A 117,579-nucleotide genomic window follows, 5' to 3' on the forward strand; every position below is an offset into this window, starting at 1 on the left:
TATGAGTTCGAATCTCTCGTCCCCACTTCTTACACTCAAGGGGAAAAAAATTCTAAACATTAAAATTGTGTGTGTCCAACTATTTAAATTTAGGAGTTCTAAAAATATGAAACGGACAGAAAATGTTGAAGGTTAGAAATAAAAGTTAATTCAATTAACGTTGATGCAAAAAAAAAAATTATGAAATGAAGTCTCGAGGAAAAAAGATCACAATGTTGATGGAAATGTTGGTGTCTCAATTTTATGGAAACATCGATAGAATATCGATGTTAATGAATATTTATCGATATTTCTGGAAAGATTATAAAAATAAAAATCCGTAAAAAATATTTAAATTAATAAATAAGCCTCTCACAATTTCTAAATAAATTTAAAATAATTAATATTATGTAATTGATGATATTTTATTGATATTTTTCATATTATGACGATTTTTTTGTAATACTACAAAAATGTTGATTTACACATATGCATATCGATGTCGAATCCTTAGACACATGAAAGTTTCGATATGTTGACGAGCATTTAATATCTTATTGAATTTACGTTTATCCAAACCATTTATGCAGTGTGCACCAATAATAATAGTAATAAAAGTAGAAGAAAAAAAATTCCCAGTATTTTTTGAAAATGTTTTGGGTAAAATAATTTGTTAAATTCACTTAAGGTAAGACTAAAGAAAATCAACATAGGCCAAACCATCTAGGTTAAGTCGATCGAGTCCAATTGTCAAGCCAACCAAATCAGACTATGTTGATCCGATCAAGTCAGTCCACTCAAGCCATTTTACAAATAGAATAAGAGATATTGTGCATGAGGTATATTTTCACAATCTTAATTCTCGCTACGTTCTACTAAACTTAAGTTCTACTAAACTTATTATCTGATTTAAACATCAGGGTGTGTTAAGTTTAGCACCACATTAATGTGTAGATCTTCTTATATGGATAGGTGTATGTTTGGAATTTCTGACGTGATCATGATCTAAATTCTACCTCAAAAGGAAAATACACACATTTCGAGTTCATTACAACACTTTAATAGGTCTCAGTGTGATCACAATAATTAAAAATAAAATGCACACAAAGAAAGAGATTTTAGTAATAAAGTGCTAATCAACCATAACCTCATCATCTAATTTGATTTTTTTAAAAAAGTTATTGCATTTTATTTTTAAGTGACATGACACAATGTATAAAGTGGACTAATTTCCAACCAGCAATTAGTGAGATGGGTTCAAGATTTAGAGGATGTGTCAATCGAAAGATAATTTAATTGGTTAAGATATGTATCTTCGACCAAAAGATCATGTATTCCAATCTCCAACCTCACATGTTATTATACTAAAAAAAACTTTAAAAAGATTTTCAATTTCGCTTACCGTCCAAAATTGAGAAAATTTCTATATTGTAATAAGCAATGAATAAGTACTCTCAACTAAAAGTAATAAAATGGTATAATCTCACACAATAAAAATAATATAGTTTTTTTTATTTCGTGACTAAATATTAGTAAGGTTAGTAGCTTTTGTGATAGCAGTGGAAAATTTACCTCCTAAAATTAGTCCATATTGTCACATATCTTTTAGTTGATTCAATACACCACATAAACATTAAAATTTATACATCCATTTGACATAAAATTTAAAATTTAAACAATTTTCAGTCTAAAATTTTTAATCTCATAAAATTAAGTTTTTAAATCTTAAACTTAAGTAAATGTTACAATTTTGATCCATTTCTACTAATTCACTCATTAATTTTAACAATAATACAAATTTACAAAACATCATTTATTTCAATAAAATCAAGTTTTTTTTTTTTTATAGAATTAAGTTTCATCGGTAAACAAAATCAACCATTTAATAACTTGCCAAAACTCATAAATTTCAACTAACAAAATAAAAAATAGCTTTATTTCATTTTCTCTTAAATCCTATCGATTTTGTAATAAACATATATTTTATAATTCATTAAACACGCATGATAATATTTTTTAACATGATTTTATAAACAAATATCTATCAAAAGGTAAATATTGCAACCTTTCTTCAAGTTTACCGTGCAATTTCATTAATTTGAAACTTTAAAATAAAAATTGATGCCAAGTTCAATTTTTTCCCCTTAATATTTTTTTATTCATTAATATAATAAATTGGAAAAAAAGGAAGAAAAAACTAATAAAAATGGCAATAAATATTTTGATAGGTCTGAACCCGGTTTTGTCAGTGGTCATTCTCCTATGACGTTTGATTTGTACGGCTTGGATTCGTTTGTTCTTTTTCGATCCTACGATGCTGATTTGCTAACGCACAAATTTTTCCTCCCATGACGTTATTAAATTTATATCCACGTGTAGTAATTTCATTGGCTTTTCTCTGCCACAGTTTTAATTTGGTTGGGTTGTCGTTTTATTTACGTTGTCTTAAAGTTGGAGTCGTTGGACTTGGACTCCTTTACCCCATCAATAGCTTACTAGACTAGGGTAAAAATGTAATTGTGCTTCTTTTAGTCAATTCATAAACAATTTTGGTAGTAAAAAAAAAAATCAGAAACAACTTTTTTTCAACGAATGGAGCGAAAGAAGGGTTGAAAATATATGTCAAGTACACTGAACTATATTGGTTTTGACTCACAATTCTGTTATTAAACCTCAAATTTTCAATAACATTATAATTACGTAAGGATTTTAGGGTAATGTTTCTTAAAAAAAAAAGAGAAAGAAAATGGATTTTATGGTAATGTTTTGGAGAAAGAGAGGTAATAAAAAAAATGGAGAGAGAGAATTGACAATTTGGGTTATGCTTGTTAAGCTTTTGGCTCGAAACCGATGCATGGCCCAGCCCATTGCACACCAGAAATTATGACCAATATATTATTCCTTCAAAAATAAAATTTTTAATTTCCATGGTATATTAGACCATTCTTTATTCTTTTTGTTAATAATTTTAATTTCGCCCTTTCTATTTGTATACTACTTATTCTATTTGGGTGAAAAGTTTACACCATGTTTTGATAAAAGATTTTATTTTTAGTTTTATATTTTAAAATTTACCCATAATTTTATTGGCATGTTTTATGATTTTTAAAAACACGTCTGAATTTTTAGAAAAAAAAACTAAAATTTGAAAACTAATGTTTTGGTTTTAAATTTTTTACTTGGATTTTGGAAATATTTTTAAAAAGTACATAGTGAAGCAAAGGAATAAATTGGTGAAAGTAGTATTTATAAGGTTAATTTTTAAAAATAGTTATCAAAAGGGTCTTATGAGTGTATTCGTAGTTTTTTTTTGCAAGTATAATACAGAAATGAAGAGGCGTGCAACTTGAGTGTAGCTTAATCTATTAAGGCATAAAATAAAATCTTTAAGTTTGTAGGTAAAATCTCTATTATTCCCCACTCTCCACCTTGCAATGTGAATGGAAAGCTCACGATCTCGCAAAATACTCCTCCAGATGTAGGACGGTCTCTCATTAGATTCCGAGAGTGTTTTGCGAGGAGTACTTTGTTGAACTTGTGTATGCCTCCAAAACCACTCATCCTCTATCCTCTATCCTTTGGTTTTGTTATTCATTGTCTTCTAACGGCGGGTTCGACATCTTAAACTTTATATATGTGCACAAGTTTGTTATTTATCGATTGTCACTTCAAAATTCATAAGATTCAACGGTGTGTGCAACAGAAACTCATCTCATTTCACCTAAATTTAAAAATTGTCCTTTTTTTTTAAAGTAAGTTCCTTGGCAAGCTCTCAACACGTATCCTCACCATTCTCGTATCTTATAAGTTGAACATGGAAACCACTCAATAGTGATCTGATCTAGACGACTTTATCGAACATTGTCATTACACATTAGTAATATTCGTCAACATCTGAAATAGTTTTTTTTTTTTTTTATCATGAACTTTAAAAAGTATCTAATAGATCCCTGAACTTTCAATTTTGTATTTAATACGTTCCTCGACTTTCACTTTTGTGACTAATTAGAGTAGCACTTAACTATTTGACATTTAAAAAAAATTAAAAAATCTATAACATATAAAATTGGATTTTAAATTCCAATAACCTATTAGACACATAATTGAAGGTTTAGAGACCTAATATAGACATATTTTAAAGTTCAAGAACCCATTAAACAAAACTCTCAAAATTCATGTAATAAATTTGTAATTTAACTTTTTTTCTTTAAATTTTCATAATACTTTGTCGTTAATCTATTAATTATGAGACAAAAATATGGTACCAAGAAATATAATATTTGTATATAAATTGACACGTAGAAAATATATGATAGTGGGCCAAATTTGAGACTCTAGCCCAAGGCTAAATGGGTTTGGGCCGAGCGTAGGTCCGCATAATAATAAATAAAATAAATTAAAAAAATCACGCGAGCAGTTCTGCCGTGGCTTTGGAAAAATCCCAGGAGCGCGTCGTTGATTGTGATTGGTGCGCCCACTGTCGCACAATCCCCCGAGGCGGCGCCCTGTTTGATTCACTGTTTTCTTGTCAGTTGTCACCACCAAAAAAAATTGTCGGTTTTTATTTGTTTTTTTGAAAAAAATATTAATCTTTTTAAAAAAATTTAATAGTCGTAAATAAAAAAAAAGGTGCAAACTAGTAAATTAAAGAAGACAATTTAAACCCTCTGTTGTAAATATTTATATTTTACGCCGGTAGTATATGGTTTGTTACAATCACATCTTTAAATTTTAAAATTTATCATCGACCTTTTGTTTTTCCCTTTGGTATTAAGGATAAATTTACAGGTTTGGATTTAGGTGATTTTGTAATTTTGTTTTTTGGTTTTTCTTGTTCAAAGGAGATTTTGAGAATTTTCGAGAATTTTTTTCCTCTCCTACGATTTTGTGTTTAACAAAAATGTAATAGTAAAATAAAAAAAATAAAGGATTCAATTAATATTTTTCCATATAAAAAGCATAAAAAATAAAAAATTAACAAATTATAATCACGTGAATCTAAAAAATAAAATAATATAAATACAACTCGATAAGTTTTTCGTTGTTATAAACCGACAAATTACGTCATGAAAATAGAGATGCATCTTATATTTTTCCTATTTTTAAATATATATTTAGTTACAAATTTAGATTTTAAAAATACCAAAGATATGTAAATGCTTACTTTTAAAATTTTCAATAATATATTGTTATTTTATAGTCCTTGTATTATACTTAAATGTGATCTTACCTACTAAACCGTGCTCAAGTTAACTATTCATAAACATTGTCAATACGGCAAATAACGATAATATGAAAATTTGTCTATATTATCATAGTAATTGATATTTGCATATCTATGAATGAAAAAGATGAATCTAAATAAGATACCAAATCGACCCGAAATTTTAAAACCTGACACTATTATATTTGTGAGTCATTTCATGTTGAGCGTATGGATAAGGCTATACAATTCTAACGCTCCAATGGATCCCACAAAAGATATCTAAATGCTTACTTTTAAAATTTTCAATACTATATTGATATTTCATAGTCCTTACATTATACTTAAATGTGATCTTATCTACTAAACTATACTCAAGTTAACTATTCATAAACGTTGTCAATACCAAATAACGAACAAAAGTAATATGAAAATTTGTCCATATTATCATAGTACTTGATATTTTCATATCTATGAATGAAAAAGATTGATCTAAATAAGATACCAAATAGACCCGAAAAATTAAAATCCCACGCATTTGTGTTGTGTCGTTTCTAGGTTAGTGTATGGATAAGGCTGTAAAATTCTTCATAAAAGGCTCAAATGGGTCCCACAAAATGAAATGTGATGAGTCAGCAAAAGGATTGGATTGGAAATGGATAAAGCTGAGCTGGAGTTGATCCCTTCCTCATGAGTCAGCTCAGCCTTTTGTCTGTATCCATTTATCCACTTGGACAAATATCTCTCTTTTTTCACTTTTCTCATAAATATCTACTTCGTTCTTGTAAAACATATATAATTATTTTTGTGGTTGTCGATATTATATTATCCATATGTTGTTTGTGCAACGAAATAGCGTTTTACCTCGGTCTTAATATCTAAGCAGAAATTAAATTGATTTAAATGTTGGATTTTGAGCTCGAGTGTCACTTGGTTAAAAAAGACATGCACAGAGACAAAAATTTGGACACTCAAATATGTTTAAGTTCAATTTAGATATTAAACTTAAACATCGGCTCACGTGATTTAAATCAAATTACTTTTAGTAAATGAAAATTCCCACCATACTGATTTAAACCTATTTTAAAATCTTTTTGGTTGAAAATAGATGCATCTTTCATTTTAAATATTAAGATTTGTTTCCTAATAAATGTCATTTTAAAAAAAATATAAGGACTAAATAAAAATATATCTAGAATTTATAGATGGAGAAGAAAAATGTATTTTTGTGTGGGCTCATGATGGATTGAAGGGATAGTTTTATGATCCCTTTGATATCAACGTCTCTTCAATAGTCATCAAAAGAAATCAACGTATAAACCGCAATATCTTCTCTCTTTTGAAAAGAAAAAATGTATTTTTTTTGTTTTTAAGTTTTAAGTATTATTTAGAATTATGTATTTTTGATTTTGGTTCATTTTAGGTATTAGTACTTTTGAAACGTTTATTTTAGTTTCTATACTTTCAAAACTTTTATTCATTTTAGTTCTCATTCTCTCGAAACTTCCATTTTTGTAATTGTACTTTTAAAAAGTGACTATTTTGATTAATTCATTTGCATTTTTATCTCATTTTTTTTTATCATAAATCTAGCATGACGTTTCCATCTTGAAATGTAGCAAAAATTTTGTATTAAGATGCTTTCATTATGTATAAAATTTATGCTAAAATTTTTCAAATATAGATCAAATTGGTCACTTTTAAAAAATATTGGGACAAAATTGAACATTTTAAAATTATGAAGACTAAAATAAATAAATATTGAAAGTACATAAATCAAATTGAATATTTTGAAAGCATGGAGACCCAATTGAACCAAAATAAAAAAAATATAGCCACTAAAATAGTATTTTAACCCCTTAAAAAATATATATAATTTCTTATAAGACATTGAACAAATTCGTTTTGTTTTTCCGAACGTTCGTTATCATTTTTTATTTTTTAGAAGTTTTAAGTTTATTCTTCATGTATTTGTCTTTTCCAGTCGCATCTTAACAAATCAATAATATTTTAATTTCATGATAGCAACGCATTAATGAATTTTAAGGTAGTCAAAACGAACATAGTTCAGCGATAATTGACATATACCTCAAATTAAGAGGGTGTGAGTTCGATCCTCAACCCATGCATATTGCACTAAAAAAAGAATTTTAAGATAATTAACACATAGACTTAATTGAAAAATGATATAATAAATCGAGTGAATATGTATACTCAATCACAGACTTAACAAACCTATTTTCTACACCAATCAAACCCAGATCTAACAAATTCAGATTTAATAAATTATGGCAAAACAGCTAATCAAATACGTGTAAATATTTTTTATATGAAATTATTTGATAAAATAACTTAAAAGAAAAAAAGAGTAGTCAAAATCATTAGTCACTCATCTCTGTCTCCCAACCCTTATCCATTCAACTTTCTTTTTCTTCATTTTCCCCTTCTAGACCCTTGACTGGTGAAAGCAAATCAACCAAAAAAAATAAATGTCAATATGTACCTTTAATTTTTAAATATGATATTTGATCTAATTTTACTCTTTTTCTTTTCTTTTGGAAAACAGCACATTTTCATTTAAACAAAAAACACCATATATAAAAAACTTATATAGATTAGTGATTGGAAAACACGAATTCACATGCCAACATCCACATGATTATAAAAATTATGTATCACAAAAAATAACAAATTATAAATAAAAAATGACGTAATAGAATTATATGGTAACAAGACAAAATAATTTATTTCTATAAATTAATTTTATTTGGGTTAAAAGTAAAGTTAAATCGGAGGATATGCATTAATTTAAAAAAAAATTTCTTTAGTACAACAAATTGGGTCAGGTATGAGGTTTTAACCTTCGATCTCAAAGAAAGAAGTATGTATCAATTAACTTTAACTTCAGTAAATTACAATGATATATAAAAAATAAAATACTAAAATAGCATACTTTGTAAAATAGGGTAACTACGAAGTTTGTGATTTTGTTATATCTTCTTTTAATTTTCATTTTTAAGAGTTAACATAAATTATAAATTTTATGAAAATGATCTAAAAATAAAATAACCATACATGGTAAATCACTGATTAAACAGTCACTAAAAGTTCTTTAGATTTTTCTATTGATGTAAATATTTCCAAAAACCAATCAAGCCATTTTCTACCAAAGATATCGTTTAATAATTGAAAATTATTTGTTTCCGTCTTCTATTTTAATTTTTTTTTTCCTCATTTGATAATTAGCGAGTTTTTATTTTATAATCTATTTTTTAAAAACGTTTTTAAAATACAACATGCCCAAACTTGTAAAAAAGATACTTACGGTAATTTTGTAACAATTTAAGAAGTGGAAGAAATTCCAACGATACCCCTAGCCAACTGAATTATTTATTTCTAGAGACTTTTTGGCCAATAAATAGTTATGGAAGCCATTTTTAGTTTTTCCATTCTTTCTGGTTAATTTTTTTCTTTCCAACTTAATTAATTAAGATATATATCTTCGACTAAAAAGTCGTAAGGTTTGAATCTCCACTCTCATATGTTGTTGAATTAACATTTTTTATTCTATTAAAATATCAAGCAAAGGTTTTAAATTTTGATTTCAACTATTCTCGTTTACCAATATATCTTGATGGATAAGAAGTATGCAAGTTTTCTAGGTAAGGTTTCTCGTGCTTTTCAATTAATTATTTGTTAATTTGTAGTTACAAGTCATGATACTAAATTTTAAGTATGTAAACACAATTTCAAACCATGTTTGAGATAACTATGGTCTAATCTTACTTGGTAGGACATTGTAGAAAAAGAGGTAATATGACCTAAACTAATATGAGAATCCCGATAAGAAAAAATCATTGTTTAAATCTATATATCATAGATCAAGGTTGAAAAAAAGTTGTGGTTTGAAATTACACATTACCCATAATTTAGAAGAAAACCTACGGTTTAAAAGGCGATTATTAAGAACCACTATTTCAACTTATACTATAAATTTTTTTAAGAAATCTATGAAAACCATGATCTAAAATAAATTATTAAAAATTATGGTCTATACTTATATTATAGATCACGGTAAATAAAACCATAGTCTAAAACCATACTATAGATTGCAATTAATTAATAAAACCATATTCTTGATGTATGCTATGGACTGACGATTAAACGAAATTTGACTACTAAATATTTTTTATTTTGTAATCTACCTCTTAAAAATATTTTAAAGATATGATAACATCCCATAGAAAGTATTTTTTTCCTTATCTTTTGTTTTTGTTTTTGAGTAACCCATAGAAAGGTTACATAGGTAAGTTGTACAATTTACTAAAATGGATGAAATTCCAATTTTACCCCTTAACCAATTGAACTTTTATATACTTCGGGAGATCAGTTTTTGACAATTTGGCAGTTTTGGAAGCCTTCTTTTTCTTCTCTTTCAGGCCTTCCCTAATTTTACTCAAACGATGAAATTCCAATTTTAGCCCTAGCAAATTGAACTTTCATTTACTTTTTATTTTTTTTTTATTTTTTTGGATTTTTTGACAATTTGGCATACAAGTATGTATTGTATGCATAGTTACAAACTTAGGATAAAACTACCACGCAACCCAAAAACTTAAACCGATAGATTGCGTAAATTTAATTCATATAAGAGATATCTCAACCGTATCTGCTTTAAAGCCTTTTTTTCTCCTTCCTCTCAAATATTCTCTAATTTATTAAGGGAAATAAATTCTAATTCTACCCCTAGTCAATTTAACTTTTATTTACTCTTTTTTAAAGACTGTTTTACAATTTGGCTTATTGAAATTATAAAAAGTGATCAAAGCTAGTTCAGCGATAATTGACATATATTTCAAATCCATAGATTGTGAGTTCGATCTCCCATCCCACGTGTTGCACTAAAAAAATTACAAAAAGTGGTTTTAAGTTTGGATTTACACGAGGAAAAAGGGTGCATTTATGGCTCTATACTCTCATCTTAAGTTTGGATTATACCATATTACTCTTTCTTTTTTCTTTGTGTAAACCCAATATTATTAAAAATCATATTTAAAGAAATCATGGCTGAGGTATATTTAAATTAATAAATAAACCTTTTTTATTTCTAAATAAGTTAAAAAAGGATTGATATTAATATTATGTATCTATTAGTGATATTTGATTCATATTTGGTTGATTTTTTTGTAATGTAATGGAAATATCTATGTCAAACGACTCATGGTTACATGAAAATGTCGATGTCTACGTATTAACGGATATTTAATACCATGATATTAAAAAAAAACCATGGTATAATAGCTTATATATGAATATAAAATTAAATGGTATTGCTATCCTAGATTAAAATTCAATTGTATATAATCTTTTAGTAGCTGACATACACTTTGTGACTACGAGCGAAATTAAAAGACTGAAAAACCGACTTGACTGACAAAAATCGAACAAACTAACATTGGTCGATTGATCTCAAACAAAGGACAAATTTGAGTATAATTTTGCACGTTTTGCAAAACTGATCAGTCGATCGGAGGGTAGACTTTATTTTTTATTTTTCGTTTTCTACCTCTCTCTTAGAAAACTAAATATTTTCTTCTCTCTAGCATGCAAGACTTCACATATTCTCTCTCTTACTTGCATGACACACACCTCTTCTCTCTTATATTCTCCCTCTTACATGCAAAACTCTCTCGGCCCTCGAACTAATTTTCTGTATTACGATAGTACGAGTATTACTTTCATTTGATGATAGTCACATCACTATCATTTACTAATGACGTGAGATTTATTTGTATTATAAAATTAGTTATGAGGTAAAATTGTCTGAATGGAGGGAGTACGTACTATAGAGTAGTATAAAATTTTCCTCTTCTCTTCTCCCTCTTAATTTTTATATACAAGATTTCACCATTTTTATGAATAATACTTGACTATACTATTGGTCGAGGAATTTTTCTATGATCACTACTAAAAATCTGACAACTTTTATTGTTGTTTTCTTATTAAAAAAAAAAACTCTCGTTTCTCTCCCTTTTGTATTGCTTTCTCCTACGTGTCAAAAACACAATGGTTGTTTGTTAGCATGAAATTCTCATTATGACGAGTCATATCGACCACTACTTAATTATGGTAGTGATGTGATAATTTCTCCATCTCATCTCAAATTAAGGATATGTGTCAACAAACAAAAATACAAGGAGACCAACAGTTATGCATGAATTGTTTCGTGTACATTTTTCTATTGAGCGTAAATTCATACAATTTAATGTTTAAGGTCAACCAGTTGGAGATAATGCCTTCAATCAAGCTTTAAAAGAAATATGGACCTAGTACCGGCAAAATGATAGTTTTTTTTTTGCGAAGACCAAAAAGTATCTTAATCGGTAAACTTAAGCTCGGGTTGGCCCTCTCTATCGAGATAAACATGTTACATTTTGAATCTAACTTCAATCTTTTTATTTTGTTATTACCTTTTACAACACACTTTCTCAATCATCATCAAATAAAAAAAATAATATCATATCACTGAATGATACATTCAATCGAGCTTTTAGAAAAAAAAAATATGAACGTAGTAGACATGTGTCAGTTTCGGGAGAGTAGTCTTCTCGAGCTACGAACGTCTATACTTGGCTGAAAAACTTCAACTGAAAAAAAGGTACAACTATTTTGGAAAGGAAAAGTTTGCTCTCAAAGAACGATCGGAGGTGATAAAAGGTCAGTTAACTAATGTTTATATATGTATAAAGTCCAAAGTACTAGTTGAACTATACTCGTATTGACAATAAATTTAAAATTATATTTATATAAATTTATAAAGTCGCTAAAATTAAATTAGTTGTTAGATCTGCAGGTGTAGAGCATATATTACTACTGATGATAGAGAATATCTGACAGATGGCCATGGTCTGTTGTTGTTGCATCAAAGGTCAAACTAATATCAATTTTATTGTGTGAACATAATCAATCTTTTTAATATTTTATACAAAAAAAAGTTGTTATTATTATTATTTTTTTATATACAACTTTTAAAATTTCAATAGGTTTTGGTGCCATCTGAGTTTTATTAGTTTCATAAAGAAGAAAGAAAGAAAAAATCTGAGTTTTATTATTGGATTCCAATATTTATTTTGGGTTAAGTTGTGTTAATTCAACCATCGAATTTAAAATAAATTAATGAAGTTGTTGTAAAATCCTAGCCACTATTTTCCAAAAGAAAAAAAGAAAGTTTAGGAAAAACATTATAAAAAATCTCATTGTAAAAATAGAAAAAACTGTAAACAAAATTTTGACGGCGTGCATTTTAATGAACTTGTTATATTTTCGAATTATTTAAAAATAAATCAACATCATCATTTTTTTTCCCTACGTTTACAGATAGCAAGATTTTGATTGCAGTAATTTAATTAAAACAAGACAAAATTGAATTTATAAAAGGTTTAAAAACGAAATTAAAAAATTTGACAAAATTACAACTAGAGTTAAATTTCCGATCCGCGTGAATTGAACCTAATTTCAAATTGGCCCTATGATTTTAGTTTGCAATATTATTATAGTTTAAACGTCACAAATTGATGTTTTTAATCAGTTAAATCCATATTAACAATATGACACATTTTCTATTTATGTACGATTTAGTTGTTATTTCTTTTTTAGCTGATTATATCACTTAGCAATATTAAAATTTTGGATGGAGTAAAAAATAGAAAAATTAAATAGGTATAGTATCATTTAGAAACGATTTATAACTCTTAGCAACACTATAAATTACTAACATGAGCATAATTCAACGAATAATTGACATATACTTCTTTCTATGAGGTAGAAATTCAAATCCTTATACGGAGTATTTAAAAAAACAATATAAATTAAATTAAAAATAAAATCTCAACTATATAGACTAAAATTGAAACATCTTAAAAAAATTAGTGGACCTAATTAAAACTAAACTTAAATAATAACAATCAAATAAAATTATAAAAATGTACATTAAAACTAAATCTAAATTATTGGAATATAAGAATAAAATTAAAATTTTTAAAATGGTAGCAACTAAATTAAAAAGAAACCTAAATTAGGAGGACAAATTAAATAATTTAACCTTACATATGCCATTAAACGTCCATCGAATCCACCAGCGGTGTGCGGCCCATGTGCCGCTGCTTGTTTAATCATTTTAAAATTATTAATTATTAATATTTTTCTTAGATTCCCTGACTTTTTCTTAAATATTATAATCTTAATTCTGTCAAAACAAAATAGTATAGTAAGAGAGATTTTTCGCCACTGAAAATGTAGTCCCATCAATCTCATTCTCATGGGTTACTTCATAGGCTCACAATTTTATAATATTAACTTTACAAATATTATTTTTTCTCTCTCTGTCTGTTATTGAAACCATAGTTTTTTAATTGTTTATTTTACATTTTATTATTTATTTATACTACTAATAATTTTTATTATAGTAAAAATTTAAACTATTTTTTTATTAGTTGATAATGAATTTTATTTTAAAATATTGCAAATTTCTATTTAATATTACTTTGTTATTATTAAATAAATATCAATAGAATTGTAAAAATGTAATTCATCATTATTGAATATATATATTTTTAATACAACAACACGTGGGAGTGGAGATTCACAATCTTTTAATTGTAGATAAATGTCTTATCAAATCGAGTTTAAGCTCAAGTTAAGAATAGTATTAAATATTAGAACAATACAATTTAAAAATATTTTATATTAGTGAGGGTTGTTTCAATAAAAATTATTTTAGTTGATGTATAATTACTTTAATTATTTATTATTTGTTAATATCGAATAAGTTGTTGTAATATAAAATATTTACTAAACATTTACTACTAACTCAATTAAAAAAAATACTTGCATAGCACGGTGTTTGTAATTAGCTAGCAATCAGAATGAGTATATTAGTAATAGTAATATATCTAATTCATAATTTCTAGCAAACAACCTCGAATAACATTCTCATTACAATGATTTTCATTTCGATTCGTTCTCATTTCAATTGATTCTTATTTTGATTCAAAGTAAATAAACATCCTTATTTACTTAATCAAATAGATTTAGTGATCCAATTATAGTAAAACATTTGAAAATAATATTGTTATGTTTCCAGTGTTTATATATTTTATTTTGAAACTTTAAATACAAAATTACATTCAAAAAATAAAAATTTTGATAAATATACTATTACATGTTTAAACATATATGGTAATTAATTAATTAATAAGCCAAATTGAACATAGCTTAAGTGGTTAAGATACCTATCTCTAACCAAAGAGTCATGAGTTCGAACTCTCATCCCCACATATTAATATTTAGTTGGTAACTCCGAACACATATTTAAAATCAAATATTTTTTTCCCATTTAATTATTTATTTTTAAATTTATATTTTCAGATCACTAACCAAATTCACTTTAAACTATTTTAACCCATGAAATTTTAAATATTTATTTTAGTTTTTATGTGTATTCATTTTAATTTTTTTAAAATTTTAAAAAAATATTATTTAATCACAGATACTATTTTATTATTTAATATTCATTCATATTATATTTGCCTCAACCTAATTTTTATGTACTAAAAAGAACAAATTTTTATAGTTCTAATACATGCCATATTAGTACATTAATGTCCATATTCGAGTCACATTATTTATTTGTTAAACCATTAACAAAAAATAATAGAAAAAAAAACTCTCTTTTTAAAGTTTAGGACAATAGATTTTTTTTTAAAGTTATATATATCACAAAATTCACAAGTAACTTGCTAAGCTGTCATAACGAACCTAATTCAGTGTACTAATTGACATATATCTCAAATTAAGAGAATGTGAGTTCGAATCCCCATCTCAACGTGTTGTACTTAATCAAAGTATCACGATAATTATACTTTTTAATGTAAGGATTAAATCAAAGTGACTAAAAATCTTACTAATTGTTTATTTAACTACATATCAAATAGTTGCAAAAGTAATAACCACAATAAAAGTTGATATTTTTTTTTCTTAGTAGAAAAATGTGGGGAGAGGAGAATTAGACCTCTAACTTTTTTTTTTTTTGGGAGAATATATATTTTAATCACTTGCTGTATTTTGATTGAAATATATTACTATTTTAAGGTAAAGCACGTTTCAAAAGTTGTAATTATGAAATTGTGAAATTGAAAGTCGTAAAATTAATGAATTTCATTAGTTAAGTTGTACTATCTTATTCGAACATTTAGTTGTAATTATAAAATTGAAAGTTGTAAAATTAATAAATAGTTGTACTATTTTATTCGAGCATTTATGAGTATATACGATGCTTTTGTGATTAGATAAAAGATTAATTTTTATCAGCATTTATTTTGTTCAGGTTTGGATTGATTTTGGGAAAATTATTATTTACTCCAACGTTTTTAGATTTAGAAATCTGGGCCGCAATTTGTTTCTTTGGCTTATAATTTTGTAAGTTGCAGTAAAATCAAACTTAATCGGTTTTAATTTTTTTTAATATATTTTTCTATGTGAAAATTGGTTCTAAGAAAGAAAAAACTGAGGTTTGAGATTCTTTTTGTTCTATAAAATGTTTTTTTTTTTCTTTTTTATTTGTGGGAGAGGTTAAAGAAAGATTTTTTATCTTTTATTTTTATTTTTATGAGAGAGATTAAAGAAAAAATGTTAGAAAGAATTGGTGGAAACGTAATTTCAAATCCGCACCAGATTTTGAATGCACCCTATCAACCTAATAGGGTGCGGTGCTTTCTGTTTTTTGTTGGTGAGGAAACTCGACTTGAGCCCCAAAACTAGGTTGGGTGCGGGGGGTCGATCTTGATTTTATTACTCAACCCCAAGCAAGGTACAATTGTTAGGGAGGAGACATGACAAATAGAACCTGGTTGGAGCACGAGGCCGGCAGAGTTTCGTGCAAAGGAGATAAGAAAAGGCTTAGCAGGAGATCTGGTGAAGCAGGATCAAGAACAACGAATCTCTTTATGATAAACAGATTCATTTTGCAAGTTCGTTTAATTAAAATCGAAGATAGTTTTTAATTAAAAGTTGAGAAAATATCTTTGGAGTACTGTTTTATAAACTTATTTACATAAATGACTAAATTTTTATAAATTTACACTTTTAGATTTCTGTAGGTAGAATTTTAATTTAATTCTGAATTTACCTCTATTTATTGCATTTTCATTTATGAACGGATTTTGATTTTTTAAAATATAAAAGAGTTATTTCCATAAATTAATATTACAATCCTTTAATAAGTGTGGGCACCATATTAATTGTCAATTCTAATTCCTTAATTCACTCTTTCAAATCTCGATTTGCTTTATTTACCAATATTATTAATTAAAAAAATATTCAAATCTCATCATCTTATTTTTTCCGATTTTTCTTCTTCGTTCACTGTTACTTGTAACATTCCAATTTTTCTTTCGATTCATACATCTTCCTTCACTACTACGGTGCTACGACACTTTCCCTTCGATTTCTGCTATGGTGCATGGTGCTACAATGTTTCGAAATGGTAATATAAATTTTCTACACGTCTCTCACATTCGCACTTGTTCAAAAAAAAAAAAACAATATGCTGATTGCACGCCACTAATTCAATTTTTTCCACTGCCATTCACGCCATAAGCAATTACATAGTTTTATTATTTTTTATGATTACATGTTATTATTACTGCACTTCCTATTGTTGCACTTCCCATTATTTCTTATGATTACAGTTTTTTTTTTTTTTGGTGTTATGAATGAATTTTATTTTCTTGTTTTAAATTACAGTTTAGCTATTCATATATATGGATATAAATTATGTTCATGTTGTTTCGTTATTATAAGATAGAGATTAGTATATAGATGAGTATATAATCTACTTGTACTCTTGAAATCTACTATTAACATGATGTATAAACGCCTTTTAAGTAAGATATAATACCGATTTCTTTAACGCGTAGGACTTACCATATTATATATCCTACCGATTTCTTTAACGCGTAAGACTTACCATATTATATATCCTACTCTAAACACTATATTATATATACTCAAATATACACTATTATAAATGATAGAACCAGAGAGCAAGGGATTCTATCCAAAATTGAAACCTAAATATAGCATAAACAATAAGAACTATATACTTCGATTCTGTGCAAAATCGAAACCTAAATATAGCATAAACTACAGTATAAGAGAAACTGACGGACTGAATTGCTCATGCGACGGAGGCCGGAGATGAAATTAGATCTTACCGTATAATGGAGTCGACGGAGCTGCCGGAGACGAAGGAACCGCGACGATGTTGCCCTATGAGATGCGATAGAGACCGCCGATGAAATGTTCTGCAAACAAATGAGAAGAAGACGTCGGCGAGATGCTTTAGAGGAGACGAAGCCGTACGGTCGCAACGGTGAAAGAATATAGACGGAGATGAAGGAGGTTACGAAATTGTGAGGTTTTAGGAATTTTAGTTTTGGAAATTTGAATTAGCCTAATTTTAGGGATTTGATATATTTTAATAATTATTTACCAATTTCATATTTTATTAATGATTTAATATTGAGATGAATATATTAGTAATTTTTATTATGGGAGGACTCCTAAATATATATGTACTAATCCTAAAAGTTTTAACTTAATTTTGAGTTAAGTATTATCCAAAATTAAATTAATTTTGAATGATTTTATTGATTAATTAATAAATAAATCCCTAAATAATAAATAGGAAAGTACAAACATAGCCCAACGTAAAGGTATGTTAAACTCCTTCCCTTATCGATCTAAAAAAAATTAAGATCTTTTTTATTTTGCTTTTAGATATATCCCGAATTTGAGGAGATGGGTTAAATTTTATCTTACACTTCAAAATTTTAGTAAATTGAATTTTGACTTAGAAAAATTGTTACCATTTTATTTGTTCATAGCTTTACACGTACCCACCAATTTTCAATATTTGTTCATCCATCAACCACATGACAGTGGGAGAGGTCCTAATTCATTAGTTCATTAATCTTGATAATGTAATTTGGGAAAATACACGTGGAAACAAATTAAAGTTTTTTAATCGTGTACAATTTAGGTTTTCTAAAATTGTGAACCTCCACCTATTGTTGGAATCAAAAAATAAAATTATAAATGTTATATTTTAGTCCTTCAAATTTCAAATATTTTATTTTAATTCCTTAAATTTCAAATATTACATCTTCGTCGTCTTTAAACTTTGCCTAAGGATTTTTTTAGAACAAGGTGGAGGATGGAATCAACCACTTTTTTTTTATAAAAAATAAATATGTCTTAATTAGTTAAATTTTGCTCACACTCGTAAAAATCTAAAGTTATATTGAACTCTTATTAACTCCATATAAGTTCAAATATTATCTACATAGACCCTAGAGTTCTCTAAATAGACTAAAGACATATTCATATCATGTGAATATAGGGATGCAACGGGCGGGGTCGGGGCCATCCCCATCCCCATCCCCGCCTTCGTCCCCGAAATTTTGGGGGCGGGGATTCTCCGAGGGGAACCCGTCCCCATTATAAATATATATTTTTAATTTTTAATTTTTTTGTTATTATTATAAAAAAGTAAACAAAAAGTGGCTAAAATGGGGTATTAGTTTGAGTTTTTTTTTAAATAAAAAGTATTTATAAAATTAATATATATTAATATTATTATATAAAAAAATAGAAAAAATAATAAAAAATTAAATGGGGCGGGGGACCGATACCCGTCTCCGTCGGGGAACCCGATTGGGATCCCCGACCCAATCGGATTTTGTACCCGCAAGTATTTTTGCCATCCTATGTGAATATAAAATATATTTTTCTGACAAAGTAAAAATTAAAATAATTTTATATGCATCGTCAGCCTAACTCAATAATTAAAACATCTTACTTGAGATTGAAAGTTCAAACCATATTTGTTGTAAAAAAAATTTTTTTTCATGTAAAATGCAAAGATTTTTTTGATTATATTTAAAAGTTTAGACCAAATGAAACAAATATAGAAAGGCCATGAAAAATAAATAAAATTTAAACCAAATTAATATTAATATATAACAAAAGGGAATCTTATATTATTTGAATTAAAAAAAAAAGGAAAAACAAACATCCAGTGGGTGGACTTCACTTTCCAAATTCCCACAGTAAAAAAAAAAAAAAAAAACCACTCTCTTAAATTCCATGTTTCTATAAATACCCCAAAAAGAAAAGAGAAATTCGAAAGCTAAGAATTGAGAGAAATTTTCAGCAACAAAAACAATGACTATGGCGGAATTGATTCCTGGTGTACCCGAAGAAATTGCCCTCGAGTGCTTAACTCGGTCCCACTACACGACTCACCGAGTCGCCGCCCGAGTCTGCCGCCGCTGGCGCCAGCTCTTCCTCGGCCCTGATTTCTACAAACTCCGTCACAAATCCGGCCGAACCCACAAGGCGGTCTCCTTAATTCAGTCACTTTCGGCGCAGGCCGGTCCCGACGGTGCCAAAGCCGCCACCTCCGCCAACGCATACGGCGTCTCCGTGTTCGATCCGGCCGCCGGAAATTGGACCCGAATCGAACCGATCGGAAAGTACCCGAACGGGCTGCCGCTGTTCTGCCGGATAATCAGCTCGAAGGGGAAATTGGTGGTGATCGGCGGGTGGGACCCGGCGACATACCGGCCGGTGGAGGACGTCTTCGTGTACGAGTTCGCGACGGAGAGGTGGAGGCAGGGGAAGGCGATGCCTGAGAGGAGGTCGTTCTTCGGCGCCGCCGCGCACGGCGGCGAAATCTTTGTGGCCGGTGGCCACGACCAGGGGAAGAACGCGGCGGCGACGGCGTGGGCGTACGACGTCAGACAGGACGAGTGGAGGGAGCTGCCGGCGATGGGGGCGGCGCGGGACGAGTGCGAGGCGGTGGCGATCGGATCGGAAATATGGGTGGTTAGCGGCTACGGGACGGAAAATCAAGGGGCGTTCGTCGATAGCGCTGAGGTTTTCGACACAAAGACGGGGACGTGGCGGCGCGTGGACGGCGCGTGGAAGGGGGAGAGGTGTCCGAGGGGGGTGGTGGGAGTGAGGGGAGGCGGAGGAATTTATAATTGGGCGGAGGCGGATGCGGCGGCGGCGACGACGGCGAAGGAGGGGATGGTCGGAGTAGAATTGGGGGAAAGGGCGATGGTATTTGGGTGGGAGTATTTGGGAGGGAAGTATGGAATTTTTATGAGGGAAGGGCAAAATGGTAAATTCGAGAGGATGGAAGTTCCTTCGGAATTCTCGGGGTTTGTCCAGTCAGCTTGTTACACGGAGATTTAGAACTCTCATCTTCTTCCGACTGTAAATATCTTTGTTTGTTTGTTTTTTTTTTGTATTAATACAATTTTATAATTTAGAAAAACTCTATTCCATACATGAGTTTTCGAGGATTCGTCCATTAAAGTCATTTTAGGGAGTTTTTTTTTTTTTTTTTTTTTCTCACACATTGTTGAGTGAGAATTGGAAAAGGGATGTGGATCGGTTGATGTTGATTTTTGGGTATAAAGAGACACTACAGATCGAGGATTTAGAAATTGACGATTTTTGTTTGGAGGGTCAGTATCGATTTGGACTGAAACAAAGATAAGATAAAGACTTAAGAGTGTGGTTGATACAAAGAGGTTGACGTTGGATTTCATGTGTCATTCGGTTAGTTGAATTGACTAACGTTGTTTTGGTCGATTTAGTTGATTTTTTCATTTAAATTATCTGTCGCATATAAATGACGTCACTAATACTTTTTGTGTTATTGTGTTATGTCTGAGTTGACATTCTAATAAATAGAGAGTGATATGAAACTCTAAAAAGTTGTTAACTGTCCGTACTTAAAATTTCAAATCAATTCAAAATCATCGCAAAAGAAGAATTAGATTAAATTGATGATTGAAGACCATGGATCAAGAAAACTAGTTCCTTACCCAAATTTAAACACTCCACGAGACGATCTGTAAATATACTTGAATATCTAAGCATGCACGTTTAAATCAAGAATTGCAAAGGGATGAACTCTTAATCATCAAGTAAAATCGCAAGTAATTTTATTCTATCCAAATAAACATTATGTTCACGTGATTAAATCCTAAATCTCAAACGGGATAAGCTAGAGGACTATACTATCCTTAACTGAGGTGGCATAATTTATTTTAAAAAATATCTAAATACGAGAACTCTTATTAAAGCCACATCCATTCAAAAACATAAAATATGAAATTAATAAAATTATAATAATAAAAATTTAACACAACTCCACCATCTCCTTCGTTATCTTCATTTGGCACCACATAGCAGTCGATCAATAAATTTTGTTTAGGGGCTTTAATTCAACAAATTTACCCAGAGAACTTGGTATCGGATATTACAATTTTGAACTGCGGATCTAAAACTTTATGTTAGGAGATTATATTAAAATAATTTGAACAATTGACATGTTCTCCCCTTGAACTTTCACTGTTGTGTTTAATAGATTTTTAAATTAGAAAAATAATAATTATTATTAAAATTTCAATTTTACAAGTTCACAAAATTTAAAATGAATATCTAATAGGTGTTCTTAAACTCATAGACACACTAGTACAACCTAAAAGAGTTCTTTTTCAAATACGGTGATTTGAACCACTATATTCTTGAATTTTAAGAAGAGTCTAATAGGTTAAAATTCTATAAAACATAAAATTGAAAATTTGAAGACCAACTATTATTTGCAAAATCGAAAATTTGGAGACATATTGGATTTTTTTTTTAAGTTAAGAGCCTATTAAACACAACTATCAATATTTATGAATCAAACTTATATTAAAAAAATTATAGGTAAATATATAAGATAGAGAATGTAACTTTGAAATTATAAATCAAATTTTCTTCTGTTAAGAGAGTTATATATTGCACACAAATTCTAAAGTTCCAGGGGCGTTCGACCCACCATACATTCTCGCCCCTAATCACATATAGTATAGAGCTTCCATCCGTATTTACCATCTTTACATTCATTCAATTGAATATTGTTTGGATGTGAGAGTCGAAAATTAGTTGTAGCGTATTCTTATTAATTTTTGGTGAGATTCCGTACATATATTTTTATTATCATTATCATTTTTATCATATTATGTCCATAAAAACAAAAGTCCTCTAAAATTTTCAAAATCTGACTAAAGATTCCTTCCGATCGTCCTACATTTATGTAACTTTTTTTAATCACAAAAAAGGATCTTATAGAAGTAAGTTTTAGAAACTTATCTTAAGAGGAAAGATAAATTTAAATCTCTGAAGTTATATTTTAGTCTTTAAAAATTAAAATACTTATATGTTTTTTCGGAGGGCAAAATACTTATATTATTGTTATTATTTTATCACTTAATACTTAATCGGTCTAATAAATGCCATATCATTTTATTAATGCAAATATTTGATCTAATTATTTATTTCTTAAATCATTCACAACAAATTAATTGAAAAAGAAAACAAAAGTTAAGAGTTTAGTTGGGCAGTCATGAATCCAAATGTTACATCAAATAATAATAATAATAATAATAATAATATTTTTTTCTAAATTTAGAGACAAATAGATTTCCTTCAAAGCTATATCACAAAACTCATTTGACATGACTAGACAAAACAACATACTAAGTGGAAGAAGGTCTGTTAGACAATTACTCAATTATGGACCAGACATTTGATAAATTTTAATCAAAGTATTATAGTGACAATATACTTTTTAAATATAAGGTTAAATCATAGTGACTAATTAAAAATCTTACATAATTAGCTAGTATAGTGTGAGAGGTCCTAATTCATTAGTTCATTAATCTTGATAATGTATTTTTGGAAAATACACGTGCAAACAAATTAAAGTTTTTTAAATTTTTTAATTGTGAGCCACAAATCTCCTAACAAATTACATTATCCATATTTTTTTTTATTTTTTCTTCATCATAGTTAATTGGTTTAAATCATATTTTGGTCATCAACTCTTAAATTTTACATATAGTATAACTTAATTAATTAAAGTATATTTCTTCAAAGGTTGAAAGTTTGAACTTAAAAAAAAAACTTTTAAATGTTATATTTTAATCTTTTAAATTTTGAAGATTTTATTTTAGTTTCCAAAAAATTATTTTTGACATTGTTGTTAATTTTCCACCAATCATTTAGTAACAAATCTAAAGTTATTTTGAACTTATATTTACTATATCTCACTTCAAATATTTGTCTGTTAGACTAAATATATACTTATTCATATTGTATTTCTAAAAAAATGTAAAGATTAAAGTAATTTTGTATGTAAAGTGCACAAACTAAAAGAAGAAATTTAAAAGTTAAAGAGAGGAAACAAATATAAAAGTTCCAGATCAAAAATAAAATTTAAACTAAATTAATATTAATATATAACAAAAGGGAATCTTTATTATTGCACTTAAAATATATATATATATATATCAATCAGATGGGTGGACTTCAGTTTCCAATTGCCACAGTAAAATGAAACAGCACACGTTGTAATATTTTTCTTTTGGAAAAAAGAAAAAAAATGCCACCATTTTTAATACTAAAATATATATCTCTCTAGTTTCGAGGATTCATCAAATTATTTTAGTAGATTTTTTTTTGTTCAACGACATGAAGTTAAAGATTTCAACTGAAAATATATGATTTAACTAGTTGAACTATGTTCAAATTAGCGTTTTAATCATATTCTTTTTACATTATTAAGAGCAAGAGAATTGAAATCTTATAAGTAGGGGAGGGATGTAGACCGATCGATGTTAATTTTAAGCACAAATACTCTAAAAATCGACCATTTAAAAATAGACGATTTTGATTTAGATGGTCCATATCGATTTTGACTAGAACCTAGACAAGATGGAGCGTTATTGATAGAGAGGCTGATGTTGGAGTTCAAGTGTCATTCGATTAGTTGAATGAACTGACATCGATGTGGTTGATTAAGTTGATTTTTTTAAAATTAAATTACCTCATATAAAAGAAGTCACTCATGCTTTAAGCATTCAAGCCAAAGCGAACATCGATAATTAACATCTCAAACCAAATGGTTGTGAGTTCGAAATTTCAACCCCGCATGTCCCTGTACTAAAAAAAAATGACATTTCAAAAAACACATGGACTCTTGAACTTAATTATTCACTTTATTGCATATTTTTGATTTTGATTTTGCCAAATTTCAATTTTATATCCAGTATATTCCTGAAACTTTAATTTTATATTTAATAAATTTTTGAATTTTTAATATATTTTAAAGTTTAAGGACCTATTATACAATATTTGAGACCTAAACAGTTTAGTAGACGTTTTTATTCAAACTTATAATTGAAATTAAAATTTATTTCTATTTCTAGGTTGATAAAAGTTAAAATATATATATATATATATAAGTAAATTAATTAATATATCATTTTAACCCTTTCTAAGTCTAAATAAATTCCCTTTCTTTTTTTCTTTTTCTTTTTTTTTTAATTCTTTACTATGAAATGACTTGTTTTCTTAATATCAAATTCTCAAAAAATTATAAAATTGAAAAAAAAAATCTTCACTTTGTGTCCATTTTTTCATAGCTCCTACGCACGTTATACATTTTTTTAGTACAACATGTGGTGATGAGGGATCAAACTCATTACCTCTTGGTTGAATGTCAATTATCGTTAAGCTCGCTTTGATGCACACGTTGATACATTAAATACACCTCCATGAGATACGCAGCGAACTTTTTGAGACGCTTTTTTCTTAATGTATGCATCCATGGCAACGTCTGCACCCATCAGTCCAACACATTTCAAAATTTCAGTTTATGTCGAACTTTAGAGACAACTAATAACACACACTTTCTACTTCTTGTTTTATTCGACTGGTGAAGAGTTGCTAAATTGAATTTGATCCTTAAACTTTTAATAATATATCTAATAAATCTCTAAATTTAAAAAAATAGCTAATAAATTTTCCTGAACTTCACAAACCCATTACATTTTTAAATGTAAAAGTCTCAGTTTACATATTCGTGATTGTTTAAAAGTGCCTAAAAGACCTATTGGACATCAAATTAAAATATCATTGACCACACTTCAAAAAAAAAAAACAAAACAAAACAAAAAAAGCTCTTTGACCAATTAGACATTTTAAAATCCAGACAAAATTAAAATCTTTGATACTCGTTAAAAGTTTAGTCTCGTAATTTAACCTATATGAAATTACCAATCTTTACTTGCTACCATCATCTTTTCAAAATCCAACTTGAAAATTACCGGCATCTCCTAACCTCACCCCATAATTCAAGAAAAATTTTATAATACTCCCGACGTACTTCCTCCATTCACACTAAAGATTTTCTTCGTAAAAAACTGTTTATTGCGGTTGAAGTTCGACAACATCCGTAAACAATTGATGTGGCTGACAATAAATAAATAGTAATGGTAGTAGCATCACAAGAGATGAATTGGTATTTTAAAAAGGAGCCTAAAAATCTCAAATTTCATTCTACATGGAAAAAGCAAGCCACAAGAATCGTGAATTTCAATCTGAACATGAAACCAGTTGGCTCTGAAACAAGCATTTTCTAAATTATATACAGGCCTCGGATATTCAAACATCTCTATATAACTTCATAGTTTCTGGATCTCTAAAAAGGTAAGCTCATCCTTTTAACTGTAAGTATTTTTACTCACCTACAATAACTTCGGCTATAGCTCCGGCTCCTGCTTCGGCTATAGCTGCGGCCCCTTGAATCATAAGGTGACCTCAAGTAGGACCGCTCCCTGTACCTCCGGTCTCTTGGTGAGATTGACCTAACATAACACAAATGAGGTTAGAATAAACCACCATGCGCTCTATTATTATTTAGTTCAACGTATTATTTAGTCCAAAATGTGGGGTAGGGATTCAAACTGCAGACCTTCTGGCCGAGATACAGGCCTTAACTAGCACTCTCTTTTCTTAATTCATTTGATGAAAATCATATGCTACGAAAATTGTTTGGATAAAATCTAATAATGGAAAAAGAATACATATAACTGCGCACCGTGAATATCGGCCAGACTGAGCAGGGGAATAGTACTCTGGGCTACGTGAATATTTTCGATCATAGTGTGGTGATCGAGAATATCGCAGTGGAGAGCGCCTGTAGTTGTAGGACCGACCCCTGGTAACAATTTCACAAACAAATAATACAAACATGAGTATTGATATTTTAAAAATGGACAATAGATTGATAAAAAAAGAACACAGACTGCAACGGTGATCAGTAGTCTTTGAAAACAAACATACAGACTTTCCTTTTCCTTAACAAGACAAAAGATGGTGGTTATCGAATGGTGAAGTCAATTTACTCAGAGTCCTTGAATTCATATCTCACAAAAGGGATCAACCCTCGATCTCATTTTTTCTACAAAATTGGAAACTCAAGAAAATCCAAGGAGAAGAAAGATCTCAGGACCAATGCTGGCTGTGCCTCAGCCTAAAAAGAAACTTAAGAGGCATATGAAATTTTTGAGGATGCTTCTAGGGAATTTATAGAAGTTGAGAGATCAATTTTTCATCACGCATCCTAGCTTAGCAAAGCAATAGAAATAGGCAACCAGAAATCAGTTTAAAGAAAGAGATGACAACCTGGATGAGTCTCTTGCTCTCATCTCTTCAGGTCTCTTCCTATTCTCCTCAGCAAATACAACAGTTAATTCACGACCCAGGAGAACTTGGCCATCCAGTTCATACTTGGCATCAGTGGCATCAGCAGGATCAACAAACTGAACAAATCCAAAGCCACGTGGCTCTCTGCACCACAATCATAACATTCATAAATACAAATTTTGACAATGGATGTTAACTAACCCACTTGGAAAATTTCAATAAATGTCAATTTGACCAGTGGCGTCATTGCAATCAACAATCAATCCAGAGATTAATTGGAAATGATAGAAACGTCTACCGAGAACTCAAACAAGAGAATCTGAACATCACCATGCTAACCTTCTGAGTGGCAAAGAAAAAAGTGAGATGAAATTCTTCAAGACTTGAACTTCTTCTCAATGAATTCAAACCCAACTTCCACTGAATCTTCATGTACACATTAAGTCATCAGAACTTACTTGAATGTCTTCCACAAGATACTCTTATTACTTCATTGGTTGTCTTCAACACTTTCAATAAAACAACCAAACTCCATAAACAGATTGTATGTTATTGGAAAACCAAATAATTGAAAACAGAGGACCAATTCCAAACCATTAAGCAATCCAGAGGAGTAACTATCCAGACAATATATTAAGGAACAAGAACACTCCCCACAACACTTCTTGAGAGCTTCCATAAGGGCCACCTGGAGAGTGAAATTCAAGGCTTTTTGAGGAAAAAGAACACTCCCCATAACAACTCTTTATTGGTTCAATATTTTATCTTTTGGCTACTACTTGGTGTAAAATGTGGCTCCTTTCAGCCATTATAGCTTGAACACTCTATTGGTACACTCTTCATCCAATTGGAGAAACTTTTTGTAACTTCATTGGATAGGGCTTATATTAAACAATAAAATTGTTTCCTTTGAAAATGGGAAATTAAAAACAAAAATTCAGAAAGTATATTCATAAGCATAAAGACCAGATGCGTACAAAACAGGACTAAATTGTGTTAAACATAACTACCCAGAAAAGATATCATGACGCGCACACATCAGATGCATACAAAGTAAAGAACAATCTCGTAAAGCCATGCACCATGCCTACCCAGAATAATAATCTCGTGGCAAGTAAATGTCCTTAAGAGGACCAAACCGCCCAAATAACCCACGTAGGTCCTCTGGCCTGCAAAACACGCAAGTATGAAGAAGTTAATCGACTCAATACAGAACAAAAGCAAACACATTTTTCGTTTGTCCTTTTTGTTCTCAACAATTGAAGCTCCCTACAGCCTAGCGTAGTTACTTGGAGTCTTTTTTGGCTGTTCTTGTATGACTTAGTTTTTGTCCTTTTTCTTAACAAGTTTTCGCATTTTGAGAAAGAAAATACATTCTCAACCAAGCAATGAGACATCATATAAAATACATTTCAAAGAAAATAACAAACGAGGATCTTCAAATTTCCAAAGAAAGGGTGGGAAAATCCAATTTAAATCTCTATTGCTTCTAATAGGAAAAAAAACTAGACATCAAGCTGAGAAAAGTATCAACCTGAGAACAAATATTTGTAAAAGAACCCTTTAATCCTTTATTCTTACTTCAACAAATACATATATTGAAGTACATCATACAGCATGGCCTAGTGCTCTCCTTAGCATGCACGTAAAAATAAAAATGTGATGAGAAATGTAGCAGCAACCAACACATAATAGTATGGATAAAAGACCTTGACACGTGAAAGACCCCTGGAATATTAAAAAAAAATAAGTGCCAAGATTTGGATGTACGTTGCAGTTTTAATTGAAATATTCAATGAGAAATCAAATTTAAAATTTAAATATATACTTATCATTGGCATCTCATTAGATTTCTAACTTCTAGTTCGTATTTATCATCCAAATAATTTTTGTGATAATAGCTTTAAAAGTTTCCTTGGCATCCTAATGTAGTAGGGTTAAGCAGTTGTCCCGTGAGATTAGTTGAGATGCGGACACTCACAGATATTAAAAAAAAGTGATAATAGTAGTTATTTCTTGATTCTATCCAATTGAGGTGCATTTTAGTAAGCTTTTTGGCTGCATAGTAGATTTCTTATCTTCCTCCTTTTGCGTTTGAACTTTCTTTGATACAATAGCTTCTTATCAACAAATATGAAAAGATAAACATCCATAAACCATCACATAATTCTACATAATGAGATTTATTGGATCATAAAGAAATTGAAACCAAAGGAAGAAAAAAACTGGAAAATAGATCGTGAATGGAAGAAACTCTTGCATTAGAAAGATTAAAAGACCCATACATACATACATATATAAAGAAAGAGAATCCTAGCATCTGAACCCTTAAGTGAAAAGAAAATGAAAAATGCAGTTTCAAACCTGCAGTCATGTCGTAGGTTCCGAACCAAAAGGCTTGTCGGTAGATCCCTTCCACGGCCTCCTCGATCCCGTGGACTAGGGCTACGATGTCTCCTACCATAACTCCTTGGTGGGGAGGGACTATAGCTGTAACTTCTACCTCTCATTTTCAATTCCCTATACCAACGGCAGGCAAATTAAAACAAATCATGGTGCCTAAAAACAAATAGCACAACAAGATGCAGATAGACCAAATTTCCTAACACATCAATCAGCATGCTACCACAGATTTATGCCATCACTCATAAGAAGTATTCAGCGAGATATTTTTTTCTCTTAATGGAACGAGAACAATTATAGAAAAAGAATTTTCGAGAAGATAGACCATTAACAGGCTAAGAAATTTTAAAACGGTACTAAATTACAAAAATGTAAAAGATTCATCGAGCGACAAACTAGTCACATTACTCATAAGCTTCGATCAACTGCTCCAATATCTCTGCAGAACAAAGGAGATTGATTTCGGAGAGATCAAAATATTTCCACGCAATCAAAAGATTCTCACAAAAATTCTTCTCAAATCAAACAGAACCTCAAAGGAAGATCAATTCTTATAGTAAAACAACGACAAATAGACAAATCCGTGCATAGTTGCAGCCTTTTTCACATCTACCGATCTTCAGATGTGATCAGATTCATAGCAAGCATAATTCAGCATAAAATATGGGGGAAAATAATCTCACGCATAAGTAAATTATAGTATCATTATTTGTCAAATCAAAACTCGATCAAATCGAATCTCCGTTAGCGAAAACATTGAAAGATAAGAGAAACAAAGCGAAAACAAAGAGAAGAGATGGCGAAAACCTGAGAATCAGAGGATTCGGAAAGCCAACGGAGCTTTTTCGTTCAATCTCACTCGCTGTGGAACAGCAAAATTCTTCGATCTTCCTTCGGCTTTCGCCTTTCTGTACCTCGAACGCTCTCTCATGTTCGAGAACCTTCTCTCGGCTTTGATTCTGTAGTTCGCGGGTCTATGGTATCTCATGCGGACTCTTTTACGATCATTTGTTAGATTGAGATCGACGATAATTTTTTCTTTTTGTTTTTTTTGGTAAGAGTACCATAAATTGATCCATTTTATCCTTGGATTTCAAAATCTGACTGTTTAATTCATAAGATTTTGAAAAATGCTTCCTGTATATGTAGCATGTTTTTTTTTTTTAAATTTTAAATCATTTTTTATTGCTAACGTGGAAAAAAGTATTATAATTAAAATTAAATTACAAGCTTTTGAAAATTCCTTTTTTTAAGGGTGTAACGATTTCTATTTTTGGATTTTGGTTTTTAATTTTTGATTTTCTGTTTTCTATTTTTAGTTTTTAGTTTTTAAAAAATAAAAATCATATATGTTTGATATTTATAACAAATTATTATTTACTAGTATACATGATTAGAATTAGTTTTTAAAAAATATTTCAATGGTGGTGAACAAAAATAAGTCTATTTAATAATAAGTTGAAAGGGTTGTTTTTGGATGTTGAAGCCACATGATTTATTGACAAATAACTCCTGGAGGTTGGTTGGTTGAGATGTAGAAATTATTGCAAATAATATTGGAAAAACAATTTCAAAATACATTCATTTCATCTCTTTTTAGGGATCCCTTTGTAATAAATATTTTTAAGTCCAAAAAAGTCAAACATCATGATGTGAAAGAAGATTACACAACCGACACAAATAAATTATCCAAAATTGAAGATAACTCCATCCTATTGATAATTATTTTGTTTTTAACTTTTTGTTCTTTTGAAAATTAATCTTAAAACCACTCCTTCCATTTATATATCTATGCCGTTTGTATCAACCTCTTAAAAATATTTTCAAAATCTAAAATATATTTTCGAGTTGGAATAACTGAAGTTTGAGTTGCTCGATCAAGTAAGGAAACTCGATGGAATTCATAACTGCCTCAATATTTTATATAAAAATCTAGATATAAAAAATAGAGATTCGGGTAGTCATTAATAAAATAATATTTTAGTTCGTAATACGTTTATCTAGGTAAAAATGAATTCCATTGTGGAGCCGTATTTGAAGAAAGGAAGGATCCTAAAAACTCGATCTTTCTTTTAGTTGTTGAATCTCTCTTTGATTGATGAATGTGTGATATTCCGAATCCTCATTACTAATGGAATCGAAATGATCTCTGGATTGATTCGAAGATCCTTTCAATAGGAAGAAACAACTATTCCCTAGATATACACGTCGTGATATTTTATTTATTTCACAATTGAATCACTTACCAATGAAATTGTACAAAAACAAGCCGATAATTTCTAAAAGCAGAAAACTAGAAACCAAAATGATTATCAAACAACGCCTTAATTCTTCACATAAATTCGTCAGATCTCATTTTAAGAATCAATCTTGAGAGGGATGATTCTTATCTTTGAGGCGGAGAACTTGACTCAAAACCTTCAAAAACTGAGGATAAGCTATTAGCTGAGGGAAGTGGCCTTCAGAGTTCAATATCTTCACATTTGCATGGCCACCCATCTTTGATTTCATGTAAAATGCAACAGATTTTGGGACAATATTGTCTTTTCTTGTGAGAATAATTGTGGATGGAGTCCTAACTTTTGGTAGAAGCCTTCTCAAGTCACTTAAGAACACCTTTTTTGCCACACTAAGGGCAATTTTTGGCTTCATTCTTCCCAAAGAGTGCTCAAACTCTGAAATTGCTTTTGAATCATTCACTGCCACTGCAAAAGGAGCAAAATTTTTTACCCAATTTGTGAAGTTTTGATCCATTTGTTTGAAGATTCCATCAAGTTGTGGCCTCTCAAAGCCCCCATAGTATCCTTTATCATTGATATACCTAAGTATGGGAAAAAATGCAAATCAAGTTGTTAAAGCTATCTAAAAAAGGTTGAATTTACCGTAACGTATCATCCTAAGCTTTTGAGTTGATTGGATATTTAACACAAATAACGAAAAATCATAAAGATTATTAAACCCTTTTAGTGTTTGGTAGGTTGGTGTGTTGTTAAGGATTCTAAATAAAAGATATCATATCAATATTCATGGGATTTCATCTCAAAATCAATTAATAGTTCATATATCTTATAAACCTTGTAAGGTATACCTTGATTTTTTCGATGTGAGAAACTTAACACTCGTGATCTCTTTATCCCAACAAAAAGGAAAGTATTTGACTCCTTAAAAGCAACTTTGTTTTCACCACCCTTAAATATTTGACAACTAAGAGAGAAAAATGCAAAAGTAAAAACCTTTTTCTAAAAATTAATGAGTTGTAAATTTTTTAATAGCGGTGAGGATACGATTTGATCTGATAAAGAGCCCGTATTTTCCTTCCAAAAACGAAAACAAAGCAGAGAGAACTCTTTATATCCAACTAAACAAAAAGAGAGACAACTGAGCACCATCTCAAAATCGTCATCCGTCGTCAACCAAAAACAAAGAAGAGATATGATCCAAACGCCTTATAAAAAAATCGTCGTCCTTCGTCAAAACGAAGTCAAGAGAGCACGAGAAAGAAAGAGAGAAAACTTAAGAGAGAGGAGATCACCTTGGCGAAGCATTCAACAAGATAAGATGAGTAAAGAGTTGAGGCCTATAGGTTGCAGCAACACATCCAATCATGGCAGACATGGAGTGACCCACATAAATACTTCTTTCAACATGGAGATGCTCAAGAACACACACCAAATCTCTTGCATACCCATCAAAACTTGAGTACTTCTTCTCATCATAAAGCTCATGCTTCACATTTGGAGAGAAAATCGAGTCGAAAACGACCACTTTGAAGAAGCAAGCAAGGTACGGGATCACGTAGCGCCACACGCTTTGATCCAGACCGAACCCGTGAGCCAACACAACCGTCGCCGTGCCATTGCCATACACATTCACATTCAAAGCTTCAACAATGGCTGCCTCACCACAGTTGAAGAATCCACCATGCATTTTCTTTTGGCTCTTTTGGGTACTATTTCAATAGTTTGGTGAAAGAGGATAATGGAATATGGATTTGGAGTTTGAGATTGTGTAGTGTGGAGAGAATTCAGTTATGTTAGATGTGTATTTATAGTTCTTTTGCTTCCTAAAAAATTATTATTTGGATTTTGTGATATGATAGTAGGCAAAAAGAACATGTTGAGTAAGATATTTTTATGATTGACCCTCAAATAGCACAAATTTTTGGAGATTAAAAGTATAAATTTTTTTTTTTAAAAATTTCTCGAACATTTTCTCTCACTAATTTCTCGTTTTATACTTTTTGTTCAAGCTATTAACTTCTTCACTGCGTAATCAAGTTAGATTGAATTTGATAATTTTTGTTTTTTTTAACTCGCACCTGTTTAATCTCAAATATATCCAATTACTAGGACAGATTACTTCACCTCACTACACTTTCAAAAACGATATAAACTACAAATTAATACACAAAATTCACCATGTCTCCAATGGTTAAAACATCTATCTCCGACTTACTTCACCACATGTTTTGTATTTAAAAAAATAATAATGATAAGTAGACATGAAATTTAAAATACAAAGGAAGAAATGTAGAACTCAACCATGTATGATCACAAAACATTAGTCCCTTCATCCTTAAAAGGAGAGCATATGGAACCACAAAAGGGTGCCATTGTCTTCTTGTTATTAATTTCCTTCCCACCAAGGGAAGGTGAGTTATAATTGAATTGGTTGGGACCTTTTTAAAGACGGAAAGTGCATACAAAGTTTATAAATAATAGTGTTTTAAATACTATTTTAGTCCACGAGCTTTCGACTTAATTAATTTTATTGGTATACTTTCAAAATATCTATTTTGGTCCATAAACTTTTGAATTTTGTTCATTTTAATTCATCGTATTTTAAAATGTCTATTTTGGTCATTGTACTTTTAGAAAATAACAATTTGATCCCTATTTGCAAAATTTTAACATAAATTTTATAATTGACATTTTTTAATACAAATTTATAGTTACATTTCAAAAAATCTAATGAGTGAACCGTCATGCTAAAATCATGATAAAAAAAATAAAAAACCAAGATCCAAACGGGCATCTTGAAAATGGAAAAAACAAGCACTAAATATATAAAAGCTGAAAATAGAGAGTTCAAAATAAACGTTTTAATAATATATAGACTAAAATAGACAAAATTAAAAGTACAGTGAGAGAGTATTTTAGACTAAATAATAGCGTCCAACAAAGTTGCCGACCTAAATTTACGACTGTTCATTACGTTTTTCTTTTTGAATTTAATGCTTTTTGTCCGTTTGATAGTGACAGAAAGCTGCTGCTTCTTCCCCGCTGTGCCTCATTTAATGAATCTTTACCAAATGTTCATAGACCCAATTTTGAACTCTTTTTTTTTTTTTTTCCTTTTCTTTTCTTACCTATAAAGTATATAATTTCCAATTTTAGGATAAAGCAAGGTGGGCGAAAAATAATTTGATTCAATTGCGACAAATTGATTTGATTTAATTCGTAAGATGTATTTTCCAAGAGCTAGAGGGAGTTATTTCGTTGCGACAGTCTGTGGCTTTTCATCAAATGTTCTATCATTAAATATGAGCCATGATAAAAGAATTTTCTAAAAATACATAGCATAATCATATAGAAATTTTATCCAAAATCCATTTGATAATGTTTCAATTTCTTATTTCTTGTTTGTATTTTTATTATATATCTAAATATTTGCTCCAAAACATAAATAAAAAGGTTGTTTTATCATTCATGAATCCATAAAAATTGAGACCGTCAGCAGAAAGTCAAATGGGGTGCAATTTCCATTTTTCTTTCTTCTTTCTACTGGGTAGTATAACTATTATTTGGTATAAATAAAAACTAGGTAGTTGGAAAGATTTCCTTCTACTTGGTATATTTTTACTTTACTATTAAATTTTGTTTTTGGACAAAAAGAGGGAAAGAGAGAGAGCCACATGATATGATATTTTCTTGCACATGCTCTCACAGAATGGTCAATTTTCCTTGCAAGCAATTACACGTTTAGTTGGCAAACTGGATTTGAAACAATCGAAGGAGAGTACCTACCTGTCTATTTTGATTCAATTTAAAATTGAATGTGACCCCCATAACGTGACCATACAGCTTGATGTAAATTTGAAATCGTGCCCCTAATATCCTTTGAGTACAGATCCAAGATAGTTCTGTAGTTTCTTTCATATACATCCAACGGTGTAATACTAACCGTCATATTGTTCTAGTCTGATCTAGTAATCTCCTTTGCTCCTAAAAAGCAAATTAACAGACCTCTGATGGTATGCATACATGACCAGGTTCGAAAGACATTGAATCTCTGCTGAGACCTTTTCACCCTGAATTGACTTGATGATTACTAAAGAAGTAAAGAAATAGGTTGTTCAAATCTTACGGTGACCACCTAAGATATTAAAACTTTTAAGAGTTTTCTTGAGAAGCAAATATAGAATCGAACATTTGTCCTGCAAAATTAGTTGGGACGCAAGCAAACTGGCCCAACCACTCACAAATTTTACGAGTTTTCTTGAGAATCAAATGACTGGTCCAAGTTCGGTGGGATGGAAATCTGGTCCTCAATAGAAGACAGAAATATGAACATAAATTACACGCATTCCTATTATCCAACTAAGCATGACAGTCTGACTCTTATCTGGCCAAAACCCCAAACATGACACTATTATCCAACTTAACCCCAAACATGACAGTTAGGAACTGTACAAAATTCAACTCTTAAAATTTTTCAAGCTTCTACAATATCAAGTAAGAAAAGGGAAATGGGGAATTCCAAAATCTTAAATAACACACCTCATTTTCAGGAGCGAAACCGAGAAGATAGCAACCAGATCCTTACTCTAATGAGCCAGTACACAATCACATCTTCAGAATCTTCGAGATCATCGGTATTGCTTTCTCTTCAGCGAAGAAAAACTACTGCCACAACCAACTCAGAAATTGTGGATCTAGAACATCAAATATCCTGCAGGAACTCAAGAAAATAATATTTGGCATCCGAAGTAGACTCTGGAGCCATACATATAAATGTACACATTGGAGCACAAGTTATAAAGGGTAAGAAGCAAAAAACCCCCAAATGATGCAAATATTCAACGCAAGTATAAAATGAAAATTTTGTCTATCAAAACCCTGCAATAACACATAAATATGGGCCATAGTAAAGAGGCAACTAAAATAGCCCACCACTTGGCTAATGTACAGATTAATTTTCCTTTACCTCCATTTTATCTTTCATTTTCAGTTGTAAAACTATGTATTTCTATATACCACAGAAAGAAAATGTTATACAACTACAGTCGAAAGGAACACATTTATTCACCTGTACAGGTACTGCTCTGCTCGAGTAAAAAAGGCAACTTTGAGGAGTTTCTGGTGCTTTAAGATATCAACAGTTACACTGACCAATCTGCAAAATAAGATCGCAGCTGTATGTGTTGCCATCCCTTCAATAGTAGCATGTGAAGGCACCGAAGGTATTTACCCCAATATAAGCTTCCGTGTAGGTATTCCGATTCCACAGCTTCGTGGCACCAAAAGTTGAGAGATTGTAGACTAATTGAGGGCATAATGAATTCTCTCAAGAAGTTGCACAACCTGATTGATGGGGATGGATGCAGGCAACGACTTCCCGCTTGATTTTGCTGCATTTCGAGAGCCAACAGGTGATGATAATACTGACTCTTGTTGCATGCTTGTAAGCTCCAAGAACTGAGTCAGAATGTCCCCATCAAGTATTTTTGGAACACCGGTCTGAAAACCAAAACAATCAAACAGGAAGAAATTTTGTTAGGAGGGGAAAAAAGGCTACAAGACTGGGAAGCATAAGATTTAAGTTTTAATCACATTTAATAAGAACGTGGATTAATGAAATAACAGAAACGCATAAAACCCAATGCATAGCATAAGATCTAATGCATCAAAATTTATGCTGTGCCCATTACAGAAATTAAGGGTGAAAAGCCACATTACTAGCAAATGGTTGGAGAAAGGATGTTGGGCCTGAATCTTTGGAGGATTAGGGCATGTAGCTATGAACTTAAGTGTCAGGGGCTTGCTCCCTCCTTGCCCACAACACCAACCAAAAAGGGAAGGAGTCCTTCTCCAGGGGTAGGAAAATTATGATAAGGATAGTGGACCGGGCTATGGGATTAGAATTCTTATTTTTTTTCTTTCTTCCAATAGCTTATAAGCATGTATAAGATTTTTTTTTTTTTATAATAATAAATCTCAAAAAGAATATATTAATGATAACCTTTAGCATTTTGGCAAATATCACCTTGCAGTTTCCACACTAAAATTCAATTAAGAAAATGTTCTATACACATTAGTGAAAGGCGATGATTCTCTAGACTATGAGAAGAATTAGGATAAGATTTCCTTCTCTATTTATTTTTTCTTGGTATAGCCACAAATCTGATATGATATTGAACACACATTAGGTAGAAATAAGATTCGACATTCAAGAAACCCAGGGGGCGCAAGGTTGTAGGGTCTTTGGAGAAGATGGTGAGGGACTTCACCTGGAATAGAGGTAATTACTGTCATTAGCCACTTCGTGAAATGGAGTTTCCTACTCAACATGGGGAGCTAGGAGTCAGTTCTTTCAAGCATAGAAATAGAGCCTTCTCAAATGTCCGTGGAGATTCTCCCATGAGGAAAATGCTTTATCGAGAAGGGTGATAGTGGGTATTTATGGGGTACGATGGTTTGGTTAGATGACCAAACCAACCAAAGGCAGGTCAAGAGGAAGGCCGTCAGTGGATATCGACAAGAACAGAGAGGGTTTCCTCAACATTTCAAAGTTTAAAGTTGTGGATGGCCAAACAATACACTTCTGGGAGGACACCTGCGCAGATGGTCTCCCTTTCTCCACGTCCCGATATCTACTCCCTATTGTTGGAAAAGGGAGCCTCAATTGCCTCTTCGCTATATTGCAGATCGCCAAGCATGGGACTTTGGGTGAGAAAAGGGCTCTCTAACTGGACAAACGAATCCTGGGTTGCGCTCACCAAGAAGCTTGATTTGATCCAACTGGGGGAGTATCAAGACAAGCTTTTTTATTTGATAGAGTTTTCTGGCACGTTCTCCTCCAAATCAGCTTTCCTCCACCTCACCAAGTCTAACTTCATTCGCCTTGTGAATCTTATCAATCCTTAGATCAGATCATAATATCTTCCTTCATTGCCCTTTTGCTCTCACGGGTTGGCATTTTGTGTTGAAAGAATTTGGTCCATCTGTTAGTCTCCCTAATTGGTAAATGATTGACTTTTAGAAAGACTTGTAGGCATGAAATTTAAAAACAACGCTAAGGTTCTTTATAATTGTGTAGTCTCACTCTCTTTGATGCATACTTGGGAGGGAAGGAATCCTAGGATTTCTGATGACAAGTACGTGAAGATGGATATGTTTTTTGTATTAGTATACAGTATCGTATATTACATTGTGGGATTGCTGTAACCACACTAAATTCCTTTGTAATTATAACCCATTTATGCTTTCTTATGATTATGTATGATTGGAAGGTTGTCTCTTCTCATTTTCTGTCAATTTATCTTTTCTGAGTCTCTTGTCAAAAACTAAAAGATTTATTTTTTTTTTGTTGCTACGAAGGAACCTTTTTGTTGAGGCCTTTTTGCCCCTTGAGTTTTTTCACCAATCCTAGTGGGGCAGGAGAAAATAGTCAAAAGGTGGGTTTTTTTTTCTTTGGAATTTGAAGCTAAACCCAGAGAAGGCATAAAAAGGGGGAAAGCAGAGATCCAATATTGCATCAAGGTGAATCAAACTAAGTCCGAAGTTAAAAGGCCCAACAGAAATCCTCATTTCCTGTTATATATTTATTTTAAATTTCTACTATTATTTAAAGAGTGGCCACAATTCTAAACAATAAATATACGGATGTAAAATCTTGGGTCAAACAGAGTTTCCCCGGAAGATAAGTGGATAACTAAAGAAGAATCAAAATATTATTTGGTCTCCAACTAACGCAGATATTGTCATCATCTTGAAAGAAAGCTTTGAAGTAACAAGTAACAAACTCAAACACATGACTAGCGTACTAGAGGCTTTTTTCTTCTCCATTTTCTTATTTCCATTCGTGTGTGCATGATTAGTCATAATCTCACAGTTAATAGTAGGTCACTACAGGAAAAATAAAAATAAAACTAAACATTATCATCTCTTACTGGGTTTTCACGGCTACGATACTCATAATGATCATTCCCCAAAATTGGACGAGTTAGTGGATGAACGGCAAGTTTAGCCTGGACAGCTTCTAGAAGTTCATATTCATCCCTGAAAAACCGGAACAAATGGACATTCAATGAGACATCTACATATTGACGAAAATTCCAAAAGCCCAATGAACTTATCCACAAAGAAATTTGATTATTGAAAATTCTTTGCCACAGGCATCTCTACAGGTTGACTTATTGGTGACATTAATGTTAGATGAAAGCATCAAACATATGAAAAACGGCACTCCATACGTTTGCAATTCATATCATGAGGACCACAATTTAAAATATAGAGGAGGAAGCCCCTGTCCCCCAAACAAAAATAAAGGAGGAAGAAGAAGAAGGTGATGATGATAGATAAGAATACAAATATTCCCTAGCAAAGATGTAGTCCCCCATTGTTTAGTGCTCTTACTGGGGCAAACATTTTTTGCATATAGATAATCCCCAATAGTAAATAATTTCTTGAAAGTGCCAATATAGGTGCAGTTTTTTTTTTTTTTTTTTTTGGATAAGAATCTGAATATATTGAAGAAAAGGAGGAGAACAAGCTAAAGGCAACGCCGAAGAGGCCCTCCCTAGAAACTACCTCATTATAGCTTTCCAATTTTGAGAAATTAAGAATATACTATAATTACAGAAGAATCTCTTACAAGTAAAGCACCAAGAAGCCGTAGTAATTTGTACATTTTCACAAAAGACATCAAGAGGGAGAGAAGTATTGTTAAAAACTCTTTGGTTTCTTTCCCTCCAAATCCAAAAGCAGTTTTCAATCTCTCATTCCTATATATGATTCTCCCCAATTGAGACCTCGTCTAGGAAAACAAATCTGTCAAGGGAGCGGTAAAAATTTTCAAATCCTTTGTAAATCCTCTAAAAAGTGTTCATTTTGGTACATTGCAAATATGCATTTCTTCAAGCTAACGTTCCTCAGATTCTCCCAAATTGAAACTTCATATTAAAAATAAAATAATAATTCAAAAGTAAAAAAAGAAATTCCATAAAGGGGGTGGTGAAAATACTAAAATCCTTTGTAAATCCTTTAAAAATGTAGCCAATTACAACATAAAAATGTTCATTTTTTTTGGTACTGCAAATATGCATTTCTTCAAGTTAACGTACGACTGGTTACTTCTGAGACAAGAAACCTTAAGGTAAATATTATAAATATGCTGCAAGGAAACTATAAATTATCTAAAATGGGGGTTGAAAATCTTATTCATTAACCTCATAAATATGCTGTATGTGCTAGGTGCATTAGTGCGGGCGAACGTCGTTACCAATCCTTCAAAAGGTCATTCATTAGAATTAAAAGATTAGTTCATCTTCCACTTATCTCCAAAATTAATTCCAACCTCATAGTATCCACTCCCAAGATCAAATACAAAAATATTTTACAACCATGTAATTGGTCTAAAAGATCAGTCGGCCCAAATTTTTCTTGTTTATTTTTTTGGTCTAATTCATCCTACCTATATACATTCAACTTACACTTAGTTATATGAGCACACTTCTAACTGTTTTCCCCCTAAAGCTACCTGATGTTTGTACAACACATAAAGAAAAAGAATATTCAACTAAGTCAACACTCATGCAATAGATTAACATGTGGACAATTTTCTCACAAAGATGGCAGAGAAGTTTTCTTTTTCTTTCTTTTCTCATGAAGAGAAACTGAAATTTCATAGATTTCATAGTAGATTGCTGGAACTTCGGTAACCTCAAGTGCGATTTTGGGATTAGATGACGCCTTTTTGACACGGAGATTGATAGCTGGGTGCTTCTCCTTGAAAAGTACAATCCGTCCATCCTTGGTAACAGCTTAGATAGTATTCGATGGGTTTAGAAGCTTTGGGTTCTTCCACTTCAAGGTCCACATTTCTTAATTTCTTAGTCTCTCTAATTCCTCCTCAAGTTGAGAGTTCCTCTAGTGGAGAATGTTTTGGAAATTCAAAGTTCCAAACAAGGTCAAGTTCTTTTTGTGGTCTTTGGCCTATTGAAGTCTGAATACGTAGAATAAACTCCAAACAGAGTTCTCTTCGTGAGTACTCTCCCTCTATGTGCCCGTGCAAGAAAGAGAGTGAGAGCACTGACCATCTCCATTGTTTGTTCACCTGGAAAGATTGGGATTCTCTGTTGGAAGTTTTTGGTCTTCATACTTGCCTCCTTAAAAAAGTGGATGATTGGCTCCTTGAAGTTATGGGAGAGTGGCATTTCAAAGGGAGAGCTAAGACTGTTTGGAGAGGGCTTTCTAGTGGCATATTTGGAAGGAAAGGAAGTTTCAAGCTTATGCCATCTTGGTGTTGCCCAAATCACACAAAATTCATTTGTAATAATAGTCTTCTTATGGTTGTAAACGACTGAAAGACCTTTTTAGTTTAGCTCTTTGGCGAGGGTTCAGGGTTCCCTCTACCCCAGGCCGCTAGGTTGTTCCCCTTTCTTTTTGTTCACTATATTCTCAAGGTTACTTATAAATAAATAAATAAATAATTTCATAGATTAATATATATATATATAAAGAAGAAGGTGGGGCAATAGAATACTAAACTTATGCAAGTAAGCACTTTCATACAAGGAGGGTGAATGGACATGGAAAAACATTAATGATCTGGTCAAGAACACGAACCTCGATAGAGGAGTGAAGATCACAATGCTCCCTAATAATGTACTGGCAATAATAGTGTTGTGTGATGAGTCAAAATCAGAGCCAGTGCCAGCACAACCTCTCAACAAATCATCAGCTGGAAGTTTGTAAGAAAAAGATCCCTACAATTAAAAACACAATGGAGAAGAAATGATTGAACACAATGGAGAAGAAATGATTGAAAGTAACTTCATTGGATAGTCCTTTTTTGTATATTTCATGCTATCGATAAAATTGGTTTCCTATCCAAAAAAAATGATGGATACCAAGAAGGAAAATACTAATTTCCAGACATGTTATGTAAAGCCAGTTTTTTCAACGAGAAATCATGACAACCATCCTTCACACTAAACACAAAATATTAGAATCTCATTAACTATGATAATCAGTTAATTTAGGAATATCGGAGTTTTTTAGTTTTACCTACTTTCAGATTAATTATGCATAAAATTCAAGATAATCCTATTTTAAAAAAAGTATCAATGAGATCTACTTTTTTTTCCCTTATTACTAGGAGTCAGAACTTTGCTCTCCTATACCCAGGGGCACCCACGTCCGCCCCAAGGCATCGATAAAAGTATCATACATTAACTAATTATTTTAAAAACTATAAAAATATAATATCACTGGATTTTTCATGGAATATCTCGCATAGGGCAACAACATACTTTCCTCAAGCTCATGGAAATTTCACCCATGTAATAAGCACAGTTCAGCATTAAGTTGCATTCTGGACTTGCATTATCTGGCAATAGAGAAACAAAAAGTAAGCACCATTTTCTTTTTAGCCAGAACACGTAAATGCAAGTGAAGTTCACTGTTCAACAGAAATCATTCTGCTTATTAATCAAGCCACTATACAGATGAAGTGAAGCCTATATATAGGAATTTGAGTTACCATGGTTAAAAGGGTAACTACCTCTAATTAACTTAACATTCCTAAAAAATAGTTTTGCAATCATGTTAACTAGCTGTGTAGTAGGTAATACTCGGCAGTGATTAAAAAAGAAATAGACTACATCCAATCCAGCACCCTGAAGAAAATAAAACTCATCCCAAGTTTAACTAGTCAAGGTAGACTCTGGTCTTCTTCTTAAATGAAAAAGTGATCTTCTGGAATTGAAATACACTGTGAGGAATATTCATTATAGAACTATCATTTGGCTTGGTTTATGCTTTGACTACTCTGCTCGCTCCCAAAAAAGTAAGACTCCCACAACATCAATGGGCTAAATTGGGCTTTTATAAAATTCTTCCAACAATGTTAGTCTTTCTGTTAGACCCCGAAAGAGTGGCAGAAAACGTGGGGATTAGGTTTTTTTCTTTTTTTTTTTCATTGTTCAAACATGTTTTAGTCATTTCTTTCATGTCTTAGTGGGTTAGGTTGTGTTTCCTATTTTTTAGGTGTAGTGGGGTAACTGTCGGTGAGTCTTTGTAAATAAATACAAGAATTAGTTGGTGAGGGAGGTAGACAATTTCTATTCTAGAATTAGTGTCCAGTAGAGTGTGGAGAGTAGGAAGTCCTCTCAAATTGGCTTTCTCCTAAGTTGTTAGTCTCCTTTTCCTGCTTTGGATTGCAATGATACCCTATTACCTTTTTTACTTTATTCTGAAACACTTCCCAGTGAACTTTTGAAAACCAATGCAAGCATAAAAGTTAAAGATTCTAGATCTTTCATAACTTCATCTATCATACGTTATATCAATATGGTATCCTTAGCTATCAGTTTATGATTATAGGATCTTAACTTCATTGAAATTCATAGTTATTCAGTTTTCCATCAAAAAGGTCTACTATGGCTAGTCCAAAACTACATGCAAGCAATCACATCACAAGTTAGTCCAAGTATAACTTGCAAAGCACATACCATGCAACAATTGCGTCATTTCCAAAAGATAATTCATAGGTGGATAGATGATATCCAATAGGCATACTAGAAAAGTGTGTGCATTCATCCCCTCCTATGTTCACTCTCTTCCTTCACCTACCAGTCATCATTCAACTCTTGTTTTATAGTGTTTGAGATTCTGGGTCAGAGCAGTGCCCATTGGGTCTAAATAATATCGTTTCAAATTTCCTTGCCCCTTATTTCATGTGAAAAATGTATCTTCACTACTAAGTCTTCTAAAGAATAAATAACACAATCGTGTTACACGGATGTGATGGGCTAAAAAGAAGGACATTACATCAAGTTCGTTCTTATCAAGGGGAAGACTGAACTCTCTGGGACAACATTTAAATACCCACAAAACAGAATTTCCAGATCCCCAAGCACTGTCATAGAGAAATATATTGCCTAAATCTAAAAAATGATAACCTTTACCTTCTAAACGATCAGAACATGATAGGATAGCAATGCTTCCCTTGCGATCTGAAACAACAGCAGTGTCAACGTCCAAAAGAATACAATCAGCAACTAGCCTCTGTGATGGATCAGAGTAAATTTGCTCCAGCTTTTTAGCATCCTACAATCCAAAAGAAACGAACTTAGCGATGGACTAGTGCAGTTCAATATACAACAACACTCCATCAAACATTTAAGAAATAATTTCTAACAAAAAACTAGCATCATAAAAAGGCTACTCCCTGGCTACCCAATATTCTTTAGGAGCTTATCAAGAAAATCTAAGCATAAGTTTATGTATTAGTTCCAGCAATGAGAAGGGAAACAAATGGAAATCAAGAGGGTGGGCTGTTTGGATTTTGTGTGGTTTGCGTTTGGGTCTTTGGGTTATTTTGCCTTCATTTCATGGTGGGTGAACAGTATGATTTGGTTGGCTGTGATTCAAATTGAAACTTGGGCAGATTTGGATTTATAGCTAAAGTAAAAGAGGACAGAGGGGGAAGGGGAAAGAAAGAAGACAAAAAAATGAATCCTACTTTTTTTTTGACTGATTTTTTAATTTGATTCAGGAGAAATAATGAATCAATCGCACCCCTTGAGGACAAGTGTGTTTCAGGTGAATGCTAGGAGAACTATTAGGATGAATGTTGGAAATACTATTAGGATCCTAGGGCATATTAGTCATTCATTAAGGAGTGTGTTAGAGAAGTAGTTTTTAATTTTGATATTTGTGATTGTCTAGGTTAGTTTACGTGCACCTAGGTTAATCGGGTTAATCCTATAAGAAAGCCATCTAACTCTACAACATTTAGTCATCAGAAAATTCATAGGATTTTAATATATTAAGTGGTTGGCTGCCCCTTGGCAAGGATTTGGATTCTCTTGGTCATACTGACTTAGAGGTCTCAAGTTCGAACCTTTCGATGAGGTTAATACCAGAAACCCTTAATGTCTCCCAGGTCCAACTCTTGGGGCATGCGCGGGTGTCCCTAGTATAGGAGAGTAAAGCTCCGACTTCGGTTATTAAAAAAAAAGAAATATATATATATATATATTGTAATTAGCTAAAAAATAGTTATAAAGACAAAAGGTAGAAGGGTTTAAGGGTAACCAAATTTGGGAGAATGATTTATTGGAAAATCCATGCTCGCACAGAGTTATTGTAGTTTTACTTTCTCACATCGATAGAAACTTTTACTTCCTTTATCCATTGAAAATAAAAACATAATAATAATATTAAAAAATATACTTCAATTTTTTGGTTCCTTTCATTATTTTTGAGGAAATACTAAAAAGAATATCATACCTAGCATGATTTACGAGTAAATCAAGATGGCATGTAAAGATCAACCAGCAAGTGGATTTTGTAGGATTTTAGCCATTCTCTTTCCATTCTATCAATCAAAGGTTGTTTCTTACTTTTCGAAAGAAAAAGGTAGTATCATAAAACCTTGGGGAAAATGGAGAAGACAAATCTCTGTAAAATAAAAATAAAAGGACAGAATGAAACAGAAATGACAACTACAACTTACCTCTTGATATGAGTAAAAAAGAATACCATCACGACAATCCCCAACAGCAATTCTAGTAACATGAGCAGTCAAAGATGTTATCATAAAACGTGTCCTCCCAACTGCTAACCTTTTCACCCTTTGGGAATTATCACTTGGGAAACCACATACATAAAACTGAAAATAGTATACAGGAGGAAGAATTAACAATCATATGGTGTATATAAAGACCGTTTCAATCTCAATGACGGAAAAAGGAGAATCTACAAGAAGCCAAAAATAGATAACAGAAAGAATGCAACTTACAGCATTACCAGCAGATGCCAGGAAATAACGATCAAGATAAGGACAGATAGCAAGAACCATTCCGGGCCAGGTAGTTGAATAAACTACTCGTAATTGCCAAGCTTCTGTTTCCTCGAGCTTTATCCCATCGGAGCTTGCATCATCTGGACTGCTACAAAGACTACTGCTTGATAACTGTTCTGTAGCATATCCAACAATTTCTCGAAATGGTGAGGTTTGCAGAGAAGATAATCCTGCCTTTGAACAAAAATTCATTGAGCCAGTATCTGAGTTTTGCACATGTTCGAGGCAAAGGACGATCAGCCGACCCTTGGTACTGTTAAAGATATATTCAGTTAAATAAATGGGAATTGAGAGAAAAACCAAATCTGGACGGGAAGTCCAATAGATTTGTTATGAAAATTGCCCATGGTCGGAATTGCAAGTCAAAGTGCCAGTAGAACATATCTTTATGTGCAAGGTGAAGAAACTTGAAAAACAAGACATCTACATAATATTATAGATTTATAATCTTCTTTTTTCCTTTTACAGTAGGAAACAGAACATTCATTAAAAAAAGGAAGAACAAAAGAAATTCAGAGAGCCCCAAGCTAATGCAACGACACAAAAACTATGCAGAATCATAAGGTGCTTCTGGGCACGCACCACAGCTCCCCTGAGGCAAGGCACACTCACTGCACATCACAGCTAGACATGCCTAAGTGCAAGCCTTAAAGCTATGCAGAGGAGTTTTATATAGGATAAAGAATAAAGCAGTATCCCATACAACATTGTATAAATAAAAGTCTGAAACCCTCTGAAAAGTAAGTTTCCTTTCAAGACACAGGCGCTTTTGGATTTTGTTTAACATAAGATCTCAAAATGAAGACATTCTATAGTTGTGACCTTAAGGAAGATAAAAATAGGTGATAAGAAAGGAAACAACCTTATAGCCCACCCATTTCACCCAACGGCTAGTCTTAAGAGGATTGCAATTTAACCTGATCAGAAAACATTTCACTCTTTTAATTTTTAAACCAAATAATAACTCAAACTGCTACCAAAAGACTCTCCACCCCTACACTACAAACAAAATAGAACCATCAACAAATTATAGACAGATAACAAGGACATCGTGATGGCATCTCTCTCTATTTTCTCTTCTCTCCCTCTCATTCCACTCCTTTCCAGAACAAAAGTCAAAGAGCTTCTTTTTAATTCAATGTTTAGAAACTACCCTGCCTTTTCACGATCTACCTATATTCACGACATTAGGAAAAAACACCTGATCCTGCAGGCTACAACAATTGTTCAGGAAACTTGCAGAACAGTTTTAACATTACAAAGTTGGTGCGCCATTGGCTTTTGAACTGATCGGTTAGTCTTTCCCTTGGATGATGAGAAACAAAACTTTCACTAACAAAAACTATTTATAAAGAACCCAGTACTTGGTCGAATCCAAGTGTTATTGCCGCTAGCGCTATGTCTAGCATTCGAAGTCAACAGAACAAAATAACCCAACACCACAATATATAATAACGTCATTGATTCGTAAAATATGTGAAGTCCTAAATGAAAGAAGAGGATGATGAAACAATACCAGCTTATAGTTTCTAAAAAAATTTAAAAAACCCTTTAATACTTCCGACAAGCTCCAACGAAGATTACCCCACATCTATATCTCCCCTCATTGGTGCCGGTGCCCAAATTGCAGAAAAAGTTCTGATTCTCAATATCATATTTTCAGCACTTGTAAGTTAGCCCTTGACTTCTGGAAATTGATTCTCAATGCATTTGGATGGTACACGGTCCTCCCTATGGACGAAAAGCCCTCCTCCACCATACTTTGGTGGGTCACCCATTCAAGAAAAAGAAATGAAGCTCATTTGGATGAATTTTGTGAGAGATCTCTTTTGGATAGGGAAGAAAGGAATTACAGAATCTTTAAAGATAAGGAGCGGTCCTTTGGTATATTATTTTGAAGATATAGTGTTACTTGTTAGGTGTGATTGCTCCCCCTTTATCATCACTATAGTTTTTCTAGTCTATTATCCAATTGGAGATTTATTATGTAACTCCTTTGGATGGGGCTGTCATCCCCTTATATATATATATATGTATAATAAATAAATAAATAATTCAAAGAATACATTGCAAATAAAGATTAAATCTAAAAAAAGTTAATTGGCTGTTTTTGTCTGTTCTAATACATGGTTTCTGTTTCTGATTAAAAAAAAACTTAATTTCCAAGAATCTTCATCCAATAGAATAAAAAATTAAAGAAATTTCATTTAATGACATAAAATGAACAAAAGTGCAAGAAGCACAAAACCTTTCAGCTTCGCCACTGGGCATTATGGCAGGACCAGAAGACAAGCTTGTTCCAACCACAAGAATTTGTTCGTTTCCATTCTTCACTAACTCCATGGATTTTCCCGTCTCTCCAATTTCAAGCTTGAACGATGATAAAATTGACCCACTAAGGGGATCTACACAACATATGTCAGATGAACATGTATCATTAATCAATTGAGTCCTCATCACAAGTAGTAATTTGCTCTCACTGTGATATAGAACCTTCCTTGGGGTGCCCCCAAGCTGAAACTTCTGCACATTAAGTCTCTTGGTATGTACCATCTCTACCTAGAGTATAGCAACCAGTAAATTAGATGGGAAATAATTGGCTTATATCAATGTACTCAATTCATACCCTAAAAGATACCATAAAGAGAACAATAAACTGATTCATCATGAGTGATACATACGCCATTGCTAATATTTACGGTTAATGAGATGGTTAATAGTCCATATATAAAGGTATATATGTATATATCAAAGATTATTAACGATCCTCACCAAATGTAGACTGCTTTCCGCAACAAATAGTAGTCCATTCGGGCATTCAGCAGAACGCACAGGAGTCACATGTGTTGACGGTTGAAATGAAATGGAAGTGTATGAAAGACTGTGCCTTGCACTATGTAACAACCACGGCCTATCACTTAGAGCAATTATATCAGAATCCAGTCTATCAGTCAAAGGAACCAGAAAAACAGGAGTGATCCCAATGCGCCGAATAGCAATCAATTGAAGACTAGAAGGAATTTTATCCTCGTGCTTCTCCAATATCGTAGTATTATACAATTCTTTGCCAAAAGAATCAAGACAAGTTGACAAAAAGGGAACAACAGGACTGTGGCTAGGCATGTGAGATGAGTTCATCATAGTAGTATGATGCCACTCAAAGCGAAGCAACATTCCATTCCTCAGTCCCGTAAGAATATAAAACCTGTCAACTAAAACAAGTCTCACATCTTGAGGAATGCATCCACTAACAGCATTGCCTAAAATGTTCATCAATGAAATAGTTCCCGAAGCAAGGACAATTAGACCTACAGAGGGAACGAAATACAAAATTTCCACCGAAGGCCTATGGGTGCCAATAACAATAATATTATCACTGCTAACCCCGTTTAGTAGAGTGGAAATAATGTTATTTTCTACCGAATTCATAGAAAAACTGGATTCTTTTTGGGAAAAATGTTTTTCGGGAATTGAAATGCATGACAATTCATTCTGCAATCTCAAATATTGCTTTTCATATATTTCATAGTTATATTCTGAAAGCTTTCGAACTCCAAGAATAAATAAGATGCACGGGTTAGACGTGGAAACAACAATCATATTATGTCCAACTGCACCCAAGCTGATACCAATATTATCTGGAAACCAAGATGTGCAAGCTGGAGAAGATAATTCAATGCCTTCAGAATGAGCGACCTTGGTGGGTAAACATAGCCTTACTGCATTTTGATGTATTTGAACCAGTATGCCATCATCTATAAGACCACATGCCAAAGTACAAATGTCAGACTGGAAACCAACTGAATCGGTGACATCAATAAAACTCAAGCCAACTGATAGAACCCTGGTCTCTTCAACAAATGATAATACCATATATGAATGATAAGCATCGCTTAGTTTCATTTTACTAGTCCAGATACCCGTTATGCCTTGATAAATCGAAGCAGTCCTCAACAGATTTTCTACACTAATACCATTTCGAATAATCCTTAAAGACCCATCAGGTGCCATTCCACAGCAGGCGAACATTTGGTCATGTTTCTCATCATGCTTATCAACAACTGACATATCCAGAATAGGAGCAATATTCTGGATGGGATTTGCATATATCAGCCTTCCATTCTCTAATTTCAGGACCATTCCATCCCCCATTTCCACCAGTGCTGCCAAATATCCTCCTTCAACCCACAAAAGCTCCTTGTATGGTAGACCTCTATAAAGACAAGCAGACTGATTCACTTTCAGACCATCGGAGTCAAAATTCATTTCTATCATGAAAAGTTCTCCAGTATCCATGCAGAAAATCATCCTTTGGTTTCTGTCATTGCCTGGTTCCCAACTCCAAGAGCACACATGATTCTGGTTAGTATTCGGACTTCCATCATCGCTGTCTATGCACATGGGATCATAATCCCTTAGTTCCAGCAGTGCACATGCAGCAAAATTAAATAGTCCTTCATCATCTGCATCTTGTACTTTATATGACTCTTCAATAAAATTTTGTTCCACGTTGGTTGGGAAGTGTAAGCCTATTCTATGGACACAACAGGGGCTCTTGGCGTCTCTAAGATCCATCAAGAGAGCATCACCAACCCTAAATAGGAGTGCAAATCCATAAGATTTAGGAACTTCAACAACTTCGTATGCCAGAGGTCCATCTTCTAAATACTGAGAGATAACATATATAATTTGTTCTCTCATATTCCATCCAAGTAATAGCAGCTCATTCAAAATCGCTCCTCTCCTGCAGTATAAAGTCTTTAGCACATAATAAACCCTACTTCCATCTCCTATTAAATACCAAATATATAATAATTTACATCCAAAACTATGCAATCAACAGAAACTTTGACATTCCATCTCCTAAAAGCTTGACATCTGTACCTTACCTATTAAGAAGAACGGCTAGTACAGGATTGTTGTCCTGTGTAAGGTGGCCATGATCTTTTGAAATGAAGCACATACTCCATATGGTCCCACATATACTGGTTTTCTGCATGCTTCGAGGTCCAATCGAATCTCCTTCACTCTCAGAAGGATAAGTTATTCTCTGAAATCAGAGTACTACAACTTCTCAACAGAACATTCTTCGTGAAATAACAATTTTAAGAATGTTAAAATCAGTATACATGGGAGGAAAAGTTATCCGTAAGCCAAAAAGTGTTTCAACCTTATCAACAATATCACTACCAGCAGAGATTGAAGTGGAGAATAAAGCCAATCGGTTTTCATATGCACTAGCAGCAAAAAAGCAGCCACTGGAAAAAAGAAGAGCATGGAGTAAGGAGTTGTTGAAAGAATGGAAGAATATGCACAAGATCTTTTCTCCTTTCCTTTTATTCTTATATCATAAAAGAAAAGGCACATCTACATTTCCAAAGTTAGAATGACAATCAGGAAGTAGAGAAATGCCAGCACACCATTCCAGCTCAGAAGCTCTGTATAAAAACAAAGCTATGCAAAACATTATCATGCACGATGCATCATTACTTGAGGAAACTTAGAACAACAAATTAGAATTCAAAATGACTCTCGATCTATGTTCCTATAAAGCTATGATTTTTCTTATGAGAAACCAAGCTTACATTAAAAGACATGAAAGATAATACAAGGGCGTACAAAAAAAACCAGCCCCTTAAAAGGAATCCAACTAACAAATGGACTCCAATTCAAAAGAATAAAACCTGATAATTACAAAACGATTTAGTAACCGAAGCCTATAAAGAGGTATTAAACCTAACAATTCCCACACCTCTTCCTGGGATCACTCCACCCCTATTCCTAGCCACAAGCCCCACACAATACTAAAAGAACAACCCTAGGGCCAAGTCAGTGGGGGGACCCTGTCGGGCTCCCTCCCCCCCCCCCCCCCCCAAAAAAAAAAAAACTGTACGTGAGAGTTTCCCTTTATACAGCTCGAATCATTCTCAGATGCCAACGAACTCCCCCCTCCTCACGAAAGGGAGGAGAATGGAGAACCTCCTCTATCATAGAGGAACAATCCCTGTTACACGCCCATAAGACCCCAAAAACCGAAGCGAAATGATTCCATAAGGCCTAAGCAAACGAGCACTCCGACAAAATATGATCAAGGTCCTCTAACGCAAGTTCGCACATACTGCACCACTATGGGCCCAACACATAAGAGGAATGCCTTTTTATAAGAAATCTGAAACATATGTATTATAGACAATAACTGTATTATAAACAAAAAGAAGAGGAATGTCTTTGAATACCATCTAAGCCTAGGGTCTTAACTCTCCAAAAGAGTTAGAACCCGAGGAAGGCAAGATGGAGGCCACCGAATGCAAGCTCTTATCAAAAAGCACAGGAAGGCTAATCTCCCCACCGAACAATCCCCCAAAAATACATTCCCGAGAGAGCATTTTATAAAGCTATGATTTCCCCTTGTAATAGTTTCAAGCATGAAAAATAGGAAATATCATCACTAAATAGCAACTAGCAAGCTACAACCTGAATATCACACAAGCCTTTTTAGCGGTTTAAAAGCACACTACACACTAATAATCATATAGGGACAAACCTATTAACAAAACTTAAAATAAAATTTGAATTATATGAAGGAAAAAAATGACTACAGAAGCATAAATTAACTTCCCAATACAAAGGTACTAATGCATAAGGATGACACCCACAAATTGAGAAATGGTACAAATACAGGGGTACGGTTAATAAGCAATTGCAAGTTGAAACCAAGAAATAGCCATCCTCATAATGCTACCATACCAAGAAACTGCAGCAAAATTTAAATGGAAGCCATGTGATTAAGGACCAACATGCTAAACATCTATCAAATATAGTGATCCAACCCAAGTCCTCGTCAGTAGAAAGAATTAAAGGTAATCAAAGTTGATATCAAAACTTCAACCAAAAACAGTGAAAGACATGGTGCAGGTGCAAGAATATGAAATAAGAAGTAAAAAACAGTTAATCGAACAACTGCAACTAAAACAAATGGAGTATGGGTTAAATGTAAATTTTCCATTCGTAAAACCTATGAACCTGGAATCTGAAGCCAGCATTCTCCCAATTTGACTCCTTGAATTTCCAGGATTGGAAAGCTGAATATGTGTTATAGGGAGAAACCTATGCCAACAAAATAAGGAAATTAGCCTGGTCTTCTGGAAATAGCCTCACTGAAACTGCTGTAAGTCCAATAATATGTTTTCATAACAGAGTTAAAAAGTATATGTAAAAATAATAATATTAATAAATCATAGATAACCTGTGCATTTCATTGCAAAATGTCAAAAATGAAAGCTTTCCAGAATCAGAGATTACAATGAGAAGATCCTTACCCAGCATCTGAAAGAAAAGGCACATGTTACTGTAGTCATCATATATACTCTATGAATAATATATTATTTCCTATGACACGGCTTCAACTCTAACAAGTCCATTAAATTCTTTTTCAAAAAAAAAAAAAAACAAGTCCATTAAATTGAACATGTAGCAACAGTGCACTCTAAAGTACTCAATATGCACGAGTTCTTATATTATCAGCTAAATTTTAGAGAGCGGACCAACCGTCCTCTGTGAATCTCTCAATGCCTACATCAATAAAATCTAACCTGTGTGTATGATGGGCGGAACCTCTCATTCCATGGTAGGATGGCCATATCTTTAATGGTGCCAAATACAGCCTGCTCACATACAGATTGTACAACCCCATCTTCGCCTATTGCAACCAACTCTATCGATGTCTCCTGAATAAAATTTCACCAAGATATTGCTATTAGATGCATCAAAGGTTAAGGATGTGCTTAGTAATCTAAATAATGAAAATTAAATAGCCGACAGGAAATTCAGTGTAAATAACTCTTCTGCTTTCTCAAAATCACCGAAGAAGTTTCTACCACCAACAGTACGTTAGGATATGTTGCTCGAACTACTTTTCTTACAAGACATAATACAAGAAAGGTATTAATAAACAATTATGCCTATTCATTCAGAAAATCAAGTGGTAATAAAAATGTCAATATCTTATACAACAGCAGGTTATGGATGCAACCACAGTACTCATCAATCATCTTTAGCCCGGAAGGTTCCTTTCTCATGGTGGCTTTCCATGTAGGGAGAAACCCCAACGTCACAGTACTCCTTCTATTGCATAAACACAAATTCTTGTATAGTCATTCTAATGAAAATAAAATTTATGCTGACCTCTTAACATGCGGATTTTTCTAGCAATAAACCTTACCATACAGATTCAAGATGAAATATAAAGTCTAACTTCCCTCTAGATCACAGATGAGGCAAAAAGCAACAAGCAGGATGCCAAAGCTCCACAATTTTATTTTATTATAAAAATTCAAGTCCTGTAAACGATAAACCTACATCCCAACATTAAAATACACACACCAACCCACTGAGCGCCCCCTCAAAACGGGAAATGCGTCTGTTTCCTAAAGCAAAGAACAACCCTCTTGTTCCACAACTTGCATAAGGGAAAAGAACCTCACGCCACACCTATGTACTGCCTATCCCAGAAGGAAGTTAACTAATAACGAGGGGAAACGAGCTTCAGTCCAATTGAAGTACAGAACAGCTGATTGCCACCTGATCGCAAAGTAACCAACGCCGACTAATCAAGCACATCGAAACACTTCACGAAGGAAGAGTTCATCAAATTTGAGCAGGTAAAAGAAGAGCAGAGCACTAACCTTGCCAAAGACGACATCGAGGGAGGTCGGAGAGCGTATGTGGCCGTAGAGGACCTGGAGGACGATGCTGCCTCTGAGAACGCACTTAGCCAAGTAATAGGTTGAAGTAGAAGTTGAAGACGAAGATCGCGACTTCGTGGACGAACATTCCTCCTCCGAAACCGCCATCAGCTAGTAACACATTGAGACTCGGAGGCTAGGGTTCTTCTCGATTCACGAACAGGGAGAACAAATCATCAAGAACTGGATAAAGATCAGCAACCCAAGAGTGTGCTTGAAGAGGGCGAGAGAGAGAGATTTTGCAGAGAAGAGAGAGAGAGAGAGAGCATATGATTATTCCATCTGGTAGAAGTAGAATCATGGGAGGGGTAAGTGTCCACGGGCCCACATCATTATACTCCTGCCTCCCCCTATCGTTTTTAATGTTTAATTTAAATATTATGTTCCAGTCTTCAATTTCCAAAATTTTCAATTTCGCTCTTCTACTTTTATTTATTTTTCAATTTTGTACTTTCTAAATGTCTTATGTTATCGCTCAATTTAGTCCATATTTATAAAATTTATACATTAATAAAAGAATTTAATGCAAATTTATTGCTACAATTCAAAAAATCTAATAAATAAAATGTCGTTCTAAAATTATGAACCAAAAAAATAAATACCAAGTAAAAATATCAAAATAGTATTTAAATCATTAATTTTTTTCAACATTTTAAATTAATTTTTAACTAAAGGTGGGATGAGATTTAATTGATAAACATATTTATATATAATTCAAATGACTATACGAGGAAGTGATATTTATATTTTTGTAGTACCGAAAATCTATTTTTGGTGGACTCTTCGACGACTCGAGATTCTCAACTCGTTTTGTTTTATTTTTAAATTAAATATTTAAGCGTACTTTGAGGACAGCAACAAATACGAGTGAAAAGACCGTTTTTACTCTTATTGTACGAACCAATTTTGAATTTAAACTTTACTAGGAGCTGTTTATATGTATTATTTCAAATACTTTCAATTATTTAGACTATAGAAATTGTTTAGAAATAAAAATAGTTTCCTTATTCTTGTTAATTTATTCTTCACAACATTTTTAAATTATATTATACTTCTAAAGATTATCATTACCTATTGATTAGGTAGAAACAACTTTATAGAAAAAAATATATATATATTTTTAAAAATCAATTTTTCTCAATTTTGAAGATAGAATGCAAAGATTCAAACCTCTAATCCACCTCTACCATACACCAACAGACATTTTGTCCGTGTCAATTTTGAAGATCACAGAATTAATTAATAAATAAATTATTGCGTTACGTATGTGACTAAAAAATTAACTAAACCCAAATTTTATAATGACATGACAAAAAGTTATTGATTTTATACATTTTATTTTTACTATAAATAGTTAGTTAAACCAAGCACCAATAATTAAGAGTATATTCTCCACATCAACAGTACCTCAAAGAAAAAAAGTTCATTCTACGACATAGCAATTTCTCCAAGTCTCGTCGGTCACTATGCCCAACCTGTGAACTAAAGTTTATAAAGTAGTACAATCAATCAATTAAAATCTACATATTAACAATTTGCTCAGGTAATCACAGGGTCCCTACTGGATCTTGCATAAATTGACAGAGACATAGTACCTAAGATTTATGGGTTGTGAAGATGGTAGCCTATACGTGTCGACGTTGGAGGCCACAATGTAAGCATAACAATCGACCAATGCATTCGATAGCTGCACCATGGTTTACCTACATCTTCAGCGCGAAACATTTGGCAAGGAAAAAGATTTACTCTTTCTGAATTAGACACTGATGAAAAGCAAGCACTAGTGTCCATCCAAAGTTTCGAGGGACTCCATGAATAGTCTCTGTGCTTCTTCTCTTCTCCTGGAAGGTAAAAATTATATCAACTATGGAAGTAGTGTTAAGTGAGACGAGACCCATATTTTAAAAGGTAGCAAATAATCAAATGAGAGGATACAGAACATGAAGAAGTATTGGGCGCAAAATTTTGCAATAGCACATCCTTATCTCAACCTAATAGATTTATACTACCAAGAATAAGATCAAACAAAACATTGATTAATGATAAAGGGTCAGAAATCCAAATTTTTGGGGTTCCATAATATTTTCCTACGAGGCTAAGACATTATATAATTCCACCGAAAGCGGTGTGGGGAAAAGACTGCTGATTGGGTAAGTTCAATCACATTCATACGTGTAATATATTCCCCTGGAACCTCTATTGGCATACCTTTTTATATCCTCAACAGCTTGTCTGCGACGATCTATCTGAAGTTCTAGTATGTGAATCAGTGTTGCTCTTGCCTACAAGGAAAAATAAACACCATAATGAAACTATTTCAATGACACAGATACATCATATTTAAACATGCAAAAATATCTCACCTGATGCGGACGCAATGAATTGAGCAGGTGATGTAAGTTCTTGAATATTAGGGAGATTTCTTCCACCCTCCTTGCATATTGCGATGGCCTCTCAACAAGAATATCAGCAAGCTCCAGGATGTGAAGCTGCAGTTCCCTATTGAGAGATCTCAATTCCTTCTTAAAATCTGAACAAGAACCATGGATAATAGTGTCAGCTAAAAGAGTTTATTCAAGGGAAGAGCTGCAGGGGAGAAACTAGAAAGTTACTCCAAGTATTCAATTCGAGTTCACTGAGAAAGTTGTGGTTACAGGTGAAGAGACTCTTTTGTTTTACACTGGACAGGATTTTTAATCTATAAAGAACATGACAGCCACTAGCACTGCCTATGCATTTTCACGGCAAGAACAAATTTCGAAGATTCAATTACTTACACAACAGAATAGGAATATCCCAAACCTCTTCAGTCAAATGAATGTCAATACTTAGCCATCACAGTTGTGCATGTGCTCAGAGGCTAAATACAAATTACCGGCAGTCCTAGGTTTAATTGCAAAGCCAAAGATTTGTGGTTAAAAGGAAAAAGGAAGATAGTAAGAGGATGTGTATAGGTGTGTGTGAGTGCATACATGTACATGTGTCCTCTCTCGTAGGTGTGTAATTTAATTTGGTGGATAGACTAACTTCACTGCTCTAGTCGGTTATCTTCGCCAAAGGTTCTTTTAACGATTATTTACTTTCAGCATTTACCAATTGCAGGTTTTCTCTGGTAATCCTCCTTGGCCGTTCATGGATGGATTGTAAATCCTCCCTTCACCTCAGCATCCCTCCTCTTTAATCAATACATGTATTTTTCTTACCCCAAACAAAAAATAGAGACCATGGACCTTAGAAATCAAACGAATAAATGCTCAAGCATGAAACTTTAATTTATTCAAGAGAATAATAGTGATTCCTATCAAAGAGAAAACCATTGATGAAGAACAAATTCTTACACAAATTTAGAAGGACGGGTAAATAAACTTACTTACCAACATTTGGTCCTCTAGGGTAAAGCTGGCGTACTCCTTGCTCTTCCAAGCTTGGAAGCACGTCATCAGTCTGAAATCACAATAGAACAATCAATAAACGAAATCAAATCACAGTGTTTATCATGACCCTATCTCAATTACCAACCCGATCAAAACGTATAAAGAATGAACTCCCAATGTGAGAAAATATGAAGGATTTCGGAAGCAGAAACCAACAACTTCAGAACTTAAAACCCTAAAATCATTCTGTCTTATGACTATCAAATTAAAGATAAAAAAGTGCAACTAAACTCAAACTGCTAAAAAAACTCAACGAATATGTGAAATCAAAATCGAAATTAAACACACAAGTGTCATAGCGATATGCTTCCAGAGGAATGGAAAAGGAATCGAGAAGAAGTCGCACAGTGTAATTGCTGCCAAAGCACGCGTAGGTCCCCTCGATGGGCGGGGGAGGCTCCGGCGCCGATTTTGGATTCTGCAAGTAATCTTTGTAGAGCCTGTAAAATGGAGGTGGTGGAGGATACGTAGCTGTCGCCATAGCTAAAGCTTAAACCCAAATCTGAAAAATAGAGAAAACCCTAGTCTCTCTCTCTCCCTCTGTTCAAAATTCAAACGCCCCAGCTAACTCACGAACTCTCCGGCAACCCCCCTCCTCCGACACCGCAAAGGTAAAAGTAGTAGCACACTCCTGGCGACGACAGACACGATGATCGAACTCCTGACGGCGGCGCGACGTATAGCAGGTCAGGGCATCACCTCGCGGCGGTGCAGGACACTCCTCAGGTGAACCCACGCAAAATCAGATCCAAGCGTCGGCGAGTCCGCACGGCGATTACCACGAATTCAGATCGGAGAGAGGCGGAGAGAGGCGGAGAGAAGCGGAGGAGAGAGTCTGAAACAGATTTTGGTTTTTTTTTTTTTCGTTTTTTAGCAATTGTGACTTGTGGGTTGTCAAATGGGCTGGTGGGCTTGAGTTTAATTTTATATGAAGAGGGAAATGCGATCGGGCTGGGCTGCATTGATGGGGTTGGGTTGGTAATTAATAAATCAGCCTTTATAATTGGTTCGGGTCGATTTTTTAATCGGTTTGAATAAGTCCATCGACGCGCACGGATTCTATTTTTCTCTCGAACATAATTTTAATACGACATTTCACTCACTAAATTTCTAAAAACATAGTCGCAAATATGTATTAAAAGATTTTTATTATGAAGTTGAATTTTGCAAATACGGATAAGTTTGTCACTTTTTAAAACTACGTGAATTCAAATGGACAATATCATAATACAATAACTATATGCACACAAATTTAAATTACCAATAAACATTTTAAAAGTACAGAGACGAAATAGTATTTAAATCAAACACTTATTATTTATCTTTGCAAATCTGTAGCTATTTAGTTTTTCTTTTTTACTTTCTTTTTTTTTTTTGAGTTCGTCGAAAATTGATGGATGAAAATTTGAACATCTTATCTGGTAGAATATTACTTTATATTTTAAACAATTGAGATATACTTAGTTAAGTATGGACGTGATTACTATAGTGGAAATAAGCATGCATGTTTTGATTGGTTGTTGATCAACTATTGCGTTGCGGGACAAAACATGTTTTTTTTTTTTGGAAGCATGACAAAACATGTTCATACTTGAGAATCATCATAACCAAATTAAGCCATTTGCTTTCTTCAATTGCTTGAGCAAAAGAATCACCTTAATCAAAATTTTGTGGTAATAGATGTGAGGCATAGATTTACATTTATATTATAGTTGGTTTAAAATGTCTCAGGGTCGACATAAATGGAGTCAAATAACAATACTACGCCTTAAAATGATATTTTTATATAAACAATTATCACAATTAACACGTCTTATAATGATATTCACAATAGCTTGAACGTCAGAAAATTAATTTAAATTATTTACTTAAACAAAGCTATAAGTAAATAATTTAAATTAATTTATTTGTCACCAAAATCGAAATTCTCTATCACTCATCTAAAGTTCCAACTTTAACCCCAAATAAATAACGTTGGCGTGCACAATATCTATATTGTCATTTGTCATTTAAAATTTGATTTAAATCGAATATGTGTTAGCAAAAATATTGAAAGATAAAGAGAAATAAAAAAAATATTGAAAGATAAAGAGAAATAAAAGGAAAACAAAGAGATAAAGAACTAAGAAGGTCAAAACAACGGCTATGCTTTACTATATATATATATATAATAGCTTTGTTACTTTTTATTTCTTGTACTATCATTATTTTGCAGTACTTACTTGTCATGATGTCATGATGTAAGCAACGTGAGACAAGTAGTTTAGGCTCTTTTGACGACTGACATTCTTTGACTTGGAGAGGAGAACTCCTTTAAGTTGACATATTCAATAATAATTAATAGATTAGTTGATTTAATCGATTAGGTTATACTCAAATTGACATCTCATCTATTATATTTTATTTCATGCTATGCAAGTTTTTTAAATAAACTTTATACGTCTAATGAACATTAGAAGAATGATGATATGAAAATGCAAAATTAATATTCTTGGTATATGGTATTTTTAACAAAACGAGTCTATTTAAACCACCATTTTGGTTTGGAATTATATTTTGACAGTAATCTTTAAGTTAAAGAAAAGTTAGGAAAGGAAATTTATATCTCCTCCCTCCGCACGTGACGGGTTGGGCTCCAAATATTGTCGTGCATGCGCACGTGCGCTCAGATCCAACCCTCACTTTGATGCCAATACGGTGAGTTTTGGTCTTTCTTTTGGCTCATCGCATACAATGTCATGTACTTTATAAACTCTTGCCTTTTTTTGGTACAAAATACAAAACCTTAAAAACTCTTAATTCTCCTTTTAAACATCCTAAGAAAAATTTTTAATACTACGAAAATATAAAAAAAAAATGGCCTCACATAAATTTTAATATACTGCTAATATATATGACAAGCAGTAAATAGAAAGAAGTATGCTAATCTCATGTTATCTAAAATTTTTCTCTAATTCTTATGTGTCACGTGCAACTATGTATTATTGCGATTTAAAAAGAAAAAAATAATAAATCTTTCAAATCTTTTAGTAAACAATTAAGTATTATCTATTTTACCTCATATTATTGAGATTTAAAAAGAAACAAAAAATAATAAATTTTTCAAATATTTTAGCACCTACAAACCACTAATTAAGTATTATCTATTTTACTTAGATAAAATCTATATGGATCGATAAGACCTATCTACTCTATTCTCATTTTATTTTCCTTCGCAAATAATTTTTTATTTACTTTTAATTTTTTCTATTTTAATTCATGTACGATAGATTTTGTTCGTTTTGATTACCCTGCTTTAAAATTGTCATTTTTAGTTTTTATACTTTTAAAAAGTGGTTATTTTGATAATTTATTTTTTCATTATCATTTATTTATTTCGATCATAATTTTAGCGCATCACTATACCTAATAATTTGTTGAAATATTTTTGTTGCTTTGAACAAAATGGTTATCTTGTAACGAAAATGAAGCGAACAAAATAATGGAAGCAAGAAAGAACCGGTAGGAAGGAAGAATTTCTATTCATTGAATTGAGAATTGTTACAAATATTTATAAGAAAAGTAATAATGAACCACTAACCCCAACTTAGGTCACTACTCGACTAAGTCACTAAGTCTAGATAGTTTCAAAATTATCCATTCACTCATCTACTACTAAATTAACTTCAAACTATAAAATGAACACTACCAAGCATAACTCCTAAAAATGCGGAAACGCTAATAAATAAACCAACACATGTTTGCACTAATTAATAACTCTATGCGGGGAGAATTTGTATTAGAAGTTTGTAAACCTAAATTAAAGTAGTTACTTATTTAAATCAAGAGATGACCATCTGGCCACACTTTTGTGATCTTCTCAACGTTAATTTTTTTAGAAAGATAAAAGAAAAGTTCAATTATATTATATATTACATAATAGCATTATATTTCCAATGTTCGTCTTTGGTGCATTTAATGTAGCACTCACCTCATTATATTTCCAATGTTTGAGATGTGGTTTTTGTATTTTTTTTGGTATGTTAATCCACATCTCGAACGTGCATGCTAAATCTATTACGCCAAAAACTAACCTTGAAAATATAGTGATATTACTTGATATATAATATAATTAATATTTGTTTTTTCCAAGAAAATCAATGTTGCTATATATGTCAACGACTGCAAATGCACGACCATATCTTGATTTCAAAAAAAAAAAAAAAAATCAGACGTGGCTCCACATGTTTCAAAATTGTGTGGTTGTCTATCTTTTGTTGAGACGATCAAGTGTCAGAATAAAAACATTATATTTTGAATAAGTTTCAACAAATTTTATATGTCTTAAGCTCGTAAATAAATTTGAAAATAAGAACGGTTAGTCTTTGTACATGAATTTCAACTCGTTGAATCACGTATGAAAAATAAAATTTATATTTATCATATAAAATCGGACAACTTTTAAGTTTACTTTATATAAATTAGCTTGGTAAAAAAATAATATTTACAACTTACCCACTATTTTTTTTTCACTTTTCTAGAGTACATAAAATTTTTCACTCTCAATAAAATATATACTCAATCTCCAACCTTTGAACAAGTATTATTTATTTTTAATTTACATACAAATTATAGATAATAAAACTAGTTTTTTTCTTTGTATTCACATTTTTATTTTTTCAATTTTCTAACTAAACTCAAAGGATGAGTTTCGAGTCAAGAATGTACAAGTAAAATTCCAATATTTTGTATACCTTTAATTTTGTTCGTTAAATTTATGTTTTAAGTCTTAAATTTTTCTTTCTATATATAGTAGATTTTACTTGAAATCAATATAGAAAAAAAAAATTACAAACGAAAACAAAAAAAAAATGAGCCATTTATCTCTGAGAAAGAAGAATTGTAATACTAATTTTGACGGATCTATTGCAACAGCTATTGTAGATAATTTTTTATGTCATGACTATTGTAACAATTCGATTGCGTAATTGAATATGCATAAACGAGAATCTTAGATTCTATGTATTTCTCATCTCCATCTCCATTTAGGTGAAAGGGAAAAAAAATTTCTCATCCTCGCCTGTGGAGAATTTAGACGGTGATTCCTCGCCTCAGTTAGACGGATTTCTACGGAGAAAATAGACATCCGAAACACTAGAGAGAAATTAGTAGGAATGGGATAAATAAATAATATCTTATTCAAAAGGTGCAAAGTTGATGCACAGGAACAAATTTACAAAAATAGGTCAAGAAATTATAGATTGGGAGATACGACAATGGAATCGGGTTGGATTGTTCAGAATATAATTAATTGTTTATTTAAAATATCATCGAGCGGCGAAATCGTATATTTCGATATAATTACGGACATTCCCTTCCCGCGAATCTCGTTAATGATTTATTTTTTCTTTTTCCTCGATTGAAATGAAATTAAACTTAGGAGTTACGGAATAGAGGTAAACAGGAGAAGAAGGTAGACAAATCTGAGCCGTCATCTTTTAAAATCGTTTTGGTAGTTTGATTTGGAAAGAAAACGAAGAGATTTAAAGTCAAATCACTAATTTTAGGTGTCAAATAGAATTCATTTGGAAAGATTTGAAATTAAGAGATAACAAGTTTATAATTCACCGGAGCGAGCATAACTCATTGACATAATTTCCAGTCAAGAGGCTGTGAGTTCGATTCTCTACCTCTACACGTTAATTTTTGACTTTTTCTACTCGAAATTTCAAGTGTACATACTACCGTTGTTTTCTTTTTTGTCACATATTTTTGGATCACCATCCAATCTCAATCTAAGTTGGTTTTCCATTTTGCTTGATGTTTTGCTTTTATTTCAATTTTCATAACACTAATTTTAATCAAAAGAATCTCGGTTCCAAATAGAATGAATTTGCAAAAGAGATAGATAGTTTGAGACATTTAAAATTGATCTTTCGTTTCTAGCTATCTTTATATTTTATATACATATTTTTATTAGTTGAAGCAATTGTTTTGTAATTCTTTTTCATGTTCTTGTATTTTAATATAATATTTGCTATGCTATTTTATTTTATGACATTTGTTCAGTTATTTTAAAAGCAATATATTTTTATAAATACCTATTTATTTTATGTTACTTTATTATTTTTAATACAATATTTGTGGTAGGATTCAAAAAACTTTTTAGTCATAGATAAGTGTCTGAATGAATCAGGTTGCTATTTATTTTATGTTATTTAGTATAATTTCTCAAATATGTTAATGAAATAGTTATTAAGAGTACTCACTTTCTTTATCCCAAATGCATACTTTGAAATTTTAAGAAAATCGAAGAAATAATGATTTCTTCCCCCTCTCTCGAGGATGATGGTGAAACTTGACTCAAGGAAATACAACTCATTATTACTAAAATATGATGCATTTATGTTTAGCCACCAATTAAAATGTATGTATGTACGTACGTATGTTAGTACAACATCTGAGGGTGGAGATCGAACTTACAACCTTTTGATTGGAGATATATGTCAATTACTATACTTGTTTTGACAATTAAAAAGTATATGTATTGTATATGCAAATCTTATTTTAAAGCATATGGGCTTATTAACACATGAACTTCATAACCAGCCAACTAATTAACTAACTATAGTATACTTAACAAATCTATATTTGAAAAAAGAAAAAATAGCAAAATCTTCCTAGCTCCCATCTTAGACCTTTGAGCTCAGGTTTAATTACCATGACTAAATTTTAATAATAATAATAATAACCAAACGTATAATAATCACTTGTTATATATAAAATGGAGTATAGGGGGAAACTTTATCTTCCTATTTTGTCTTTTAATTTTAATTTTGTCTTTATTATTTGAGGGGTAATTTTGTCATTTCATTCATCTTTTTCAAATTCCACCATTCTCCCCTCTTTCAATTCACGTCACTCCCCTAATTCTTTTTCTTATATTTTTAATATCTTTATTTAAGTTAAAATGAAATAGGAAAAAGATAAGAAAAAGAATGAGAGAAGTTTCAATAAATTGTTGTCAATTATTTATAAAATTAATGACTTTATCTTTAATCAATGGAATTTCAAAAGTTATAATGTTTTAATATGTTTAGGAAAAATGAAAAGAATAGGAAAAATATGAATAAAATAATTGTTAATTTATTCTTAAAAATTAATTATTTTATCTTTAATGGTGTAATTAATAATAGAATTTCAAAAGTGGGAGCAAAATCATATATTTTTTACTTTTCTTTCTCTCTAGATCTTTTGGGGCAAAATCTCTCTTTTGCATTATCAAAATATTTTCACCAATCACCAATTGAAATCTTTATAACTTTTTCTTCTTCTATTCTCGTAGTTTAATTTGACATTATCAACAATTTCACCCTAAGTCTAACTCTTGTTACTCCCATAAAAGAAAGTTTTTGTTATAATTTGTAACGAGCTCTTATATATATATATATATATATATCATAAAAGGAAGTTTTTGTTATAATTTGTAACAATCTCTTATATATATATATATATATATATATATATATATATATATATATACACACACACTTTTAAAGTAGAAATTACAAAATTTCTCCGGTTGCTAACTAGTATACTAAAAAAATAGTTTATTTTCTTGTAAATATATAATATTTTGAGTATTTGATACATTTTTATTAAAAAAACTAATTTTATTAATTACTAGTAAGAAACACGTACCTTGCACGTAGAATCTTGTAGTTCTAAATTAAAGTAAAACAAATAGTGTTTTTTAAGTTTATAATATTATCATTTTAAAGAAAGAAAGTGACTAATATATATATGAATTCAAGGTATGATATTGTTGTAATAAAAGAAGAAGATGAAATATTAGCATGGAAAGCTAGCACAAATTTGAAGTGGAAGAAAGATGAAAAAGCACCAACGTGCACGTTTTTTTTTTGTAATTAATGAGCGTTCTTAATTTACCTCTAATTTTCTTGATTATAAATTATTATATTACATTTTATCTTTGTTAAATTGTGTGACGCTAAATTATTAAGTTTGTTCATTCTAAAATGAAAAAGAAAGGTAAAAGTGAGAGTCAAACCGAGCATAGCTCAAGTGGTTAAGGCACATGACTCTAACCAAGAGGTTATGAGTTCAATTCTCATTCCCATGAAAGGAGTTAAAAAAAATGTCAATGAGAAAGATTAAAATGGATGGTGGAGAAAAAATAGATGGAGAATAAATGTGAAAGAAATATAAGAAGATGATTAATTAAGAATAAATAAATTTGTATAGGTGGAGATAAAGTATTTCCAAAGGAAAAAAAAAAGAGACAATGAGGGAAGTTCAATTCCCATCCCATGAAAGGAGTTAAAAAAAATGTCAATGAGAAAGATTAAAATGGATGGTTTTCCTCAAGTGAGGACGCTCTCCCCCATTCAAATGCTCGTGAAAATTTTTAGTCATCGTCTCCACCTCGTTCTTCGGTCCAAATCGATTTTATAATTGTTTTTAATTATTTTTAAAATTTAAGTATAGAAAAAGTGTAATAAATATATATTAAGTATTCAAAAAATGAAATCGGGGACGGAAACAGGATCAAGACATGCATTTCCTATTTTTGGAACCCATGCAAAAAATTTTGTATCTCCCTAATGTAGAGCATGAAAATACAAGTTTAGAGATATAAATAACTTTTTGAAGTTAAATTTTAGAGAGAAGAATAAAAAGATTTAGAAAAAAAAAAGAGTGAAAGAAAAGTTAAAAGACGAAAAGAGAAAAATTTTAGAGAAAAAAAATAAAGTCGAGAGGAAAAGATACGTTAAAGAAAAAAAATTATAAAGAAAGAGAAAAATTAGAGTGGAAACAAATTTAGAGATAAAAACAAGATTCAAAATATAATTTTTAGAGAAAATAAATAAGTACAAAAATAAATAAAGTTACAGTAAAATAAAATTAACCAGAAAATAAACTATAATTTTTAGAAGAAAAAATAGATTACAAAGAAAAAGAAAAGTTGATGAAATTTTAGAGAAAAAAAGTTAGGAAAAATATTAATTTTTTAGAAAGAGAAATAAAACTGGTCTGTTAGAAAAAAAAACGAAAATACATAAAAATTTGAGAGATATGAAAATTGTAGAGAGAAAAATAAAGTTTGAAGGGAGAAATTTTAGAAATAGAAAAATTTTAGAGCGAGAAATAAATTTTTTAGAGATAAATATGAAAAAGAAAATAAAGGTGGAGTATCACAAGAAAAAATCAGATTTTGAAAAACAAAAATCTGTTTTTGAAAACTAATTTTTTTTTTCGAAATTTACATAGAATTTCAAAATGATTTTTGAAAAAATGAAAATTGAATTGGTTATCAAACAACCCTATTTTTAAAAAACAAAAAACAAAAAACGAAATAGTTATCAAACGAACCCTAAATAATTATATCAATAATATGAGACTTTTCGGAAGGCCAGGATGGACTCGGTTATGGTTGTTCTTTTTTCTTTTCTCTTTTCCTTTCCTTTTCTTGCTCAAGGATTTTAAGTGATCCATGACTTCAAACCCTCGAGCAGATAAAATATTAGTGAGGATAAAACTTGACTCGTCACTAGTAAAGATGAATTTTGTCTTTACCACCATTAAATATTTGACAACTCATTATTCTTTTAAAGATATTTTTATTTTTACATTTCTCTCTTAGTTGTCAAATATTTAATGGTGGCAATAACAAAATTACTCCTTACTAGTGAGGAGCTAAGTTTTATCGGTTTAACGAGACGACGTTTAAAGAGATCTTTAATTTATATTATATTTCTTGCTCCATTACCGATGGCGAAGTTTAAAGAGATGTTTCGTGGGTCCAAAGTACAATGGTCGTTTATCTCCGAGACCTTGTCAAAAGGACTCTTAAAGATTCTAAATTAAGTGAAACACTCACGAAAGTGGTAATACCAACTTATGATATTAAAGACAATCGCCCCATTATATTCTCCAATGTATTTTTTCGTAATTAATTAATAAGCTCCATAATTTCGCAACTAATCTATGAGATAATTCGTTTCCTTTTATCTACAGGTCGGAGGAGATCCGTTGTTGAATGCTAATCTTTCTGATATTTGCATCGCCACATCGGCAGCACCCACTTATCTCCCTTCTCACTATTTCAAAACCCAAAAACCCAAACCCAAGGCGCTGAAGAGAGGACGAAGGAATATCACCTTATTGATGGCGGAATTATTGCTAATAATCCGGTAATTAAGTAATATTCGGTTCTTATGCTATTCATTAATTAATTATATGATATTTTCGATTGATTAATAAGTTATAATTTGATTATAGACATCCTTAGGGGTAAAAGAGATAATAGAATCAACTGCTACTTGTTCGTCATCTCCTCCAAAACGAGTTCTCATCATATCCCTTGGCACTGGTTCGCCTAAAAACAAAGCGAAACTCGATGCGAGAAAGACAGCCAAGTAGGGTATGTTTTGTTGGTTGCATCCTCTTATAAATATGCTTCATTGTGGAAGAGAACAAATGCCGGAACCCAGCCTCTCACTTTTATCGTCTCTATGTGAAGTCGATTATCTTTGTATTCAAGACGATACGCTTAGCGGTTTTCTAACATCAGTAGACATTGCGACGAAGAAAAATCTCAAACGGCTCGTGGAAATCGGCGAAGGGCTATTGGATAAGCTAGTTACTAAGGTAAATCTTCAAACTGGGGCACAAGAAAGATGTACCTCAGAAACGAATCGACAAGCATTGATCAGATTTGTCAAATTATTGGGGGAAAATAGGAAGAATAATTCTACCAACCATCCATTGTTAGCCTCCTCTATGACAGTCCAAAATGGTGACGTTGGGTCAAGAAAAAAATGCTCAAATTCTAACGGGTGAATACTTATCTCTACGATGACCAGAGTTGAAAATTTGACGGTTCACAATTTTCTTTTTAATTATCAAACATTCAAATATGGTGAAGGACAAGATAAGTCCTTAGATAAGCCCTCACCCATACTTAAACTTTAGACTTTAGAGAGCCTGGGCGCAAATGTAAACTTTTGTTAGTTTTATTATTTTATTTACTATATAATAAACGTGTTTCAAAGTTGAGGGCTAAAATTCCTAGGCCAACCGTAGATCCATCCTGATTGATACGCAACTTTTTTTATTATTAAATTTTGAATTTTGTATCTTTAATCGTCAAACAATCAATGATGGTCTGAACAAGATAGACCATGACTAATAAAGAGATAAGTATTTTCACCTAACCAAAAAGTCACATCATTCCCTCCCTCTAAAAAAGGATCGACTAAAACTCAACCAATCATACTTTACATTTACACACGAAATATAAAAATCTATTTGACGTAATTAAAATTAAAGGTTAAAGGATGTATTATAAAAATGAAAGACACAAATTTGTAATTTAACATTTTCTTTTCTTATTTTTCTTATTTTTGTGGACTGTGGTAAAAAATCTAATAAATACATCATAATGCGTAGTTAATCGAGAAAAGTCTCAAAAGCAACTTAGATAGATATCGGGGAAAATGAGTGGATTAAATTGAAAGTTTTTTTTTCCTTAAATGCATATTGGAATTTTGTAATTGGATAATTATAGGACAGGAAAATGGAACCATAATGAATTGATTATTCGTGAACATATATATGCCTTTGTAAAAAAATAAATATATATAGTAATAATTATTACAAAATTTTACTCGAGTCTTTGGACTCTTATGGGCGATTCATTAATTAAACTTTGTATTATTGTGCTCAAAAGAGCTCCCCTTTATTTAAACTTCGAAATTGATTAATGGAAAAAATAAGAAGATATAGAAAGTTTTTTCATTTTTTTTTATTTAAATTTCCCCTGTACTTCCCAATGACCCTTTCTTCTTCTTTTTTGTTTTTTCTAAATTTTTATTTATTTCACATTTGTTTTTTTCAAATGTAGGTCTATAAACGGGTCTATCGTGGTGCCAGAAAATCTTTCCAACTATTCAATCTTCTAATAGACAATATGATAAGAAAAATTAATACTATATTATCATATGAAAGTTTAATATACAATAAATCTAAGTAAAATACTGGTTAAAAATATCTATAAATTGTAAGTTCGATTCTCCTTATCTTGTACTAGAAGAAAAGAAAAGGAAGTTTAGTAGACAATATGATAGGTAAGTTTAAGACACAGTTTAAAATTTTTGTTTATTTTGGTCAATGTATTTGTAAAATATATATTCTGGTCCATTTACTTTCAACTTTTGTTCATTTTAGTTCAAATTCTTTCAAAATGTTAATTTTGATCTCGTACTTTTAAAAAGTGATCATTTTGGTGCATTCATTTTTATTTTTATCTCATTTCTTTCAATCATAATTTTAACATGACAGTTCACTCACTGAATTCTTTGAAATGTAACCATAAATTTGTATTTTAAAAGAGTTTTAATATTGTGTTTATAAATTGTGTGTCAAAATTTTGAAAACGTGGATCAAATTAGTCACTTTTTAAAAATACAAGGCTCAAAACAAACCTTTTAAAAGTAGAATGACTAAAATAAACCAGAGTTATAAGTAAATTGACGAAAATGAATGAAAGCAAAAGTATATAGAGATGATAGACAAAAATAGCATTTAAACTAAACACTTACAATTTGAAAATTTGGACAAAATCTAACAAGTGGAAATCAATCTTTAAATTATGAGGAAATGACAATATCGGGTTGAAATATAGGAAAAGTCTTAAACTTTTTGGTTTAGTGGTAATTTCACATGTTTAAAAAGATTCAATATTAATATTTAAAAGAAAGTTCCCCTTTTTACTAGAATATTGTCCACATTTCTTAATTATATTTCGGCCCTCGTGTACATTTTATTTTAATCCCAACATATTTTATTTTAGTCCTCAAACTCTATTTTAAACCAAATTGATATTGGTTGTTAATTTACTGTTATTAACCATCAAAATCAAAAGGTGTGAATTTGAATCCAAATCCTTATATATTTTTGTATTTAAAAAATTTATTCAATTAAGACATCTTACTTTGTTTTTTAAAGTCAAAAGTTGAAACTCCATTTAAAAAATTAAAAAAAAAAACTTTATCCACACTCATCTTGGTAAATGAACAGGAAAGATATACATCATATTAGATTTTTGTTATGAAAATTAATAATAAAAGTAAAAGAATTTTTTTTTATAAAAATTTCAAGTACTAAAAACAAACTCCACAGAAGATTGGGGACTAAACTAGAATAAGCCTATAATTTAAAATACTAAAATAGGCTTTCAATCCAAAAGGAAAAAATTGTTTCAATTTTTATCGCTTTTTAACTTTTAAAATATTTATTTCTATCCTTAAATTTTAAAAATAAAAGATTTTTTTTATTTTGTATTAAGGTATTCTAATAACTCATGTCAACGAACCTCTATAACTTCAATACATGCCTACATTAATATGCATACTCAAGTCACATTATACGTCTATGAAAAACAAAATAAAAGACAATGACCAAAACACAATTTTTTTTTTACCTAAAAAATGATTATCTTTCTTTCAAATATCCTATATTAAAATTGAAGTTTAGAGTAAAATAAACATGGAGAAAGTTGAAAAATTAAAATATAATAATTTTTAAAATTATAAACTAAACTATTGAAACCACTATCCAACCTAACTAAAGTGTCTGTTTTTTTCTTAACAGATTTGAACAAATTTTTGTGGGATCAATTTATTCCTTTTTTTTCCCTTCTAAGTACATCGATAACACGTGGGACGAGAATTTGAACCTCTAACATTACAAAAGGTTACTTTATTTCTTTATCAGTTAAGCTATCCTTACTTGACAATATATATTGGATCTTCTCTATCTATCGAACTAGAGTGTCATGATTATCTCTAATAAACTCTTTCTTCAGAGAATTATTAAATAAAAAGAACTATATAAAAAAAAGGAGAAAACGGAAGCAAAACCCATTTAGCCTTCACTTGTGACCTTGCCCCGACACCAGTATCTCGAGTTCGATTCCCGGCAATAGCATTTTTATTGATTTTTTGGTTTTGTTTTTGCAACATTTCTTATTTTTGTTTCTTAAATGTATTTTTATTAATGCTATTTTTTGTTTTTTAAATGTATTTTTATTGATTTTTTGGTTTTGTTTTTGTAACATTTCTTATTTTTGTTTCTTAAACGTATTTTTATTAATGCTATTTTTTGTTTTTTAAATGTATTTTTATTGATTTTTTCCCGCATTTTTTTTATTCTTAAATATATTTGCATTGATTTTTGTGTCTAAGCTTCGGTCTATTTTACTTTATTTAATATATTTTTATTATCTTCGGATCGAATCTTACCGTGGTGCCCACTTATTTTAGTTGTTTCAATGTATTTTTCGAAAAATATTATTTTCTTTTAAAACAAATAATTTTAACTTTTATGTCTAATTAAGTTTTTTATTTTTTACAAAATATTTCTAACGTTGGTTTTGTCTAAATTCTATCTATTATTTCATACCATAAATATATATTTTCTAACTCATTTGATAAACAAAAATATTTTTTTCAACAAACTTTCAAATGAAAATCTATCTAAGTGAAAGGTGCAAATTGATACACATCGCCGTATCAAGTTTAAAATTGATACCTATGTTTATATGCTTTCGTGCTCTCCTAACAAGAAATTTTGGATCCATCATTGCCCAAATTTATATACCGAGAAAAAATAGATCTTCCTTTTTCTTTTTAATTTATTCAGGTCACTCCACCTTACACTCGCATATACTTGTTTTCTAACTTTTTTTTGCGCACAAATTTTCAAGCATATACTACAATTGTTTTATCTTTTGCTCTTTTACATGCATCTTTTTGGACCAAAATTCAGTCCCAATTCAAGTTGATTTTCTATTTGCTAGGTGTCTCGACCAGTTTTCTTTTATTTTTTATTTCAATTTTTATAACACTAATTTGGGTCAAAAGAATTTATGTTCCAAATAGAATGGATGTACAAAAAAATCGGTAGTTTGACACATTTATTATTATTATTTTTAACTATCTCCATTTTTATATATAATTTTATTAGTTGAAGTATTGCTTTGTAATTCTTTTGTATGTTTTTGTGTTTTAATATGACAGTTGTTATGTTATTTTAAAAGCAATATATTTTTATAAATACATATTTATTTTATGTTCTTTAGTATAATTTCTCTATTTTTGAATGAAATAGTTATTAAGAGTAATCGCTCTTTTCTTTATTTCGAAGACATACTTTAGATTTTTAAGAAAATCGATGAAATTATTTTTTCTTCGATGATGGTGAAACTTCGACTCAATAAAATACAACTCGTCATTGTTAAAATATAATGTACTTTCTACTTATCCTCCAATTAAAAAATAAATATATTATATAGGCATATCTTATTTATTGTTGAAATATATAAACTTTATGACCCAACTAACTATAGTATATACTTAGAAATGATAGGGACTTCAATGTACAAGGAAAAAGAAAAGATTAATAAAAAAGGAGGAGAACCACTCAATTTTCAAATCATAGAAATATTACAGAAAGGTGATGATAATTAACTTTTCTCCAAAAAAAAAAAAGTGATGATAATTAACGACTTCTATAAATTCAACTGGAAATCAAGAATTAATAATTAGAGATAGATTAGGTCAACAATTAAAGAAACATATTAGAATTTTGTTAAATGAAAAACACACTTAATTCAAACGTTTTCCCATTTGTTGTGGTTTGTGAAATAATTAAAAGCTGCGGTCTATTAATATTTGTTCCCTTACAGGTGTCCACGTGTACGACCTAGATTTGAGGCCTTGTCTCGTGGGGTGAATTACGCGTCAAAAGATTCCGTTCCGTGACAATCGGATTCACTCATGGATATATTTTTTAAATAAAAAAATTATTACTAATTAAAAAAAAGATTAAAATTATTAATATTCAGAATAACGATTATTCAATTCTTGTTGAAAAGAGAGCTTTTTCCAGAAAAAAAAAAAAAAGAAAAGAGAACTCATTATTTAATTGGAGGCTAAACGTAAAGTGAATTATATTTTAATAATTAATAATAACGAGCTCTCGTTAGTCGTTTGGACAAATTAGGTTGTCAAATGGACACGGCCCAACTCTTTTGACTAGAATTTCTTCACTCGTCTTCTTCATTTCATTTTCATACAGCCGCCGGCAAAGTGACGAGAAGACAGCGACGGCTCCTGTCAACAGTCCTTTCGTTTTCGGAAACGATTCGATGGCAAGTTCTTCTGTGGCCCGAGATCCGACTCGTCAGAAGTTTTTCGCCGTTCTCGCGATTGACGGGGGCGGCGTCAGAGGGATTATACCGGCAGTACATCTCGCCTTCCTCGAGTCTGTGTTACAGGTATTCATGTGTTGTTTTTATGTCGTCGTTCTTCGGCGCGCTCTCTCTCGCATTTACTGACTTTATATGCCTAATGGGTCGGATCTAGAAAATTGACCGCCCAGATGCCAGGATAGCTGATTATTTTGATGTAATAACCGGAGCGAGTACTGGCGGACTGCTGACGGGAATGCTAACGGCGCCGAGCAAGGATCAGCCGAACGTACCGATCTTCTCTGCAGCTGAATTGAAAGATTTCTACCTCAGACACTGCCCTCGAATATTTCCGCAGACAAGGTAATTATTAATATCAGTAATGTTTAAGATTCTGTTGGTTGGATGGATCAGTTTAAGCCACGGTTCGTTCATGGGTTGGGTTTGTGATTGAACCGATTATTCGGGTTTTATCGATCAGAAAAGGAAATTCCGCTTTGCGGTGGGTTTTAGGGTTCCAATCAAAAACCCAACCTGAGATTGAGTGGGAAATTTTCGTTAAAGTTGGAGATAGGATGATGAAATGAGATCTATTAATTGCTATCAAATCCCCTTCTCTCTTTTTTGCATAAACCACTTAAAAATATGGGTATTATTGGAAATTAGTTTTATTTTCTGTTATATATATTTTATGCCATTTCTATGTCTGAGCCACCGCTTACACGTGTATCACACCATAAATTGCACTTAATGAATGCTACTATTTTTTTCTATGGAGATCAAATTCACAATTTTTTGGTTGAAAATATATGATAATTACTGTTGATTATGCTCGATTTGGCTAATGAATACGATTTTTTATACGTTATTTTTGCCCATAATGTTTGTATGTACTTTTAGTTTTGCACAGGCTTTTGAATTTTCAAGAAGTTTTGTGTTCTGTTTTAATTGTTTTTCTTCTTCTTTTTTGGTCCATTGCAGATGTCGATATCGATGTTTAAAGAGATGGTTCCTGCGTCCAAAGTACAACGGTCGCTATCTCCAAGACCTTATCAAGAAGAATCTTACTGATATCAAACTGAGTGATACACTCACAAACGTCGTGATACCAACTTTCGATATTAAAGCCAACCAGCCCATTATATTCTCCAGTTTTAAGGTTGGTTGTGCATGTGTAACATGTTGTAATTAGTTAATAAGCTCCATAATTTAGCTACTAATCTATGAGATTTGTTCTTTTTTCATCTGCAGGCACAAAAAGATCCACTGTTGAATGCTAATCTTTCCGATATCTGCATCTCCACATCGGCAGCACCTACTTATTTCCCTCCGTATCATTTCAAAACCTACAACGACAACGTGGGGCCAGCTGAAGAGAGGATGAAGGAATTTAACCTTATTGATGGTGGAATTATTGCTAATAATCCGGTAATGAAGTATTATTTGGTTTTTATGCTATTGATTAATTAATTATATCATATTCAGATTGACTAATTATATTCTAATTTGATTATAGACATCCTTGGGGGTAAAAGAGATGCTGGAGTCGACTACTAGTTCTTCATCGTCCCCTCCGAAACGAGTTCTCGTCATATCCCTCGGCACTGGCTCGTCTGAAAACAAAGCCAAACTAGATGCGAAAAGGGCAGCTAGGTGGGGCGTATTCTGTTGGTTGCGTCCTCTTATAAATATGTTACTGTGTGGAGGAGAAAAAATGCCGGAATCTTGGGTCTCATTTTTATCGCATCAATATGAGGTCGATTATCTTCGTATTCAAGACTATACACTTAGCGGGACTGTAGCATCAGTGGACATTGCAACGGATAAAAACCTCGAGCGGCTTGTGAAAATCGGGGAAGAGCTATTGAAGAAGCCAGTTAATAAGGTGGATCTCCAAACTGGGGAAGTTCTACAAACTGGGGCACAAGAAGGTTGTGCCTCAGAAACTAACGAAGAAGCATTGATCAGATTTGCCAACTTACTGGTAGAAAATAGAAGAAATTCCACCAACCATACATCATTAGCCTCTTCTAGTGCTGCCCAAAACGGTTATGCCAAGTCAAATGTCCATTTGACAGAGTTCAATATTCAAAGGTGGTACGAGAAGAAGATTAAAAAAGAAGGTGAAAACATGTCCGAGCTTGCAAGAGGAAGGTAAAGTTAAGTCCCCTAGCTTCGTCTTCCCCTTGGATGATTCTTTGTATGTGTACTAGGTATTGGCGTGTGGATTCAGGAGATGCTTGTTCTTACATGGATTGCTTAAGTCACTTGTGATAGGATTGAGTACATCATTTGGTATGAGAACTTTGGCTCAAGATTTGACATATATCTCTATCTATCCATCTATCTTTACTTGTTTTTCCAACTTTTCTTTCAAGCTCCAACCATTGCAAGTTAATCCAAAGGTGTCGGTTGAGCTTCTATGTTACTTGCTTTCTTGCATTGTACTTCTGTTTTAAGCTTGTTATAGTTAAAAAAAAAAAAGAAAAAAAGTTTGTTGGTGTGATTTTCTGCACAATTGTTATTTTTCTGATACAACTTGTATTGCTTGGTAACTTTATACTCTGAGACTCAAATGACTTGAAATTTATGACCATTATGAAACCCTTTGAGTTTAGCTTTGATCTGGAAATTTTCAGATAATTTGGAGTTCATTTGGTTAGACAAATATGATAAGGAAGACGAAGAGATCTGCAGAATAGTAGTTACAATACATTTTCTCTCACTTTGTTGGTTGATTTTAAAACGTTGCACAACCATCCTCACTCAAGTAAATTTATTTGCAGCCTACTATTTACATTCTTTTCTAGTCTAATTTCATTTCAAATTGGTTTGGAGTCAATCCATCCCCATTTAAGATCAGCTCACACCATCAGTAAAGGTGAACACTGCTCAGTCTCTGTTTTCAAAAAGAGTGTTTATTCGGTTTTTGACCTTTTGACCTTCCAAATTTATATGGTCAATTATACCTTTTTTAATTAATTGAAATTTATTCAAGATAAAAATAAGAAATATATAATATTATAGTCTTAAAAATTTGGTTTCTCTCTCAACTTTTTATATCAAATTTTTTTTTATTTAATTGAAAAAAGTTTTACCAAATATTTTAAGTTTTATTATCTTATTTCTTTGTTTATATAAATAATTTGATCATATTTTTATTTTTAACAAAATAATACTATTATGCATACATAAAATTATAATTCTTTTATATTTATTTTACAAGAATTTTTTGTACCTCTACTAAACAAACTAATATCATACCTAATGATCTATTATAGTCTAGTTTTTAATATTGCATAATTTGAATGTTTATAATGAATGAATCTAAAATTATAATTAAGAAATTTTATTTTTTTACCTCTAAACTATACAAGTTGTATCAATTTTTAGCATAAACTTTTAATTTTATCAAATTAAACTTTAATCCTTATAATTTAATAATTTTTTAATTTTTATCCTCTATTAATTTTCACTAATTCACACATTAATTTAAATAAAAAAATTCAACTAAGAAACTCACTAGTTTAATAAAAATCAAGTTTGATTAATGCACAAAATCGACAATGAAATCATTATGCCGAAACTTTACAAATTAACACAAAAAAAAAAATTAATTTCACAATATATATTGTAATTCAATGAAGACATCTGATAATAATATTTTAACAACATTTTAAATTAAAAGTAATTACCAGGAGCCCCCAAAGCTTTAGAATATTTATATTTTTGTTAATTAAAAAATTCATAATTCTATGATGGTTTAGTGGCAAAATGCGTACATAGTTTCCATTTTGACGATTTTTGTTTTGTTTTTTTTTTTGTTTTTGTGTGAATCTCTCAAGCCCCTTGAAGCCGGGTTCGAAGCCACTGCTACGTGATTTTGATTATATTTTTCATACAATCTCTCAATTTTGGAAAAAAAAAAGATAAAATAGAATCAAACATAATTTTAAATAAAAAAAGAAAGAAAGAAAGAAATGATACCATTAGTAATTTTCTATTTTTTTTTTAAATTCCTTCACATAAATATATTAATTTTAAAGAAAAGATGAGTGAGATATTCAAATCCTAATTTTTTATAAAAGTAATTTTCTTATTTAATACTTTTTAAATGGTGTAATCATCCTACTGTTTTGAACCTAGTAGTTTTTTTTGTTTAATTTATACCTATATATTTATAGTCTTTATAGTCTAATTCTTACTAGCAAATTCAAAGTTTATTTTTCTTTTCAATTGATATGTTGCATTATATATGGGTAATATCTTTACTATAAATTGTTTTACACACATATTCAAAATCTTTTTTTCTCTTTATAAATCATAAAACTTTTTACATTTTAACTTATTTTTGTATAATTTTACTTTGAAATTGAAATAAAAAATTTAGAAACTTAATTTTGTAATAACTGATATATAATATTACAAAGTTTGTTTATTTTTTTTATACAAAATATAAATATAAATGTAAAAAAATTAAATTTTTCATAAAATATTTAAAAACATTATAATTTTTATAAATAAAAAATTATGTTTATTATTTCAAGTTTCATTCTCCTTATTTCTGGTATGTTTATATATGAAAATCCATCATGATTTTTATTGAACAAACTAATAATCAAAATATATAAACTGATATAAATACTTTCCTATATAAATTTTTGATCTATCACTAATTGAAGTTATCATGCAACAATTTTATAATATGAAAATTTGTAAAGGACAATTATAGTATAATAAATTAATAATTTAATTCAATTATGAATTTTGAGATTGCTAACTCATAAATTATTTCTACTAAATTTTAAAGTGAAGTCCCCTAAACGAAAATTTTGGATCCACCACTGGTTAGAAGCTAAAATTTTGCAACAATTAAAAAAGCTTTCAAAGCCTGTATCTTTTGATGTAATTTGAAGTTTACAATAAAAATTGATATATATTACCAAGTTAGTTACTTTTTTTGCATCATGTTTATATGTTTATATGACATCAAAGTCTGGATCCGTTACTGATTATTGCTGAGCTAAGCACATGTTCACATCTAATGTTAAAATTAAAATATAATGCATTTTTTTATCATATCCTATTTTAAAGTTAGATTTGAGAATCGTATTGTTCCAGGGAGTGAATGCCGCGTTTTTTTAGTACAACATGAGTGGGAGATCACAACCTCTTGATTGGAGATATATGTCAATTACCAAGCTATGCTCACTTTCAGCTATTTGTTCCATACAGGTTTTCGCATGTCATCATTTAGAAAAATAATATCCTTGGAGTCACGGTCCGAACGTAATGCAATGCGTTTTTTTAATTACTTGGGAAAACCAAATTTTGCGTGAGAAATTCTCCATCTCCATGTCTCAAAAAAATTAATTTTTTTATCTCCTTTGTATTAAAAAAAATTAATAAACAGTATGATATGAAATTTAAGAGACCGTTTTAAAATTCTATTTTGGTCATGATTCTTTCGACTTTAGTTTATTTTTATTGATGTAGTTTTAAAATATTCATTTATATACTTTTAAAAAGTGACAATTTTGATCCATTCATTTTTATTTTTATCTCATTTATTTCTATCATAATTTTAACATGACAATCAAAGCAGCATAGCTCAGCAGTAATTATGTTGTACTAAAAAGAGTTCTCCTTTCTTTGTTCCAATTTTCAATTTGTTCCAAAAAATAGCCCTAAACTTTCAAAGGGCATATTTTAGTGCCTAAACTTTGAGAGACAAAAAAATAATAATAATAATAATAATAGTAATAAACAACTTTAGTCCATTGAATTTTAAAATATCTATTTCAATCCTTTGACTTTAAAGAAAATATATATATTTTTAATTTTGTCACCTAGTATTCCAGCATTCCAATATCTACTCCAACAAACCGTTGTGACTTCAATACATGCCCACATTAACACATTAATGCGCATACTTAAGTCATATTATACGTCTATGAAAAATAAAATAAAAGACAATAACTAAAATATGATTGTTTTTATTTCCCTGACAAATGATTGTTTTTTTTGTTAAAAAAAAAAGATTAAAATAGAAGTTCAACATTTGAAAGTTGAATAACTAAAATACAATAATTTTAAATAGTTGAGTACATCAATATTTAGGAATTTGAGTCTCTAACCTCACAAAAAGGTTACTTTATTCCTTAACCAGGTGAGTCCTCAATTGTAATATATTGGATCTTAGAGAAGGGAAGGTAATGCGTGTCTTATCCATTAAATTAGAATCTCATCGTTACCCTTGATAAACACTTTCTTCCCAGAGAATTATTCAAAAGAAACTATAAAAAGAAAAGGAAAAAACTAAGGCAAAACCCAAATATATCAGGTGGCAACATTCTACTATACACTAATCTCTCTCTTAATTTTTGCTATGTTTAGTAAGGTCCCAGAATTGGGAGATTTGAGAGTCAGCAGATGTTTTGGTTGGCAATGGTCAATGGAGGTTTGGAAGGAAAGCCTCCAATGGAAAGACAATTCCTCAATCTCCGCTCTGTCTCTCATTGTTACCAACCCCTCTGGTTCTGTCTTCTTCCTCAAACTCCCATCTGGCTCAGTTTCATTCACTCTCCATTTCTTCTCTCTCCTCTCCCTTAAACTATTCTCCTCTCCGATTCTCCTCATTGTCTCGGATTCAGGTTAGAAACTCTACTTCTCATTTCCTCCTTTCTCTCTCGCTCTTTGTCTACGATGAACAAAATTTATATTTACTACTCTAACTTTATGTCTCTGGTTGGTTTTGTTATGTTTTCTTGTTTTGATGTTCAGGAAATCGAGACCCTACTCGATTTGGGATTAAAGTGAGAGATAAAAAAACAAAAAAACCAAAAATAAAAAAATAAAAAAAAAAAACAAAAAAGAAGAGGGGGAAAAATGGGGCAGTTGTTTTCATGTCCATTGGCAGATTTTGAAGATTTGGATTTCGATGCTGTTCTTGTTAGATCCATTAGCTTCCAAGATGGGGACATGAGGAATCCATTACGGTCTGTTAGTTTCAATGGGAGGGACTCAGAGCCAGCCATACTAAGATCCTTCGGCTCTCACAGAATCAGGGTCGAGCGGCCGATCGCCACGAAACCCAGGGAATTGGAGACCATCCTCTCATTCAAAACTCCACTGGCAGATATGGAGAACAGTGAGTTTGGGACATCAGTTAGTGACCATTGTAGAAATGACCAACAGAATAATACGACGCCTCGGGTTTACTTGACGCCGAAGCGTTCGGAGGAGGAGCACGAACACAATCGGGCGGCATTGAAGCTACAGAAAGTGTACAAGAGCTTTAGGACAAGGAGACAGTTAGCGGATTGTGCAGTTCTGGTGGAGCAGAGATGGTTTGTGTACAATTTTCTTTGTCAACTCTGGAAAATTTGGTGCATGTTCATGTCAATCTACCATTTCAAAAGGAGTGGTAAAGATTTGGAGTTTTCTTTTCCTGAATCGTCACTTAATAGGTGGAAGCTGCTGGATTTTGCTGAACTCAAGAGAAGTTCAATATCGTTCTTTGATATTCAAAGACCAGAGACCGCGGTTTCACGGTGGTGCAGGGCCAGAACCAGGGCTGCCAAGGTAACTAACAGTTCATTCGTTTGGTTATTGATATTTGGTCCAAACACGAAAACCCACAAAATTAATTCCTCTGGATCTCTTGCTACGCTTATATTTGTAATATTATAGAACAAGATCCAACGGACATAGGTGAACACTACCAAGACTGGGCCATATTTGGTAATTTTGGTTAAAACAGGAATTAATTATTTTTAAGGAATAATTAATTATAAAAATTAATACTTTTTTTTAAATAAATATAAAATAAATGTTTTTAAATATACCTATTAATATTTTTTACTTACTACTATTTTAATTATCTAATTCTTTATTCAGTTTTCTTATATGTTTGAATTTTAGATTTTTTGTAGGGCTGCATGGCTCAAACTTTGTCTAATTTAAATAAAAAAAGTAACCATCCATTTGTAGATATCCTAAATTGTGACATTTTAATAAAAAAATATATATGACTACTCCTAATAAAAATGAAATATTCTTTTTAAATTATTTAACCACATGAAAATGAAAAATAAAATTCAAGTCATTAATAAAATATAATTTTAAAAAATAACGTTGATAGAATATTATAAATTTTATTTTTAAATGTTTATTTATTTATTTATTAACTTTTCATTTCTGCCCCTGCATTATTTTAACACTCTTGCCTACAAGTATGGACTACTATTATATGAAATAAGGAGGAAATAAAATACGAAGACCTCTTACTCTGATATAATGTTGATTCTTGACTTAACAGTTAAAGTTATAAGTTGTAATATATTTAATCTTTCTATACGTATTTTGATCACAAACGTCTTCTGTAGGTAGGAAAAGGTTTGTCAAAGGATGAAAAAGCCAGAAAACTTGCTTTGCAGCACTGGCTCGAGGCAGTAAGTTCACTCTCAACAGGGTCTAAATCATACTTTTAAGGGCTTTTTTTCTCTCTTTTTTGATGACGATGTTTCTCTTTCATAAACAGATCGATCCTAGACATCGCTATGGTCATAATCTTCAATTTTATTACGTAAAATGGCTCCATTGTGATAGCAAACAGCCTTTCTTCTATTGGTAAGACTAACCAGAATCTAATAAGGTTAAAAATTGAACATATTCAAAACTCTAACAGACGATTCTATATTAGGCTTGATATAGGAGAAGGGAAAGAGGTGAACATGGAGATGTGTCCCAGACATAAGCTTCACCAACAGTGCATCAAATATCTTGGTCCGGTAAGCCCGTCATCTTCTGCATCACTCTGTTAAAAGGGTGTAAGTAACGAAACAAAACCAATGAACTGAACTGGACGATCGAATAATTTGGTTCGGTTAGTGGTTCAAAAAAAATAAACAAACACATGTCAAAATCTTAATAGTGGGCAGCTGCCAAGTTTCGTCTTTCCTGATATAGAATTGATGTAGGGCATTAAAAATATTTCAAATAATTATATTGAATATAATGACTCAAAGATTGTTCACTTATGCAGATAGAAAGGAAGGTCTACGAGGTTAAGGTGGAAAATGGGAAGTTTACTTACAGGTCTAGTGGGGAACTTCTTGACACAACAGGAGGACCCAAAGATGCTAAATGGATCTTTGTATTGAGCACATCAAAAAATTTGTATGTTGGGCTAAAGAAAAAGGGCACATTTCAACATTCAAGTTTCTTGGCTGGTGGAGCCACATTGGCTGCCGGTAGATTAGTTGTGGAACAGGGTATTCTAAAGGTTAGAATCAGAACCATACCAATCTTCTATGGATATCTTCATAAATTGAATAGGAGTGAGTTTAAGAAGTAATTTTATAAGAACTTTCAGAAAAAAAAAACACTAATTAAGGACTTTCTTTGAAAGTACTTAATAATTTCAGATTTATTTCAAGTCCTTTTGCCTAATTTCAAATTTTTTTCTTTTTTGTCTCCCTTCACCTGGACTTAATAGGCAGTTTGGCCTCACAGTGGGCATTATCTTCCTACGGAGGAAAATTTCCTGGAATTCATGGCTTTCCTAAAGGAAAACAGTGTGGATCTAACCAATGTTGAGGTACACAGGGACCTTCCTTTATATATTTTGGTTACAGTCAGACAAACCTCTGAATGTGTAATATAACTTGAGAACTTTCTTCTGGTGATTATGACTGCTGACACAAATTAAATGTGTCTATGCAATACTCAGCAAAGCCCATATGAAGAAGAAGAAGCTCTCACCAAGAAGGATAAATACTCCTGTCATGAAGAATATACTGAAGACGATACCAGTGGAATGAACAAGAGAGACACAATTGACAAGAATAATCCTGCAGAGACTACAAAATCAAGAATATCAAGATTATCCAGAGGATTACGCTCAAAGCTTACTAACCTTCAGATACCAGAAAGAAACAATGTGTTTGACATATTCAAGAAGGAAACACTTCCACCTAGTTGCAGAGTTCGCATTCCAGATTCTCCTTCAGACGACGGCTATGAAACAGCTGAAGAGTCCTTTTTATCGGAAGAAGTATTCATGGTTCCTAAATCAAACCTATTTGACGAAGATGAAGAAGACTATGATGACCGACCGATACCAAAGGAGAAAATCTTCAGACGTATTAATTCCCATAAAGAAATGAAATCATATCAGTTGGCAAAACAATTGTCAAGCAGATGGACAACTGGAGCTGGACCTCGCATTGGTTGCATGAGAGATTACCCACAAGAGCTTCAGAACAAGGTATTAGAGCAAGCTCACTTGTCTCCCAGAGCCAAAGTTGTTCAGCCTTCTCATTCCCGGACTCTATCTCGAATCGGCTCCAAGATTTCGCCTCCAAGTTCATCTAAAGACACAAGCACATCCAGAATTCCGCTTGCTTCAAAGAGCATGGTATTGCCTCAAACTGCAACTCCTTCGGCTGAGTGTAATTAGAATATGAATAACAAACGTGTATCACACGTATTACTCTGCAATTATTGGATAGAAAAAGATGACATATACATAGTTAATGTGCTTCTTTAGGCTTCAAAAATGGACTGAGGGATGAAATGCTTTTGCATGCTTTCATTGCCTACTAATATATATAGGTGAGGAGACTCTTTTAAAGGAGAGGTATCATCTCAGATTTGCCCAAAGAGAGTTATTATGTTTACACAACTAACACAGTTTGGTCTTTAAACTACCTTTATGTTTGTCATTTATAACATGATATATTATCTTGTTCAACAATGTTAACAGTGCAGCCTAATTGCACAATCAAAACCATTCAAATTATTTGACAACTTTGAATAGGAAAAATGGTACCTGGCCTATTCGGCAAACTGTATAGAGTCCATATCCACTATTCTTAATTTGTAAAGTCCTGCGCTGTTGATGAGTGAAAGGAGATGGAGATTGGAGATTGACATGTGCTACACAAGAAGTTGATCATGATATTCTTTCCTTATTGCCCTACGCACGTATCCATATCCAAGGCATAATGAAACTTTCCATTCAAGTTATTGACTTGTTTCGTCTTCCCTTGCTTGATCACACAGGGTAAGTTATGTTGCAATAAAGATTACAGAATAATGCTAAAATTACAACCAACTACCATTGTGATCTGAATGTTATAATGGCCCAAAAGAACAAAAATAGGGGGAATTCAAATGAAATTGATACAACTGAACTTCATATTACATAATAATACAACATGAATCTATAAAAATTTATAGCAATTATTTACAAGATAGCAAATCGAATTTATTTTTCTCCCTATATCTCATGCACGAACAAAAAGATCATAAATGAATAAAGTGTTGAGACTGTTCTGCTAGATTAAAGGAAATATGATATACTCAGCATAGAAGAGATTCCATATAAATCGATAAAATGTCGAGATTGCTTCCTGCAAAACAAATCAAAGTAATTACTAGGCTCCAAACTTTTTGAGGATTGGATTGAAAAACTGCCTTAATTGCAAACTCATTAAATGAATAACATATTATAAAACGCTCGTGGTTGTTCTTGATATGAAAAGTTTCACCAATATTATTAAGCAGTGAGAACTAGAACCTTACCTTATTATAATTTGCTCTCTCCAACAGCCACGACTGAGATTCAAAAGAAACAAGATTTATGTAAGTTTTGAGTCAATAGAGATAAATTAGTTGTTTTCAAGGACAGAGTTCGTGTTGGCTGTCGATTAGTATTAATACAGACTAATCAAGAAAAGAAACGGCTGTGGGATTTTTATATCGAAGTAAACATTTGTGAGTTGAGAAAAACAAAGACAGGTAAAACAAGTCTATAGCACAAAATAGAACTTTCATTTGTGGTGGGTGGGAAAGTAATGCAAGAAATTGACCTGGAAAATGAGAGACGATGCCAAGATTGCATGAACAGGGATCATTATGTTCCGGTTAAAGGCCTGTAAAGATGGAAATTTAGCAAATTTACTTTATAAGATATGTAAAAATATTTACAGTTTAAATGATATACTGACCTGAGGATTGTAAATTGCAGCCACAATAGCAGCAACATAATTTAACAGCAGAAGTCCAGAACCAAGAAATGAAATATTTCTAACTCCAAGTTTTGTTGCTAAGGTTGATATCTGAAACCTATATTATAATGCTCTTTCAGATGATGACGAGATAATTGCATAATTTAAATAAACGAACTGAGATGCAAATTATGGAGTTCCAAAAAATTGAAGCGCAGAGAAAACAAGGCCAAAGGAGCAAAATCAGGGAAAATATTAAAAAAGAAAAAAAAAATGGAAGTCTGAAAAAAAGGTTAAAGAAATAAGATCACTTCAACTAAAACAGGAGTCATGTGGAAGTAGGTGGAGTATCTTACTTGCGATCCCCCTCCACATCTGGAAGATCTTTTGTTATGGCAATCACCAAAGCAAACAGGGTTACAAATGTAGTGATGAAAGCCACAGGTGAGCTGCAAAGGAGTTTAATGTCCAGATATAAAAATTTACAAAATCTTTAGAGCCTGATTAAGTGCATACTAAGCGACTAAAACTTAAAAATAAAAAATAAGCAGCAGACTCAAACATTGCGACTCTAATTACACAAACTGTCATGATGCTTCTTCCAAGTTCTGGTATCACTATACCTGATAAGAAACTACCAGCGATACTTTCATCATGAGTCAATCGTGCATTAGCTTCAGGTCGTAAACACACAAGCCCAGCCCAACCTCTACTTAAGCACTAATTGCAGCTCAAGGTACATGTAAAAAGCTTTGAAAGGTTCCAAACCTGATATATGATTGCCAGAACCATTATTTTATGGCATCAGAGAAAGTGCTTGTTTTGAATGTGAATCATTAGAATCCCCTATTTCTATAGCTTAAACCCCACAGTATCTATACTAGAAGCAGTACCTACTATATCGAAGTTCATTGAATAATGACAGCTATTCCATAACGTGGTACAAAATTCAGGTTGAATAAACAAATAGTTTATATTTTTGAGCTAAATGTGGTTTTTGGTAATCATTTACAGTCCAAGCCACCAACTTCAGAAAAATAATCAATTTAAAGTAGGAGCCACATATCTGCACCATGATTCAGCCTAAACTGCTTTACGAATTATAAATAGCAACTAACCTCCACTCAAATGTAAGTCCAAGAGCAGCTCTAGTGGCATAATAGACACCAAAATTAAGAAGAAAACCTCGTACCTGCAGAATTAAGTTGACTATAAGACAATATTGCTCGTTAAAGCTTTAAGTCTTGGGGAAAAGAATCTGGCAATGCACATTAAAATCACGTTAAGAGTTTATAAGATAGCTGTTGTGCTCCAAACAAACGAAACTTATAAACTAGAATGGCAATTATGAGAACCAAAATTAATAATACTTTCAACTTATGGTGAAAATTTGTATAAAACTGGATACTTAAGTAGCATATCTTGACACAGTAACAAAGTACAAGTATTTAAACACCATTGCCATGTTTCAAATTTCTAAAAAGAAATCGTTTCTGTTCTGAAATGGACAGCTTGAACTCAGTCATTTAACTTTCTGGAAATCTTTAGAAATGATACTACATGAAGTGAACAACATTTTTCACTTTAAATCAACTGAAAAGTTGCATGTAGCTGAATCCCAGTAACAAGCAAGCGTGCCATATTTTTTCCAACTTGCTATTCATCAACCTCTTCCAACATATAAATAGTCAAGCTTTTTCAATGATTATATTAAAACCATGTGCCATAAACTGAAGTAGGAATTTTCAAGGGAAGAGAAAAGTATGTACTGTGGCAATTATAAGAAATGCTGCAACAGGAAATCTCTTCATTCTAAATGGAGGAACGGAGTAGATAGTCCCAAGAAAAAGACCAAGACTGTAGAGAGAAGTGATAAATGGCCCAAAGTTCAACCCAACAATTAACAGACCAGCCACTGCAAAAAATATCACCAAGAACCAGGCAGATTTGACTGAAAGATCTCCTGCAGCTATTGGTAAATATGGTTTGTTAACTCTGCAAATGAAACAAAAAAGAGGGCAAATTATATGCATTAACTATGCATCATTGTCTGAATATTTGTTTTCAAAAAAATAGGAAGCATCTCTTCAAGCAGTAGACTGAACTAACATGTATTTGCTGTTTATACGTCAATCATCAGACTACTAAGTACCAAATTACCAATGAGGTTTAAATGGACAAAAGAAATGCCAATCAGAAAAAAGCTCAAGAAAAAATTTTAAAAGAAGAAAGAATTTTCCAAGTGAATTCGGAGCTGTTTGTCACCAAATCATGATAATTATTCAAATCTATTGGATAAAAAAATTGCTAGTCGCATACTTGGTTGTTGATTCTTGTTGCTAATTAGTTCTCATGATTAATGATCTGGTATTGAGGAGCCAACCTAGTATGGCATTTAAGTATGGAGCCAAACAAACTTAAAACTGATTCACAGAGAAAAGTATGAATATACATACTTGTCAATTCCAATATCATAGATCTGATTGATACCGACAATATAACCATTTCCGCATATTAGGGCAAAAAGACCAGATAAAGCTTTAAGCAGCAAGGACCACTTTATGAGATGTGAATTCTCAATCAATGCTCTAGTCACCAGTGAACTGTGAAAAGGAATCAAAATTAACATAGTCGGGAACATATTTAAAAAGCAAGCAAGGAATCTCAATGAAATTAGTGTATTCTAATTCATTGACATAGCTACTTACACAGATCCTAAAGCTGTTCCACGTATTGTATGGGGCCTCAAAAACCTCCAGCAAGCATCTCTAAATGCTGAAATATTGTTCACTAGGGGTAGGGGATCAGGTCCTGCAGCTCCAACTTGAGTGCAGGCCTGGCAGCACCCACTATAAAACATCAATGTCATGGACACATATAGTCTGAGTAGATTTTTCAACTACTGAATAGGACGACAAAGAAGAAGACTGAAATATGCAGGTAGAAAGTGAACAGCAGTGAGGATAGTAAAAAGAAAAAGAAGAAAAGAAAAGGAACTTCTACTTCACTGACAGCTGAGTGCCCTTGAAGTTCAATAAACCACCAAATTTATTATTTCCAATTTTAAAAAAACTTCACCTAACACGCTACATATCACATACCAAAAATATAACAATCATTCATATTTGCTTATGGTTTGGTAGAGTCTCATCTCATCACGTACTGTTGTGGTGTAAAAGGTAACCATATTTGATTAGACCAATAGAAAGTAAAGATGATATGTTCCATGTGGACATGACGGCTATTTTTCATTTTTCCTGTTTCTTGATAACTGGGGTATCTGCTCTCGATCAACTTGATGAGACTAAGTTAGAAATCTGCTCTTACCTAAAAACTATGTAATTTCATAGCTTCCCTCTTAACAACTAGGCCAAACTACGGTAAAGTTAATTGCAATTGAAAGCTTAAAAAAACATAAAAATTAATTTTGGAAGGTAACGTCGAAGGCTATAGTATTATTACTCAACATGACACTTAAATTGGGTTGGATATATTGATCCACATCTCTCTCTTTTTTTTTTTTTTTTTTTTTTTTTTTGCAAAGGTAAATATATTGATCAATCAAAGCCACTTCTTCACTATCCCTCCTGTTTCAAAACCATGTCAGTATTACCCTCGCACGGACCAAAGCTTTCTAAAGCATAAATACTTCTAAATTTTCTAATATACTCAAACCGAAAATCAAAAAGGAACTTCTAAGGTAAAGCAATCGACAGAAATAATTCACACGTCAACAAATTACAATCTGAAAAACGCAATTCCAACTTTGAATTTTATTTCACTTATTTATTTGTAATTTGTTTTCTTTTAAGAGAAGAAGACCTAATCTTCAGTAGCTTAGTAAATCCTAATTTTCAGCTGACCATTAGGTATACAGGAAGTGATAGTGGGATCCTAGTTTATTGGACTTATAGTTAGATTTTGCTTGTATTTAATTTTGAACTTTGATCGAATAAGGGAATCATCTTCATTCCATCAAAATTTGTCTGCAAGCTTGCAGTTCAGGTGGTTCGGCAATCCCCAAAATTATCTCTTAATTCCATTGGAACACTTCTTTTAGGTTCGGCTCACAAAGTAAGTGCAATTTCTTTCTCAACAAAAGTTTGGTTTCTTGATCAAAAAACAACGTAACTGCAACAATTGGATTTCAATCCCTGTCCAGCTGAAGGTTCAGCCACAATCACATTAGACATTCGCAGATTGGTACTTCATCAAGCACAACAAAAGCAACCCGCAAACCGCAGATCACAAACAGTTACAGCAATCACTAAGGCACCAAACACACCTGGATGGAAGTTCGCCGCCCCGATTTAGTCGAAACACTTCTCCGGCAGCCGCACGGCCATCTCGGCTGCAGATGCACTGCAAAATTCGGGATCAGAGTGGAAGGAACGGTTGCTGCGGGCTTAATTAGTAGCTTTCTGTGAGGCAGAGAAGCCCTGAAAGTGGAATTGACAGCCGGAGTTCGAAGAGAAGCGGAGTGAAACACTGAATGCTCCATCGGAGGAGAGGAGAGCAGAGCGAGAGGAATTGGAGTGGACGAAGGAAGAAGAGATGAAGAAATTCGATTCAAGAACAAGATTGCATTTGGTTCGGAGCTCAGATAACATCCATTGTAGGGGCAAAATTGCTCCGACCCTCTTGCAGTTAATAAATGCACGTCCATTTCAAATGTAGCCGTAATGTAGTTTAAATTGGTAATCTTTTTTTGTTTTCCTTTTAAATAAAAGTTAGGTAATCTTTTTTTAAAAATATATATATAGTTAGATCCATTTTCATTGAAATATTGACCGGTAAAATAGATTATATTTGGAAGTGATGGTAAAATGAGTAATTTGAAAAAAATAGATTTAAGAATAATTGATTTTTCAAAATCATCACATACCTTAAAAATCAATTTTAAGTGATTTTATGTTTTCCTAAAATCAATTTTTTAATCTACCAAACATAATCAATGGAAATAGAACTGATTTTGGCCATGACAAAAGTGATTTTACCATGTCAAAATCACTCTCAAACACACCCTTAGATTTCGTTTCTATTTAGTTCCATAACTTCTAGTTTTGAGATTTAAATTTAGTATATATTTGAACTTTTCAAAAGTCGTATGTTGGTCTCGTTTGAAGTTGGTTTGTCAATCTGAGTTTGGGTTCTCAATTGATCCATGGGTTGAGTTGACCTAATAGAATATGATGTGATATTTCTCATTGACTCAATACAAATGTCAATGAATTTAGTTGGTGCTCGAGAAACTTGTTGACTTTCATTGTAAATTAAAACATTTGAACATTAAACTTGTATATGAATGAAGAGGAAGGCTCGCAGTGCTATTGGAGGTTTGACTCGGTAGTTACTTAAATCATAAGATACATAGTAACTAACTTATAAAAAAATGTTATTTCTCGTGAGAGTTTTTTCTTTCACGCGAATTTAAAGCAATTAGATTTTGTGGGTTGAATTGGTCAACTGATTTCGATCCATTCATAAGTTCATAATAAAATACAACTTAATTCTAGTTGTCGATATCGACATCTACAATGAGAGGTCGTGGAAAACAAATGCTCTCTTTTTCTCTCTCAAAATTGAGGAGAAATGTGTAGTGTGAAGAGGTTTTTATATGGAAGGGAAGACCAAATATTCAGCATAGAATAGCTTCCACAAGAACATGTAGAAATTTGAGGCTGCTTCCTGCACAATGTGAACCAAAATTCACAAACACATAAATAATTTAAAGTATTATCTTGCTAATAAAGAAAAATAGTTAAATTAAATGTAGAGATTACATTACCTTGGTGTATTTTGCTTGGTCTAACACTCTTGTCTGAAAATAAAATCACACCAAAATTATTAGATTGAAGATATAAAATGATGATTAAACTATAAATTTAGGTTGCCTTAGTATACCTCCTAATTTAAACACTTTTCAACCTTTTTTTTTTAAGTTTTTCTTTTTCTTAAATAGTTTTGATTAAATTTTAGGGCTCTCGGTCAATCACTTTTTTAATATATATTTTTTTAGTACAACAAATTAAGGGTATGGATGTTTGAACCTTCGACCTTAAGGAAAGAAGTATGTACCAATTACTACCAAATTATGTTGATATTGACAATCACTTTTTGAATAATCAACTTTAAAGTTGTTCTTCGTAAATGTGATTTGTATTTGATACCAAATAGGAAAATACTCTAGATTTAAGCAACGACAATAATAATTTTAGCCCTCCAGAATTACTTAGAAAGTTGATGTGAACTTTTTTTTTTTTTTAAGAAAAGTTGATGCAAACTTAATACACTCTTAGTTCATAAATTTTGAAAATGATCTTTGTTTTTAACTTAGAAAATTGTTAATTCCTTGTGGTTGTAACGCTTACAGAATTTCTACTCATGTAACATATTCATTAGTTTTTTCTTTTAATGACATGTTACATCAATCTTTTTTTAATAATATTAATGATTGTCTAAAATAAAATTAAAAAAAATTGATTTTTTTTAATTAGTGGTCTAAATTTATAATTTAACCATAGAAAAATATATATATAGAGACCTGAAAAACAAGACTCATGGCCATAATTGCATGAGTGGGTATGAATATGCTCCGCCTGAAAGCCTACATCAACACATTTGAATCAGATCATATTTGAAAACAATCAATAGTTATATACAATGGTAAATTCAACAAATACTTAAAAATAATAATAAATAAATTTAACAAAAATATGAAGGAAAAAAAAGAAGAAGAATCACACCACGTCAAAAATATTGTTTCTGATTTTTTAATTGTTTTTTAATCTAATTTATTTTTAGAGATGGTTCATCCAAACAACTTTTCAATTTAATTTTAGAATCATACACTATTTTAAACTATGCTTTTTTAGTTTAGTTCAACAATATATGAGGTGGAAAATTGATCTCCAACCAAAAAAATTCAAACAATGCCCTCAGAATTTGGAAGAAAAACAAAAATAAAATGGAAATAATATTAAAAGAACAAATACTCAAAGGAAATTAATTATGAGATTAAAAAAAATGAGAATTAACCTGAGGCATAAAAATCGCAGCCAAAATAGCAGCAACATAGTTCAGAAGAAGAATCCCTGAACCAAGAAATGCCAATTTTCTTACTCCAAGCTTTGTAGCAAAGGTTGTTATCTTATATCTGTTGAAAAAATAAATAAATAAACAAAATATCCAATAAGTGGGAAAAATCAAGTGTTATTACCTGTCATCAAAATTGGAAAGTCAAAATTAACAATTCCTCAAAAACGGATTTGTAAACAGTGATTTGGAAACTACAATTAATAATAATGTAAACTTAGTTATATGAATTTTTAGAACAATTTTGAAAAACTAAAATCGAAATTACTTCAAAAATAGTTTTTTTTTAAAAAAAAAGAACATAAATAAATTCCCAATATGAAATCAAAATAAATCATGCATCAATCTTGAAAACAATTCAAAAGAAAAAAAAATAGAAGATTTATTTCGAAAATAGCTTCCAAACAAACCGTAGAGCACTTACTTGCGATCGCCTTCTATGTCGGAAAGATCTTTTGTAAGGGCAATGACCAAACCAAAAAGAGTAACAAATGTGGTGATGAAGGCCACAGGTGAGCTGCATTTTGCATGCAAAAATTTAAGACAATAATTAATTATCTCTAATTTGTGGGTAAAGATTATTGATCAAAATTTTAAGAGAAACTTTGATCAGTAATAAAATAATATTATTGTTTACCTCCATTGAAATGGAAGACCAAGAACAGATCTTGATGCATAATACACACCAAAGTTCACAAGAAAGCCTCTTACCTGCAAAAATGTAGCTAAAAGTTATTAATTACCATTAAACAAATAGATTCGCAACTTTCATAGTTGAATACGAACTCATACAAATATATCTTTGATAGATTCCTATCAAGGGCTCGGATCCAAATTTTATAGTGGATCTTCGTTTCAATTTTTGGACTATAATGCCGTCAATACTCATGGAGTTCCATCACACACTAAATAGTACATATATATTATAAATCTTTGTCAAGTCTCTTATATTTTCTCGGATCATTAAGCAATTTCGATCCCAACCCGCCCCACAGATACATTGTTCCGAATCTAACCTAATTTGCTTGAAGGTATTGTTGCTAAGAAGAATATTGAACGTACCAAAGCAATGCAGAGGAATGCAGCAATGGGGAATCTCTTGAATCTAAAAGGAGGAACAGTGTAAAGAGTGCCAAGAAAGAGAGCGAAACAATAGAGAGAAGTGAGGAATGGGCCTGAATTTAAAGCTGCCAGTGACAGCCCAACTGTTAAGAAAAACGTGACTAGAACCCACGCTTCATTGCTTGTGATCTTCCCCGCCGCAATTGGCAAGAATGGTTTATTTACCCTGCGAAAAAATCAAAATAATAATAAGAACAAAAATCCAAGCTGAACAAAAAATGTAGTTATTATTAAAAAAAAACCCATTAAATCCAAATTATATCAATAAATATTTAAAAATTTTGTGGAGAGAGATAAAGAGAGAATATACATGTCAATATCGACGTCGTAAATTTGATTGAGACCGACGATATAACTATTGCCACACAATAATTGCACTAGGCCGCAAAGTGCCTTTATTATTATTGGCCAGGTCAACAATTTTGGATTTTCCGTCCACACTCTAGCCGCCAACGAACTGCTCAAGAAAGAAGAAAAAAGAAACTTAGATGTTTACTTAGGTATTTATTGATCAACACCGTAATGAAAAAATTGCACCCATAAATTTTCAAATGTACCTCAAACTTTAATAAAAGCTTTAATAATGGTCGGTAAGTAAACAAAAAGGTCAATAAACGTAAATAATTCAATTGATTAAAATATTATATACTTCTCTTTAAGATTTAGAGGTTCAAAATCTGACCCAAATCCTTTTTTTTTCTCTCTAGGTTGTAGCCTCATTATCTAAGACATTTTTACATCTTCTACACCCCAGAGTTTGTAATGTTCAAATCTCAATATTGTATTTGTGACGTACGTGTAAAGAAAAACTCATTTTCTTCAATTTTGTGAATCGGGGAGGTAATACAGCTGCTCATCGGTTGGCGCATCTGGTTTTGGATTCGTCTAATCTGCATGTCTGGGTGGAAATGTGTCCACCGACTGTGACTCTTTGCGTAGAGGAAGATTGTTTTCGTGTTTCATCTTATGTGTAATGGTTTTTTACGTTTTCATTTGCTTCAGAACAAAAAAAAAAGTGGGATAGTTTGAACCTTAAAAAAAAAAGTGAAACAAATTTTGGACGAGACATTTTAGAAATAGTTATATATGTCTTTTACTGTGAGTTTGAAATTATATTTTTAGATATGTTTTTTAGTTTATAAAATTTTCAAAAATTTAAACTTTCTATTGAAATTTAAATAATATCCAAATTATAAACGTTATTACAGTTTTAATCAAACTTTACAAAATTAAAAAAATTTATGTTATATTCTTCAAATGGGCTATAATTTCAAAAGTGACTTTAAAATTAAACATAAAATTGATATAAGATAAAGTTTTAAAATATAAAAAACACATATTAAAATACATCACACATGAAATACAATATTTACACGTATAATTTGCTTTCTAGTAAATTATATATCAATGGTTAATCTTTTAAAACGTTGACTAAATTATCATTTTAGTCTTACCATGTTTGTTTCCAAGTTAGTTCCTATAATTTTGAAAGCTTTAATTTGAAATTTGTTTTAAGTATTTGTTTATATCTTATCAAATCATCACTATTAGCTAGTCCAATTATCAGCCCACATCTTAAAAACTTATTAAAATAGAAATTAAAATATAAAATTTAAGAAAACCACCCTTAGAGTTTAATGAATAAAATTAAAACTAAACCTTTAAATCAAATTATTAAAACTATATATAAAAAAAGTTTTTGTTTGTAAAAAAACATCGAATTGTTAGAGACAAAATTGTAAAAAATAAAAAATAAAAAAAAAGTACCATGAAGCAACAAGGGTTCCATAGAAGGTATGAGGCCTGAGAAAAGTCCATAATGCCCTTGCAAAATCCCAAAGTTGTCGAGTCTTTGCTTCATCACTACCACCATATTCCTTGGCTGCTGCTGCTGCTTGGCTGCTCACCTCCTAAAAATTTTCAAGTTTCAATACGACGAAATTACTTTATTACCCTTCACATTCTACTTTAGAATAAAAAAATTATAATTTATTCACTAATTGAAACTGACCTAACTATACCAACCTCATGGAATCACAAAATTTTCAAACTTTCTCAGTCCACCAAACATTATAAAAATAAATAAATAAATAACAAATAAAAAAGACACTGCGCATATTTTCCATCTTTTTGGTTGAAAATAATGTTGGGAGTAACTACATATATTTGTTGAAAATTTTGTATGTAAATTGAACAGAATATTTAAGTTCAAATTTTCAAAATAAAAAATGAAAAATAGTTGAGTGACGTGACATATGACGGATGAAAATTAAAGATAAAAACATCAATGCATATATGGTATGCATGATAGAAACAAAGTTTCTTGTTACTAAGAGTGAGCAAAAAACCATTAAATATATATGCATTTTAACCGTTTTTTAATATTTACTACGTACAAAAGAGAGGTCTAACTTCAATCCTTAAATTTAAAAAGAAAATACTTTACTTCTTATACCCATGATAACTAAATATTATATTCAACACCATTAAAAAATTGTCAACTTCTTGATTTAGAAAATATATATAAAAAATTTAATGGTGGTAAGGACAAAAAAATTAACAAGACAAATATTTTCCAATTTAAAAAGATATATAGTAAATCTCTAACATGATAGTTAATAACAATTTTTTTTTTTAGTTTTCTATTTTTAAAGATAATCAATTGACAATGTTTTCACCTTTCTTAAAAACATTCCTAACTAAATTAAAAAAGAAAAACTATTTTTTAGTTTTCAAATTTTAGCATATATTTTGAATATACTCCTGACAGCAAAACAATGAAACGCGCACCAAGGTAGTATTTAAAAGCTTGATTTTTAAAAAAAACACAAAATTAAAAATAAAATGATTATCGCCCAATCTAATTTTTTTATGATGTATCTATTAAGTAAGATAAACTTACAATTATGTGTCTAATATATCCAACGGAATCTACTAAAAATAAAATGGTTAATCAACCCGAACCTATTTTTTTTTATGACCTATCTATTAAGTACGATATCCAATATGTTCTTAAACTTACAATTATGTGTCTGATAGATTTAACTGAACCTACTTATGACGTTTAGGGACAAAACTCGTAATTTAACCGATACTTGTACGTAGAGGGAGAGAGAGCTAGTTAGAGAGAGAAAGAAAAAACCAAGCTAGAGAGAGAGAGAGAGATAATATACCCGAATTAGATGTATGTGGAAGCTTCTTCTATGGCTCCAAAAGCCTTCACAAGAATACTGCAGAGAGGGCAAAAATTTTATGGGTTTATTAACCACTAATTTCCTTTTACCATTACCATACGAACAAAACGGCGTCGGATTAAAGCTCTGAGAAGCGGCAGCCATGGCACCACCTTCCACTCTTAACAAACACGAATAAGCCATTGTCATTCCTCAAACCTATCTCACAAAGGATATCGCTATTTATAGACTGATCATCTCTCTCTCTCTCTCTCTCTCTCTCTCTCTCTCTCTCTCTCTCTCTCTCTCTCTCTCTCTCTCTCTCTCTCTCTCTCTCTCTCTCTCTCTCTCTCTCTCTCTCTCTCTCTCTCTCTCTCTCTCTCAAGTAGGTGAGAAGACTTTGAAAATAATTTTCCTTTGTCTTTAAAGTTAAAATAATTGGCCAATGAGATCAAATTTTATCGACTTTTAAAATGGTATTAAGATGTCATACTCACTCGAACTATGTTCTGACTTGAAAATTAAGTTCCATTTTCAACGAAGAGTACTGAAAAATAATGTCGTATATCTTTCCTTGTTCGCCCCAATATATACTAGTATTAAAATTATATATTTCTTTTAGAGAAAACTGTCTTGATTAGTTCTAGCATTATATGAGGATGGGATTTGAACACACGATCTTTGGGTCGAAAATACAAGATTTAACTAGTTGAGATTTTTCTTTCTTGATTTTATTTTATTGCTAACCGTTGAGTTAGACTTATGGTGGTTTTGTGGTTATATGTTTAATGACTAAATATATATAGTTTTTGTCCCATAGTATTTTTTTTAATTACACCCCAATATTTTTTAAATTGAAAAACTTGTGTAGTTACTTAGAACAAGCTTAAATAATATAGAGATAATAAGATCAAAATCCAATAATATTGTCACAACTTGAATTATTTCGTTCTAAATCAGCTGTATCATATTTTTTCAATTTCATCGGACTTTATAAAGTTCATATCTACCCTTTTAATATTTTATAATCACATCTATACTATTTAAGTAGACCAAAAAGTTCAACTTTTAAATTCTCAATTTCACAAATTATTAGACATTGCACTTAAACAAATTGTCAATTAGTTAAAAGATTTTTACTTTTTGTTAGGGAAAGCCACCAAAGTCGGAACAATAAAATCTCCGTTGTCTATTTCCTTAAATAAAATTTCAATAATATGATATAATATAATATGGTATATTTATTCAATTTACAGAAACACGTCATGAGTTATTGTCAATTCAACACATGGTTGGTTTTCATTTGAAAATGAACAATGACTTAAATAAGGTGAAACGTTTGGAATGAAAATGACAAATTTTTAAGGTATTAAAGACAATTTTCATTTTTAAACTCTCTTCAATTTGAAACAACTTGAAATGAGCTTAACTACATATGTCAAAATTGTTATGTTGAACATCATTTTACCAAATGGATCCTAAATTATCAACCGCATAAATTACATATGAATAATTAAATATAGTTACAGTTGAATTAAACATGGGACACAAGCTTGTTATCAAGTTTTTTTTTTCTTTTCAAAATATTTTTTCCCCAAATGAAAAAAAAATAAAATTTTTTTAAAATAATTCCCCATCTTTGAAACTTCCTCTTTGCCCAAAATATAATAATAATATAAAAAATAAAAACCTTCCCTTTGAAACTTTAGAGGGTGAGTATTGGTATATAGCTACCAGTCAGCAGAGACTTTTAAGTCTAACTTAAGAGTAAAACTTAGAGAAACTAAAAATAAATATATATGTATACATTAAATAACGATTCAATAAATAATTTGGTGGCCTTTCGTTTTTTCAATGGTCAAAAATTGTTTTATATATGTGTGTGAATAATTAGTATGAATATGTTTTTAAATACACAATAAATTATATATTAATAAGGGAAAATGACTTTAGTGTTTAACTAATAGTTGTATGGTCTTGTCGAGTGTTCTATTAACGTCAATACAATATTTGTCAATGAAAATTTATTGATCAAGTTAAGTACGATTAGATATGACAGGGAATGACCATTCGAAAATAAATTCAATACAACAACATATACAAAACTTCAACTAATTAATTACCATGTGTACTTCTGGTTTGAAGATGACTGAAAGTTAGATATCCTATTAAAGTAGGAATGAATGTCACATAGATCATAAGATGGAAAAAAATATAAAATATATATATATATATAATATAAAAAATTTTAGAACAACTTCCAACCTATTTTAGTGGAAGTATGTGCTATTTGTTTATATCTATTAGTTTGTAAGGGATTTGACGATTATTTGATAAGATTAATTGAGGTGTACTTAAATTGGTCTGGATATTCGTCACTTCATATTTATAAAAAAAGTTATACAAAATAAAAAGAAAAATTGGAATTGAAATATTTATAATTAATGAGGAGGATTGGTCAAATCACGCGGGGGGATTTTTGTAGCCGGACATAGTTGGAGACTTTGACTACAAAGTCTTCCTTGCGACCAAATCTCCGCCACTTAAAGTCAACAGTCTCCTCCACAGTTGTGTGTCTGTTTTGAATTTTTTTTTCAAACGTTAATAAAAGGGAATTCAATTCAATGAATGGTTGGGAAATTTGGAATAAATATGGAGGGTTAAGGTTAAAATTTAGACGTTTTGATCGTATTATTTTCTCGTGTCAATTTGAGAATAACTTAGAAGATAAATCATTTATTACTATCTTGAAAGTTGATGGTTCGATTTTCTATTTTTGAACTAAAAAAACTTCGTAATTGTTTCATTTTGTGATTTATGGAAGTAGGATCAAAGAATCTCTATTTGGACATCGAGATTTTTCAAACGTTAATAATGCAAGTTCAATGAATGGTTGGGAACTTGGAATAAATTTAAGGATGGTCCGGTATTGCGTAGGGTCGTAGATGTATTGTTAGTCTTTAATTTAAGATTTTTTTCCACATTATATTGGTTCGTGTCAATTTGAGAATAACTTAGGAGATAAAACATTTATTACTATCTTGAAAGTTGATTGTTCGATTCTTTACCTTTACATATTGTTGAGTTAAAAAGAAATCTTCATAATTGTTCCATTTTATGGTTTATGGAAGTAGGTTCAAAGAATCTCTATTTGGGGATCGAGATTTTTCAAACGTTAATAATACAAATTCAATGAATGGCTGAGAACTTGGAATAAACTTAAGGAGGGTCCGGTATTGTGTAGGGTCAGAGATGTATTGTTAGTCTTCGTTTTAAGATTTTTTTTTCCACATTATATTGTCTCGTGTCAATCAGAGGATGACTACTGGGTGTACTTATCTTAAATTTGGTTTTAACAAATCAGTAACCTCGCTTTGAGTATTTATAGTTATGTGTTAACATGACTGTCAATTTTGGATGGGCGGGCTGGAAATGAGTATTGAAAAGGTGAATTTAATTAGGTGGTCAAATAATACACTAATGATCAAAATGGTTGCGTTTCGAAGTCTATAGACATTATGAAAGTTTATAATTATTTTTTTATTTTCTTTTATTTATTTTTAAGTTTGAAGCTAAAATAGAACTTTCAAAAATTAATTATCAAAACAGAATATATCTAAAAATTGATGACTATAATAGGATTTATATATTTTTTAAGATAAAATTAATTGAATATCAAAAGAAATTTAAGAATATAATATATATTGAAATGGATGAAGGTTAGTCAAAGCGAGCATAGTTTAGCTGTAATTGACATATGTCTCCAACCAAAAAGTTGTGAATCCGAATCCCCACCCCGACATGTTGTACTAAAAAAAAGGAAGCGATGAAGGTTAGATAATTTATTTTATTCCCCATTTGGAAACAAAATTTGGAGATTTTTTTTTCCTTTTATGTATTTGATGTTTCTTTTAAATGGAGTCATCGCGGCAATCCGAGAGGGGTTAATAGGGTTTAATTAACAAAATATAAACTTTTTAATAAATTGGTCCAATTTAAACAAAAATAATACAATTTTTGAGATATGCAATTTTAACAAAGTAAGATAAAATAAATTCTAAGGCAAACAAGAGAAATTTAAAGCAAACAATAAAATTATAAAATTAATTGCAAAAATAAATAAGAGAGAGGGTTAGAGAAATTTGATACCGAGAATTTTTATAGTGGTTCGGCACAACTGTCCTACCCCACTTCCCAAGCACCTGTTAGGTTGTAAATTGAAACTCTTTCTACGGTAGGAGTCAAACCGGTACACTGCTCTTCACAAGAGCAAAGACGATTCTCTCCACGGTGAGGATCACACCGTTACAATGAGTTGGAAATTTCAAAACATACTTACAAACTCTCAAATAGAGTAAATGTACAAATTTGAGCTCACAAAAATTCAATCCTCACAACAATAAATTTCTCTCACAAATAAGATGAAAAGAAAAAATTGAGAACTTTGAGAGATTAGCAAATGAGAATTTTGAAGTTATGGAGGATTGAGAATAAGAGAATTGTTGTATAATTTTGAAGGAGAAGTTGAGTTTAAATAGAGAGGAAGAAAATGGTAAAAAAGATCAAGTTTAATTTTGGACCATTAGATCTTAATTATTAAAAATGAAGGGTTGAGATAATTTTGAAAAAATAAATTAAGAATTATATATATAAAAAATAATATATATATATATATATAATGATGTGATACATTTTGAATTATATATATAATAATAATAATAAAATAATATATATACACACACGTGAGAAACGTTAAAAAACTTTTAAATTTTTTTTAAACACTGACACATTTCAACATTAGTTTTTTAACTTTTTTTAAACACCGACACATTTCAACATTTAATGCTGACATGATGTAAAAAAATTTTTTATTATTTTTTTAATTTTCAAAGTTACCGTTGTAATTTTTGAATTTTTTTCTTTTCTTTTTCAATATATATATATTTTAAAAAGAAGTTTGTCACTTGTCAGCTTATGAACTGTTCACGTCATCTTCTCGAGTATTTTTCCTATCAATTTGTTTCGATCGCAACTTCTCCGTTTGAGCTCCGATTTGGATGATTTAATAGTCGTTGGAATCGTTGTAACGAGCTCTACGCTGTGGATACTTTAAAAAACTAAAATTATCAATAAATAAAAATTAAGTTTGTTATCATCAAAATATTAATTAATTAATTAATTAAAACTAATTAATTTGATATTAAGGCCAAAAAGCGTTATATAACATGTTATATAACTTTAAGGGGCCGTTTGTTTCGTAGGAATCCAAGATTCCCGTGAGACAGGCATTTGGACTCCCACGTTTGTTTTGCAATAATGTAAGATATCCGGATATCTCGAGATGTCCGGATATCCTAGGATGCCCATACGGGAGGCATCTTACGAGTTTTGGATGCCCTTTTGAAATACGGGTTTCCAAGATTCCCGCGTTGGGGGCATTCACTTTTTATATTTTTGCCCTCTATTTTTTTCCATATATTTTCTTTCATCAAATTTTTTGATTTTTTCTAAAAAAAATCTTTATTCGTATTTTTAAATTTATAATTAAATAAATTAATGTACTCATCGTTTAATAAATAACTTTATGCTATTAAGTATATTTGTACATTAGATTTACATGTAAAATAAATTACAATTAAATTATATAATAAATACAGTTATTTTTAATATTGTGAAGGAATTACATTATTAATAATATTTATTATCATAAATATATAATTGTAAAGCAACATTTTTTTACGGCCAACATACCCGTGATATTTTTTCTGTTAAAAAAAATATAATGTGATGATAGAATAAATAAATTTTACCCAAGATAACATAAATTATATAATTGTCCTTTTGGAAAACTATTAAAGTTGAAAATGAAACTTATATTAAATTAATAATGAATTAATTTGTTCTACAAAATAACATATAAAAAATAAAATTTTTAAATTAATTCAAATAAATCTATTATATTAGATGAATTTATAAATTATATAAATATTTGTGAGGGCATTTTTTGAACATTCTATAAATTTAACACATTTGTAAGAATAAATCCTGCTGGCTATCCAAATATTCTCGGATATCTTTAAAAATATTCCTACGAAACAAACGTGGTTCTCTGAAGATGCCGGACATCTAACATTCCGACTATTTGAAGTTCCAGGCATCTCTAAATGTCGGTCATCTACATTCCCAAAAAATAAACGCCACCTAAGTATCATTGTAGACCGCGCAAATCGTGGTTAAGAAACCAACTTACAGATTTGGTTCACCACATGTAATTACCTACCACTTCTGAAAAAACAAACTCTATTTGGAGGAAAATAAATAAAACCCTTATATATATCACTTTTTTTCCTTTTCCTTGTTTGGTAAAAAAAAAGCAATACAAGGCTCATTCAATTCCTTGGTGAAGTTGAGGGTAAACTTATATAATTCATTCTCTATATTGCTTCGAGTCCAAAATCAATAAAATATCATATGACGTGAGTTTATTTTTATTTTTATTTTTGTTGATAAAAACGAACAATTATTTCATAGTATGTTTATTTTAAATAATAAGGGACTAAATTGCAAAAAAAAAAAATGTGCGACAATTTCGATTTGTTTGGTTTTTTAAATATTAAGTTCGAATAATAATAACTTATAGCGCTAAGGACATAAATAGCAAAAAATAGAACTTTTCGAAAAATGAGTAAAAGTATTACATATTGTGAAAATAGTATCATTGATTAGTCTATAAGCCACTTAGAGAAGAATAGTTAGCAACACGTGTGATGCACGTGAAATTTTGTTGTTTTATTTTAAAGTATAAAAATAAAAAAAATATAAGATTGTTACAAATTATAATGAAAACTTCATTTTATAAGAGTGACCAATGAAATCACAGCTTAGGCGAAGTGTAGTAGTGGTTGATCGTCATTGAAGCCATTATTGATAGTAATAATTAGGTTTAAGGTGAAAATGTTAATAATATCAAATGAGACTGCAAGAATGAGAATGAAAAGTTAGAAAATTTTAAAGGTGATTGGTGAAAATATTTTGAGAGTGCAAAAGATAGATTTGGGAGAAAAAAAAAATCTAGAGACAAAGAAGAGTAAAGAATATGCATACACACACATATACATATCCATACATATGCCTGTATGTACATATATATAGTTCAAATCATTGTGCAAAAAGAGTGAAATTTATAGCGGTGGAAAATGAAAGAGGTGCAAAACTCTTGAAATTCTAAAATATTTTATATTAAAAATTTAAATATAATTAAAGGTTATAATTATTTGATTAATTTGGGTTAAAACAAAACTCTTTAGATTACATTTTACGATTTAAATTAAATTAATACATTTTACAAAAGATGGTAGATATTTTTAATATAGTTATAAATTTATAATTATTTTAAAAAAAAATTGACAAAACACTTTTATATTTTCATGGCAATTGACAAAATTGTCATAAAAAATAAATAAAAATTTAAAATTAAAGGGTATAATAGGGAGATAAAATTTCTCCCTATACAGCTCCTTTTATATATACTAGTGATTAATTGCACCTGATTTCAAATCTTTTGAATATATATATATATATATATATATATATATATATATATATATATATATATATATATATATATATATTTTGTGAAATTTAAAATTTGAATAAATAAATTTTTATTGAGTTTAAATATGAAATATTTTGACATGAATTAAAAAAACAAAAAAGGAAAAAAAAGGATACAGATCATGTAGATAATTAAAATTTAATTACATGTAATGTAATTCAAATAAAAGTTCTAAAGTAAAATTATTACTTCATTACTTCAGGTAATTGTTTAGTCTTCTGTGAATAGTTTGATTTATGAAGAAAATAAGATAAATATATTTAATAATAATTTTATAGGTTAACATAAAAAATATTACATAAGTATATAATAAATTATAAATTAAACATTGATTAAAGAAGAATCTCTCTATAAACAATATTTTTTTTATGTGAGGAGGGACAACTTTGATCATCCGATGATTTAATAAGAAAACAACGATCGCTCCTACCTCAATTTAATAAACCAAATATTCCTAATATATCACTATCACAAAATAAAATATATATATATATATATATATATATATATATAAAATAAGAAATACAGAATTAGTTAAGATTATTAAAACAAGAATGGTAAATAGAGATAAATATGATTTTTTTTTTTTTGTAATTTTCATAATCGTCTCTCTTTCTACTCTCATTTAAGATTTTATTGTTTAATTTTTTTAATTTTAGTTGAAGTTTGGTGGAACTGAAAACCATCTCTTGCATTAAAAGTTTTTCGTTAAAGTATAGCTCCATTTAAATCAACAAAACTTGTTTTTAATAAAAGAAATTTAAATATAAAATAAGAAATTTAAAAGTTAACAATAATCAAACAGATAAATACAAACATTAAATTTAATTTTATAGGAATTCAAAAGTCAGGCGTCAATAATCACTCAATTTAGAAAACAATACACTTGTGAAATTATATACAAAAATTTCACATCAATTTATAAATTCAAATTAATTAATAAAAAAGTATAAATATAAAATAAGAAATCCAAAATAGTCAAGATCATGAAAACAACAATCAAAGGGGATAAATTGGTATATTAAATATAATTTTTTATTTTACCTCTTCATCGTCTAAAATTAATTTATGCATTTGCAAATCTATTTGGACAGGTTCAATATTTCCCTACGAAGAAATAAAACTTTTAATTTTCATTATTTTTTGAAATTTTTAAAAGAAAAACCTTTGTATTTTGGGAGAACTAAAAAATACAAATTTTGATGTATCATGACTTATTTTTCTTTCCTTTTATAAATAGTCTGTAAGGGAATAGACTCATTATTTCGTCTTCATACCTCTAGATTGATCACACCCATATGTGAATGGATGCACTGCTTCTCTCAACCGACACCTCATTTATATTAATTTGCAATCATACTTATACGTGAATTGGATGCATTGTTTGTCGAATAGTCACAATTCATTTAGATTAATTTATCTCAATAGACACCTCGTTTAACAGTCGTCTCTCGTAGAATTTGAAGAGTAAATTGGGTATATGTTAAAAAGTTGAGGGCAAAATGGGGAGGTAAAGATTTTCTTCCATAGCCAAATATAGATATAGATAGTATAAATTAATGTAATAATGCTAATTATAAAACAAAATTAACAAATATAAAAAGAATACATAGTAATATAGCAATTGTAAAATAACAAAAACAAAACTATAGTATCAAAACTAAAAAAAATTAAAAACTAAATCAACACACAAATTCTTGAATATAGATTGCCCTTATTACACAAATATCATTATTTAACTTTATCAAAGTAACTTACAAATCAAGATATAACTTTGATATATAAATTTCGTGTGAACTTGAACGTATCATGTACGTCTTGAGTTACTTTGAAGATTAGACAGATTTTGAAAGCAAAAAAATGAGATAGAACTAAAAATAATGAAAAATGTAGCTTGAATATTGGTGAAAAATAGTGGAAGAAAATGTTACAGATCTTTTAGAATTCTACGAAATTCTATTGTTCATTGTTATTAGTAAAAATAATTAAACTTTTATAAATTAAATAACAACCTTTTACCGGTTCTAACTTTTTTATTTCTGGTAATTGTCATGGTTGATAATTAAGTAAATATTTATTATTTATAATTAATTAATTAATTTACTATTTACAATTAATTTTTCCTCAAATGTCATAATTAAAGAAATGGTATAATAGTATAAAAATGTTTTTTAAGATCCTCCAATTTTAATATATAGATATAGATATTAAACATTTTAATTTATACTAATTTAGCTTCATATTATAATTAAAACGATTGAGAAACGAAGAGACCAAAAGTTATCTATTCCAACTTTTTAAATTTCATACAAATTATTGTTGATAATTAATTTATTAATTTAATATTGATGTCCTTACATGATTTTTTTTTGATGTCTATTTACAATTAGTGAAAATTTCTTTTGATGTCCTTACATGATTTTTTTTTTCAACAAAATCAACATGATAATGGATCAATACATTATCATTTTCTAAAAAAAACATTCTAAATACATGAATACACTAATTATAAAAAAAATAAATAAAAAACAATAGTAACAAAAAAAAAATCAAACTTTAGCTATATACTAATATAAAATATGCTCAAATATGCTCATGCTTGACAATCACTATTATTTAACTTCATAAATTATGGAACGATAACGTTGCAAGCCTTGTTATCTGCAACTTGATGAAGATGCCACCAATATGATTTTGAGATGTTTTTTAGATTGAATAATATTTGAGAGCAATGTTTTGATAAAACTAAGTGTTGTGAAAAATTAGTGAAAGAAATGATGTTTTTTCCTAGTAGGGGATAAAGTGTTACAAAATTTTTGAAATTCTAATATGAATATGTAATTAAAGAAAAGATTATAATTTTATGGTGTAACTTTTTATTCTAACATTTTCCATTCTAATATATACATTTACTATTATTGATAATTAATAATAATAATTTATTTAATATTTATAATAAATTATTAATGGCAGAATTTGTAAATTAATATATTAAGAAAGGGACAAAAACGTCCAAAAAATATTTTTTCAAATAAGCCACTTACGGAATCATCTGCACATCAAATTCAGAGATAAAAACATGATTCAAAATATGATTTTTAGATAAATAATTACAGAGATAAATAAAAATTACAAGAAAATAAAATTGAACGAGAAAAGAAGATATAATTTTCAGAGGAAAAAATAAACCAGGAAGATAAAATACGAAATTTTAGAGAGAAAAATTTGAAAAATATTAAATTTTCATATAGAAAAATGAAACTTAGAAAAAAATAATGAATAAAAATTGCTAGAGATGAAAATTTTGGATAAAGAGAGACAAATAATAATAAATAATCAAAGTAAGAAAATTTTAGAGATGGAAAAATAAATTTTGTAGTGTGAAATTTAGAAAGTTTAAAAAAATTTTAGAGTGGAAAAGAATTTTTTAGAGATAAAGATGAAAAAAAAAATATTAAAAAAATCAGATTTTCAAAACTGTTTTTGGAAACGTTTTTGAAATTTAAATTACAAATTGAGTTTGGAGAAACAAAAAACTGTAATTTAAATTTAAAAAACAAAACACAGAAAATTAAATGGGTAATCAAACAACTTGTTTTAAAAAACTAAAAACGAAATATACTAACCCTAGATTTTTCTTTCAAACCAAAAGTCTTTTTTTTTAACCCCTAAATAAATTAATTAACTAAAAAAAAAGCGCTCGATTCGGACCAGCCCTCATAAAAGCCAGTGTTCCGAAATTTTCCCTCTTCACCCTAGCCGCCGACCGATCATTTTCTCTCCGTTTCCCATTTTTCCCGTCGCCGCCGGTCTTAGTAAGTTTCCTCCTAAATCCTCTCCAATTTTCTTCTCTATCTTCTTATCCACCATCAATGTCGTCGATCGCTGTTTTTTCCCATCTCTGTTTCTTTTGTTAAAAAATACTTTTATGGTTGCTTAATGGCAATGGCTGTTGCAGTTCCACAGCGAGGTTTCTGCATATTATTCTGTTTATTGTTGAAATTTGTTTCTGCTTGTTCTATGATCCCTATGCCCCATTATTAGATTTCAATCTCTCTTTTTCTTGGTTGCTGTGGGAGTTGAAGTTAGGTTATTAATTTAGTTGAGTGATTGTGTATTATCACTATTTCTTGAACACTAGGGTTTAAGGATTTTCACTTATTGTTTACTTATTTTTTCTTCGACACGGGCTTACGCGGAATATTTTCGTGAATCTTATCGGTTTCGTTCTTTAATGTAGGGCTGTAATATGCTTTTTTTTGTGTTTTCATTAATAATCTTTGCTTATCTTTCTCCTCCTGAATCTGACTTTTGAATTGTTTTCCCAAAGATATGGCTGATGCGGTCGAAGTGGTTCAGGAACTGACCCAGCCTCACCATGATGTGAAGATTTTCAATCGCTGGACCTTTGATGATGTCCAGGTTTCAATTATCTAACTCCCTAATGCGGCTGTTTCTTGTACTGCTTTATATGGAAATCAATGTAGAACTAACTTCAACTTTGCCTGTAACGGAGAAAGCTATTGACGAATGATGGGTTCATAATGTTTTTTAATCTAATTTGTCTTAGATGGCTATGATGTGAAGAAGTCGAACGAAATTTCTATTTTGCTGTGTATATTTGTTGGTTCTTACCTTTTTGCTTGAACTTGGTTTGGTGAAAACTTAATGCCATCAAGTTTTTCTGATATGATTGTTACCATGGGTTTGATTATTCAGGTTAATGACATCTCTCTGGTGGATTATGTTGGAGTTGCACCTGCCAAGCATGCAACCTATGTTCCACACACGGCTGGTCGATATTCCGTGAAGCGTTTTAGGAAAGCTCAATGCCCAATTGTGGAGAGACTTACAAACTCTCTTATGATGCATGGAAGAAACAACGGCAAGAAATTAATGGCTGTGAGGATTATTAAGCATGCGATGGAGATTATTCATCTACTAACTGATCTTAATCCAATCCAAGTTATTGTCGATGCTGTTGTTAACAGGTATACATATTTGATCCATTGAAGTCTATTCATAGAGTGTTTAATTTAGGTAACTTTTATTGTCGAAACTGTGAAGCATAATTTTATTGGAAGGAGTTCCTCAATAAGTTGTTGTTTCTCTAGTCAAGTGTCATGAACAAGATCATGGTAATGCCGAGATGTTTCAGTTGTGAGTTCCTTCTTTCAACTGTATGTTTTTTGGACTTGGGATTTGGCAGTGGACCCCGTGAAGACGCTACTCGGATTGGTTCAGCTGGTGTCGTAAGGCGTCAAGCTGTGGATATATCCCCTCTGCGACGTGTGAATCAAGCAATATACCTTCTTACCACCGGTGCTCGCGAGGCTGCTTTCAGAAACATCAAGACAATTGCAGAATGTTTGGCTGACGAGCTCATCAATGCCGCAAAGGGTTCATCGAACAGGTCAGATTATATCTCCTCTTACTTGTTGATCTCCCATTCATCCTTGCACGGCATGTCAATCCTTTTTTTCTGTTTTTTCAGTTACGCTATCAAGAAAAAAGATGAGATTGAGAGAGTTGCAAAGGCCAACCGTTAAGGGTAGTTGGGGAGGAAGAGAGAGAGCTCAATGGTACAACAGAATTTTTCGTTTTTGTTTTTTTCCCAGTGCTGACGTTCTTCTAGTTTAAGGGGTCTTGATATTGCTTTGAACTTGAGCATTTTATGTTCAACTAGGATGTAAGCTCTCCTGCACTCCACTTGATTTAGACCATTATTTTGTAAACAGTTAAGAATTCTTCATATGGATATTTAGAATACTTTGATGTTTATTTTGATGATTGGTTCTAAAAAGTTACTAGAAGTGCCTTTTAATTATCTCTTTCAAATGGTAGCCCCTATGAAGTAGATTGAAAACCATCACACTTTTTTATTATTATTATTTTTTTTGTGTTCTAGTTTGAATGAACAGTTTTTTTTTTTAGTGCCAACGTGAATATAGTTCCACGGTAATTAACACCTATTCCGTTTTTTAGGTTGAGGTTCAAACTCCTATGCCTTTAATTTATTGTACTAAAAAAAGTTATCATTATGGTATCTATTCATGATTTTGATTTAGTGTTTTTGACCAAACCAAAAATTGAAGACACATATTATAAAATTAGCCATTTTTGAAAAGTAATTGATTTAGTTTACATAGTTATCATCATGGTGTTTGTGACTCGATTGCTTAGATTTTGGTTTTGATTTTTCTCGATTTTTAGTATATTGGACTTTTTTGACACCTATTTTCGGTCAAAATTTAATTAAAGGTTATAATGTTGAAGGTTTTGTAGTCAAACAAACATACAATCAATGTCTCTGGGCATCAAAATTTCCAACATCTCAACAACATAATTGCTAAATTAAAGGGTTAATTTTGTAAGATGAAGAAAAAATATTTTTAATTCAATTTAGTCTATTCCAATTTTATAACAAAAAGAACTCAACAAAACCAAAAGATCAAACACAACTAGGTGTGTAATCGGGTGAGGACGGGACAGCTTCCCCCATTTCATTCTCCATCTCGCAAAATTTCACAGAGATCGAGGCACGGGATGGAGAACTTGCAAGGATTGGATTACTACGGCCCATGAGAAATTATTCCATTTTTTATAAAGAAATTCAAAATTAAAAGTTAATTCTTCCTCATAAATCAGTCAGAAAAAGAAAGCAAAAGCAGGATAGACCCGACGAGAGTCTAAACCGTTAGTCCCAACCCCTTCAGAGCAGGTAAGTAACATCTCTAATCTAAAAGTTGTTAGCATAATTTAATTGATTAAGATTGGTGGGAACTTCTATACTTAGTGTTCAATTTTAAAAAAATATATATATAATTACAACTTAAAAATCAAACCAAAAAGTGAGTTGAAATAGAATCGTCCATCATAATTGTTCATAGTTGTTGACCTAAGTCTTAGTTCAAAATTAATATTGACTCATGATCAGATTAGTATGTAATAATGGCAGACTAGTTGTTGACACCTTCCCCAAAAAATACTTTCCATTTTACTAACTCATTTAAAATCCATTAAAAACCCCCAATGCCCTCCATTTTTTTTGTTAATTACCAATTCTACCCCGTTGTTGTCTTCCACTCTACGAATCTCACTCAGTACTCACTCTGCAGCAAAAGCAGCAGAAGCCGAGCTTCAATGGGGTCCGTTTCTCTGAAAATCGGAGATGGAACCGCCAGATTCAAGAGGGCCACTCTCTGTTCTTCAGTGCTCAACATTCTCATGCTCATTTCCGTAATCACCACCAATCTCTTTGCAATTTACGCCTTCACTTACTCTCCCAGAGATCGCCAAAATCTCTCGCTTCATCCCGCCCACAAGAACATTTCCCTCATCTCGGAGCAGGTTTCTTTGATTCTCAGAGAGATCGATGTATCGCAGAAGAAGCTTGCTCAGATGGAGAAGGAGATTCTTGGCTATGAGACCATCGACCTCTCCAGATCCAACGTCGCTAACGAGCTCAAACTCTTTCTTCACCGCCACCCGCTCCCTCTCGGCAAGGATTCCAAGAGTGGGATCACTGAAATGGTGGCATCTGTGGGGCATTCGTGTGAGAAATCGATGGACCTTTTGTCGCAGTATATGAATTACAAGGTCTCTGGACCTTGCCCTGACGATTGGAGCCTCGCTCAGAAGCTGATTTTGCGCGGCTGCGAGCCCTTGCCGCGGCGGAGGTGCTTGGCCAAATCTGTGCCCAAGGTAGGTCTGCAACCTTTTCCTGCTTCTCTATGGAAACCTGTTAGCGATAAGCTTGTTATGTGGAGTGGCCTTGGGTGTAAAAATTTCCAGTTTCTGAATAATAAGAAATTGGGCAGGGATTGTGTTGGCTGCTTTGATTTGGTTAGTGGATTTGAGAATCAGAGATTTGTTAAGGCCAGAGGTAAAAATGACTTTCCCATTGATGATGTTTTAGCCTTAACTAGTGGAGGAATCAGGATAGGTTTTGATATTGGAGGAGGGTCTGGGACTTTTGCTGCTAGAATGGCTGAGAAAAATGTCACAGTCATCACATCTACTCTGAACATTGATGCCCCATTCAGTGAATTCATTGCTGCAAGAGGCTTGTTTCCTCTGTTTTTGAGTTTAGATCATAGATTCCCTTTCTATGACAATGTGTTCGATTTGGTTCACGCTTCGACTCGACTGGATATTGGTGGGAAGCCTGAAAAGTTGGAGTTCCTGATGTTCGATATCGACAGGATCTTAAGGGCAGGTGGTTTGCTTTGGTTGGATAACTTCTATTGTGCTAATGATGAGAAGAAAAAATTTTTAACACGTTTGATCGAGCGGTTCGGGTTCAAAAAACTGAAGTGGGTTGTCGGGGAGAAATCTGAGGCGGGAAAATCCGAGGTTTATCTGTCTGCTGTTTTACAGAAGCCAGTAAGAGTATGACGATGATTACTAGCTTCAGCAGTTACGCAAAAGAGGTAAGAATTGTTTCTCATATTTGATATAAACAAATATTGAGTGAGTTGTGCTAATAGCATTTCTCATTACATATTTCAAAGTGAAATAATGAATAGCATCAGCTGTCTATTTTGCTTACTGTAAATTGTAGTATTAGTTATGGATAAGGATATAGCATTAGATCAATAACTTAGATGTTATTTTTCAATCTGTCAGTCTCGTCAAGGAAATTATTGTGATATTTTTGTTTTTGGGAAATGAATTTATTTGGAATGGAAGGAAATCTTCTTGAATTGATTATTCTGTTCAGAAGTTTCAAATATCATGAAAGAGAGATATATTTATCAAATCTCTTCCTCTGGTTATAAGATAGAGACAGTATAGCTTGCTATCACCATAATCTGTAGAATAAAATAGTTCCTCTTTTGTTATTATCTTACATTACATTTGCTGGAAAGATGATGTGTTTGAAGAGAGAGTAAGTTTATTTTAACTCCTAATCCAATATCAACCCGTTTTACTGAGCAAAGGGAGATGGTAATATCAAAACCTTTTTACGCTACCTTAAGAGTTACTGAACTTTGATTCGATAACACTTGAATGTTGGGGGAGCGTCCATTACTCGTTGTTTCGTTTCTAAGCTAGGTGACTTTAGCTTGAGAATTTTGTTAGTTAGTAAGGGAGTAAGCTGTGGGGAGTAAAAGGGTGGAATCAATCAAGAACAACATGTGTGGGAGAAAGGGTGTCGACCTCGACGATTTTAGGTTCGATTCTACATCAATTAGAGAATATACACAGTTGACAACGTCGTTCCATTAAGGGTGCTCAGCTTCTCAACTTCCCAATACTGCTTTGTACTTGTTAAAATAGTGGTGTACTTGTCAAAGTAATAGGTATTGTTATTTTTCAGTTTTTTCTTATTCTTTGGGTTGAGGCCATCGTGGGTTGTGACTCTTCTCCTCTTTATAATCAGTCTTGCTTGGCTTTGTTTAAAAACTCTGGTTGCTGTTCTTCAATAAAGTTTTTGAAAGGTATTCTGAAATTCTAACTTGGTATCAGAGCTCTAAGTGCTAACGCTCTCATGGCTTCCGAAGAAACAGAAAATTCTTCTTCTCTTCCACAAATCACTACAAACGCTTCCCCTGCTTTGGTTAATTCTTCTCAACTAAACTCCTCTTTTGGTCATCCTTTGGGAACTGTTCTTACAGTCAAGTTGGTTGACAAAAATTATTCTCTATGGAGAGGTATGGTCCTGGTCGTGTCGAAGGGACAGAAAGTGGATGGTTATGTACTGAGCACAATTGCAAAACCACCACGATTTCTATTACCCACAGAAACTGAAGGAACTTCAGAGCTTCAACAAAACCCACAATATGAGGAGTGGCAAGCTGTTGATCAAGCTTTGCTTGGTTGGTTATTTGGTTCAATGACACCATCTGTTGCTTGTGATGTTGTAGAACTTAGGAGCTCAAGAGAAGTTTGGAAGGCGCTCGAAGAACTTTATGGACCAACAAGCAAGGCTCGCATAAATCAATTGAGGAATGTGCTGCAGAACACTAGAAAAGGCTTCTTAAAGATGTTTGAATACCTTGGTCTTATGAAGCAGACTTCTGAAAGTTGAAAGTTTGAAGTTGGTTGGTGAACCAGTCACTCTAACTCTAAGTTACTTAATGTCTTTTGTGCTTTCAGGTCTAGAGGTTGAATATCTCCCAATAGTTTATCAAATTGAGGGGAAGGAGTCTACAATATGCAAGAGTTGTTTGCTACCTTAGTTGCTTTTGAAAACACTTTGGTGAGACTTAATGTAGTTTCTCCTACTTCTACTGATGCTACTGTTAATTATGCATATTGATAACAAAAGCAAAACTCTGTTGGAAACAAACAATCTGCTCATAATTCATCAAAAGGAGGACAAGGAAGAGGTAATTATTCTTCAAATGACACCAGAAACAGTGATAGAGGAAGAGGTCGTGGCAGGTATAGCCCTTACAAAGGAAGCAATTCTAAACCAGTCTGTCAACTATGTGGCAAATATGGCCATTCTGCTGCTGTGTGCTACCGAAGGTTTGATGAGACGTTCACTAACTCATCTAGTCATTCGAATAGCAGTTAGAACTCAGCTTACATAGCCACTCCTGAAATTGTTGCTAACCCTAGTTGGTTGACCGTTAGTGGAGTAACAAATCATGTAACCTCATATTTGGGAAATCTTAGTGTCAAATTTGATTTTACGGGTAAAGGTACTTTTAGTTGTTGGCAGCGGAAATAGGTTAGAAATTTCACATGTTGGACATACTAGTTTGCAAACCAAACCTATTGTTTTCTCATAAACTCCATCTTAAAAATATTCTTCAGGTTCCTAAAATTAAAAGAAATCTTTTGAGTGTTGTTAAACTTACCGCTGACAATAATTGCTTTGTTGAATTTCATCCAACTTATTGTGTTGTGAAGGACAAGGAAACAAAGAAAGTGGTGCTGCGCGGAGTTCTTAAGGATGGGCTGTACCAAATGAAGTTGGCTCTTCAAATCAGCCAAGAATGTCACCTGTTACAGCAGAAACAAATCTCCTGTTCAGTTCAGTCATTCAACAGCAAGTTGTCTTTGAATTCTAGAAATAGGCCTAAATCTTCCTTTGTTGTTAATTGTGTTTTTTTCTCCTTGTAAAGTGTCGTTGGATGTTTGGCATCGTAGGTTAGGGCACTCATCTAACAAAATCCTTACTTCAATTTTAAAAAGTTGTAATGTGAATGCTGCTGATAATGAAAAAACTAGCTTTTGTGATTCATGTCAATATGGAAAGTCTCATGTTTTACCTTTTAAACTATCTACCTCTCTTGCTAGTAAACTCTTAGAACTTGTTCATTGTGATCTTTGGGGACCTTCACCTATTAGTTCAACAACCGGTTTTCGATACTACATTAGTTTTGTTGATAATTTTTCTAGGTTTACTTACATATTCCCTCTAAAACACAAAGGTGAAGCTCGATCAATCTTCATTCAATATTAGAAACTTGTAGAAAATAAATTTGACGACTAAATCAAAAGTCTTCAAAGTGATTGGAGAGGAGAATTTAGGCCTTTTGTTATTTATCTAAAGCAAAATGGAATTGAATTTAGACATCTTTGTCCTCATACTAGTGAACAAAATGGGATAGTAGAGAGAAAACATAGGCACATAGTAGAAATAGGACTTACTCTTCTAGCACAAGCTTCAATGCCTTTAAAATTTTGGTGGGATGCTTTTCTTTGTGCCATTTATTTGATAAATAGGCTCCCAACTCCATTCTTACAAAACATATCACCATGGGATAAAGCTTTTAACAAAAAGCCAGATTATTCATTTCCATTTCTCAAAGTCTTTGGCAGTGCTTGT

At 31.4% G+C, this 117,579-nt stretch overlaps 11 protein-coding genes and 1 pseudogene across 20 annotated transcripts; 6 read left to right on the plus strand and 6 right to left on the minus strand.

Moving 5' to 3' along the window:
- The first annotated feature begins 19,350 nt into the window (after positions 1 to 19,350).
- On the plus strand, positions 19,351 to 20,594 carry LOC148211530 (F-box/kelch-repeat protein At1g15670-like). Its single transcript, XM_088123653.1, has one exon. The coding sequence runs from the start codon at positions 19,466 to 19,468 to the stop codon at positions 20,498 to 20,500; it is 1,035 nt and encodes a 344-aa protein (XP_087979779.1). The 5' UTR covers positions 19,351 to 19,465; the 3' UTR covers positions 20,501 to 20,594.
- A 5,067-nt stretch (positions 20,595 to 25,661) lies between these two features.
- LOC111019338 (serine/arginine-rich SC35-like splicing factor SCL30A) lies at positions 25,662 to 30,221 on the minus strand. Its single transcript, XM_022295702.2, has 6 exons — positions 30,062 to 30,221; positions 29,216 to 29,371; positions 27,943 to 28,020; positions 26,831 to 26,995; positions 26,244 to 26,363; positions 25,662 to 26,010 (listed from the first exon to the last, which is right to left on the minus strand). The coding sequence occupies exons 2-6, from the start codon at positions 29,359 to 29,361 to the stop codon at positions 25,887 to 25,889; spliced, it is 633 nt and encodes a 210-aa protein (XP_022151394.1). The 5' UTR covers positions 29,362 to 29,371; positions 30,062 to 30,221; the 3' UTR covers positions 25,662 to 25,886.
- A 1,202-nt stretch (positions 30,222 to 31,423) lies between these two features.
- On the minus strand, positions 31,424 to 33,726 carry LOC111019326 (karrikin insensitive 2 receptor CA). Its single transcript, XM_022295676.2, has 2 exons — positions 32,787 to 33,726; positions 31,424 to 32,075 (listed from the first exon to the last, which is right to left on the minus strand). Exons 1-2 carry the CDS (start codon positions 33,179 to 33,181, stop codon positions 31,619 to 31,621), a joined length of 852 nt encoding a protein of 283 aa, XP_022151368.1. The 5' UTR covers positions 33,182 to 33,726; the 3' UTR covers positions 31,424 to 31,618.
- Positions 33,727 to 35,807: 2,081 nt separating this feature from the next.
- LOC111019375 (Cleavage and polyadenylation specificity factor (CPSF) A subunit protein) lies at positions 35,808 to 55,368 on the minus strand. 7 transcript variants are annotated; one of them, XR_015790739.1, is made up of 17 exons: positions 55,030 to 55,362; positions 53,938 to 54,072; positions 53,592 to 53,671; positions 53,369 to 53,452; positions 51,516 to 51,603; positions 51,235 to 51,395; positions 49,118 to 51,089; positions 48,594 to 48,904; positions 46,283 to 46,598; positions 45,998 to 46,153; positions 44,445 to 44,586; positions 42,789 to 42,865; positions 42,103 to 42,242; positions 39,426 to 39,534; positions 36,725 to 36,993; positions 36,563 to 36,649; positions 35,808 to 36,205 (listed from the first exon to the last, which is right to left on the minus strand). XR_015790739.1 is itself a non-coding variant. In XM_088123746.1 (16 exons), exons 1-16 carry the CDS (start codon positions 55,195 to 55,197, stop codon positions 36,796 to 36,798), a joined length of 4,062 nt encoding a protein of 1,353 aa, XP_087979872.1. In that variant the 5' UTR covers positions 55,198 to 55,362; the 3' UTR covers positions 36,321 to 36,795. The 7 variants fall into 7 exon arrangements, 4 of the variants coding, with proteins under 4 accessions (XP_087979872.1, XP_022151440.1, XP_087979873.1 ...); XR_002602539.2 differs by having other exon boundaries at positions 36,563 to 36,993; positions 55,030 to 55,361; XR_002602540.1 differs by lacking the exon at positions 35,808 to 36,205 and having other exon boundaries at positions 36,321 to 36,649.
- A 1,079-nt stretch (positions 55,369 to 56,447) lies between these two features.
- Positions 56,448 to 59,403, minus strand: LOC111019312 (mediator of RNA polymerase II transcription subunit 7a). The gene is made up of 5 exons (XM_022295656.2): positions 58,870 to 59,403; positions 58,464 to 58,533; positions 57,453 to 57,619; positions 57,298 to 57,371; positions 56,448 to 56,930 (listed from the first exon to the last, which is right to left on the minus strand). Exons 1-5 carry the CDS (start codon positions 59,002 to 59,004, stop codon positions 56,870 to 56,872), a joined length of 507 nt encoding a protein of 168 aa, XP_022151348.1. The 5' UTR covers positions 59,005 to 59,403; the 3' UTR covers positions 56,448 to 56,869.
- An 8,537-nt stretch (positions 59,404 to 67,940) lies between these two features.
- Positions 67,941 to 69,365, plus strand: LOC148211531 (patatin-like protein 3; annotated as a pseudogene).
- Positions 69,366 to 74,576: 5,211 nt separating this feature from the next.
- Positions 74,577 to 77,371, plus strand: LOC111019327 (patatin-like protein 2). Its single transcript, XM_022295677.2, has 5 exons — positions 74,577 to 74,862; positions 74,951 to 75,138; positions 75,757 to 75,934; positions 76,027 to 76,203; positions 76,292 to 77,371. Exons 1-5 carry the CDS (start codon positions 74,734 to 74,736, stop codon positions 76,931 to 76,933), a joined length of 1,314 nt encoding a protein of 437 aa, XP_022151369.1. The 5' UTR covers positions 74,577 to 74,733; the 3' UTR covers positions 76,934 to 77,371.
- A 3,666-nt stretch (positions 77,372 to 81,037) lies between these two features.
- On the plus strand, positions 81,038 to 85,237 carry LOC111019343 (calmodulin-binding family protein). Its single transcript, XM_088123629.1, has 8 exons — positions 81,038 to 81,428; positions 81,559 to 82,359; positions 83,163 to 83,228; positions 83,318 to 83,406; positions 83,480 to 83,567; positions 83,822 to 84,061; positions 84,275 to 84,376; positions 84,509 to 85,237. The coding sequence occupies exons 2-8, from the start codon at positions 81,664 to 81,666 to the stop codon at positions 85,235 to 85,237; spliced, it is 2,010 nt and encodes a 669-aa protein (XP_087979755.1). The 5' UTR covers positions 81,038 to 81,428; positions 81,559 to 81,663.
- Positions 85,238 to 85,959: 722 nt separating this feature from the next.
- On the minus strand, positions 85,960 to 91,451 carry LOC111019344 (homogentisate solanesyltransferase, chloroplastic). The gene is made up of 10 exons (XM_022295712.2): positions 91,075 to 91,451; positions 89,498 to 89,625; positions 89,246 to 89,392; positions 88,559 to 88,784; positions 87,908 to 87,981; positions 87,146 to 87,238; positions 86,790 to 86,907; positions 86,652 to 86,714; positions 86,365 to 86,397; positions 85,960 to 86,192 (listed from the first exon to the last, which is right to left on the minus strand). Exons 1-10 carry the CDS (start codon positions 91,288 to 91,290, stop codon positions 86,118 to 86,120), a joined length of 1,173 nt encoding a protein of 390 aa, XP_022151404.1. The 5' UTR covers positions 91,291 to 91,451; the 3' UTR covers positions 85,960 to 86,117.
- A 762-nt stretch (positions 91,452 to 92,213) lies between these two features.
- LOC111019365 (putative homogentisate phytyltransferase 2, chloroplastic) lies at positions 92,214 to 98,471 on the minus strand. Of its 2 annotated transcripts, none has more exons than XM_088123630.1 (10): positions 98,180 to 98,471; positions 96,774 to 96,916; positions 95,317 to 95,463; positions 94,947 to 95,172; positions 94,522 to 94,595; positions 94,309 to 94,401; positions 93,828 to 93,883; positions 93,334 to 93,396; positions 92,578 to 92,610; positions 92,214 to 92,477 (listed from the first exon to the last, which is right to left on the minus strand). In XM_088123630.1, the coding sequence occupies exons 1-10, from the start codon at positions 98,387 to 98,389 to the stop codon at positions 92,428 to 92,430; spliced, it is 1,095 nt and encodes a 364-aa protein (XP_087979756.1). In that variant the 5' UTR covers positions 98,390 to 98,471; the 3' UTR covers positions 92,214 to 92,427. The 2 variants fall into 2 exon arrangements, with proteins under 2 accessions (XP_087979756.1, XP_022151430.2); XM_022295738.2 differs by having other exon boundaries at positions 92,216 to 92,477; positions 93,828 to 93,945; positions 98,180 to 98,470.
- A 10,981-nt stretch (positions 98,472 to 109,452) lies between these two features.
- On the plus strand, positions 109,453 to 111,581 carry LOC111019394 (small ribosomal subunit protein uS7). Its single transcript, XM_022295773.2, has 5 exons — positions 109,453 to 109,609; positions 110,125 to 110,216; positions 110,514 to 110,785; positions 111,004 to 111,207; positions 111,289 to 111,581. Exons 2-5 carry the CDS (start codon positions 110,127 to 110,129, stop codon positions 111,341 to 111,343), a joined length of 621 nt encoding a protein of 206 aa, XP_022151465.1. The 5' UTR covers positions 109,453 to 109,609; positions 110,125 to 110,126; the 3' UTR covers positions 111,344 to 111,581.
- Positions 111,582 to 112,865: 1,284 nt separating this feature from the next.
- LOC111019353 (putative methyltransferase At1g29790) lies at positions 112,866 to 116,997 on the plus strand. 3 transcript variants are annotated; one of them, XR_015791018.1, is made up of 4 exons: positions 112,866 to 114,226; positions 115,266 to 115,998; positions 116,114 to 116,270; positions 116,658 to 116,997. XR_015791018.1 is itself a non-coding variant. In XM_022295724.2 (2 exons), the coding sequence occupies exon 1, from the start codon at positions 112,938 to 112,940 to the stop codon at positions 114,189 to 114,191; it is 1,254 nt and encodes a 417-aa protein (XP_022151416.1). In that variant the 5' UTR covers positions 112,867 to 112,937; the 3' UTR covers positions 114,192 to 114,226; positions 116,658 to 116,997. The 3 variants fall into 3 exon arrangements, 1 of the variants encoding a protein (XP_022151416.1); XR_015791017.1 differs by having other exon boundaries at positions 115,266 to 116,270; XM_022295724.2 differs by lacking the exons at positions 115,266 to 115,998; positions 116,114 to 116,270 and having other exon boundaries at positions 112,867 to 114,226.
- The last annotated feature ends 582 nt before the right edge of the window (positions 116,998 to 117,579 follow it).

Source organism: Momordica charantia, assembly GCF_013281855.1.
Source record: "Momordica charantia cultivar OHB3-1 chromosome 5 unlocalized genomic scaffold, Mcharantia_2.0 BLBB01000005.1, whole genome shotgun sequence".
Taxonomy (NCBI): domain Eukaryota; kingdom Viridiplantae; phylum Streptophyta; class Magnoliopsida; order Cucurbitales; family Cucurbitaceae; genus Momordica; species Momordica charantia.

Bases quoted from the DNA above. Each gene is read 5' to 3' on its own strand.
- LOC111019312 (XM_022295656.2), bottom strand. From the start codon at position 59,004: ATGGCGACAGCTACGTATCCTCCACCACCTCCATTTTACAGGCTCTAC. The intron at 58,534-58,869 runs GTGCGACTTCTT...TTGTGATTTCAG, and splicing joins GCTTTGGCAGCAATTACACT to ACTGATGACGTGCTTCCAAG. The intron at 57,620-58,463 runs GTAAGTAAGTTT...GTTCTTGTTCAG, and splicing joins CCCTAGAGGACCAAATGTTG to ATTTTAAGAAGGAATTGAGA.
- LOC111019375 (XM_022295748.2), bottom strand. From the start codon at position 55,197: ATGGCGGTTTCGGAGGAGGAATGTTCGTCCACGAAGTCGCGATCTTCG. The intron at 46,599-48,593 runs GTTTTGTGCTTC...TATCTTTAACAG, and splicing joins CCCAGTGGCGAAGCTGAAAG to TACCAAGGGTCGGCTGATCG. The intron at 42,866-44,444 runs GTAAAGGTTATC...CTCTATTGCCAG, and splicing joins ATGTTCTGATCGTTTAGAAG to ATAATGCAAGTCCAGAATGC.
- LOC111019353 (XM_022295724.2), top strand. From the start codon at position 112,938: ATGGGGTCCGTTTCTCTGAAAATCGGAGATGGAACCGCCAGATTCAAG.
- LOC111019338 (XM_022295702.2), bottom strand. From the start codon at position 29,361: ATGAGAGGTAGAAGTTACAGCTATAGTCCCTCCCCACCAAGGAGTTAT. The intron at 28,021-29,215 runs GTTTGAAACTGC...CGTGTTTTGCAG, and splicing joins AACCTACGACATGACTGCAG to GCCAGAGGACCTACGTGGGT. The intron at 26,996-27,942 runs GTAGGCATGGTG...ATTGTGGTGCAG, and splicing joins CCACGAGATTATTATTCTGG to AGAGCCACGTGGCTTTGGAT.
- LOC111019365 (XM_022295738.2), bottom strand. From the start codon at position 98,389: ATGACAATGGCTTATTCGTGTTTGTTAAGAGTGGAAGGTGGTGCCATG. The intron at 93,946-94,308 runs GTAAGTGCTCTA...TTTTTTCAACAG, and splicing joins GACATAGAAGGCGATCGCAA to ATATAAGATAACAACCTTTG. The intron at 92,611-93,333 runs GTCTCTATATAT...TTTTATTTTCAG, and splicing joins CCATGAGTCTTGTTTTTCAG to ACAAGAGTGTTAGACCAAGC.
- LOC111019394 (XM_022295773.2), top strand. From the start codon at position 110,127: ATGGCTGATGCGGTCGAAGTGGTTCAGGAACTGACCCAGCCTCACCAT. The intron at 110,217-110,513 runs GTTTCAATTATC...TTGATTATTCAG, and splicing joins GGACCTTTGATGATGTCCAG to GTTAATGACATCTCTCTGGT. The intron at 110,786-111,003 runs GTATACATATTT...GGGATTTGGCAG, and splicing joins GTCGATGCTGTTGTTAACAG to TGGACCCCGTGAAGACGCTA.
- LOC148211530 (XM_088123653.1), top strand. From the start codon at position 19,466: ATGACTATGGCGGAATTGATTCCTGGTGTACCCGAAGAAATTGCCCTC.
- LOC111019326 (XM_022295676.2), bottom strand. From the start codon at position 33,181: ATGCATGGTGGATTCTTCAACTGTGGTGAGGCAGCCATTGTTGAAGCT. The intron at 32,076-32,786 runs GTGATCTCCTCT...TCCCATACTTAG, and splicing joins TTGTTGAATGCTTCGCCAAG to GTATATCAATGATAAAGGAT.
- LOC111019344 (XM_022295712.2), bottom strand. From the start codon at position 91,290: ATGGAGCATTCAGTGTTTCACTCCGCTTCTCTTCGAACTCCGGCTGTC. The intron at 88,785-89,245 runs GTATGTATATTC...TTTCATTTGCAG, and splicing joins TATGATATTGGAATTGACAA to AGTTAACAAACCATATTTAC. The intron at 86,193-86,364 runs GTAAGGTTCTAG...TTTGTTTTGCAG, and splicing joins AGAGAGCAAATTATAATAAG to GAAGCAATCTCGACATTTTA.
- LOC111019343 (XM_088123629.1), top strand. From the start codon at position 81,664: ATGGGGCAGTTGTTTTCATGTCCATTGGCAGATTTTGAAGATTTGGAT. The intron at 82,360-83,162 runs GTAACTAACAGT...CGTCTTCTGTAG, and splicing joins CCAGAACCAGGGCTGCCAAG to GTAGGAAAAGGTTTGTCAAA. The intron at 83,229-83,317 runs GTAAGTTCACTC...TTTCATAAACAG, and splicing joins TGCAGCACTGGCTCGAGGCA to ATCGATCCTAGACATCGCTA.
- LOC111019327 (XM_022295677.2), top strand. From the start codon at position 74,734: ATGGCAAGTTCTTCTGTGGCCCGAGATCCGACTCGTCAGAAGTTTTTC. The intron at 74,863-74,950 runs GTATTCATGTGT...GGTCGGATCTAG, and splicing joins TCCTCGAGTCTGTGTTACAG to AAAATTGACCGCCCAGATGC. The intron at 76,204-76,291 runs GTAATGAAGTAT...ATTTGATTATAG, and splicing joins GAATTATTGCTAATAATCCG to ACATCCTTGGGGGTAAAAGA.